Source organism: Ranitomeya variabilis, chromosome 2 (genome assembly GCF_051348905.1).
Source record: "Ranitomeya variabilis isolate aRanVar5 chromosome 2, aRanVar5.hap1, whole genome shotgun sequence".
In the NCBI taxonomy this organism is placed as follows: domain Eukaryota; kingdom Metazoa; phylum Chordata; class Amphibia; order Anura; family Dendrobatidae; genus Ranitomeya; species Ranitomeya variabilis.
Window position 1 is genome coordinate 977,055,715 of NC_135233.1, and position 137,252 is coordinate 977,192,966.

General features: G+C 41.8%; 1 protein-coding gene across 2 annotated transcripts; it reads left to right on the plus strand.

The window, feature by feature from the left end:
• The first annotated feature begins 419 nt into the window (after window positions 1-419).
• LOC143810078 (protein kinase C delta type-like) lies at window positions 420-116,557 on the plus strand. Of its 2 annotated transcripts, XM_077292965.1 has the most exons (8): window positions 92,106-92,164; window positions 98,325-98,599; window positions 102,200-102,291; window positions 108,163-108,225; window positions 108,854-108,992; window positions 110,630-110,773; window positions 111,114-111,239; window positions 115,282-116,557. In XM_077292965.1, exons 2-8 carry the CDS (start codon window positions 98,522-98,524, stop codon window positions 115,345-115,347), a joined length of 708 nt encoding a protein of 235 aa, XP_077149080.1. In that variant the 5' UTR covers window positions 92,106-92,164; window positions 98,325-98,521; the 3' UTR covers window positions 115,348-116,557. The 2 variants fall into 2 exon arrangements, with proteins under 2 accessions (XP_077149081.1, XP_077149080.1); XM_077292966.1 differs by lacking the exons at window positions 92,106-92,164; window positions 108,163-108,225 and adding an exon at window positions 420-580.
• Window positions 116,558-137,252: the final 20,695 nt, after the last annotated feature.

Genomic DNA, 137,252 nt, shown 5'->3' on the forward strand with positions numbered 1-137,252 from the left:
TAGTTCTGTTTTTAAACAATTTGTGATTTTTTGTATTTCATTAATAAAAAACATGAATCTAAGGATGTATGTGGGATCAAAACCAAAAAATATGAACGTGATTTAAATGATTACGACACAAAGAGAATTTTCAAATGGCAATATAAAAAAGAAAAAAATGAACTTTCATCTAGGAGTTCATCCATTACTTCCATTGCTTCTCTCTCAAGCCAAACATCTACACAGGAAATGGATACATCCAGATCCTTTAATATGAAAACTAGATTTGGTGGGAGATGGAATAATCATGGTCCCTCTAGAAAACAACAGGGATTAAGAAAAGATCAACCTAAGGTAATTAATTTATCTGATCATGTTCTAACCCCAGAGCAGGAAGACCTCTTACAACGAAGTTTAACTTTTTCTCCTGCAAAATCCTTAGATCCCTTCACGGCGGTAAAAGATGTTCACCTTTTCACTTAGAAATTGATTCTGAAAAGATATTATGAGAAATCCACTTCTACTTGTCAGTTGGATGCAGTTGAGGATCAACAGGTGGTTGCTATTTTCGTCCCTGTTGGACGAACAGAATCCAACTTCGGTGAGTAATTTTCCAACTCATCTGCATAACAAATCTAAACAATTCTCTGCCTTAAGTACGTGTCCTGCAGTTGATGTGTTTGTAAAAATGGTTTCCGGTGACATTGAACAACTGTGTTCTAGTAATTTTTGTAGCAGAAATCAAAGTGAAAATAGGGCTATTAAGGAAATGCAAAAATGGACTGATGTGACAATTAAGCAGGCTGATAAGGGGGGTAATGTGGTCATATGGCCTAATCACCAATATGAAAAACAGGCCCAAAAATTGCTGTCAGATAAAATTGTGACACATGCTTTTGAGATGGGCACTATCCCAAAAAAACTGAAGGATGCTATTGTTTTGATCAAACCTAGGATGCCTACCTTTTATCTTATTCCCAAAATCCAGGGAATGAGTGGATCTGTGAATTAGCCTGCCAAATTATTGACTTTTATCTCAAACCTCTAGTAAACACACTCCCGTCATTCATTCAAGATACTACAGCAGCTTTGCATAGTTTTGATGGTTTGTCTGTACAAGAAAATATAATCCTTGTGACAGCAGATATAGAGAGCTTGTATACATCCATCAGGCATGAGACGGACTCAGGGGGGTCTCTTGGTTCCTTGAGGCTGGAGATGTGGACAAACCGTTGGCTGAATTTATTTTACAGCTTCTTCAATTTATTCTTGCACACAATTGTTTTATGTTTTCTGTCCAAATATATCTCCAGCTTCAGGGGACCGCCATGGGGGCCGCCTGTCCTCCGCCCTATGCCAACTTATTCTTGGGGGCCTGGGAGAGAGGAAACTTCCTTAGGGATCCAGTGGAGCACATTGATAAGGTGCACCACTGGATCCGCTATATTGATGATATAGTCTTCATATGGGAAGGAACAATTGAACAATTAAATGAATTTATGTTAAAATTTAATACAAATAACAGCAATATTAAGCGTACCTTCTCCCATGGCCGACAAGTCGATTTTTTGGATTTGGATGTTTGTGTCTCCTCTCAGGGATTGATAGAGACCAATGTTTACCAGAAACCCGCAGCAACAAACACATTGCTACATGCAAGTTCATCGTATCGCCAATCAACCATCATCGGAATTCCTATTGGACAACATTTACGGATCAAGCGAATTTGTTCTAGCCAGGAGAAATTTGAAAGTCAGGCTCAGGATCTTTATTGCCGTTTCAGGGAATGGGGATATAGTCATAGGCAAATTCGTTGTGGCTATAAGAGAGCCTGTTCAACATCTCGTAATGAACTCCTTTATCAGACTTCATCTAAAAGTAAGGAAGATGTACAGGTGAGGTTGATTACCCCTTTCAATTGGCAATAGAAAGCTTTTACTGAAATAATAACCAAACATTGGGACATTTTATGCTCTGATTCAATTTTGAAAAATTTTCTTCTGGTTAAGCCATTGATTACTGCCAAGAGGTCGGATAATCTCCGTGATTTGCTTGTCCGGAGCCATTATTCTCCAAGTGGCAAAAATCTGAAGGAGGCGAACGAACCTATACATGGCTTTTTTCCATGTACTTTTTGTATAGGCAGTTTGAATCACATTAAGAGCAAATAATTTAGTAATTCTCAGGGGAATCGTACCTTTAAGATTGGTCATCGACTTACCTGTGCCTCAAAAGGGGTAATCTACTACGCCCAATGTCCATGCAACAAAGTTTACATTGGGATGACAACCCGGGAACTCAAACTAAGAACAAGAGAACACATACGTGACATAGAAAAGGACAGGACGGCTAAGGATGTGAAGTCGTTAAAGACTCTTCCTTGGCATTTTTTTCTACATCATGAGTGCAATGCGAGCAAACTAAAAATTAAAGCAATCGATCAGGTCTCTTTGGGTCCACGGGGTGGTGATCTGTTTAAAGCCCTGGCTAAGGTAGAAAGCTGTTGAATTTATCGGCTCAATACAGTTACCCCGGAAGGCCTTAATGAGAGTTTCGGTTTTGGGTCTTTTTTAGAATGACATCATACATGTTTTTTAGGGGGGTGGGGATTTGGCTTTAATTTACTTTATAATGTGTTTTTAATTTATATGTTACTAATTTCTGTTTTTCTTCTTTAAACTTTTTTAATATTTCAGTTTGGGCCTTTTGGTTCATGCATGCCTGTGCGATGTGCATCCTGCATAGTGTATTGATCCTTGGCTACAGCCTCATTCCTATGAAAGTTGCTTTCCAGTTGACGTCAAAGAGTTTCCAACAATGATCTCAGATCTCTATGCCTGTACGCATCATGTCTATTGACCGGAAAACGATATAATGATGTGACGTCTACTGGATAATATTGATGTGTTATCATATTTGAAATGCTGAGATTTGTTTAAATATTGAGTCAATCTGGGTTAATTTTTCTTTTTTTGCCCATTAGCTATGGTGTTTTAGATTTATAGTCTCACTTTGTCACTGTTCTCTGCATACTTAATTATTGTTTGTTTATATGTTATATTTGTGAGTATATTCTCACCATGTATTATATTTATTGTTGTATGTTTATTTTTCACGCTTAGTGTAATCATTTTTCATATTTTCACTCCATACTCTGATCAAATATGTTGACAAACTTTTTGTGTCATCCATTCCTTCATAAGTTTATCACTATTTATCCCCTTGTTTTGTATATTATACAATTCACATTTTGTGACACCGTAGTAATTATTAGTCACATGATATTTCATAGCTTTGTTGACTGTGTAGATCGTGCCTGCATCAGCTGGATCTTGGTGCGCATGCATGGCCTTCCTGGCTCTGCATCTTTGTGGGGGCGGCGCCAGGAGCGCGGTATGCAATCACCGTCTCCATGACGGTCTTGTGTGCTTGCGTTCCACAGCCGCTCGCGCGAAGGTTCTGTGGGTTGTCATGGAGGCGGCGCATGCGCTGTCAGTACAGGATCAGAGTGGGTGCTTCTGCGACTGCGCTTTACTTCTTAGAGGCGAACGGATGTGACTTGTTATTAGAGGCTTGTAACAGTGTTCCCATTGGCCGGACCATGTAGAAATAGCCAAAAACCCCTCCCTAACGCACGCCTCCTGACCTGAGGAAGTCTTGACGAAACTTGCGTTGGGGCGTTGGGTCACCGGTGTGTTGGCATGACAACCAGAGGTCTCCTTAAGACCTCTATGGATGTTGATGCCGGATTGCTATGAGCTTTGTCACAGACGTGGGATAAAAAGCTATGTGGGTCTTGTATAGAACGAGTCCTCTGTGAGGAGACCCCAAACTTTGCCTCCGAATTACGGTCCGTAATTAAATCGGAAGTTGAGACCGCGTTTAATTCCTTTAAAAGTGGGAAGACTACTAAAAAACAGCCTATTTCCCCTGCGGATTCTGACCCTTCCTATTCAGGGAGTAAGAGCTCAGATACGCATGACTCCTCATCCTCTTCTTCGTTTAACGAGAGTGGAGGTCGTCATTGTTTCCCCCTAGAGGAGGTCGATAGCCTTGTTAAGGCGATAAGATCTACAATGGGGGTTCTGGACACCCGTCCTGACAAAACTGTTCAGGACATTATGTTTGGGGGACTATCTCAAAGGAAGCGTAAAGTATTCCCCCTTAACGAAAATATACAGGCATTAATTAAAAAGGAGTGGGAGAAACCAGAAAGGAAAAACGCATCGGTCCCCTCTATTAAAAGGAAGTACCCCTTTGAAGATGAGGCTTCTGCTACATGGGATAAAGCCCCCAAACTAGATGTTGCGGTGGCTAAAGCCTCAAAAAAGTTTGCCTTACCGTTTGAGGACATGGGAACCCTGAAAGACCCTCTCGATAAGAGGGCAGATACCTTTCTCAAAGGGGCCTGGGAGTCAGCAGGAGGATGCTTAAGGCCTACCATAGCGGCAGCTTGCACGTCACGGTCCCTAATGATCTGGGTTGATAACCTAGAAAAACAGCTCAGAGATGGGGTCCCGAGAAATAAAATCTTAGAGTCTATCCCTATGATTAGAGGAGCTACGGCGTTCCTGGCAGATTCTTCAGCTGATTCAATTAAATTGACATCCAAATCCGCAGCCCTTTCAAATGCAGCACGTAGAACCTTGTGGCTGAAAACCTGGCCAGGAGACTTGCAAACTAAACAGAAACTTTGTTCCATCCCGTGTGAGGGCAAATTCCTCTTTGGAGAAACTCTGGATGATATCCTGCAAAAAGCGGGTGATAAAAAGAAAGGGTTTCCCGTCCTTGCCCCAACATATAATAAGCGGCCCTTTCGGAACAGAAAATTCTTTAAAAGGAGACCACCAAGAGAACAAACCCGATGGGATGATGGGAGAAGAAAGGATAGAGGGTTCCTCTTTGGTAACTCCCCTCGCGATAAAAAAAACCCCTCCAAGTGACATCTCTCCCAGGGTGGGAGGGAGATTATCTCAATTCCTCCCGGCCTGGGAGAAAATTTCGTCCAGCCCTTGGATTATAAATCTAATACGGGAAGGGCTCCGCATAAACTTTCTATCCTTACCCCCAAGGAACTAGGTGGTAACACCGCTGAGGTCGTCTCCCCTTCAGCAAGAAGCCCTGGAGCTAGAAATCATAAAACTACTAAACAAATCTGTCATCCAAGAGGTCCCCCCTCTAGAGAGGGGAATGGGATTTTATTCTCCATTGTTTCTGGTGCCCAAACCAGACGGAACCTTCTGAACCATAATAAACTTACGGAAGTTGAACACCTATGTAAAAAACCAGAGGTTCAAAATGGAGTCAATAAAGTCAACGATAAAAAATCTGTTTCCAAACTGTTTTATGATAGTTCTAGATCCCAGCGATGCATATTATCACGTCCCCATCCACAAGACTTCTCAGAAATTCCTCAGACTAGCGGTAGTCATGAAAGGACAGACAAAGGAATACCAATACAAGGCTCTCCCATTTGGTATATCAATTGCCCCTCGCGTCTTCACCAAGCTGATAGCAGAGATGATGGCGCATCTGAGGGAGGAAAATGTCTTGATTATTCCATATCTAGACGATTTTTTGATTGTGAGCAATTCGGCCGAACTCTGCTGCCAGCAACGCGACAGAGTCATAGACATTTTAAAAAAATTGGGGTGGTTAGTGAACCTCCAAAAGTCGAAGCTGGAACCAGCCAGGGTTCAAGAATTTTTGGGTCTCATCTTAGACTCAAATTCTCAAATGTGTCTCCTGCCACACGACAAAAAACAAAAAATAATTCACTTAGTGTCAGAAGCACGTACGAACCCTACCATGACTCTAAAGGTACCTTCACACGAAGCGACGCTGCAGCGATAGCGACAACGATGTCGATCGCTGCAGCGTCGCTGTTTGGTCGCTGGAGAGCTGTCACACAGACCGCTCTCCAGCGATCAACTATGCCGAGGTCCCCTGGTAACCAGGGTAAACATCGGGTAACTAAGCGCAGGGCCGCGCTTAGTAACCCGATGTTTACCCTGGTTACCAGCGTAAAATCTAAAAAAAACAAACAGCACATACTTACATTCACGTCCCCCTGCGTCCACTTCCTGACTGACTGAGCGCCGTACAGTGAGAGCAGAGCGGTGACGTCACCGCTGTGCTGCTTTCACTTTCACTTTGCGGCGCTGAGTCAGAGGAGGAAGCAGACTGCAGGGGACGCAATGTGAGTATGTACTGTTTGTTTTTTTTACTTTTACGCTGGTAACCAGGGTAAACATCGGGTTACTAAGCGCGGCCCTGCGCTTAGTAACCCGATGTTTACCCTGGTTACCAGTGTAAAATATCGCTGGTATCGTTGCTTTTGCTTTCAAACACAACGATACACAGCGATCGGACGACCAAATAAAGTTCTGGACTTTATTCAGCGACCAGCGACATCACAGCAGGATCCTGATCGCTGCTGCGTGTCAAACGAAACGATATCGCTAGCGAGGACGCTGCAACGTCACGGATTGCTAGCGATATCGTTATAATGTCGTTTCGTGTGAAGGTACCTTAAGGAAGGCGATGTCACTACTGGGGTCCTTCTCTGCTTGCCTTCCAGCAGTTCAGTGGGCGCAACTCCACACAAGACCCATCCAGGGGGACGTCTTAAAAAACCAGAAACTACTGGGGGGGCGATTAGAAGGTCGCATGACTCTAGATTTGCCTACTATTCGTTCCCTAGCCTGGTGGTTAAATCCCAGCAACTTGTCAAAGGGAGTTCCTTGGGTGATAGAGACATCTCAGATAGTCACTACAGACGCAAGTCCCACAGGGTGGGGGGCTCAACTGGACAACAGAATCGCTCAGGGGTTATGGACAAATCAGGAGCTAGTGTCCTCCTCAAATCAAAAAGAACTGAGAGCGGTAAAGCATGCCTTACTGTACTTTCTAAACGAGTTACAAGGTCACCATGTCCGAGTATTCTCGGACAACAGAGTAGTGGTAGCTTACTTAAACCACCAGGGGGGAACCAGATCCCAAACGTTAATGAGAACCACCTCCGAAATTTTCAGCCTGGTTCAAAACAACTTTCTTTCCCTATCAGCCCTACACATAAAGGGAGTAGAAAACCAGAAAGCGAACTTCTTGAGTCGTACCCAATTAAGACAGGGAGAGTGGTCTCTAAATCAGGGGATTTTCAACAAAATCACAGATCTATGGGGAGTCCCTGTGATAGACCTCTTTGCCAACTCTCACAACAGGAAGGTGGAAGCCTTCTGCTCCCTAGATCCCGGGGGGAACCCTCAGGCTGTGGATGCATTCACAATTCCCTGGACACAAACACTGGCGTATGCTTTTCCCCACACCATTCTCATTCCAGCAGTCCTGCGGAAGGTCAGGCAGGACAGATCCAGTCTCATCCTAATAGCCCCCTTCTGGCCCAGGAGAGCCTGGTTCTCATGGCTGAGGATGCTATCGATCACCGATCCCTGGGTCCTTCCGGATCTTCCGGACCTCCTGTCTCAGGGACCGGTGTTCCACCCTCAGTCAGAGAATTTACATCTGACAGCATGGTATTTGAGAGGTCACTATTGAGGGAAAGAGGTTTTTCTGACAAACTAGTGTCCACTCTAATGAAAAGTAGGAAACTTGTGACTACAAAAATTTACGGTAAAACCTGGAAAAAATTTCTATCATCCTCGGGGGTAAGATTGCAGGACGGGGTCCCAATCACTGAAATACTAGAGTTTTTACAAAAAGGGTTAGACTTAGGCCTTTCAGTAAGTACATTAAAGGTACAAATAGCAGCTCTAGGAGCATTATACTGCGAAAACATAGCAGCCAACCCTTGGGTAGTACGATTCGTCAGAGCAGCCGCAAGGTCTAAACCCGTAACTATACGGAGGTTACCATCCTGGGATTTGAACTTAGTATTGTCAGCCCTAACAGAATCCCCGTTCGAGCCTTTAGAATCACTCCCTCTTAAGATTCTTTCACTTAAAACGGCCCTCCTAATAGCCCTGACTTCGGCCCATAGAATAAGTGACCTCCAAGCCCTATCCGCAAACCATCCATTTACACAAATCCTGGATGATAGAGTTATACTAAAAACAGACCCTGCCTATTTGCCAAAAGTTGCATCCTTATTTCATAGATCTCAGGAAATAATACTTCCTTCTTTTTGTCCAGACCCTAGAAATAAGAAGGAAGAGAAATTCCACACACTAGATGTGAAAAGGTGTCTAGCCCAATACCTTAAAATCACCCAGCAGCATAGGAAGGAAGGGTCTCTTTTTATCTGCTTCCAGGGGCCTAGGAAAGGACTCAAAGCTTCTAAAGGCACTATTGCTCGATGGGTGACAGACGCAATAGCCTTGGCGTACTCATCCACCGGAAATGCTGTTCCAGAGGGACTGAAAGCCCACTCTACGAGGGCTATGGCGACCTCCTGGGCCGAAAGGTCGGAGGTACCATTAGATCAAATCTGTAAAGCGGCCACCTGGTCATCACCTTCAACCTTTTTCAGACACTACCGCTTAGACCTAGCCTCTTCATCTGACCTGACCTTCGGAAGAAGGGTTCTACAGGCTGTGGTCCCTCCCTAAGCAATATCTCTGAAAATCTCTCTGGTAGTGCTGTCATGGGCGACTGAGAAAGTCATAGTTACTCACCGATAACGGTGTTTCTCAGAGCCCATGACAGCACCTGCTTATTCCCCCCCTCATCACGTGTGCGGTGAGCACATTATTTTGTGTGAAGTGGTTTTCCATATAGACACGGTGTTTACTTACTAAGAGATACGTTAAATTGTATTTTTTTTGTTGTTGTGACTAACCTGGAGGACCTCCGATGCTCTGTAAACAAAACTGATGCAGGGGAGAGGTACCGCCCTTTTATCCTGTAGGTTTCCTGTCCCTGAAGGGCGGATCCCCTCTCTCTGGTGTGCTGTCATGGGCTCCGGAAACACCGTTATCGGTGAGTAACTATGACTTTTTTTGCAATTTCACCACACTTGGATTTTTTTTCCTGTTTTCTAGTACATGACATGCTAAAACCAATGGTGTCGTTCAAACGCACAACTGGTCCCGCAAAAAATAAACCCTCGCATGGCCGTATTGATGGAAAAATAAAAAACTTATGGCTCTGGGAAGGAGGGGAGTGAAAAACGAAAACGCAAAACCGAAAAAAGCTCCTGGGGTTAAGGGGTTAAAGAATAACTAACATGTCTGTGAGAGCCAAAATTCTTGCTGGTTGGTAAGTGATCAAATACTTATTTCATGCAATAAAATGCAATTTAATTATTTAAAAAAGATTTTTAAATAAATATTTTAAATTTTTAGATTCTGTCTCTCACAGTTGAAATGTACCTGCGATAAAAATTACAGACCTCTTCATTCTTTGTAGGTGGGAAAACTTGCAAAACTGGCAGTGTATCAAGTACTTATTTTCCCCACCATATACATATATGGATGATACATATATTACAAACTGTCAGCATTCTGCAGCCTAGGTACACACACAGAATAGGAAAAGAGCCCGGACAATCCCTTTAAATATAAGAATAGAAAAAAAAAACCAGCACAGTTGTGTCGTCCCCTAAATAATGGTAAAGGGGAATTGGTCACTGCAGATCAAGAAAAAGCAGATTACTTATTATGTAGATAAAATCCAAGGTAAATTTAGGGGGCTTCTCAGGCACGAGAAAAAAAATGATGGGTTTGTCACTGTGATGAGTTAAATAACCCAATGTTGGTTTTATTTCTCTTTTTTAGCTCCCATTCATCCATTATTGTGGCCTGTTGTTGCCTTAATTCTGATCTCTCACTCTTTCTCTCACTCTGTGCCTGTAGACTACATTTCCCAGGAGGCAGTAGGCTCTAGGGTCTCTGCCAGAGCTGTGTCTGCCCTACATCTCCCACCCTCAGTGCCTGCCCATTCCACCTATAGAGCACCATTCTGAGACTCCTGTATAGTCTCAAGATGGATATATCCCAGCCCATGCTGTTTTTCTCTAATAGCACTCCTTGATACTCTCCTGCAGTCTACAATATTACAGGTGCTGATACTGGCACCACAAAGGCTCAGTGTATTATGAGGGAGTAATGGGTCATACAATGTATTCCTTTATTATAATGTAATCCAGCACTCTGGATAGCCCTGCACCATCCCCTCTGGCCAAAGTCACTAGTTGATTAGCTTACTGTTCTTCTGTGTGGTGCCTGTGCTGCCTACATGGGTTTTGCTTTTCCTTCCTTTTTCCCTCCATGTGTATATTACCAAATAAATTTTGTCAGCAAGTAAATTATGAACACTCTACATTACACATTGGCTTTACAATGATTTAATTAATAACTTCCTTACATAGTATCAATGTGTATAAGCCGGGCATATAATAATAATTTCATATTGACATGATTTAGAACTTTGTTTACCATTTTGGAAACTAGACCCCTCAGAGAACTTATCTAGATATGTGGTGAGCACCTTGAAACCCCAGGTGCTTCACAGAACATGAAAATAAAAAAAAATCACATTTTCCCAACAAAACTTATTTTTAGCTCCAAATATTGCATTTTCACAAGGATAACAGGAGAAATTGCACCATACAATTGCCCATAACAGCCAATTCACAGAGCCGATTTCACAATATCAGAGCAATTTAAATAATGAAAGCTGATCTCTGTGAGCGGTGACACTGCTGGATCTGCGCTGGCACGGGAGGGGAGCACAGGGGTTTTTATTTTAACAGGGGCAAATAATTAGATTGAGAAGGGGTTGTCCTAGTAGAGGGAAACCTCTTTAAACAACAGCGCAATACCCCCAACGAGCTGGAAGCCAGGAGAGCAGTGTCCTTCAGAGGACAAGATGAGACAACCTCTTTAAGAGCACAGAAACATCTTTCATAAAGACCAACAGTAGATTATTTTCACCCATAGTTTTTGTGGATTTTTGTTGCTTGTAAGAAACTCTGTTTTCATTCATATTGTTACCAGATTTTCCCAGATGATATTTTATTTAATTCAGATATGTTTATGTCTTTTTATACCTTTTCAAGTCCTACAAAGAAACTTTTGGGAAAACACATGAACGAAACGTCACATTTAGGGCTTTTTGTAAAAAAAAACTCACCTAAAGTGAGCATCACACAATAATAAGCCTGATGTTTGTAGTACATTTAATATTTACCTGTTGTCTTTTAGGCGACAGATGAAAAAATGCAGAAAAAGTTAAATATGAAAACTTGCTGGTTGCTGTACACTATGCTGATAGCACACTGGTCCAGTGTGGGTTACAGGCACCCAGGACAATACAAGTATGTGCCCCCTAACCCATGAAGCATTAGCGCTCCCTGCGTCCTTTCCATAACCCCAGTATTGCCAGTAAATTGTAATATATGGGAAAATACTGATGTAATTATACTTTGAGATTTTATGTCTTAATTTGTTTTTATTTTTTTCTGCTTTTTGCTGAAATCAGATCTCAAATTTTCAAAATATTAAACGTTATGCATTATTATATTTGTTTGTTTTTCATTTTCTTACTACATTTTTTATGTAACAATTTTATTGCTCTAGCCCTATTCTTAATCATATATAATCCTATATAATCCTAACTCTATTCCTAATCTGGTCCCTAACCCCAGCCCTAAGCCTAGCCCCGGACCTAACCATAACCCTGAATAAGTCCCTTTCCTTTCTTATAACACTAGCTCGGATTAGAAATAATGTAAAAGTATAAAAGCAGCTCTAACTAATAAATGAAGACAGTATTGAGCGGCAAAGCGAATGCCCACCTAACTCTACTTATACAGAGAACACAAGGTGGGATGATTTTGCCAGTGGCTGCTGCTCTCTACATAAGCAAAGACCAAAATTACAAATCTCAGTATAATGAAGTGAGCTTTATCATAGAAGATGCTGCCTAAGCAGAGTACAGCAGCCTATGGCAAACTTATCTGGTGTGGTCTGCTCTACATAGCCAGAAACAAAGACAACAGAAAATACAGTCATATGAAAAAGTTTGGGCACCCCTATTAATCTTAAGCTTAATGTTTTATAAAAATTGTTTTTTTTTGCAACAGCTATTTCAGTTTCATATATCTAATAACTGTTGGACACAGTAATGTTTCTGCCTTGAAAAAAGGTTTATTGTACTAACAGAAAATGTGCAATCTGCATTCAAACAAAATTTGACAGGTGCATAAGTATGGGCACCCTTATCATTTTCTTGTTTTAAATACTCCTACCTACTTTTTACTGACTTACTAAAGCACTTTTTTTGGTTTTGTAACCTCATTGAGCTTTGAACTTCATAGCCAGGTGTATGCAATCATGAGAAAAGCTACTTAAAGTGGCTACTTGCAAGTTGTTCTCCTGTTTGAATCTCCTCTGAAGAGTGGCATCATGGGCTCCTCAAAACAACTGTCAAATGATCTGAAAACAAAGATTATTGAACATAGTTGTTCAGGGGAAGGATACAAAAAGCTGTCTCAGAGATTTAACCTGTCAATTTCCACTGTGAGGAACATAATAAGGAAATGGAAGAAGTACAGTGCTTGTCAAGGCCAGAAGTTGCAGGTCAAGAAAAACATCAGAAAGACAGAGAAGAAGAATGGTGAGATCAGTCAAGGACTATCCTCAGACCACCTCCAGAGAGCTGCAGCATCAACTTGCTGCAGATGGTGTCACTGTGCATCGGTCAACTATACAACGCACTTTGCACAAGGAGAAGCTGTATGGGAGAGTGATGCGAAAGAAGCCATTTCTGCAAGCACGCCACAAACAGAGTCGGCTGAGGTATGCAAAAGCACATTTGGAGAAGCCAATTTCTTTTTGGAAGAAGGTCCTGTGGACTGATGAAACCAAGATTGAGTTGTTTGGTCATACAAAAAGGCGTTATGCATGGCGGCAAAAAAACACAGTGCGTTGTATAGTTGACTGATGCACAGTGACACCATCTGCAGCAAGTTGATGCTGCAGCTCTCTGGAGGTGGTCTGAGGATTGTGCTTGACTGATCTCACCATTCTTCTTCTCTGCCTTTCTGATGTCTATCTTGGCCTGCCACTTCTGGCATTAACAAGAACTGTACCTGTGTTCTTCCATTTCCTTACTACGTTCCTCACAGTGGAAATTGACAGGTTAAATCTCTGAGACAGCTTTTTGTATCCTTCCCCTGAACAACTATGTTGAATAATCTTTGTTTTCAGATCATTTGACAGTTGTTTTGAGGAGCCCATGATGCCACTCTTCAGAGGAGATTCAAACAGGAGAACAACTTGCAAGTGGCCACTTTAAGTAGCTTTTCTCATGATTGCATACACCTGGCTATGAAGTTCAAAGCTCAATGAGCTTACAAAACCAAAAAAAGTGCTTTAGTAAGTCAGTAAAAAGTAGGTAGGAGTATTTAAAACAAGAAAATGATAAGGGTGCCCATACTTATGCACCTCTCAAATTTTGTTTGAATGCAGATTGCACATTTTCTGTTAGTACAATAAACCTCATTTCAAGGCAGAAACATTACTGTGTCCAACAGTTATTAGATATATGAAACTGAAATAGCTGTTGCAAAAAAAACCATTTTTATAAAACATTAAGCTTAAGATTAATAGGGGTGCCCAAACTTTTTCATATGACTGTAAATAGCTAATGAATGAACACTGGTTATATGCACTGCACATGATTAGAGCTGTCTCCAACAATTAGCTGCTCATCTTCTGTCACCATAGTCACTGCTTATACATGGCACTGAAGTCAAAATCAGTTTGTCACAGACTTCTGTGCTCTGCATAGGCAGGAATCAAAACAAACATTATTATCCTTAGCTTTGTCATTTCAGCCACTGCTTATACTGAGTACAGCAGTAGATGAGAAACTAATATTGCTTGCTTTGTTCACATCCACTCGATGCAAATAATGTCGAGCTCTCAGCTGATTCTCAATAAGTACAATGGTCAGGTATACAGTTTATTGATTGTTGTGTGGACAAATAATACAGAACATGTTAAAATAGGCCCAACAATCCTAACATTATCTGTGAGATAATACTCAAGTGATGGAAAATTGCAAAGATAAAGATTAGATCAACTAACTAAAAACAGAAAAACAGAAACAGATTTAATTTTATTACAACCCGTATATCAAGTTGATACATTCCTATAGCATATACCCTGGAATCCTATTGGTCAGTTACTGATCACATGACCAGTGCCATCCAGGTGCCCGTGCGCTCAGTTGACAGTTGAGGAAAGTGACAGTTGGAGTTGACTGGTGAAGGTGAAGAATCTGTCTGTGGATTATAAGCAAAGCGCTAATATGGAGAAAGAAGAGTTTGTAGGGAGGAAGAGAGAGAGAAAAAGAAGACACTTGGATTCATCGGCTGAAGACAAGTCTTCAATCAAAAAAACAAAAAGGATGGGAAGCAAGATTAAAAAAGCAGACTCAGGACGGAAGACGTCTCCCACCCCAGAAATGGAGCGAGTGGATGAGGACGTCATTGCCCAGAGTGAAGGAGTGAAGAACAAAAGACACTTCGGCTCATCGGCTGATGAGAAGTCTTCAATCAAAAAGCCCAAAAGGGCAAAAAGAGGAAGAATCCAGACGCAGGACAGAAGAGGTCTCCCACCCCAGAGATGGACCGAGTGGATGAAGACGTCATTGTCCAGAGTAAAGGACGAAAGAACAGAAGAATCAGCCTGGACTGTGCAGAGGAAGGAAAGACACCAATTATTAAGACCAACATTCAGGAAAAAAAAGACCTGCAGAAGTACCCAGGAGGCTCAGGTAAGTAGAGAAAAAGAACTATCAATTACAGAGAAAGTTATTGTACATGTTTTATATCTCCACATGTAATCCGGGGATAAAAAGTCAGCGAAATGATTTTACATCAAATGAACCTTTATAATGAAAAATTACCAAAACCAGTTTTATATTAGTGCAGAAGATTATAGGTGTTATAGGCAGTTTACCAATATAACATGGTCAGAGTTATCTGTTCCCAAATCATGGTGACATGTTCTTATCATTGTGTAATGTCCAGGTTCAGCTCTGATGAGCTATATCACAAGATATGGAAAATGCTGGCACCTTTTTAAAGGGAATTTGTCAGCAGTTTTTTGTTACTGTATCTGAGAGGAGCATGATATATGGGGCAGATACCCTTATACCAATGATATACTACTTATTGGACTACATGGTGTAATTTTGATAAAATGACAGTCTTATCAGCTGCAGATTTACCAGTTCTCTCGATGCTGAGCTCTGTATAACCCTGCTAACAACACTGATTGGAAGCATTCTGTGTATATGTACACTGCGCATAGGCAGAAAGCTCCGAATCAGTGGTGGAGTTATACAGAGCTCATGTATAAGGATGACTATCTTGCAGCAGTCCTCTAGTGTTAATCTCCTGCTGATGAAACAGTGATTTTATCAAAACTACAGCAAGCAGCTCAATACGTGACACATTTCTCTTTATATATCACACTATATAGATATATAATTCTAAATATATTAGATCTCAGATTAGGTGTTAAAACCTTGGGGACATAACTCCTTTAAATGCTGCAGTGTCTGAAATAAATTAAATACACACACCTCCTGGAATGGCGCCATTCCAACGATGCTGGCACTGAGTCTCCTGTAAACATGGAGTGCTTTTACTTTGTTGCTCTGCAGCACTCAGAAGGGGTTGACCAGTAGTGAATAACTCCTTAAATGACTTTCTCTGCAGTAAACGTCCTAGAAGTTGCCATATTTTTTGCCAATGTTATAATGTTACAATTTCCTTCTCTACTCCCCTTTCATTTAGTCTTTCCACATTCACATACAAGGTTTCTCCAGTGTATTCCCCCTACTCTAGAACTCTCTACCCCAACATATCAGACTCTCACCTACTGTGGAAACCTTCATAAGGAACCTGAAGGCCTACGTCTTCCGACAAGCCTACAACCTGCAGTAGCCCTCGCTCCACCACACCGCTGCACGACCAGCGCTGCCCTCCCCTCTGTATCCTCACCCACCCCCTGTAGACTGTGAGCCCTCGGGGGCAGGGTCCTCGCTCCTCCTGTACCAGTTGCTGACTCGTATTGGTCAGGATTATTGCACCTGTTATTACTATGTATTCTCCTTCTCACATGTAAAGCGCTATGGAGTAAATGGCGCTATAATAATAAATAATAATAATCCTAGTGATATTTGTATGAGGATTTTCCGTCTCTTAGGAGGTTATTTCATGAGCATTGCGGTTGTTTATCAGCACCATACGCCGTATATTTAGAAATCCTTGTGTATGCCTTGTGTCAAATGTCTGCAGTATCTGCCATATTGAGTTCTGCTCTTATATGCAGTGGTGTACCACCAATGGTGGTGGGCCACGCCACTACAATGTGGCCCGTGAGCCAGGGAAGCCCGGTGCCAGCGCCCGCACTGGGACCCCCTCTGCCCGTCAGCAGCCGCACTGCCCCCCACACAGAATGATAGGGGCGGAAGCGTCTGCTGACAGGAAACCCTACATGGGTTTTGCTTTTCCTTCCTTTTTCCCTCCATGTGTATATTACCAATTAAATTTTGTCAGCAAGTAAATTATGAACCGTCTACATTACACATTGGCTTTACAATGATTTAATTAATAACTTCCTTACATAGTATCAATGTGTATAAGCCGGGCATATAATAATAATTTCATATTGACATGATTTAGAACTTTGTTTGTTTACCATTTTGGAAACTAGACCCCTCAGGGAACTTATCTAGATATGTGGTGAGCACCTTGAAACCCCAGGTGCTTCACAGAACATGAAAATTTAAAAAAATCACATTTTCCCAACAAAACTTATTTTTAGCTTCAAATATTGCATTTTCACAAGATAACAGGAGAAATTGCACCATACAATTGCCCATAACAGCCAATTCACAGAGCCGATTTCACAATATCAGAGCAATTTAAATAATGAAAGCTGATCTCTGTGAGCGGTGACACTGCTGGATCTGCGCTGGCACGGGAGGGGAGCACAGGGGTTTTTATTTTAACAGGGGCAAATAATTAGATTGAGAAGGGGTTGTCCTAGTAGAGGGAAACCTCTTTAAACAACAGCGCAATACCCCCAACGAGCTGGAAGCCAGGAGAGCAGTGTCCTTCAGAGGACAAGATGAGACAACCTCTTTAAGAGCACAGAAACATCTTTCATAAAGACCAACAGTAGATTATTTTCACCCATAGTTTTTGTGGATTTTTTTTGCTTGTAAGAAACTCTGTTTTCATTCATATTGTTACCAGCTTTTCCCAGATGATATTTTATTTACCGTATATACTCGAGTATAAGCCGAGATTTTCAGCCCAAATTTTTGGGCTGAAAGTGCCCCCTCGGCTTATACTCGAGTCATGATCGGTGGTGGGGTCGGCGGGTGAGCACTGTCATATACTTACCTGCTTCCGGGGCTCCTGGCGCCCCCCCTGCACGTCCCACTGTCTCCGGGTGCCGCAGCCTCTTCCCCTGAGCTGTCACGTGGGACCGCTCATTAGAGAAATGAATAGGCTGCTCCGCCCCCCATAGGGGCGGAGCCGCCTATTCATTTCTCTAATGAAGCGGTGCCGGTGACCGCTGACAGAGAAAGAGGCTGCGGCACCGAAGACAGGCAGGGGGAAGGAGCGGGACGCCGGGAGCAGGTAAGTATCGCATATTCACCTGTCCTGGTTCCACACGCCGGGCGTCGGCGCCATCTTCCCGGCGTCTCTCTGCAGTCTGCAGTGACTGCAGGCAGAGGGCGCGATGACGCATATAGTGTGTGCGCCGCCCTCTGCCTGATCAGTCAGTGCGGAGAGACGCCGGGAAGATGGCGCCGAGGAGCTGCAAGCAAGACAGGTGAGTATGTGTTTTTGTTTTTTTTATTGCAGCGGCAGCAGCAGCACATATTTATGTGGAGCATCTATGGGGCAATGGTGCAGAGCACTATATGGCACAGCTATGGGGCAATGGTGCAGAGTACTATATGGCAGAGCTATGGGGCAACAGTGCAGAGCACTATATGGCACAGCTATGGGGCAACGGTGCAGAGCACTATATGGCACAGCTATGGGGCAATGGTGCAGAGCACTATATGGCAGAGCTATGGGGCAACAGTGCAGAGCACTATATGGCACAGCTATGGGGCAACGGTGCAGAGCACTATATGGCACAGCTATGGGGCAACGGTGCAGAGCACTATATGGCACAGCTATGGGGCAATGGTGCAGAGCACTATATGGCACAGCTATGGGACAACGGTGCAGAGCACTATATGGCACAGCTATGGGGCAACGGTGCAGAGCACTATATGGCACAGCTATGGGGCAATGGTGCAGAGCATTATATGGCACAGCTATGGGACAACGGTGCAGAGCACTATATGGCACAGCTATGGGGCAATAATGGACGGTGCAGAGCACTATATGGCACAGCTATGGGGCAATGGTGCAGAGCACTATATGGCACAGCTATGGGGCAATGGTGCAGAGTACTATATGGCAGAGCTATGGGGCAACAGTGCAGAGCACTATATGGCACAGCTATGGGGCAACGGTGCAGAGCACTATATGGCACAGCTATGGGGCAATGGTGCAGAGCACTATATGGCAGAGCTATGGGGCAACAGTGCAGAGCACTATATGGCACAGCTATGGGGCAACGGTGCAGAGCACTATATGGCACAGCTATGGGGCAACGGTGCAGAGCACTATATGGCACAGCTATGGGGCAATGGTGCAGAGCACTATATGGCACAGCTATGGGACAACGGTGCAGAGCACTATATGGCACAGCTATGGGGCAACGGTGCAGAGCACTATATGGCACAGCTATGGGGCAATGGTGCAGAGCATTATATGGCACAGCTATGGGACAACGGTGCAGAGCACTATATGGCACAGCTATGGGGCAACGGTGCAGAGCACTATATGGCACAGCTATGGGACAACGGTGCAGAGCACTATATGGCACAGCTATGGGACAACGGTGCAGAGCACTATATGGCACAGCTATGGGGCAATGGTGCAGAGCACTATATGGCACAGCTATGGGGCAATGGTGCAGAGCACTATATGGCACAGCTATGGGGCAATGGTGCAGAGCACTATATGGCACAGCTATGGGGCAACGGTGCAGAGCACTATATATATGGCACAGCTATGGGGCAACGGTGCAGAGCACTATATATGGCAGAGCTATGGGGCAACGGTGCAGAGCACTATATGGCACAGCTATGGGGCAACGGTGCAGAGCACTATATATATGGCACAGCTATGGGGCAACGGTGCAGAGCACTATATGGCAGAGCTATGGGGCAACGGTGCAGAGCACTATATGGCACAGCTATGGGGCAATGGTGCAGAGCATATATATATATGTAACAACTCATATAGAAACATCTCATGGTTACATATAGTTAAATAGGTATTAATACCATTAGTACCAAGGACTATATGACCTATCATCATATTTTACATATCAACACTGAAAAGGATGACACAAGGTCAGAGCTATAGCTTAGAAAAAAACTTTATTGAAGATTACAAGCAAATGTACGGAGGGAAATATGGCTACACAGAGGGAACGCTATAAAGATGACAGGGAGGCATGTACCTAGGACAGCAAGCCTTAATAATTACACCGCAGTGTTACCCATAAAAAATAATCAAAAAGCTGTATAAAGTAACCTTAAAAAAGAAATAAAAATAAAGAAAAACACATGGATAAAGTCATACTATGCGGTATGCGGTATTTAAATGCGGTATTCCGTATGCAGGTTACCATAGGACGCACTAATAATCATAGTAGTATATATAGTCATAGTAAAAAGTCCCAACTGGCAAAGAAAGGCATTATGGCTTAGTTAGTCCGCAATGTTATCCATAAAAAATAAACAAAATGTATAAAGAAACTTAAAAACAAAACAGACATAAAGAAAAAAATGGGTAAGAAAATGCTATGCAGTACTTAGATGTGGTATTACATATGCCAACTATGAGCGGACACAATAGTAGCCATGATATACAGTCACACTAATAGTCCTGACTAGTGGCATAATACTAGTATAGTAAGTGCGGCTCAGTGACCAAGTACCTACCGCAAAGAAAAGGCTGACAATCCCAGGGACGTACCTCCCGCCCCAACGCGCGTTTCGGTGCTCTCACCTTCGTCAGGGGGCATTAATGAAGTGTGCACACAGGGTTTAAAAAGAAGGAACGACCCGGAAATGAACGCGGACAAAACCGGAAGTAGTCGCTCGGTACCATGGAAACCCTTACACCGCAGCGCCCAGCGAGAGGTGGAGTAACGCCGGAGATCACAGGGGCCCCATGCGATCGCCGGCATCAAACCACCCCCACAGAGGCACGCAGGTGCAGAAGGAACCACCTAATAAAAAAGAAGTGAATGAAACAACTCAATGAAGATGCCTATACAACTGGGGAGTCTTACTATATATCATGATAGGAATTAAGCGCTATAAAAGAATCTTTTACTCCACCTCTCGCTGGGCGCTGCGGTGTAAGGGTTTCCATGGTACCGAGCGACTACTTCCGGTTTTGTCCGCGTTCATTTCCGGGTCGTTCCTTCTTTTTAAACCCTGTGTGCACACTTCATTAATGCCCCCTGACGAAGGTGAGAGCACCGAAACGCGCGTTGGGGCGGGAGGTACGTCCCTGGGATTGTCAGCCTTTTCTTTGCGGTAGGTACTTGGTCACTGAGCCGCACTTACTATACTAGTATTATGCCACTAGTCAGGACTATTAGTGTGACTGTATATCATGGCTACTATTGTGTCCGCTCATAGTTGGCATATGTAATACCACATCTAAGTACTGCATAGCATTTTCTTACCCATTTTTTTCTTTATGTCTGTTTTGTTTTTAAGTTTCTTTATACATTTTGTTTATTTTTTATGGATAACATTGCGGACTAACTAAGCCATAATGCCTTTCTTTGCCAGTTGGGACTTTTTACTATGACTATATATACTACTATGATTATTAGTGCGTCCTATGGTAACCTGCATACGGAATACCGCATTTAAATACCGCATACCGCATAGTATGACTTTATCCATGTGTTTTTCTTTATTTTTATTTCTTTTTTAAGGTTACTTTATACAGCTTTTTGATTATTTTTTATGGGTAACACTGCGGTGTAATTATTAAGGCTTGCTGTCCTAGGTACATGCCTCCCTGTCATCTTTATAGCGTTCCCTCTGTGTAGCCATATTTCCCTCCGTACATTTGCTTGTAATCTTCAATAAAGTTTTTTTCTAAGCTATAGCTCTGACCTTGTGTCATCCTTTTCAGTGTTGACATATATATATATGGCACAGCTATCTATGGGGCAACGGTGCAGAGCATTGTATATATGGCACAGCTTTATGTGGAGTATCTATGGGGCAACGGTGCAGAGCATTGTATATATGGCACAGCTTTATGTGGAGTATCTATGGGGCCATAATGAACGGTGCAGAGCATTATATATGGCACAGCTTTATGTGGAGCATCTATGGGGCCATAATGAATGGTATGGAGTATCTATTTCTAATTTTGAAATTCACCGGTACCTGCTGCATTTTCCACCCTAGGCTTATACTCGAGTCAATAAGTTTTCCCAGTTTTTTGTGGCAAAATTAGGGGGGTCGGCTTATACTCGGGTCGGCTTATACTCGAGTATATACGGTAATTCAGATATGTTTATGTCTTTTTATACCTTTTTGAAGTCCTACAAAGAAACTTTTGGGAAAACACATGAACGAAACGTCACATTTAGGGCTTTTTGTAAAAAAAAACTCACCTAAAGTGAGCATCACACAATAATAAGCCTGATGTTTGTAGTACATTTAATATTTACCTGTTGTCTTTTAGGCGACAGATGAAAAAATGCAGAAAAAGTTAAATACGAAAACTTGCTGGTTGCTGTACACTATGCTGATAGCACACTGGTCCAGTGTGGGTTACAGGCACCCAGGACAATACAAGTATGTGCCCCCTAACCCATGAAGCATTAGCGCTCCCTGCGTCCTTTCCATAACCCCAGTATTGCCAGTAAATTGTAATATATGGGAAAATACTGATGTAATTATACTTTGAGATTTTATGTCTTAATTTGTTTTTATTTTTTTCTGCTTTTTGCTGAAATCAGATCTCAAAATTTCAAAATATTAAAAGTTATGAATTATTATATTTGTTTGCTTTTCATTTTCTTACTACATTTTTTATGTAATAATTTTATTGCTCTAGCCCTATTCTTAATCATATATAATCCTATATAATCCTAACTCTATTCCTAATCTGGTCCCTAACCCCAGCCCTAAGCCTAGCCCCGGGCCTAACCATAACCCTGATTAAGTCCCTTTCCTTACTTGTAACACTAGCTCGGATTAGAAATAATGTAAAAGTATAAAAGCAGCTCTAACTAATAAATGAAGACAGTATTGAGCGGCAAAGCAAATGCCCACCTAACTCTACTTATGCAGAGCGCACAAGGTGGGATGATTTTGCCAGTGGCTGCTGCGCTCTACCTAAGCAAAGACCAAAATTACAAATCTCAGTATAATGAAGTCAGCTTTATCATAGAAGATGCTGCCTAAGCAGAGTACAGTAGCCTATGGCAAACTTATCTGGTGTGGTCTGCTCTACATAGCCAGGAACAAAGACAACAGAAAATAAATAGCTAATGAATGAACACTGGTTATATGCACTGCAAATGATTGGAGCTGTCTCCAATAATTAGCTGCTCATCTTCTGTCACCATAGTCACTGCTTATACATGGCACTGAAGTCAAAATCAGTTTGTCACAGACTTCTGTGCTCTGCATAGGCAGGAATCAAAACAAACATTATTATCCTTAGCTTTGTCATTTCAGCCACTGCTTATACTGAGTACAGCAGTAGATGAGAAACTAATATTGCTTGCTTTGTTCACATCCACTCGATGCAAATAATGTCGAGCTCTCAGCTGATTCTCAATAAATACAATGGTCAGGTATACAGTTTATTGATTGTTGTGTGGACAAATAATACAGAACATTGTTAAAATAGGCCCAACAATCCTAACAATTTCTGTGAGATAATACTCAAGTGATGGAAAATTGCAAAGATAAAGATTAGATCAACTAACTAAAAACAGAAAAAGATTTAATTTTATTACAACCCGTATATCAAGTTGATACATTCCTATAGCATATACCCTGGAATCCTATTGGTCAGTTACTGATCACATGACCAGTGCCATCCAGGTGCCCGTGCGCTCAGTTGACAGTTGAGGAAAGTGACAGTTGGAGTTGATGGTGAAGGTGAAGAATCTGTCTGTGGATTATAAGCAAAGCGCTAATATAGAGAAAGAAGAGTTTGTAGGGAGGAAGAGGGAGAGGAAAAGAAGACACTTGGATTCATCGGCTGATGACAAGTCTTCAATCAAAAAACCAAAAAGGATGGGAAGCAAGATTAAAAAAGCAGACTCAGGACGGAAGACGTCTCCCACCCCAGAAATGGAGCGAGTGGATGAGGACGTCATTGCCCAGAGTGAAGGAGTGAAGACCAAAAGACACTTCGGCTCATTGGCTGATGAGAAGTCTTCAATCAAAAAGCCCAAAAGGAAGGGCAAAAAGAGGAAGAATCCAGACGCAGGACAGAAGAGGTCTCCAACCCCAGAGATGGACCGAGTGGATGAAGACGTCATTGTCCAGAGTAAAGGACGAAAGAACAGAAGAATCAGCCTGGACTGTGCAGAGGAAGGAAAGACACCAATTATTAAGACCAACATTCAGGAAAAAAAAGACCTGCAGAAGTACCCAGGAGGCTCAGGTAAGTAGAGAAAAAGAACTATCAATTACAGAGAAAGTTATTGTACATGTTTTATATCTCCACATGTAATCCGGGGATAAAAAGTCAGCGAAATGATTCTACATCAAATGAACCTTTATAATGAAAAATTACCAAAACCAGTTTTATATTAGTGCAGAAGATTATAGGTGTTATAGGCAGTTTACCAATATAACATGGTCAGAGTTATCTGTTCCCGAATCATGGTGACATGTTCTTATCATTGTGTAATGTCCAGGTTCAGCTCTGATGAGATTTACCACAAGATATGGAAAATGCTGGCACCTTTTTAAAGGGAATCTGTCAGCAGTTTTTTGTTACTGTATCTGAGAGCAGCATGATATAGGGGCAGATACCCTTATACCAATGATATACTACTTATTGGACTACATGGTGTAATTTTGATAAAATGACAGTCTTATCAGCTGCAGATTTACCAGTTCTCTTGATGCTGAGCTCTGTATAACCCTGCTAACAACACTGATTGGAAGCATTCTGTGTATATGTACACTGTGCATAGGCAGAAAGCTCCGAATCAGTGGTGGAGTTATACAGAGCTCATGTATAAGGATGACTATCTTGCAGCAGTCCTCTAGTGTTAATCTCCTGCTGATGAAACAGTGATTTTATCAAAACTACAGCAAGCAGCTCAATACGTGACACATTTCTCTTTATATATCACACTATATAGATATATAATTCTAAATATATTAGATCTCAGATTAGGTGTTAAAACCTTGGGGACATAACTCCTTTAAATGCTGCAGTGTCTGAAATAAATTAAATACACATACCTCCTGGAATGGCGCCATTCCAACGATGCTGGCACTGAGTCTCCTGTAAACATGGAGTGCTTTTACTTTGTTGCTCTGCAGCACTCAGAAGGGGTTGACCAGTAGTGAATAACTCCTTAAATGACTTTCTCTGCAGTAAACGTCCTAGAAGTTGCCATATTTGTTGCCAATGTTATAATGTTACAATTTCCTTCTCTACTCCCCTTTCATTTAGTCTTTCCACATTCACATACAAGGTTTCTCCAGTGTATTCCCCCTACTCTAGAACTCTCTACCCCAACATATCAGACTCTCACCTACTGTGGAAACCTTCATAAGGAACCTGAAGGCCTACGTCTTCCGACAAGCCTACAACCTGCAGTAGCCCTCGCTCCACCACACCGCTGCACGACCAGCGCTGCCCTCCCTTCTGTATCCTCACCCACCCCCTGTAGACTGTGAGCTCTCGGGGGCAGGGTCCTCGCTCCTCCTGTACCAGTTGCTGACTCGTATTGGTCAGGATTATTGCACCTGTTATTACTATGTATTCTCCTTCTCACATGTAAAACGCTATGGAGTAAATGGCGCTATAATAATAAATAATAATAATCCTAGTGATATTTGTATGAGGATTTTCCGTCTCTTAGGAGGTTATTTCATGAGCATTGCGGTTGTTTATCAGCACCATACGCCGTATATTTAGAAATCCTTGTGTATGCCTTGTGTCAAATGTCTGCAGTATCTGCCATATTGAGTTCTGCTCTTATATGCAGTGGTGTACCACCAATGGTGGTGGGCCACGCCACTACAATGTGGCCCGTGAGCCAGGGAAGCCCGGTGTCAGCGCCCGTACTGGGCCCCCCTCTGCCCGTCAGCAGCCGCACTGCCCCCCACACAGAATGATAGGGGTGGAAGCGTCTGCTGACAGGAAACCCTACATGGGTTTTGCTTTTCCTTCCTTTTTCCCTCCATGTGTATATTACCAATTAAATTTTGTCAGCAAGTAAATTATGAACACTCTACATTACACATTGGCTTTACAATGATTTAATTAATAACTTCCTTACATAGTATCAATGTGTATAAGCCGGGCATATAATAATAATTTCATATTGACATGATTTAGAACTTTGTTTGTTTACCATTTTGGAAACTAGACCCCTCAGGGAACTTATCTAGATATGTGGTGAGCACCTTGAAACCCCAGGTGCTTCACAGAACATGAAAATTTAAAAAAATCACATTTTCCCAACAAAACTTATTTTTAGCTTCAAATATTGCATTTTCACAAGATAACAGGAGAAATTGCACCATACAATTGCCCATAACAGCCAATTCACAGAGCCGATTTCACAATATCAGAGCAATTTAAATAATGAAAGCTGATCTCTGTGAGCTGTGACACTACTGGATCTGCGCTGGCACGGGAGGGGAGCACAGGTGTTTTTATTTTAACAGGGGCAAATAATTAGATTGAGAAGGGGTTGTCCTAGTAGAGGGAAACCTCTTTAAACAACAGCGCAATACCCCCAACGAGCTGGAAGCCAGGAGAGCAGTGTCCTTCAGAGGACAAGATGAAACAACCTCTTTAAGAGCACAGAAACATCTTTCATAAAGACCAACAGTAGATTATTTTCACCCATAGTTTTTGTGGATTTTTTTTGCTTGTAAGAAACTCTGTTTTCATTCATATTGTTACCAGATTTTCCCAGATGATATTTTATTTAATTCAGATATGTTTATGTCTTTTTATACCTTTTCAAGTCCTACAAAGAAACTTTTGGGAAAACACATGAACGAAACGTCACATTTAGGGCTTTTTGTAAAAAAAAACTCACCTAAAGTGAGCATCACACAATAATAAGCCTGATGTTTGTAGTACATTTAATATTTACCTGTTGTCTTTTAGGCGACAGATGAAAAAATGCAGAAAAAGTTAAATACGAAAACTTGCTGGTTGCTGTACACTATGCTGATAGCACACTGGTCCAGTGTGGGTTACAGGCACCCAGGACAATACAAGTATGTGCCCCCTAACCCATGAAGCATTAGCGCTCCCTGCGTCCTTTCCATAACCCCAGTATTGCCAGTAAATTGTAATATATGGGAAAATACTGATGTAATTATACTTTGAGATTTTATGTCTTAATTTGTTTTTATTTTTTTCTGCTTTTTGCTGAAATCAGATCTCAAAATTTCAAAATATTAAACGTTATGAATTATTATATTTGTTTGCTTTTCATTTTCTTACTACATTTTTTATGTAATAATTTTATTGCTCTAGCCCTATTCTTAATCATATATAATCCTATATAATCCTAACTCTATTCCTAATCTGGTCCCTAACCCCAGCCCTAAGCCTAGCCCCGGGCCTAACCATAACCCTGATTAAGTCCCTTTCCTTACTTGTAACACTAGCTCGGATTAGAAATAATGTAAAAGTATAAAAGCAGCTCTAACTAATAAATGAAGACAGTATTGAGCGGCAAAGCAAATCCCACCTAACTCTACTTATGCAGAGCGCACAAGGTGGGATGATTTTGCCAGTGGCTGCTGCGCTCTACCTAAGCAAAGACCAAAATTACAAATCTCAGTATAATGAAGTCAGCTTTATCATAGAAGATGCTGCCTAAGCAGAGTACAGTAGCCTATGGCAAACCCATCTGGAGTGGTCTACTCTACATAGCCAGGAACAAAGACAACAGAAAATAAATAGCTAATGAATGAACACTGGTTATATGCACTGCAAATGATTGGAGCTGTCTCCAATAATTAGCTGCTCATCTTCTGTCACCATAGTCACTGCTTATACATGGCACTGAAGTCAAAATCAGTTTGTCACAGACTTCTGTGCTCTGCATAGGCAGGAATCAAAACAAACATTATTATCCTTAGCTTTGTCATTTCAGCCACTGCTTATACTGAGTACAGCAGTAGATGAGAAACTAATATTGCTTGCTTTGTTCACATCCACTCGATGCAAATAATGTCGAGCTCTCAGCTGATTCTCAATAAATACAATGGTCAGGTATACAGTTTATTGATTGTTGTGTGGACAAATAATACAGAACATTGTTAAAATAGGCCCAACAATCCTAACAATTTCTGTGAGATAATACTCAAGTGATGGAAAATTGCAAAGATAAAGATTAGATCAACTAACTAAAAACAGAAAAAGATTTAATTTTATTACAACCCGTATATCAAGTTGATACATTCCTATAGCATATACCCTGGAATCCTATTGGTCAGTTACTGATCACATGACCAGTGCCATCCAGGTGCCCGTGCGCTCAGTTGACAGTTGAGGAAAGTGACAGTTGGAGTTGATGGTGAAGGTGAAGAATCTGTCTGTGGATTATAAGCAAAGCGCTAATATAGAGAAAGAAGAGTTTGTAGGGAGGAAGAGGGAGAGGAAAAGAAGACACTTGGATTCATCGGCTGATGACACATCTTCAATCAAAAAACCAAAAAGGATGGGAAGCAAGATTAAAAAAGCAGACTCAGGACGGAAGACGTCTCCCACCCCAGAAATGGAGCGAGTGGATGAGGACGTCATTGCCCAGAGTGAAGGAGTGAAGACCAAAAGACACTTCGGCTCATTGGCTGATGAGAAGTCTTCAATCAAAAAGCCCAAAAGGAAGGGCAAAAAGAGGAAGAATCCAGACGCAGGACAGAAGAGGTCTCCCACCCCAGAGATGGACCGAGTGGATGAAGACGTCATTGTCCAGAGTAAAGGACGAAAGAACAGAAGAATCAGCCTGGACTGTGCAGAGGAAGGAAAGACACCAATTATTAAGACCAACATTCAGGAAAAAAAAGACCTGCAGAAGTACCCAGGAGGCTCAGGTAAGTAGAGAAAAAGAACTATCAATTACAGAGAAAGTTATTGTACATGTTTTATATCTCCACATGTAATCCGGGGATAAAAAGTCAGCAAAATGATTTTACATCAAATGAACCTTTATAATGAAAAATTACCAAAACCAGTTTTGTATTAGTGCAGAAGATTATAGGTGTTATAGGCAGTTTACCAATATAACATGGTCAGAGTTATCTGTTCCCAAATCATGGTGACATGTTCTTATCATTGTGTAATGTCCAGGTTCAGCTCTGATGAGATTTACCACAAGATATGGAAAATGCTGACACCTTTTTAAAGGGAATTTGTCAGCAGTTTTTTGTTACTGTATCTGAGAGGAGCATGATATATGGGGCAGATACCCTTATACCAATGATATACTACTTATTGGACTACATGGTGTAATTTTGATAAAATGACAGTCTTATCAGCTGCAGATTTACCAGTTCTCTCGATGCTGAGCTCTGTATAACCCTGCTAACAACACTGATTGGAAGCATTCTGTGTATATGTACACTGCGCATAGGCAGAAAGCTCCGAATCAGTGGTGGAGTTATACAGAGCTCATGTATAAGGATGACTATCTTGCAGCAGTCCTCTAGTGTTAATCTCCTGCTGATGAAACAGTGATTTTATCAAAACTACAGCAAGCAGCTCAATACGTGACACATTTCTCTTTATATATCACACTATATAGATATATAATTCTAAATATATTAGATCTCAGATTAGGTGTTAAAACCTTGGGGACATAACTCCTTTAAATGCTGCAGTGTCTGAAATAAATTAAATACACACACCTCCTGGAATGGCGCCATTCCAACGATGCTGGCACTGAGTCTCCTGTAAACATGGAGTGCTTTTACTTTGTTGCTCTGCAGCACTCAGAAGGGGTTGACCAGTAGTGAATAACTCCTTAAATGACTTTCTCTGCAGTAAACGTCCTAGAAGTTGCCATATTTTTTGCCAATGTTATAATGTTACAATTTCCTTCTCTACTCCCCTTTCATTTAGTCTTTCCACATTCACATACAAGGTTTCTCCAGTGTATTCCCCCTACTCTAGAACTCTCTACCCCAACATATCAGACTCTCACCTACTGTGGAAACCTTCATAAGGAACCTGAAGGCCTACGTCTTCCGACAAGCCTACAACCTGCAGTAGCCCTCGCTCCACCACACCGCTGCACGACCAGCGCTGCCCTCCCCTCTGTATCCTCACCCACCCCCTGTAGACTGTGAGCCCTCGGGGGCAGGGTCCTCGCTCCTCCTGTACCAGTTGCTGACTCGTATTGGTCAGGATTATTGCACCTGTTATTACTATGTATTCTCCTTCTCACATGTAAAACGCTATGGAGTAAATGGCGCTATAATAATAAATAATAATAATCCTAGTGATATTTGTATGAGGATTTTCCGTCTCTTAGGAGGTTATTTCATGAGCATTGCGGTTGTTTATCAGCACCATACGCCGTATATTTAGAAATCCTTGTGTATGCCTTGTGTCAAATGTCTGCAGTATCTGCCATATTGAGTTCTGCTCTTATATGCAGTGGTGTACCACCAATGGTGGTGGGCCACGCCACTACAATGTGGCCCGTGAGCCAGGGAAGCCCGGTGTCAGCGCCCGTACTGGGCCCCCCTCTGCCCGTCAGCAGCCGCACTGCCCCCCGCACAGAATGATAGGGGTGGAAGCGTCTGCTGACAGGAAACCCTACATGGGTTTTGCTTTTCCTTCCTTTTTCCCTCCATGTGTATATTACCAATTAAATTTTGTCAGCAAGTAAATTATGAACACTCTACATTACACATTGGCTTTTCAATGATTTAATTAATAACTTCCTTACATAGTATCAATGTGTATAAGCCGGGCATATAATAATAATTTCATATTGACATGATTTAGAACTTTGTTTACCATTTTGGAAACTAGACCCCTCAGGGAACTTATCTAGATATGTGGTGAGCACCTTGAAACCCCAGGTGCTTCACAGAACATGAAAATTTAAAAAAATCACATTTTCCCAACAAAACTTATTTTTAGCTTCAAATATTGCATTTTCACAAGATAACAGGAGAAATTGCACCATACAATTGCCCATAACAGCCAATTCACAGAGCCGATTTCACAATATCAGAGCAATTTAAATAATGAAAGCTGATCTCTGTGAGCGGTGACACTGCTGGATCTGCGCTGGCACGGGAGGGGAGCACAGGGGTTTTTATTTTAACAGGGGCAAATAATTAGATTGAGAAGGGGTTGTCCTAGTAGAGGGAAACCTCTTTAAACAACAGCGCAATACCCCCAACGAGCAGGAAGCCAGGAGAGCAGTGTCCTTCAGAGGACAAGATGAAACAACCTCTTTAAGAGCACAGAAACATCTTTCATAAAGACCAACAGTAGATTATTTTCACCCATAGTTTTTGTGGATTTTTTTTGCTTGTAAGAAACTCTGTTTTCATTCATATTGTTACCAGATTTTCCCAGATGATATTTTATTTAATTCAGATATGTTTATGTCTTTTTATACCTTTTCAAGTCCTACAAAGAAACTTTTGGGAAAACACATGAACGAAATGTCACATTTAGGGCTTTTTGTAAAAAAAAACTCACCTAAAGTGAGCATCACACAATAATAAGCCTGATGTTTGTAGTACATTTAATATTTACCTGTTGTCTTTTAGGCGACAGATGAAAAAATGCAGAAAAAGTTAAATATGAAAACTTGCTGGTTGCTGTACACTATGCTGATAGCACACTGGTCCAGCGTGGGTTACGGACACCCAGGACAATACAAGTATGTGCCCCCTAACCCGTGAAGCATTAGCGCTCCCTGCGTCCTTTCCATAACCCCAGTATTGCCAGTAAATTGTAATATATGGGAAAATACTGATGTAATTATACTTTGAGATTTTATGTCTTAATTTGTTTTTATTTTTTTCTGCTTTTTGCTGAAATCAGATCTCAAAATTTCAAAATATTAAACATTATGAATTATTATATTTGTTTGCTTTTCATTTTCTTACTACATTTTTTATGTAATAATTTTATTGCTCTAGCCCTATTCTTAATCATATATAATCCTATATAATCCTAACTCTATTCCTAATCTGGTCCCTAACCTCAGCCCTAAGCCTAGCCCCGGGCCTAACCATAACCCTGATTAAGTCCCTTTCCTTACTTGTAACACTAGCTCGGATTAGAAATAATGTAAAAGTATAAAAGCAGCTCTAACTAATAAATGAAGACAGTATTGAGCAGCAAAGCAAATGCCCACCTAACTCTACTTATGCAGAGCGCACAAGGTGGGATGATTTTGCCAGTGGCTGCTGCGCTCTACCTAAGCAAAGACCAAAATTACAAATCTCAGTATAATGAAGTGAGCTTTATCATAGAAGATGCTGCCTAAGCAGAGTACAGCAGCCTATGGCAAACTTATCTGGTGTGGTCTGCTCTACATAGCCAGGAACAAAGACAACAGAAAATAAATAGCTAATGAATGAACACTGGTTATATGCACTGCAAATGATTGGAGCTGTCTCCAATAATTAGCTGCTCATCTTCTGTCACCATAGTCACTGCTTATACATGGCACTGAAGTCAAAATCAGTTTGTCACAGACTTCTGTGCTCTGCATAGGCAGGAATCAAAACAAACATTATTATCCTTAGCTTTGTCATTTCAGCCACTGCTTATACTGACTACAGCAGTAGATGAGAAACTAATATTGCTTGCTTTGTTCACATCCACTCTGCAAATAATGTCGAGCTCTCAGCTGATTCTCAATAAATACAATGGTCAGGTATACAGTTTATTGATTGTTGTGTGGACAAATAATACAGAACATTGTTAAAATAGGCCCAACAATCCTAACATTATCTGTGAGATAATACTCAAGTGATGGAAAATTGCAAAGATAAAGATTAGATCAACTAACTAAAAACAGAAACAGATTTAATTTTATTACAACCCGTATATCAAGTTGATACATTCCTATAGCATATACCCTGGAATCCTATTGGTCAGTTACTGATCACATGACCAGTGCCATCCAGGTGCCCGTGCGCTCAGTTGACAGTTGAGGAAAGTGACAGTTGTAGTTGATGGTGAAGGTGAAGAATCTGTCTGTGGATTATAAGCAAAGCGCTAATATAGAGAAAGAAGAGTTTGTAGGGAGGAAGAGAGAGAGGAAAAGAAGACACTTGGATTCATCGGCTGATGACAAGTCTTCAATCAAAAAACCAAAAAGGATGGGAAGCAAGATTAAAAAAGCAGACTCAGGACGGAAGATGTCTCCCACCCCAGAAATGGAGCGAGTGGATGAGGACGTCATTGCCCAGAGTGAAGGAGTGAAGACCAAAAGACACTTCGGCTCATTGGCTGATGAGAAGTCTTCAATCAAAAAGCCCAAAAGGAAGGGCAAAAAGAGGAAGAATCCAGACGCAGGACAGAAGAGGTCTCCCACCCCAGAGATGGACCGAGTGGATGAAGACGTCATTGTCCAGAGTAAAGGACGAAAGAACAGAAGAATCAGCCTGGACTGTGCAGAGGAAGGAAAGACACCAATTATTAAGACCAACATTCAGGAAAAAAAAGACCTGCAGAAGTACTCAGGAGGCTCAGGTAAGTAGAGAAAAAGAACTATCAATTACAGAGAAAGTTATTGTACATGTTTTATATCTCCACATGTAATCCGGGGATAAAAAGTCAGCGAAATGATTCTACATCAAATGAACCTTTATAATGAAAAATTACCAAAACCAGTTTTATATTAGTGCAGAAGATTATAGGTGTTATAGGCAGTTTACCAATATAACATGGTCAGAGTTATCTGTTCCCAAATCATGATGACATGTTCTTATCATTGTGTAATGTCCAGGTTCAGCTCTGATGAGATTTACCACAAGATATGGAAAATGCTGACACCTTTTTAAAGGGAATCTGTCAGCAGATTTTTGTTACTGTATCTGAGAGCAGCATGATATAGGGGCAGATACCCTTATACCAATGATATACTACTTATTGGACTACATGGTGTAATTTTGATAAAATGACAGTCTTATCAGCTGCAGATTTACCAGTTCTCTCGATGCTGAGCTCTGTATAACCCTGCTAACAACACTGATTAGAAGCATTCTGTGTATATGTACACTGTGCATAGGCAGAAAGCTCCGAATCAGTGGTGGAGTGATACAGAGCTCATGTATAAGGATAACTATCTTGCAGCAGTCCTCTAGTGTTAATCTCCTGCTGATGAAACAGTGATTTTATCAAAACTACAGCAAGCAGCTCAATACATGACACATTTCTCTTTATATATCACACTATATAGATATATAATTCTAAATATATTAGATCTCAGGTTAGGTGTTAAAACCTTGGTGACATAACCCCTTTAAATGCTGCAGTGTCTGAAATAAAATAAAAAACACACACCTCCTGGAATGGCGCCATTCCAACAATGCTGGCCCTGAGTCTCCTGTAAACATGGAGTGCTTTTACTTTGTTGCTCTGCAGCACTCAGAAGGGGTTGACCAGTAGTGAATAACTCCAATGACTTTCTCTGCCGTAAACGGTCCTAGAAGTTGCCACATTTTGTGCCAATGTTATAATGTTACAATTTCCTCCTCTACTCCCCTTTTATTTAGTCTTTCCACATTCACATACAAGGTTTCTCCAGTGTATTCCCCCTACTCTAGAACTCTCTACCCCAACATATCAGACTCTCACCTACTGTGGAAACCTTCATAAGGAACCTGAAGGCCTACGTCTTCCGACAAGCCTACAACCTGCAGTAGCCCTTGCTCCACCACACCGCTGCACGACCAGCACTGCCCTCCCTTCTGTATCCTCACCCACCCCCTGTAGACTGTGAGCCCTCGGGGGCAGGGTCCTCGCTCCTCCTGTACCAGTTGCTGACTCGTATTGGTCAGGATTATTGCACCTGTTATTACTATGTATTCTCCTTCTCACATGTAAAACGCTATGGAGTAAATGGCGCTATAATAATAAATAATAATAATCCTAGTGATATTTGTATGAGGATTTTCCGTCTCTTAGGAGGTTATTTCATGAGCATTGCGGTTGTTTATCAGCACCATACGCCGTATATTTAGAAATCCTTGTGTATGCCTTGTGTCAAATGTCTGCAGTATCTGCCATATTGAGTTCTGCTCTTATATGCAGTGGTGTACCACCAATGGTGGTGGGCCACGCCACTACAATGTGGCCCGTGAGCCAGGGAAGCCCGGTGTCAGCGCCCGCACTGGGACCCCCTCTGCCCGTCAGCAGCCGCACTGCCCCCCGCACAGAATGATAGGGGTGGAAGCGTCTGCTGACAGGAAACCCTACATGGGTTTTGCTTTTCCTTCCTTTTTCCCTCCATGTGTATATTACCAATTAAATTTTGTCAGCAAGTAAATTATGAACCGTCTACATTACACATTGGCTTTACAATGATTTAATTAATAACTTCCTTACATAGTATCAATGTGTATAAGCCGGGCATATAATAATAATTTCACATTGACATGATTTAGAACTTTGTTTACCATTTTGGAAACTAGACCCCTCAGAGAACTTATCTAGATATGTGGCGAGCACCTTGAAACCCCAGGTGCTTCACAGAACATGAAAATTAAAAAAAATCACATTTTCCCAACAAAACTTATTTTTAGCTCCAAATATTGCATTTTCACAAGGATAACAGGAGAAATTGCACCATACAATTGCCCATAACAGCCAATTCACAGACCCGATTTCACAATATCAGAGCAATTTAAATAATGAAAGCTGATCTCTGTGAGCTGTGACACTACTGGATCTGCGCTGGCACGGGAGGGGAGCACAGGTGTTTTTATTTTAACAGGGGCAAATAATTAGATTGAGAAGGGGTTGTCCTAGTAGAGGGAAACCTCTTTAAACAACAGCGCAATACCCCCAACGAGCAGGAAGCCAGGAGAGCAGTGTCCTTCAGAGGACAAGATGAAACAACCTCTTTAAGAGCACAGAAACATCTTTCATAAAGACCAACAGTAGATTATTTTCACCCATAGTTTTTGTGGATTTTTTTTGCTTGTAAGAAACTCTGTTTTCATTCATATTGTTACCAGATTTTCCCAGATGATATTTTATTTAATTCAGATATGTTTATGTCTTTTTATACCTTTTCAAGTCCTACAAAGAAACTTTTGGGAAAACACATGAACGAAATGTCACATTTAGGGCTTTTTGTAAAAAAAAACTCACCTAAAGTGAGCATCACACAATAATAAGCCTGATGTTTGTAGTACATTTAATATTTACCTGTTGTCTTTTAGGCGACAGATGAAAAAATGCAGAAAAAGTTAAATATGAAAACTTGCTGGTTGCTGTACACTATGCTGATAGCACACTGGTCCAGCGTGGGTTACGGACACCCAGGACAATACAAGTATGTGCCCCCTAACCCGTGAAGCATTAGCGCTCCCTGCGTCCTTTCCATAACCCCAGTATTGCCAGTAAATTGTAATATATGGGAAAATACTGATGTAATTATACTTTGAGATTTTATGTCTTAATTTGTTTTTATTTTTTTCTGCTTTTTGCTGAAATCAGATCTCAAAATTTCAAAATATTAAACATTATGAATTATTATATTTGTTTGCTTTTCATTTTCTTACTACATTTTTTATGTAATAATTTTATTGCTCTAGCCCTATTCTTAATCATATATAATCCTATATAATCCTAACTCTATTCCTAATCTGGTCCCTAACCTCAGCCCTAAGCCTAGCCCCGGGCCTAACCATAACCCTGATTAAGTCCCTTTCCTTACTTGTAACACTAGCTCGGATTAGAAATAATGTAAAAGTATAAAAGCAGCTCTAACTAATAAATGAAGACAGTATTGAGCGGCAAAGCAAATGCCCACCTAACTCTACTTATGCAGAGCGCACAAGGTGGGATGATTTTGCCAGTGGCTGCTGCGCTCTACCTAAGCAAAGACCAAAATTACAAATCTCAGTATAATGAAGTGAGCTTTATCATAGAAGATGCTGCCTAAGCAGAGTACAGCAGCCTATGGCAAACTTATCTGGTGTGGTCTGCTCTACATAGCCAGGAACAAAGACAACAGAAAATAAATAGCTAATGAATGAACACTGGTTATATGCACTGCAAATGATTGGAGCTGTCTCCAATAATTAGCTGCTCATCTTCTGTCACCATAGTCACTGCTTATACATGGCACTGAAGTCAAAATCAGTTTGTCACAGACTTCTGTGCTCTGCATAGGCAGGAATCAAAACAAACATTATTATCCTTAGCTTTGTCATTTCAGCCACTGCTTATACTGACTACAGCAGTAGATGAGAAACTAATATTGCTTGCTTTGTTCACATCCACTCTGCAAATAATGTCGAGCTCTCAGCTGATTCTCAATAAATACAATGGTCAGGTATACAGTTTATTGATTGTTGTGTGGACAAATAATACAGAACATTGTTAAAATAGGCCCAACAATCCTAACATTATCTGTGAGATAATACTCAAGTGATGGAAAATTGCAAAGATAAAGATTAGATCAACTAACTAAAAACAGAAACAGATTTAATTTTATTACAACCCGTATATCAAGTTGATACATTCCTATAGCATATACCCTGGAATCCTATTGGTCAGTTACTGATCACATGACCAGTGCCATCCAGGTGCCCGTGCGCTCAGTTGACAGTTGAGGAAAGTGACAGTTGGAGTTGATGGTGAAGGTGAAGAATCTGTCTGTGGATTATAAGCAAAGCGCTAATATAGAGAAAGAAGAGTTTGTAGGGAGGAAGAGAGAGAGGAAAAGAAGACACTTGGATTCATCGGCTGATGACAAGTCTTCAATCAAAAAACCAAAAAGGATGGGAAGCAAGATTAAAAAAGCAGACTCAGGACGGAAGATGTCTCCCACCCCAGAAATGGAGCGAGTGGATGAGGACGTCATTGCCCAGAGTGAAGGAGTGAAGACCAAAAGACACTTCGGCTCATTGGCTGATGAGAAGTCTTCAATCAAAAAGCCCAAAAGGAAGGGCAAAAAGAGGAAGAATCCAGACGCAGGACAGAAGAGGTCTCCCACCCCAGAGATGGACCGAGTGGATGAAGACGTCATTGTCCAGAGTAAAGGACGAAAGAACAGAAGAATCAGCCTGGACTGTGCAGAGGAAGGAAAGACACCAATTATTAAGACCAACATTCAGGAAAAAAAAGACCTGCAGAAGTACTCAGGAGGCTCAGGTAAGTAGAGAAAAAGAACTATCAATTACAGAGAAAGTTATTGTACATGTTTTATATCTCCACATGTAATCCGGGGATAAAAAGTCAGCGAAATGATTCTACATCAAATGAACCTTTATAATGAAAAATTACCAAAACCAGTTTTATATTAGTGCAGAAGATTATAGGTGTTATAGGCAGTTTACCAATATAACATGGTCAGAGTTATCTGTTCCCAAATCATGATGACATGTTCTTATCATTGTGTAATGTCCAGGTTCAGCTCTGATGAGATTTACCACAAGATATGGAAAATGCTGACACCTTTTTAAAGGGAATCTGTCAGCAGATTTTTGTTACTGTATCTGAGAGCAGCATGATATAGGGGCAGATACCCTTATACCAATGATATACTACTTATTGGACTACATGGTGTAATTTTGATAAAATGACAGTCTTATCAGCTGCAGATTTACCAGTTCTCTCGATGCTGAGCTCTGTATAACCCTGCTAACAACACTGATTAGAAGCATTCTGTGTATATGTACACTGTGCATAGGCAGAAAGCTCCGAATCAGTGGTGGAGTGATACAGAGCTCATGTATAAGGATAACTATCTTGCAGCAGTCCTCTAGTGTTAATCTCCTGCTGATGAAACAGTGATTTTATCAAAACTACAGCAAGCAGCTCAATACATGACACATTTCTCTTTATATATCACACTATATAGATATATAATTCTAAATATATTAGATCTCAGGTTAGGTGTTAAAACCTTGGTGACATAACCCCTTTAAATGCTGCAGTGTCTGAAATAAAATAAAAAACACACACCTCCTGGAATGGCGCCATTCCAACAATGCTGGCCCTGAGTCTCCTGTAAACATGGAGTGCTTTTACTTTGTTGCTCTGCAGCACTCAGAAGGGGTTGACCAGTAGTGAATAACTCCAATGACTTTCTCTGCCGTAAACGGTCCTAGAAGTTGCCACATTTTGTGCCAATGTTATAATGTTACAATTTCCTCCTCTACTCCCCTTTTATTTAGTCTTTCCACATTCACATACAAGGTTTCTCCAGTGTATTCCCCCTACTCTAGAACTCTCTACCCCAACATATCAGACTCTCACCTACTGTGGAAACCTTCATAAGGAACCTGAAGGCCTACGTCTTCCAACAAGCCTACAACCTGCAGTAGCCCTTGCTCCACCACACCGCTGCACGACCAGCACTGCCCTCCCTTCTGTATCCTCACCCACCCCCTGTAGACTGTGAGCCCTCGGGGGCAGGGTCCTCGCTCCTCCTGTACCAGTTGCTGACTCGTATTGGTCAGGATTATTGCACCTGTTATTACTATGTATTCTCCTTCTCACATGTAAAGCGCTATGGAGTAAATGGCGCTATAATAATAAATAATAATAATCCTAGTGATATTTGTATGAGGATTTTCCGTCTCTTAGGAGGTTATTTCATGAGCATTGCGGTTGTTTATCAGCACCATACGCCGTATATTTAGAAATCCTTGTGTATGCCTTGTGTCAAATGTCTGCAGTATCTGCCATATTGAGTTCTGCTCTTATATGCAGTGGTGTACCACCAATGGTGGTGGGCCACGCCACTACAATGTGGCCCGTGAGCCAGGGAAGCCCGGTGTCAGCGCCCGCACTGGGACCCCCTCTGCCCGTCAGCAGCCGCACTGCCCCCCGCACAGAATGATAGGGGTGGAAGCGTCTGCTGACAGGAAACCCTACATGGGTTTTGCTTTTCCTTCCTTTTTCCCTCCATGTGTATATTACCAATTAAATTTTGTCAGCAAGTAAATTATGAACCGTCTACATTACACATTGGCTTTACAATGATTTAATTAATAACTTCCTTACATAGTATCAATGTGTATAAGCCGGGCATATAATAATAATTTCACATTGACATGATTTAGAACTTTGTTTACCATTTTGGAAACTAGACCCCTCAGAGAACTTATCTAGATATGTGGCGAGCACCTTGAAACCCCAGGTGCTTCACAGAACATGAAAATTAAAAAAAATCACATTTTCCCAACAAAACTTATTTTTAGCTCCAAATATTGCATTTTCACAAGGATAACAGGAGAAATTGCACCATACAATTGCCCATAACAGCCAATTCACAGACCCGATTTCACAATATCAGAGCAATTTAAATAATGAAAGCTGATCTCTGTGAGCTGTGACACTACTGGATCTGCGCTGGCACGGGAGGGGAGCACAGGTGTTTTTATTTTAACAGGGGCAAATAATTAGATTGAGAAGGGGTTGTCCTAGTAGAGGGAAACCTCTTTAAACAACAGCGCAATACCCCCAACGAGCAGGAAGCCAGGAGAGCAGTGTCCTTCAGAGGACAAGATGAAACAACCTCTTTAAGAGCACAGAAACATCTTTCATAAAGACCAACAGTAGATTATTTTCACCCATAGTTTTTGTGGATTTTTTTTGCTTGTAAGAAACTCTGTTTTCATTCATATTGTTACCAGATTTTCCCAGATGATATTTTATTTAATTCAGATATGTTTATGTCTTTTTATACCTTTTCAAGTCCTACAAAGAAACTTTTGGGAAAACACATGAACGAAATGTCACATTTAGGGCTTTTTGTAAAAAAAAACTCACCTAAAGTGAGCATCACACAATAATAAGCCTGATGTTTGTAGTACATTTAATATTTACCTGTTGTCTTTTAGGCGACAGATGAAAAAATGCAGAAAAAGTTAAATATGAAAACTTGCTGGTTGCTGTACACTATGCTGATAGCACACTGGTCCAGCGTGGGTTACGGACACCCAGGACAATACAAGTATGTGCCCCCTAACCCGTGAAGCATTAGCGCTCCCTGCGTCCTTTCCATAACCCCAGTATTGCCAGTAAATTGTAATATATGGGAAAATACTGATGTAATTATACTTTGAGATTTTATGTCTTAATTTGTTTTTATTTTTTTCTGCTTTTTGCTGAAATCAGATCTCAAAATTTCAAAATATTAAACATTATGAATTATTATATTTGTTTGCTTTTCATTTTCTTACTACATTTTTTATGTAATAATTTTATTGCTCTAGCCCTATTCTTAATCATATATAATCCTATATAATCCTAACTCTATTCCTAATCTGGTCCCTAACCTCAGCCCTAAGCCTAGCCCCGGGCCTAACCATAACCCTGATTAAGTCCCTTTCCTTACTTGTAACACTAGCTCGGATTAGAAATAATGTAAAAGTATAAAAGCAGCTCTAACTAATAAATGAAGACAGTATTGAGCGGCAAAGCAAATGCCCACCTAACTCTACTTATGCAGAGCGCACAAGGTGGGATGATTTTGCCAGTGGCTGCTGCGCTCTACCTAAGCAAAGACCAAAATTACAAATCTCAGTATAATGAAGTGAGCTTTATCATAGAAGATGCTGCCTAAGCAGAGTACAGCAGCCTATGGCAAACTTATCTGGTGTGGTCTGCTCTACATAGCCAGGAACAAAGACAACAGAAAATAAATAGCTAATGAATGAACACTGGTTATATGCACTGCAAATGATTGGAGCTGTCTCCAATAATTAGCTGCTCATCTTCTGTCACCATAGTCACTGCTTATACATGGCACTGAAGTCAAAATCAGTTTGTCACAGACTTCTGTGCTCTGCATAGGCAGGAATCAAAACAAACATTATTATCCTTAGCTTTGTCATTTCAGCCACTGCTTATACTGACTACAGCAGTAGATGAGAAACTAATATTGCTTGCTTTGTTCACATCCACTCTGCAAATAATGTCGAGCTCTCAGCTGATTCTCAATAAATACAATGGTCAGGTATACAGTTTATTGATTGTTGTGTGGACAAATAATACAGAACATTGTTAAAATAGGCCCAACAATCCTAACATTATCTGTGAGATAATACTCAAGTGATGGAAAATTGCAAAGATAAAGATTAGATCAACTAACTAAAAACAGAAACAGATTTAATTTTATTACAACCCGTATATCAAGTTGATACATTCCTATAGCATATACCCTGGAATCCTATTGGTCAGTTACTGATCACATGACCAGTGCCATCCAGGTGCCCGTGCGCTCAGTTGACAGTTGAGGAAAGTGACAGTTGGAGTTGATGGTGAAGGTGAAGAATCTGTCTGTGGATTATAAGCAAAGCGCTAATATAGAGAAAGAAGAGTTTGTAGGGAGGAAGAGAGAGAGGAAAAGAAGACACTTGGATTCATCGGCTGATGACAAGTCTTCAATCAAAAAACCAAAAAGGATGGGAAGCAAGATTAAAAAAGCAGACTCAGGACGGAAGATGTCTCCCACCCCAGAAATGGAGCGAGTGGATGAGGACGTCATTGCCCAGAGTGAAGGAGTGAAGACCAAAAGACACTTCGGCTCATTGGCTGATGAGAAGTCTTCAATCAAAAAGCCCAAAAGGAAGGGCAAAAAGAGGAAGAATCCAGACGCAGGACAGAAGAGGTCTCCCACCCCAGAGATGGACCGAGTGGATGAAGACGTCATTGTCCAGAGTAAAGGACGAAAGAACAGAAGAATCAGCCTGGACTGTGCAGAGGAAGGAAAGACACCAATTATTAAGACCAACATTCAGGAAAAAAAAGACCTGCAGAAGTACTCAGGAGGCTCAGGTAAGTAGAGAAAAAGAACTATCAATTACAGAGAAAGTTATTGTACATGTTTTATATCTCCACATGTAATCCGGGGATAAAAAGTCAGCGAAATGATTCTACATCAAATGAACCTTTATAATGAAAAATTACCAAAACCAGTTTTATATTAGTGCAGAAGATTATAGGTGTTATAGGCAGTTTACCAATATAACATGGTCAGAGTTATCTGTTCCCAAATCATGATGACATGTTCTTATCATTGTGTAATGTCCAGGTTCAGCTCTGATGAGATTTACCACAAGATATGGAAAATGCTGACACCTTTTTAAAGGGAATCTGTCAGCAGATTTTTGTTACTGTATCTGAGAGCAGCATGATATAGGGGCAGATACCCTTATACCAATGATATACTACTTATTGGACTACATGGTGTAATTTTGATAAAATGACAGTCTTATCAGCTGCAGATTTACCAGTTCTCTCGATGCTGAGCTCTGTATAACCCTGCTAACAACACTGATTGGAAGCATTCTGTGTATATGTACACTGTGCATAGGCAGAAAGCTCCGAATCAGTGGTGGAGTTATACAGAGCTCATGTATAAGGATGACTATCTTGCAGCAGTCCTCTAGTGTTAATCTCCTGCTGATGAAACAGTGATTTTATCAAAACTACAGCAAGCAGCTCAATACATGACACATTTCTCTTTATATATCACACTATATAGATATATAATTCTAAATATATTAGATCTCAGGTTAGGTGTTAAAACCTTGGTGACATAACCCCTTTAAATGCTGCAGTGTCTGAAATAAAATAAAAAACACACACCTCCTGGAATGGCGCCATTCCAACAATGCTGGCCCTGAGTCTCCTGTAAACATGGAGTGCTTTTACTTTGTTGCTCTGCAGCACTCAGAAGGGGTTGACCAGTAGTGAATAACTCCAATGACTTTCTCTGCCGTAAACGGTCCTAGAAGTTGCCACATTTTGTGCCAATGTTATAATGTTACAATTTCCTCCTCTACTCCCCTTTTATTTAGTCTTTCCACATTCACATACAAGGTTTCTCCAGTGTATTCCCCCTACTCTAGAACTCTCTACCCCAACATATCAGACTCTCACCTACTGTGGAAACCTTCATAAGGAACCTGAAGGCCTACGTCTTCCAACAAGCCTACAACCTGCAGTAGCCCTTGCTCCACCACACCGCTGCACGACCAGCACTGCCCTCCCTTCTGTATCCTCACCCACCCCCTGTAGACTGTGAGCCCTCGGGGGCAGGGTCCTCGCTCCTCCTGTACCAGTTGCTGACTCGTATTGGTCAGGATTATTGCACCTGTTATTACTATGTATTCTCCTTCTCACATGTAAAACGCTATGGAGTAAATGGCGCTATAATAATAAATAATAATAATCCTAGTGATATTTGTATGAGGATTTTCCGTCTCTTAGGAGGTTATTTCATGAGCATTGCGGTTGTTTATCAGCACCATACGCCGTATATTTAGAAATCCTTGTGTATGCCTTGTGTCAAATGTCTGCAGTATCTGCCATATTGAGTTCTGCTCTTATATGCAGTGGTGTACCACCAATGGTGGTGGGCCACGCCACTACAATGTGGCCCGTGAGCCAGGGAAGCCCGGTGTCAGCGCCCGCACTGGGACCCCCTCTGCCCGTCAGCAGCCGCACTGCCCCCCGCACAGAATGATAGGGGTGGAAGCGTCTGCTGACAGGAAACCCTACATGGGTTTTGCTTTTCCTTCCTTTTTCCCTCCATGTGTATATTACCAATTAAATTTTGTCAGCAAGTAAATTATGAACCGTCTACATTACACATTGGCTTTACAATGATTTAATTAATAACTTCCTTACATAGTATCAATGTGTATAAGCCGGGCATATAATAATAATTTCACATTGACATGATTTAGAACTTTGTTTACCATTTTGGAAACTAGACCCCTCAGAGAACTTATCTAGATATGTGGCGAGCACCTTGAAACCCCAGGTGCTTCACAGAACATGAAAATTAAAAAAAATCACATTTTCCCAACAAAACTTATTTTTAGCTCCAAATATTGCATTTTCACAAGGATAACAGGAGAAATTGCACCATACAATTGCCCATAACAGCCAATTCACAGACCCGATTTCACAATATCAGAGCAATTTAAATAATGAAAGCTGATCTCTGTGAGCTGTGACACTACTGGATCTGCGCTGGCACGGGAGGGGAGCACAGGTGTTTTTATTTTAACAGGGGCAAATAATTAGATTGAGAAGGGGTTGTCCTAGTAGAGGGAAACCTCTTTAAACAACAGCGCAATACCCCCAACGAGCAGGAAGCCAGGAGAGCAGTGTCCTTCAGAGGACAAGATGAAACAACCTCTTTAAGAGCACAGAAACATCTTTCATAAAGACCAACAGTAGATTATTTTCACCCATAGTTTTTGTGGATTTTTTTTGCTTGTAAGAAACTCTGTTTTCATTCATATTGTTACCAGATTTTCCCAGATGATATTTTATTTAATTCAGATATGTTTATGTCTTTTTATACCTTTTCAAGTCCTACAAAGAAACTTTTGGGAAAACACATGAACGAAATGTCACATTTAGGGCTTTTTGTAAAAAAAAACTCACCTAAAGTGAGCATCACACAATAATAAGCCTGATGTTTGTAGTACATTTAATATTTACCTGTTGTCTTTTAGGCGACAGATGAAAAAATGCAGAAAAAGTTAAATATGAAAACTTGCTGGTTGCTGTACACTATGCTGATAGCACACTGGTCCAGCGTGGGTTACGGACACCCAGGACAATACAAGTATGTGCCCCCTAACCCGTGAAGCATTAGCGCTCCCTGCGTCCTTTCCATAACCCCAGTATTGCCAGTAAATTGTAATATATGGGAAAATACTGATGTAATTATACTTTGAGATTTTATGTCTTAATTTGTTTTTATTTTTTTCTGCTTTTTGCTGAAATCAGATCTCAAAATTTCAAAATATTAAACATTATGAATTATTATATTTGTTTGCTTTTCATTTTCTTACTACATTTTTTATGTAATAATTTTATTGCTCTAGCCCTATTCTTAATCATATATAATCCTATATAATCCTAACTCTATTCCTAATCTGGTCCCTAACCTCAGCCCTAAGCCTAGCCCCGGGCCTAACCATAACCCTGATTAAGTCCCTTTCCTTACTTGTAACACTAGCTCGGATTAGAAATAATGTAAAAGTATAAAAGCAGCTCTAACTAATAAATGAAGACAGTATTGAGCGGCAAAGCAAATGCCCACCTAACTCTACTTATGCAGAGCGCACAAGGTGGGATGATTTTGCCAGTGGCTGCTGCGCTCTACCTAAGCAAAGACCAAAATTACAAATCTCAGTATAATGAAGTGAGCTTTATCATAGAAGATGCTGCCTAAGCAGAGTACAGCAGCCTATGGCAAACTTATCTGGTGTGGTCTGCTCTACATAGCCAGGAACAAAGACAACAGAAAATAAATAGCTAATGAATGAACACTGGTTATATGCACTGCAAATGATTGGAGCTGTCTCCAATAATTAGCTGCTCATCTTCTGTCACCATAGTCACTGCTTATACATGGCACTGAAGTCAAAATCAGTTTGTCACAGACTTCTGTGCTCTGCATAGGCAGGAATCAAAACAAACATTATTATCCTTAGCTTTGTCATTTCAGCCACTGCTTATACTGACTACAGCAGTAGATGAGAAACTAATATTGCTTGCTTTGTTCACATCCACTCTGCAAATAATGTCGAGCTCTCAGCTGATTCTCAATAAATACAATGGTCAGGTATACAGTTTATTGATTGTTGTGTGGACAAATAATACAGAACATTGTTAAAATAGGCCCAACAATCCTAACATTATCTGTGAGATAATACTCAAGTGATGGAAAATTGCAAAGATAAAGATTAGATCAACTAACTAAAAACAGAAACAGATTTAATTTTATTACAACCCGTATATCAAGTTGATACATTCCTATAGCATATACCCTGGAATCCTATTGGTCAGTTACTGATCACATGACCAGTGCCATCCAGGTGCCCGTGCGCTCAGTTGACAGTTGAGGAAAGTGACAGTTGGAGTTGATGGTGAAGGTGAAGAATCTGTCTGTGGATTATAAGCAAAGCGCTAATATAGAGAAAGAAGAGTTTGTAGGGAGGAAGAGAGAGAGGAAAAGAAGACACTTGGATTCATCGGCTGATGACAAGTCTTCAATCAAAAAACCAAAAAGGATGGGAAGCAAGATTAAAAAAGCAGACTCAGGACGGAAGATGTCTCCCACCCCAGAAATGGAGCGAGTGGATGAGGACGTCATTGCCCAGAGTGAAGGAGTGAAGACCAAAAGACACTTCGGCTCATTGGCTGATGAGAAGTCTTCAATCAAAAAGCCCAAAAGGAAGGGCAAAAAGAGGAAGAATCCAGACGCAGGACAGAAGAGGTCTCCCACCCCAGAGATGGACCGAGTGGATGAAGACGTCATTGTCCAGAGTAAAGGACGAAAGAACAGAAGAATCAGCCTGGACTGTGCAGAGGAAGGAAAGACACCAATTATTAAGACCAACATTCAGGAAAAAAAAGACCTGCAGAAGTACTCAGGAGGCTCAGGTAAGTAGAGAAAAAGAACTATCAATTACAGAGAAAGTTATTGTACATGTTTTATATCTCCACATGTAATCCGGGGATAAAAAGTCAGCGAAATGATTCTACATCAAATGAACCTTTATAATGAAAAATTACCAAAACCAGTTTTATATTAGTGCAGAAGATTATAGGTGTTATAGGCAGTTTACCAATATAACATGGTCAGAGTTATCTGTTCCCAAATCATGATGACATGTTCTTATCATTGTGTAATGTCCAGGTTCAGCTCTGATGAGATTTACCACAAGATATGGAAAATGCTGACACCTTTTTAAAGGGAATCTGTCAGCAGATTTTTGTTACTGTATCTGAGAGCAGCATGATATAGGGGCAGATACCCTTATACCAATGATATACTACTTATTGGACTACATGGTGTAATTTTGATAAAATGACAGTCTTATCAGCTGCAGATTTACCAGTTCTCTCGATGCTGAGCTCTGTATAACCCTGCTAACAACACTGATTGGAAGCATTCTGTGTATATGTACACTGTGCATAGGCAGAAAGCTCCGAATCAGTGGTGGAGTTATACAGAGCTCATGTATAAGGATGACTATCTTGCAGCAGTCCTCTAGTGTTAATCTCCTGCTGATGAAACAGTGATTTTATCAAAACTACAGCAAGCAGCTCAATACATGACACATTTCTCTTTATATATCACACTATATAGATATATAATTCTAAATATATTAGATCTCAGGTTAGGTGTTAAAACCTTGGTGACATAACCCCTTTAAATGCTGCAGTGTCTGAAATAAAATAAAAAACACACACCTCCTGGAATGGCGCCATTCCAACAATGCTGGCCCTGAGTCTCCTGTAAACATGGAGTGCTTTTACTTTGTTGCTCTGCAGCACTCAGAAGGGGTTGACCAGTAGTGAATAACTCCAATGACTTTCTCTGCCGTAAACGGTCCTAGAAGTTGCCACATTTTGTGCCAATGTTATAATGTTACAATTTCCTCCTCTACTCCCCTTTTATTTAGTCTTTCCACATTCACATACAAGGTTTCTCCAGTGTATTCCCCCTACTCTAGAACTCTCTACCCCAACATATCAGACTCTCACCTACTGTGGAAACCTTCATAAGGAACCTGAAGGCCTACGTCTTCCGACAAGCCTACAACCTGCAGTAGCCCTTGCTCCACCACACCGCTGCACGACCAGCGCTGCCCTCCCTTCTGTATCCTCACCCACCCCCTGTAGACTGTGAGCCCTCGGGGGCAGGGTCCTCGCTCCTCCTGTACCAGTTGCTGACTCGTATTGGTCAGGATTATTGCACCTGTTATTACTATGTATTCTCCTTCTCACATGTAAAACGCTATGGAGTAAATGGCGCTATAATAATAAATAATAATAATCCTAGTGATATTTGTATGAGGATTTTCCGTCTCTTAGGAGGTTATTTCATGAGCATTGCGGTTGTTTATCAGCACCATACGCCGTATATTTAGAAATCCTTGTGTATGCCTTGTGTCAAATGTCTGCAGTATCTGCCATATTGAGTTCTGCTCTTATATGCAGTGGTGTACCACCAATGGTGGTGGGCCACGCCACTACAATGTGGCCCGTGAGCCAGGGAAGCCCGGTGTCAGCGCCCGCACTGGGACCCCCTCTGCCCGTCAGCAGCCGCACTGCCCCCCGCACAGAATGATAGGGGTGGAAGCGTCTGCTGACAGGAAACCCTACATGGGTTTTGCTTTTCCTTCCTTTTTCCCTCCATGTGTATATTACCAATTAAATTTTGTCAGCAAGTAAATTATGAACCGTCTACATTACACATTGGCTTTACAATGATTTAATTAATAACTTCCTTACATAGTATCAATGTGTATAAGCCGGGCATATAATAATAATTTCACATTGACATGATTTAGAACTTTGTTTACCATTTTGGAAACTAGACCCCTCAGAGAACTTATCTAGATATGTGGCGAGCACCTTGAAACCCCAGGTGCTTCACAGAACATGAAAATTAAAAAAAATCACATTTTCCCAACAAAACTTATTTTTAGCTCCAAATATTGCATTTTCACAAGGATAACAGGAGAAATTGCACCATACAATTGCCCATAACAGCCAATTCACAGACCCGATTTCACAATATCAGAGCAATTTAAATAATGAAAGCTGATCTCTGTGAGCTGTGACACTACTGGATCTGCGCTGGCACGGGAGGGGAGCACAGGTGTTTTTATTTTAACAGGGGCAAATAATTAGATTGAGAAGGGGTTGTCCTAGTAGAGGGAAACCTCTTTAAACAACAGCGCAATACCCCCAACGAGCAGGAAGCCAGGAGAGCAGTGTCCTTCAGAGGACAAGATGAAACAACCTCTTTAAGAGCACAGAAACATCTTTCATAAAGACCAACAGTAGATTATTTTCACCCATAGTTTTTGTGGATTTTTTTTGCTTGTAAGAAACTCTGTTTTCATTCATATTGTTACCAGATTTTCCCAGATGATATTTTATTTAATTCAGATATGTTTATGTCTTTTTATACCTTTTCAAGTCCTACAAAGAAACTTTTGGGAAAACACATGAACGAAATGTCACATTTAGGGCTTTTTGTAAAAAAAAACTCACCTAAAGTGAGCATCACACAATAATAAGCCTGATGTTTGTAGTACATTTAATATTTACCTGTTGTCTTTTAGGCGACAGATGAAAAAATGCAGAAAAAGTTAAATATGAAAACTTGCTGGTTGCTGTACACTATGCTGATAGCACACTGGTCCAGCGTGGGTTACGGACACCCAGGACAATACAAGTATGTGCCCCCTAACCCGTGAAGCATTAGCGCTCCCTGCGTCCTTTCCATAACCCCAGTATTGCCAGTAAATTGTAATATATGGGAAAATACTGATGTAATTATACTTTGAGATTTTATGTCTTAATTTGTTTTTATTTTTTTCTGCTTTTTGCTGAAATCAGATCTCAAAATTTCAAAATATTAAACATTATGAATTATTATATTTGTTTGCTTTTCATTTTCTTACTACATTTTTTATGTAATAATTTTATTGCTCTAGCCCTATTCTTAATCATATATAATCCTATATAATCCTAACTCTATTCCTAATCTGGTCCCTAACCTCAGCCCTAAGCCTAGCCCCGGGCCTAACCATAACCCTGATTAAGTCCCTTTCCTTACTTGTAACACTAGCTCGGATTAGAAATAATGTAAAAGTATAAAAGCAGCTCTAACTAATAAATGAAGACAGTATTGAGCGGCAAAGCAAATGCCCACCTAACTCTACTTATGCAGAGCGCACAAGGTGGGATGATTTTGCCAGTGGCTGCTGCGCTCTACCTAAGCAAAGACCAAAATTACAAATCTCAGTATAATGAAGTGAGCTTTATCATAGAAGATGCTGCCTAAGCAGAGTACAGCAGCCTATGGCAAACTTATCTGGTGTGGTCTGCTCTACATAGCCAGGAACAAAGACAACAGAAAATAAATAGCTAATGAATGAACACTGGTTATATGCACTGCAAATGATTGGAGCTGTCTCCAATAATTAGCTGCTCATCTTCTGTCACCATAGTCACTGCTTATACATGGCACTGAAGTCAAAATCAGTTTGTCACAGACTTCTGTGCTCTGCATAGGCAGGAATCAAAACAAACATTATTATCCTTAGCTTTGTCATTTCAGCCACTGCTTATACTGACTACAGCAGTAGATGAGAAACTAATATTGCTTGCTTTGTTCACATCCACTCTGCAAATAATGTCGAGCTCTCAGCTGATTCTCAATAAATACAATGGTCAGGTATACAGTTTATTGATTGTTGTGTGGACAAATAATACAGAACATTGTTAAAATAGGCCCAACAATCCTAACATTATCTGTGAGATAATACTCAAGTGATGGAAAATTGCAAAGATAAAGATTAGATCAACTAACTAAAAACAGAAACAGATTTAATTTTATTACAACCCGTATATCAAGTTGATACATTCCTATAGCATATACCCTGGAATCCTATTGGTCAGTTACTGATCACATGACCAGTGCCATCCAGGTGCCCGTGCGCTCAGTTGACAGTTGAGGAAAGTGACAGTTGGAGTTGATGGTGAAGGTGAAGAATCTGTCTGTGGATTATAAGCAAAGCGCTAATATAGAGAAAGAAGAGTTTGTAGGGAGGAAGAGAGAGAGGAAAAGAAGACACTTGGATTCATCGGCTGATGACAAGTCTTCAATCAAAAAACCAAAAAGGATGGGAAGCAAGATTAAAAAAGCAGACTCAGGACGGAAGATGTCTCCCACCCCAGAAATGGAGCGAGTGGATGAGGACGTCATTGCCCAGAGTGAAGGAGTGAAGACCAAAAGACACTTCGGCTCATTGGCTGATGAGAAGTCTTCAATCAAAAAGCCCAAAAGGAAGGGCAAAAAGAGGAAGAATCCAGACGCAGGACAGAAGAGGTCTCCCACCCCAGAGATGGACCGAGTGGATGAAGACGTCATTGTCCAGAGTAAAGGACGAAAGAACAGAAGAATCAGCCTGGACTGTGCAGAGGAAGGAAAGACACCAATTATTAAGACCAACATTCAGGAAAAAAAAGACCTGCAGAAGTACTCAGGAGGCTCAGGTAAGTAGAGAAAAAGAACTATCAATTACAGAGAAAGTTATTGTACATGTTTTATATCTCCACATGTAATCCGGGGATAAAAAGTCAGCGAAATGATTCTACATCAAATGAACCTTTATAATGAAAAATTACCAAAACCAGTTTTATATTAGTGCAGAAGATTATAGGTGTTATAGGCAGTTTACCAATATAACATGGTCAGAGTTATCTGTTCCCAAATCATGATGACATGTTCTTATCATTGTGTAATGTCCAGGTTCAGCTCTGATGAGATTTACCACAAGATATGGAAAATGCTGACACCTTTTTAAAGGGAATCTGTCAGCAGATTTTTGTTACTGTATCTGAGAGCAGCATGATATAGGGGCAGATACCCTTATACCAATGATATACTACTTATTGGACTACATGGTGTAATTTTGATAAAATGACAGTCTTATCAGCTGCAGATTTACCAGTTCTCTCGATGCTGAGCTCTGTATAACCCTGCTAACAACACTGATTAGAAGCATTCTGTGTATATGTACACTGTGCATAGGCAGAAAGCTCCGAATCAGTGGTGGAGTGATACAGAGCTCATGTATAAGGATAACTATCTTGCAGCAGTCCTCTAGTGTTAATCTCCTGCTGATGAAACAGTGATTTTATCAAAACTACAGCAAGCAGCTCAATACATGACACATTTCTCTTTATATATCACACTATATAGATATATAATTCTAAATATATTAGATCTCAGGTTAGGTGTTAAAACCTTGGTGACATAACCCCTTTAAATGCTGCAGTGTCTGAAATAAAATAAAAAACACACACCTCCTGGAATGGCGCCATTCCAACAATGCTGGCCCTGAGTCTCCTGTAAACATGGAGTGCTTTTACTTTGTTGCTCTGCAGCACTCAGAAGGGGTTGACCAGTAGTGAATAACTCCAATGACTTTCTCTGCCGTAAACGGTCCTAGAAGTTGCCACATTTTGTGCCAATGTTATAATGTTACAATTTCCTCCTCTACTCCCCTTTTATTTAGTCTTTCCACATTCACATACAAGGTTTCTCCAGTGTATTCCCCCTACTCTAGAACTCTCTACCCCAACATATCAGACTCTCACCTACTGTGGAAACCTTCATAAGGAACCTGAAGGCCTACGTCTTCCAACAAGCCTACAACCTGCAGTAGCCCTTGCTCCACCACACCGCTGCACGACCAGCACTGCCCTCCCTTCTGTATCCTCACCCACCCCCTGTAGACTGTGAGCCCTCGGGGGCAGGGTCCTCGCTCCTCCTGTACCAGTTGCTGACTCGTATTGGTCAGGATTATTGCACCTGTTATTACTATGTATTCTCCTTCTCACATGTAAAACGCTATGGAGTAAATGGCGCTATAATAATAAATAATAATAATCCTAGTGATATTTGTATGAGGATTTTCCGTCTCTTAGGTTATTTCATGAGCATTGCGGTTGTTTATCAGCACCATACGCCGTATATTTAGAAATCCTTGTGTATGCCTTGTGTCAAATGTCTGCAGTATCTGCCATATTGAGTTCTGCTCTTATATGCAGTGGTGTACCACCAATGGTGGTGGGCCACGCCACTACAATGTGGCCCGTGAGCCAGGGAAGCCCGGTGTCAGCGCCCGCACTGGGACCCCCTCTGCCCGTCAGCAGCCGCACTGCCCCCCGCACAGAATGATAGGGGTGGAAGCGTCTGCTGACAGGAAACCCTACATGGGTTTTGCTTTTCCTTCCTTTTTCCCTCCATGTGTATATTACCAATTAAATTTTGTCAGCAAGTAAATTATGAACCGTCTACATTACACATTGGCTTTACAATGATTTAATTAATAACTTCCTTACATAGTATCAATGTGTATAAGCCGGGCATATAATAATAATTTCACATTGACATGATTTAGAACTTTGTTTACCATTTTGGAAACTAGACCCCTCAGAGAACTTATCTAGATATGTGGCGAGCACCTTGAAACCCCAGGTGCTTCACAGAACATGAAAATTAAAAAAAATCACATTTTCCCAACAAAACTTATTTTTAGCTCCAAATATTGCATTTTCACAAGGATAACAGGAGAAATTGCACCATACAATTGCCCATAACAGCCAATTCACAGACCCGATTTCACAATATCAGAGCAATTTAAATAATGAAAGCTGATCTCTGTGAGCGGTGACACTGCTGGATCTGCGCTGGCACGGGAGGGGAGCACAGGTGTTTTTATTTTAACAGGGGCAAATAATTAGATTGAGAAGGGGTTGTCCTAGTAGAGGGAAACCTCTTTAAACAACAGCGCAATACCCCCAACGAGCAGGAAGCCAGGAGAGCAGTGTCCTTCAGAGGACAAGATGAAACAACCTCTTTAAGAGCACAGAAACATCTTTCATAAAGACCAACAGTAGATTATTTTCACCCATAGTTTTTGTGGATTTTTTTTGCTTGTAAGAAACTCTGTTTTCATTCATATTGTTACCAGATTTTCCCAGATGATATTTTATTTAATTCAGATATGTTTATGTCTTTTTATACCTTTTCAAGTCCTACAAAGAAACTTTTGGGAAAACACATGAACGAAATGTCACATTTAGGGCTTTTTGTAAAAAAAAACTCACCTAAAGTGAGCATCACACAATAATAAGCCTGATGTTTGTAGTACATTTAATATTTACCTGTTGTCTTTTAGGCGACAGATGAAAAAATGCAGAAAAAGTTAAATATGAAAACTTGCTGGTTGCTGTACACTATGCTGATAGCACACTGGTCCAGCGTGGGTTACGGACACCCAGGACAATACAAGTATGTGCCCCCTAACCCGTGAAGCATTAGCGCTCCCTGCGTCCTTTCCATAACCCCAGTATTGCCAGTAAATTGTAATATATGGGAAAATACTGATGTAATTATACTTTGAGATTTTATGTCTTAATTTGTTTTTATTTTTTTCTGCTTTTTGCTGAAATCAGATCTCAAAATTTCAAAATATTAAACATTATGAATTATTATATTTGTTTGCTTTTCATTTTCTTACTACATTTTTTATGTAATAATTTTATTGCTCTAGCCCTATTCTTAATCATATATAATCCTATATAATCCTAACTCTATTCCTAATCTGGTCCCTAACCTCAGCCCTAAGCCTAGCCCCGGGCCTAACCATAACCCTGATTAAGTCCCTTTCCTTACTTGTAACACTAGCTCGGATTAGAAATAATGTAAAAGTATAAAAGCAGCTCTAACTAATAAATGAAGACAGTATTGAGCGGCAAAGCAAATGCCCACCTAACTCTACTTATGCAGAGCGCACAAGGTGGGATGATTTTGCCAGTGGCTGCTGCGCTCTACCTAAGCAAAGACCAAAATTACAAATCTCAGTATAATGAAGTGAGCTTTATCATAGAAGATGCTGCCTAAGCAGAGTACAGCAGCCTATGGCAAACTTATCTGGTGTGGTCTGCTCTACATAGCCAGGAACAAAGACAACAGAAAATAAATAGCTAATGAATGAACACTGGTTATATGCACTGCAAATGATTGGAGCTGTCTCCAATAATTAGCTGCTCATCTTCTGTCACCATAGTCACTGCTTATACATGGCACTGAAGTCAAAATCAGTTTGTCACAGACTTCTGTGCTCTGCATAGGCAGGAATCAAAACAAACATTATTATCCTTAGCTTTGTCATTTCAGCCACTGCTTATACTGACTACAGCAGTAGATGAGAAACTAATATTGCTTGCTTTGTTCACATCCACTCTGCAAATAATGTCGAGCTCTCAGCTGATTCTCAATAAATACAATGGTCAGGTATACAGTTTATTGATTGTTGTGTGGACAAATAATACAGAACATTGTTAAAATAGGCCCAACAATCCTAACATTATCTGTGAGATAATACTCAAGTGATGGAAAATTGCAAAGATAAAGATTAGATCAACTAACTAAAAACAGAAACAGATTTAATTTTATTACAACCCGTATATCAAGTTGATACATTCCTATAGCATATACCCTGGAATCCTATTGGTCAGTTACTGATCACATGACCAGTGCCATCCAGGTGCCCGTGCGCTCAGTTGACAGTTGAGGAAAGTGACAGTTGGAGTTGATGGTGAAGGTGAAGAATCTGTCTGTGGATTATAAGCAAAGCGCTAATATAGAGAAAGAAGAGTTTGTAGGGAGGAAGAGAGAGAGGAAAAGAAGACACTTGGATTCATCGGCTGATGACAAGTCTTCAATCAAAAAACCAAAAAGGATGGGAAGCAAGATTAAAAAAGCAGACTCAGGACGGAAGATGTCTCCCACCCCAGAAATGGAGCGAGTGGATGAGGACGTCATTGCCCAGAGTGAAGGAGTGAAGACCAAAAGACACTTCGGCTCATTGGCTGATGAGAAGTCTTCAATCAAAAAGCCCAAAAGGAAGGGCAAAAAGAGGAAGAATCCAGACGCAGGACAGAAGAGGTCTCCCACCCCAGAGATGGACCGAGTGGATGAAGACGTCATTGTCCAGAGTAAAGGACGAAAGAACAGAAGAATCAGCCTGGACTGTGCAGAGGAAGGAAAGACACCAATTATTAAGACCAACATTCAGGAAAAAAAAGACCTGCAGAAGTACTCAGGAGGCTCAGGTAAGTAGAGAAAAAGAACTATCAATTACAGAGAAAGTTATTGTACATGTTTTATATCTCCACATGTAATCCGGGGATAAAAAGTCAGCGAAATGATTCTACATCAAATGAACCTTTATAATGAAAAATTACCAAAACCAGTTTTATATTAGTGCAGAAGATTATAGGTGTTATAGGCAGTTTACCAATATAACATGGTCAGAGTTATCTGTTCCCAAATCATGATGACATGTTCTTATCATTGTGTAATGTCCAGGTTCAGCTCTGATGAGATTTACCACAAGATATGGAAAATGCTGACACCTTTTTAAAGGGAATCTGTCAGCAGATTTTTGTTACTGTATCTGAGAGCAGCATGATATAGGGGCAGATACCCTTATACCAATGATATACTACTTATTGGACTACATGGTGTAATTTTGATAAAATGACAGTCTTATCAGCTGCAGATTTACCAGTTCTCTCGATGCTGAGCTCTGTATAACCCTGCTAACAACACTGATTGGAAGCATTCTGTGTATATGTACACTGTGCATAGGCAGAAAGCTCCGAATCAGTGGTGGAGTTATACAGAGCTCATGTATAAGGATGACTATCTTGCAGCAGTCCTCTAGTGTTAATCTCCTGCTGATGAAACAGTGATTTTATCAAAACTACAGCAAGCAGCTCAATACATGACACATTTCTCTTTATATATCACACTATATAGATATATAATTCTAAATATATTAGATCTCAGGTTAGGTGTTAAAACCTTGGTGACATAACCCCTTTAAATGCTGCAGTGTCTGAAATAAAATAAAAAACACACACCTCCTGGAATGGCGCCATTCCAACAATGCTGGCCCTGAGTCTCCTGTAAACATGGAGTGCTTTTACTTTGTTGCTCTGCAGCACTCAGAAGGGGTTGACCAGTAGTGAATAACTCCAATGACTTTCTCTGCCGTAAACGGTCCTAGAAGTTGCCACATTTTGTGCCAATGTTATAATGTTACAATTTCCTCCTCTACTCCCCTTTTATTTAGTCTTTCCACATTCACATACAAGGTTTCTCCAGTGTATTCCCCCTACTCTAGAACTCTCTACCCCAACATATCAGACTCTCACCTACTGTGGAAACCTTCATAAGGAACCTGAAGGCCTACGTCTTCCAACAAGCCTACAACCTGCAGTAGCCCTTGCTCCACCACACCGCTGCACGACCAGCACTGCCCTCCCTTCTGTATCCTCACCCACCCCCTGTAGACTGTGAGCCCTCGGGGGCAGGGTCCTCGCTCCTCCTGTACCAGTTGCTGACTCGTATTGGTCAGGATTATTGCACCTGTTATTACTATGTATTCTCCTTCTCACATGTAAAGCGCTATGGAGTAAATGGCGCTATAATAATAAATAATAATAATCCTAGTGATATTTGTATGAGGATTTTCCGTCTCTTAGGAGGTTATTTCATGAGCATTGCGGTTGTTTATCAGCACCATACGCCGTATATTTAGAAATCCTTGTGTATGCCTTGTGTCAAATGTCTGCAGTATCTGCCATATTGAGTTCTGCTCTTATATGCAGTGGTGTACCACCAATGGTGGTGGGCCACGCCACTACAATGTGGCCCGTGAGCCAGGGAAGCCCGGTGTCAGCGCCCGCACTGGGACCCCCTCTGCCCGTCAGCAGCCGCACTGCCCCCCGCACAGAATGATAGGGGTGGAAGCGTCTGCTGACAGGAAACCCTACATGGGTTTTGCTTTTCCTTCCTTTTTCCCTCCATGTGTATATTACCAATTAAATTTTGTCAGCAAGTAAATTATGAACCGTCTACATTACACATTGGCTTTACAATGATTTAATTAATAACTTCCTTACATAGTATCAATGTGTATAAGCCGGGCATATAATAATAATTTCACATTGACATGATTTAGAACTTTGTTTACCATTTTGGAAACTAGACCCCTCAGAGAACTTATCTAGATATGTGGCGAGCACCTTGAAACCCCAGGTGCTTCACAGAACATGAAAATAAAAAAAAATCACATTTTCCCAACAAAACTTATTTTTAGCTCCAAATATTGCATTTTCACAAGGATAACAGGAGAAATTGCACCATACAATTGCCCATAACAGCCAATTCACAGACCCGATTTCACAATATCAGAGCAATTTAAATAATGAAAGCTGATCTCTGTGAGCTGTGACACTACTGGATCTGCGCTGGCACGGGAGGGGAGCACAGGTGTTTTTATTTTAACAGGGGCAAATAATTAGATTGAGAAGGGGTTGTCCTAGTAGAGGGAAACCTCTTTAAACAACAGCGCAATACCCCCAACGAGCAGGAAGCCAGGAGAGCAGTGTCCTTCAGAGGACAAGATGAAACAACCTCTTTAAGAGCACAGAAACATCTTTCATAAAGACCAACAGTAGATTATTTTCACCCATAGTTTTTGTGGATTTTTTTTGCTTGTAAGAAACTCTGTTTTCATTCATATTGTTACCAGATTTTCCCAGATGATATTTTATTTAATTCAGATATGTTTATGTCTTTTTATACCTTTTCAAGTCCTACAAAGAAACTTTTGGGAAAACACATGAACGAAATGTCACATTTAGGGCTTTTTGTAAAAAAAAACTCACCTAAAGTGAGCATCACACAATAATAAGCCTGATGTTTGTAGTACATTTAATATTTACCTGTTGTCTTTTAGGCGACAGATGAAAAAATGCAGAAAAAGTTAAATATGAAAACTTGCTGGTTGCTGTACACTATGCTGATAGCACACTGGTCCAGCGTGGGTTACGGACACCCAGGACAATACAAGTATGTGCCCCCTAACCCGTGAAGCATTAGCGCTCCCTGCGTCCTTTCCATAACCCCAGTATTGCCAGTAAATTGTAATATATGGGAAAATACTGATGTAATTATACTTTGAGATTTTATGTCTTAATTTGTTTTTATTTTTTTCTGCTTTTTGCTGAAATCAGATCTCAAAATTTCAAAATATTAAACATTATGAATTATTATATTTGTTTGCTTTTCATTTTCTTACTACATTTTTTATGTAATAATTTTATTGCTCTAGCCCTATTCTTAATCATATATAATCCTATATAATCCTAACTCTATTCCTAATCTGGTCCCTAACCTCAGCCCTAAGCCTAGCCCCGGGCCTAACCATAACCCTGATTAAGTCCCTTTCCCTACTTGTAACACTAGCTCGGATTAGAAATAATGTAAAAGTATAAAAGCAGCTCTAACTAATAAATGAAGACAGTATTGAGCGGCAAAGCAAATGCCCACCTAACTCTACTTATGCAGAGCGCACAAGGTGGGATGATTTTGCCAGTGGCTGCTGCGCTCTACCTAAGCAAAGACCAAAATTACAAATCTCAGTATAATGAAGTGAGCTTTATCATAGAAGATGCTGCCTAAGCAGAGTACAGCAGCCTATGGCAAACTTATCTGGTGTGGTCTGCTCTACATAGCCAGGAACAAAGACAACAGAAAATAAATAGCTAATGAATGAACACTGGTTATATGCACTGCAAATGATTGGAGCTGTCTCCAATAATTAGCTGCTCATCTTCTGTCACCATAGTCACTGCTTATACATGGCACTGAAGTCAAAATCAGTTTGTCACAGACTTCTGTGCTCTGCATAGGCAGGAATCAAAACAAACATTATTATCCTTAGCTTTGTCATTTCAGCCACTGCTTATACTGACTACAGCAGTAGATGAGAAACTAATATTGCTTGCTTTGTTCACATCCACTCTGCAAATAATGTCGAGCTCTCAGCTGATTCTCAATAAATACAATGGTCAGGTATACAGTTTATTGATTGTTGTGTGGACAAATAATACAGAACATTGTTAAAATAGGCCCAACAATCCTAACATTATCTGTGAGATAATACTCAAGTGATGGAAAATTGCAAAGATAAAGATTAGATCAACTAACTAAAAACAGAAACAGATTTAATTTTATTACAACCCGTATATCAAGTTGATACATTCCTATAGCATATACCCTGGAATCCTATTGGTCAGTTACTGATCACATGACCAGTGCCATCCAGGTGCCCGTGCGCTCAGTTGACAGTTGAGGAAAGTGACAGTTGGAGTTGATGGTGAAGGTGAAGAATCTGTCTGTGGATTATAAGCAAAGCGCTAATATAGAGAAAGAAGAGTTTGTAGGGAGGAAGAGAGAGAGGAAAAGAAGACACTTGGATTCATCGGCTGATGACAAGTCTTCAATCAAAAAACCAAAAAGGATGGGAAGCAAGATTAAAAAAGCAGACTCAGGACGGAAGATGTCTCCCACCCCAGAAATGGAGCGAGTGGATGAGGACGTCATTGCCCAGAGTGAAGGAGTGAAGACCAAAAGACACTTCGGCTCATTGGCTGATGAGAAGTCTTCAATCAAAAAGCCCAAAAGGAAGGGCAAAAAGAGGAAGAATCCAGACGCAGGACAGAAGAGGTCTCCCACCCCAGAGATGGACCGAGTGGATGAAGACGTCATTGTCCAGAGTAAAGGACGAAAGAACAGAAGAATCAGCCTGGACTGTGCAGAGGAAGGAAAGACACCAATTATTAAGACCAACATTCAGGAAAAAAAAGACCTGCAGAAGTACTCAGGAGGCTCAGGTAAGTAGAGAAAAAGAACTATCAATTACAGAGAAAGTTATTGTACATGTTTTATATCTCCACATGTAATCCGGGGATAAAAAGTCAGCGAAATGATTCTACATCAAATGAACCTTTATAATGAAAAATTACCAAAACCAGTTTTATATTAGTGCAGAAGATTATAGGTGTTATAGGCAGTTTACCAATATAACATGGTCAGAGTTATCTGTTCCCAAATCATGATGACATGTTCTTATCATTGTGTAATGTCCAGGTTCAGCTCTGATGAGATTTACCACAAGATATGGAAAATGCTGACACCTTTTTAAAGGGAATCTGTCAGCAGATTTTTGTTACTGTATCTGAGAGCAGCATGATATAGGGGCAGATACCCTTATACCAATGATATACTACTTATTGGACTACATGGTGTAATTTTGATAAAATGACAGTCTTATCAGCTGCAGATTTACCAGTTCTCTCGATGCTGAGCTCTGTATAACCCTGCTAACAACACTGATTAGAAGCATTCTGTGTATATGTACACTGTGCATAGGCAGAAAGCTCCGAATCAGTGGTGGAGTGATACAGAGCTCATGTATAAGGATAACTATCTTGCAGCAGTCCTCTAGTGTTAATCTCCTGCTGATGAAACAGTGATTTTATCAAAACTACAGCAAGCAGCTCAATACATGACACATTTCTCTTTATATATCACACTATATAGATATATAATTCTAAATATATTAGATCTCAGGTTAGGTGTTAAAACCTTGGTGACATAACCCCTTTAAATGCTGCAGTGTCTGAAATAAAATAAAAAACACACACCTCCTGGAATGGCGCCATTCCAACAATGCTGGCCCTGTCTCCTGTAAACATGGAGTGCTTTTACTTTGTTGCTCTGCAGTACTCAGAAGGGGTTGACCAGTAGTGAATAACTCCAATGACTTTCTCTGCCGTAAACGGTCCTAGAAGTTGCCACATTTTGTGCCAATGTTATAATGTTACAATTTCCTCCTCTACTCCCCTTTTATTTAGTCTTTCCACATTCACATACAAGGTTTCTCCAGTGTATTCCCCCTACTCTAGAACTCTCTACCCCAACATATCAGACTCTCACCTACTGTGGAAACCTTCATAAGGAACCTGAAGGCCTACGTCTTCCAACAAGCCTACAACCTGCAGTAGCCCTTGCTCCACCACACCGCTGCACGACCAGCACTGCCCTCCCTTCTGTATCCTCACCCACCCCCTGTAGACTGTGAGCCCTCGGGGGCAGGGTCCTCGCTCCTCCTGTACCAGTTGCTGACTCGTATTGGTCAGGATTATTGCACCTGTTATTACTATGTATTCTCCTTCTCACATGTAAAACGCTATGGAGTAAATGGCGCTATAATAATAAATAATAATAATCCTAGTGATATTTGTATGAGGATTTTCCGTCTCTTAGGTTATTTCATGAGCATTGCGGTTGTTTATCAGCACCATACGCCGTATATTTAGAAATCCTTGTGTATGCCTTGTGTCAAATGTCTGCAGTATCTGCCATATTGAGTTCTGCTCTTATATGCAGTGGTGTACCACCAATGGTGGTGGGCCACGCCACTACAATGTGGCCCGTGAGCCAGGGAAGCCCGGTGTCAGCGCCCGCACTGGGACCCCCTCTGCCCGTCAGCAGCCGCACTGCCCCCCGCACAGAATGATAGGGGTGGAAGCGTCTGCTGACAGGAAACCCTACATGGGTTTTGCTTTTCCTTCCTTTTTCCCTCCATGTGTATATTACCAATTAAATTTTGTCAGCAAGTAAATTATGAACCGTCTACATTACACATTGGCTTTACAATGATTTAATTAATAACTTCCTTACATAGTATCAATGTGTATAAGCCGGGCATATAATAATAATTTCACATTGACATGATTTAGAACTTTGTTTACCATTTTGGAAACTAGACCCCTCAGAGAACTTATCTAGATATGTGGCGAGCACCTTGAAACCCCAGGTGCTTCACAGAACATGAAAATTAAAAAAAATCACATTTTCCCAACAAAACTTATTTTTAGCTCCAAATATTGCATTTTCACAAGGATAACAGGAGAAATTGCACCATACAATTGCCCATAACAGCCAATTCACAGACCCGATTTCACAATATCAGAGCAATTTAAATAATGAAAGCTGATCTCTGTGAGCTGTGACACTACTGGATCTGCGCTGGCACGGGAGGGGAGCACAGGTGTTTTTATTTTAACAGGGGCAAATAATTAGATTGAGAAGGGGTTGTCCTAGTAGAGGGAAACCTCTTTAAACAACAGCGCAATACCCCCAACGAGCAGGAAGCCAGGAGAGCAGTGTCCTTCAGAGGACAAGATGAAACAACCTCTTTAAGAGCACAGAAACATCTTTCATAAAGACCAACAGTAGATTATTTTCACCCATAGTTTTTGTGGATTTTTTTTGCTTGTAAGAAACTCTGTTTTCATTCATATTGTTACCAGATTTTCCCAGATGATATTTTATTTAATTCAGATATGTTTATGTCTTTTTATACCTTTTCAAGTCCTACAAAGAAACTTTTGGGAAAACACATGAACGAAATGTCACATTTAGGGCTTTTTGTAAAAAAAAACTCACCTAAAGTGAGCATCACACAATAATAAGCCTGATGTTTGTAGTACATTTAATATTTACCTGTTGTCTTTTAGGCGACAGATGAAAAAATGCAGAAAAAGTTAAATATGAAAACTTGCTGGTTGCTGTACACTATGCTGATAGCACACTGGTCCAGCGTGGGTTACGGACACCCAGGACAATACAAGTATGTGCCCCCTAACCCGTGAAGCATTAGCGCTCCCTGCGTCCTTTCCATAACCCCAGTATTGCCAGTAAATTGTAATATATGGGAAAATACTGATGTAATTATACTTTGAGATTTTATGTCTTAATTTGTTTTTATTTTTTTCTGCTTTTTGCTGAAATCAGATCTCAAAATTTCAAAATATTAAACATTATGAATTATTATATTTGTTTGCTTTTCATTTTCTTACTACATTTTTTATGTAATAATTTTATTGCTCTAGCCCTATTCTTAATCATATATAATCCTATATAATCCTAACTCTATTCCTAATCTGGTCCCTAACCTCAGCCCTAAGCCTAGCCCCGGGCCTAACCATAACCCTGATTAAGTCCCTTTCCTTACTTGTAACACTAGCTCGGATTAGAAATAATGTAAAAGTATAAAAGCAGCTCTAACTAATAAATGAAGACAGTATTGAGCGGCAAAGCAAATGCCCACCTAACTCTACTTATGCAGAGCGCACAAGGTGGGATGATTTTGCCAGTGGCTGCTGCGCTCTACCTAAGCAAAGACCAAAATTACAAATCTCAGTATAATGAAGTGAGCTTTATCATAGAAGATGCTGCCTAAGCAGAGTACAGCAGCCTATGGCAAACTTATCTGGTGTGGTCTGCTCTACATAGCCAGGAACAAAGACAACAGAAAATAAATAGCTAATGAATGAACACTGGTTATATGCACTGCAAATGATTGGAGCTGTCTCCAATAATTAGCTGCTCATCTTCTGTCACCATAGTCACTGCTTATACATGGCACTGAAGTCAAAATCAGTTTGTCACAGACTTCTGTGCTCTGCATAGGCAGGAATCAAAACAAACATTATTATCCTTAGCTTTGTCATTTCAGCCACTGCTTATACTGACTACAGCAGTAGATGAGAAACTAATATTGCTTGCTTTGTTCACATCCACTCTGCAAATAATGTCGAGCTCTCAGCTGATTCTCAATAAATACAATGGTCAGGTATACAGTTTATTGATTGTTGTGTGGACAAATAATACAGAACATTGTTAAAATAGGCCCAACAATCCTAACATTATCTGTGAGATAATACTCAAGTGATGGAAAATTGCAAAGATAAAGATTAGATCAACTAACTAAAAACAGAAACAGATTTAATTTTATTACAACCCGTATATCAAGTTGATACATTCCTATAGCATATACCCTGGAATCCTATTGGTCAGTTACTGATCACATGACCAGTGCCATCCAGGTGCCCGTGCGCTCAGTTGACAGTTGAGGAAAGTGACAGTTGGAGTTGATGGTGAAGGTGAAGAATCTGTCTGTGGATTATAAGCAAAGCGCTAATATAGAGAAAGAAGAGTTTGTAGGGAGGAAGAGAGAGAGGAAAAGAAGACACTTGGATTCATCGGCTGATGACAAGTCTTCAATCAAAAAACCAAAAAGGATGGGAAGCAAGATTAAAAAAGCAGACTCAGGACGGAAGATGTCTCCCACCCCAGAAATGGAGCGAGTGGATGAGGACGTCATTGCCCAGAGTGAAGGAGTGAAGACCAAAAGACACTTCGGCTCATTGGCTGATGAGAAGTCTTCAATCAAAAAGCCCAAAAGGAAGGGCAAAAAGAGGAAGAATCCAGACGCAGGACAGAAGAGGTCTCCCACCCCAGAGATGGACCGAGTGGATGAAGACGTCATTGTCCAGAGTAAAGGACGAAAGAACAGAAGAATCAGCCTGGACTGTGCAGAGGAAGGAAAGACACCAATTATTAAGACCAACATTCAGGAAAAAAAAGACCTGCAGAAGTACTCAGGAGGCTCAGGTAAGTAGAGAAAAAGAACTATCAATTACAGAGAAAGTTATTGTACATGTTTTATATCTCCACATGTAATCCGGGGATAAAAAGTCAGCGAAATGATTCTACATCAAATGAACCTTTATAATGAAAAATTACCAAAACCAGTTTTATATTAGTGCAGAAGATTATAGGTGTTATAGGCAGTTTACCAATATAACATGGTCAGAGTTATCTGTTCCCAAATCATGATGACATGTTCTTATCATTGTGTAATGTCCAGGTTCAGCTCTGATGAGATTTACCACAAGATATGGAAAATGCTGACACCTTTTTAAAGGGAATCTGTCAGCAGATTTTTGTTACTGTATCTGAGAGCAGCATGATATAGGGGCAGATACCCTTATACCAATGATATACTACTTATTGGACTACATGGTGTAATTTTGATAAAATGACAGTCTTATCAGCTGCAGATTTACCAGTTCTCTCGATGCTGAGCTCTGTATAACCCTGCTAACAACACTGATTAGAAGCATTCTGTGTATATGTACACTGTGCATAGGCAGAAAGCTCCGAATCAGTGGTGGAGTGATACAGAGCTCATGTATAAGGATAACTATCTTGCAGCAGTCCTCTAGTGTTAATCTCCTGCTGATGAAACAGTGATTTTATCAAAACTACAGCAAGCAGCTCAATACATGACACATTTCTCTTTATATATCACACTATATAGATATATAATTCTAAATATATTAGATCTCAGGTTAGGTGTTAAAACCTTGGTGACATAACCCCTTTAAATGCTGCAGTGTCTGAAATAAAATAAAAAACACACACCTCCTGGAATGGCGCCATTCCAACAATGCTGGCCCTGTCTCCTGTAAACATGGAGTGCTTTTACTTTGTTGCTCTGCAGCACTCAGAAGGGGTTGACCAGTAGTGAATAACTCCAATGACTTTCTCTGCCGTAAACGGTCCTAGAAGTTGCCACATTTTGTGCCAATGTTATAATGTTACAATTTCCTCCTCTACTCCCCTTTTATTTAGTCTTTCCACATTCACATACAAGGTTTCTCCAGTGTATTCCCCCTACTCTAGAACTCTCTACCCCAACATATCAGACTCTCACCTACTGTGGAAACCTTCATAAGGAACCTGAAGGCCTACGTCTTCCAACAAGCCTACAACCTGCAGTAGCCCTTGCTCCACCACACCGCTGCACGACCAGCACTGCCCTCCCTTCTGTATCCTCACCCACCCCCTGTAGACTGTGAGCCCTCGGGGGCAGGGTCCTCGCTCCTCCTGTACCAGTTGCTGACTCGTATTGGTCAGGATTATTGCACCTGTTATTACTATGTATTCTCCTTCTCACATGTAAAACGCTATGGAGTAAATGGCGCTATAATAATAAATAATAATAATCCTAGTGATATTTGTATGAGGATTTTCCGTCTCTTAGGTTATTTCATGAGCATTGCGGTTGTTTATCAGCACCATACGCCGTATATTTAGAAATCCTTGTGTATGCCTTGTGTCAAATGTCTGCAGTATCTGCCATATTGAGTTCTGCTCTTATATGCAGTGGTGTACCACCAATGGTGGTGGGCCACGCCACTACAATGTGGCCCGTGAGCCAGGGAAGCCCGGTGTCAGCGCCCGCACTGGGACCCCCTCTGCCCGTCAGCAGCCGCACTGCCCCCCGCACAGAATGATAGGGGTGGAAGCGTCTGCTGACAGGAAACCCTACATGGGTTTTGCTTTTCCTTCCTTTTTCCCTCCATGTGTATATTACCAATTAAATTTTGTCAGCAAGTAAATTATGAACCGTCTACATTACACATTGGCTTTACAATGATTTAATTAATAACTTCCTTACATAGTATCAATGTGTATAAGCCGGGCATATAATAATAATTTCACATTGACATGATTTAGAACTTTGTTTACCATTTTGGAAACTAGACCCCTCAGAGAACTTATCTAGATATGTGGCGAGCACCTTGAAACCCCAGGTGCTTCACAGAACATGAAAATAAAAAAAAATCACATTTTCCCAACAAAACTTATTTTTAGCTCCAAATATTGCATTTTCACAAGGATAACAGGAGAAATTGCACCATACAATTGCCCATAACAGCCAATTCACAGACCCGATTTCACAATATCAGAGCAATTTAAATAATGAAAGCTGATCTCTGTGAGCGGTGACACTGCTGGATCTGCGCTGGCACGGGAGGGGAGCACAGGTGTTTTTATTTTAACAGGGGCAAATAATTAGATTGAGAAGGGGTTGTCCTAGTAGAGGGAAACCTCTTTAAACAACAGCGCAATACCCCCAACGAGCAGGAAGCCAGGAGAGCAGTGTCCTTCAGAGGACAAGATGAAACAACCTCTTTAAGAGCACAGAAACATCTTTCATAAAGACCAACAGTAGATTATTTTCACCCATAGTTTTTGTGGATTTTTTTTGCTTGTAAGAAACTCTGTTTTCATTCATATTGTTACCAGATTTTCCCAGATGATATTTTATTTAATTCAGATATGTTTATGTCTTTTTATACCTTTTCAAGTCCTACAAAGAAACTTTTGGGAAAACACATGAACGAAATGTCACATTTAGGGCTTTTTGTAAAAAAAAACTCACCTAAAGTGAGCATCACACAATAATAAGCCTGATGTTTGTAGTACATTTAATATTTACCTGTTGTCTTTTAGGCGACAGATGAAAAAATGCAGAAAAAGTTAAATATGAAAACTTGCTGGTTGCTGTACACTATGCTGATAGCACACTGGTCCAGCGTGGGTTACGGACACCCAGGACAATACAAGTATGTGCCCCCTAACCCGTGAAGCATTAGCGCTCCCTGCGTCCTTTCCATAACCCCAGTATTGCCAGTAAATTGTAATATATGGGAAAATACTGATGTAATTATACTTTGAGATTTTATGTCTTAATTTGTTTTTATTTTTTTCTGCTTTTTGCTGAAATCAGATCTCAAAATTTCAAAATATTAAACATTATGAATTATTATATTTGTTTGCTTTTCATTTTCTTACTACATTTTTTATGTAATAATTTTATTGCTCTAGCCCTATTCTTAATCATATATAATCCTATATAATCCTAACTCTATTCCTAATCTGGTCCCTAACCTCAGCCCTAAGCCTAGCCCCGGGCCTAACCATAACCCTGATTAAGTCCCTTTCCTTACTTGTAACACTAGCTCGGATTAGAAATAATGTAAAAGTATAAAAGCAGCTCTAACTAATAAATGAAGACAGTATTGAGCGGCAAAGCAAATGCCCACCTAACTCTACTTATGCAGAGCGCACAAGGTGGGATGATTTTGCCAGTGGCTGCTGCGCTCTACCTAAGCAAAGACCAAAATTACAAATCTCAGTATAATGAAGTGAGCTTTATCATAGAAGATGCTGCCTAAGCAGAGTACAGCAGCCTATGGCAAACTTATCTGGTGTGGTCTGCTCTACATAGCCAGGAACAAAGACAACAGAAAATAAATAGCTAATGAATGAACACTGGTTATATGCACTGCAAATGATTGGAGCTGTCTCCAATAATTAGCTGCTCATCTTCTGTCACCATAGTCACTGCTTATACATGGCACTGAAGTCAAAATCAGTTTGTCACAGACTTCTGTGCTCTGCATAGGCAGGAATCAAAACAAACATTATTATCCTTAGCTTTGTCATTTCAGCCACTGCTTATACTGACTACAGCAGTAGATGAGAAACTAATATTGCTTGCTTTGTTCACATCCACTCTGCAAATAATGTCGAGCTCTCAGCTGATTCTCAATAAATACAATGGTCAGGTATACAGTTTATTGATTGTTGTGTGGACAAATAATACAGAACATTGTTAAAATAGGCCCAACAATCCTAACATTATCTGTGAGATAATACTCAAGTGATGGAAAATTGCAAAGATAAAGATTAGATCAACTAACTAAAAACAGAAACAGATTTAATTTTATTACAACCCGTATATCAAGTTGATACATTCCTATAGCATATACCCTGGAATCCTATTGGTCAGTTACTGATCACATGACCAGTGCCATCCAGGTGCCCGTGCGCTCAGTTGACAGTTGAGGAAAGTGACAGTTGGAGTTGATGGTGAAGGTGAAGAATCTGTCTGTGGATTATAAGCAAAGCGCTAATATAGAGAAAGAAGAGTTTGTAGGGAGGAAGAGAGAGAGGAAAAGAAGACACTTGGATTCATCGGCTGATGACAAGTCTTCAATCAAAAAACCAAAAAGGATGGGAAGCAAGATTAAAAAAGCAGACTCAGGACGGAAGATGTCTCCCACCCCAGAAATGGAGCGAGTGGATGAGGACGTCATTGCCCAGAGTGAAGGAGTGAAGACCAAAAGACACTTCGGCTCATTGGCTGATGAGAAGTCTTCAATCAAAAAGCCCAAAAGGAAGGGCAAAAAGAGGAAGAATCCAGACGCAGGACAGAAGAGGTCTCCCACCCCAGAGATGGACCGAGTGGATGAAGACGTCATTGTCCAGAGTAAAGGACGAAAGAACAGAAGAATCAGCCTGGACTGTGCAGAGGAAGGAAAGACACCAATTATTAAGACCAACATTCAGGAAAAAAAAGACCTGCAGAAGTACTCAGGAGGCTCAGGTAAGTAGAGAAAAAGAACTATCAATTACAGAGAAAGTTATTGTACATGTTTTATATCTCCACATGTAATCCGGGGATAAAAAGTCAGCGAAATGATTCTACATCAAATGAACCTTTATAATGAAAAATTACCAAAACCAGTTTTATATTAGTGCAGAAGATTATAGGTGTTATAGGCAGTTTACCAATATAACATGGTCAGAGTTATCTGTTCCCAAATCATGATGACATGTTCTTATCATTGTGTAATGTCCAGGTTCAGCTCTGATGAGATTTACCACAAGATATGGAAAATGCTGACACCTTTTTAAAGGGAATCTGTCAGCAGATTTTTGTTACTGTATCTGAGAGCAGCATGATATAGGGGCAGATACCCTTATACCAATGATATACTACTTATTGGACTACATGGTGTAATTTTGATAAAATGACAGTCTTATCAGCTGCAGATTTACCAGTTCTCTCGATGCTGAGCTCTGTATAACCCTGCTAACAACACTGATTGGAAGCATTCTGTGTATATGTACACTGTGCATAGGCAGAAAGCTCCGAATCAGTGGTGGAGTTATACAGAGCTCATGTATAAGGATGACTATCTTGCAGCAGTCCTCTAGTGTTAATCTCCTGCTGATGAAACAGTGATTTTATCAAAACTACAGCAAGCAGCTCAATACATGACACATTTCTCTTTATATATCACACTATATAGATATATAATTCTAAATATATTAGATCTCAGGTTAGGTGTTAAAACCTTGGTGACATAACCCCTTTAAATGCTGCAGTGTCTGAAATAAAATAAAAAACACACACCTCCTGGAATGGCGCCATTCCAACAATGCTGGCCCTGAGTCTCCTGTAAACATGGAGTGCTTTTACTTTGTTGCTCTGCAGCACTCAGAAGGGGTTGACCAGTAGTGAATAACTCCAATGACTTTCTCTGCCGTAAACGGTCCTAGAAGTTGCCACATTTTGTGCCAATGTTATAATGTTACAATTTCCTCCTCTACTCCCCTTTTATTTAGTCTTTCCACATTCACATACAAGGTTTCTCCAGTGTATTCCCCCTACTCTAGAACTCTCTACCCCAACATATCAGACTCTCACCTACTGTGGAAACCTTCATAAGGAACCTGAAGGCCTACGTCTTCCAACAAGCCTACAACCTGCAGTAGCCCTTGCTCCACCACACCGCTGCACGACCAGCACTGCCCTCCCTTCTGTATCCTCACCCACCCCCTGTAGACTGTGAGCCCTCGGGGGCAGGGTCCTCGCTCCTCCTGTACCAGTTGCTGACTCGTATTGGTCAGGATTATTGCACCTGTTATTACTATGTATTCTCCTTCTCACATGTAAAACGCTATGGAGTAAATGGCGCTATAATAATAAATAATAATAATCCTAGTGATATTTGTATGAGGATTTTCCGTCTCTTAGGAGGTTATTTCATGAGCATTGCGGTTGTTTATCAGCACCATACGCCGTATATTTAGAAATCCTTGTGTATGCCTTGTGTCAAATGTCTGCAGTATCTGCCATATTGAGTTCTGCTCTTATATGCAGTGGTGTACCACCAATGGTGGTGGGCCACGCCACTACAATGTGGCCCGTGAGCCAGGGAAGCCCGGTGTCAGCGCCCGCACTGGGACCCCCTCTGCCCGTCAGCAGCCGCACTGCCCCCCGCACAGAATGATAGGGGTGGAAGCGTCTGCTGACAGGAAACCCTACATGGGTTTTGCTTTTCCTTCCTTTTTCCCTCCATGTGTATATTACCAATTAAATTTTGTCAGCAAGTAAATTATGAACCGTCTACATTACACATTGGCTTTACAATGATTTAATTAATAACTTCCTTACATAGTATCAATGTGTATAAGCCGGGCATATAATAATAATTTCACATTGACATGATTTAGAACTTTGTTTACCATTTTGGAAACTAGACCCCTCAGAGAACTTATCTAGATATGTGGCGAGCACCTTGAAACCCCAGGTGCTTCACAGAACATGAAAATAAAAAAAAATCACATTTTCCCAACAAAACTTATTTTTAGCTCCAAATATTGCATTTTCACAAGGATAACAGGAGAAATTGCACCATACAATTGCCCATAACAGCCAATTCACAGACCCGATTTCACAATATCAGAGCAATTTAAATAATGAAAGCTGATCTCTGTGAGCTGTGACACTACTGGATCTGCGCTGGCACGGGAGGGGAGCACAGGTGTTTTTATTTTAACAGGGGCAAATAATTAGATTGAGAAGGGGTTGTCCTAGTAGAGGGAAACCTCTTTAAACAACAGCGCAATACCCCCAACGAGCAGGAAGCCAGGAGAGCAGTGTCCTTCAGAGGACAAGATGAAACAACCTCTTTAAGAGCACAGAAACATCTTTCATAAAGACCAACAGTAGATTATTTTCACCCATAGTTTTTGTGGATTTTTTTTGCTTGTAAGAAACTCTGTTTTCATTCATATTGTTACCAGATTTTCCCAGATGATATTTTATTTAATTCAGATATGTTTATGTCTTTTTATACCTTTTCAAGTCCTACAAAGAAACTTTTGGGAAAACACATGAACGAAATGTCACATTTAGGGCTTTTTGTAAAAAAAAACTCACCTAAAGTGAGCATCACACAATAATAAGCCTGATGTTTGTAGTACATTTAATATTTACCTGTTGTCTTTTAGGCGACAGATGAAAAAATGCAGAAAAAGTTAAATATGAAAACTTGCTGGTTGCTGTACACTATGCTGATAGCACACTGGTCCAGCGTGGGTTACGGACACCCAGGACAATACAAGTATGTGCCCCCTAACCCGTGAAGCATTAGCGCTCCCTGCGTCCTTTCCATAACCCCAGTATTGCCAGTAAATTGTAATATATGGGAAAATACTGATGTAATTATACTTTGAGATTTTATGTCTTAATTTGTTTTTATTTTTTTCTGCTTTTTGCTGAAATCAGATCTCAAAATTTCAAAATATTAAACATTATGAATTATTATATTTGTTTGCTTTTCATTTTCTTACTACATTTTTTATGTAATAATTTTATTGCTCTAGCCCTATTCTTAATCATATATAATCCTATATAATCCTAACTCTATTCCTAATCTGGTCCCTAACCTCAGCCCTAAGCCTAGCCCCGGGCCTAACCATAACCCTGATTAAGTCCCTTTCCTTACTTGTAACACTAGCTCGGATTAGAAATAATGTAAAAGTATAAAAGCAGCTCTAACTAATAAATGAAGACAGTATTGAGCGGCAAAGCAAATGCCCACCTAACTCTACTTATGCAGAGCGCACAAGGTGGGATGATTTTGCCAGTGGCTGCTGCGCTCTACCTAAGCAAAGACCAAAATTACAAATCTCAGTATAATGAAGTGAGCTTTATCATAGAAGATGCTGCCTAAGCAGAGTACAGCAGCCTATGGCAAACTTATCTGGTGTGGTCTGCTCTACATAGCCAGGAACAAAGACAACAGAAAATAAATAGCTAATGAATGAACACTGGTTATATGCACTGCAAATGATTGGAGCTGTCTCCAATAATTAGCTGCTCATCTTCTGTCACCATAGTCACTGCTTATACATGGCACTGAAGTCAAAATCAGTTTGTCACAGACTTCTGTGCTCTGCATAGGCAGGAATCAAAACAAACATTATTATCCTTAGCTTTGTCATTTCAGCCACTGCTTATACTGACTACAGCAGTAGATGAGAAACTAATATTGCTTGCTTTGTTCACATCCACTCTGCAAATAATGTCGAGCTCTCAGCTGATTCTCAATAAATACAATGGTCAGGTATACAGTTTATTGATTGTTGTGTGGACAAATAATACAGAACATTGTTAAAATAGGCCCAACAATCCTAACATTATCTGTGAGATAATACTCAAGTGATGGAAAATTGCAAAGATAAAGATTAGATCAACTAACTAAAAACAGAAACAGATTTAATTTTATTACAACCCGTATATCAAGTTGATACATTCCTATAGCATATACCCTGGAATCCTATTGGTCAGTTACTGATCACATGACCAGTGCCATCCAGGTGCCCGTGCGCTCAGTTGACAGTTGAGGAAAGTGACAGTTGGAGTTGATGGTGAAGGTGAAGAATCTGTCTGTGGATTATAAGCAAAGCGCTAATATAGAGAAAGAAGAGTTTGTAGGGAGGAAGAGAGAGAGGAAAAGAAGACACTTGGATTCATCGGCTGATGACAAGTCTTCAATCAAAAAACCAAAAAGGATGGGAAGCAAGATTAAAAAAGCAGACTCAGGACGGAAGATGTCTCCCACCCCAGAAATGGAGCGAGTGGATGAGGACGTCATTGCCCAGAGTGAAGGAGTGAAGACCAAAAGACACTTCGGCTCATTGGCTGATGAGAAGTCTTCAATCAAAAAGCCCAAAAGGAAGGGCAAAAAGAGGAAGAATCCAGACGCAGGACAGAAGAGGTCTCCCACCCCAGAGATGGACCGAGTGGATGAAGACGTCATTGTCCAGAGTAAAGGACGAAAGAACAGAAGAATCAGCCTGGACTGTGCAGAGGAAGGAAAGACACCAATTATTAAGACCAACATTCAGGAAAAAAAAGACCTGCAGAAGTACTCAGGAGGCTCAGGTAAGTAGAGAAAAAGAACTATCAATTACAGAGAAAGTTATTGTACATGTTTTATATCTCCACATGTAATCCGGGGATAAAAAGTCAGCGAAATGATTCTACATCAAATGAACCTTTATAATGAAAAATTACCAAAACCAGTTTTATATTAGTGCAGAAGATTATAGGTGTTATAGGCAGTTTACCAATATAACATGGTCAGAGTTATCTGTTCCCAAATCATGATGACATGTTCTTATCATTGTGTAATGTCCAGGTTCAGCTCTGATGAGATTTACCACAAGATATGGAAAATGCTGACACCTTTTTAAAGGGAATCTGTCAGCAGATTTTTGTTACTGTATCTGAGAGCAGCATGATATAGGGGCAGATACCCTTATACCAATGATATACTACTTATTGGACTACATGGTGTAATTTTGATAAAATGACAGTCTTATCAGCTGCAGATTTACCAGTTCTCTCGATGCTGAGCTCTGTATAACCCTGCTAACAACACTGATTAGAAGCATTCTGTGTATATGTACACTGTTCATAGGCAGAAAGCTCCGAATCAGTGGTGGAGTGATACAGAGCTCATGTATAAGGATAACTATCTTGCAGCAGTCCTCTAGTGTTAATCTCCTGCTGATGAAACAGTGATTTTATCAAAACTACAGCAAGCAGCTCAATACATGACACATTTCTCTTTATATATCACACTATATAGATATATAATTCTAAATATATTAGATCTCAGGTTAGGTGTTAAAACCTTGGTGACATAACCCCTTTAAATGCTGCAGTGTCTGAAATAAAATAAAAAACACACACCTCCTGGAATGGCGCCATTCCAACAATGCTGGCCCTGAGTCTCCTGTAAACATGGAGTGCTTTTACTTTGTTGCTCTGCAGCACTCAGAAGGGGTTGACCAGTAGTGAATAACTCCAATGACTTTCTCTGCCGTAAACGGTCCTAGAAGTTGCCACATTTTGTGCCAATGTTATAATGTTACAATTTCCTCCTCTACTCCCCTTTTATTTAGTCTTTCCACATTCACATACAAGGTTTCTCCAGTGTATTCCCCCTACTCTAGAACTCTCTACCCCAACATATCAGACTCTCACCTACTGTGGAAACCTTCATAAGGAACCTGAAGGCCTACGTCTTCCAACAAGCCTACAACCTGCAGTAGCCCTTGCTCCACCACACCGCTGCACGACCAGCACTGCCCTCCCTTCTGTATCCTCACCCGCCCCCTGTAGACTGTGAGCTCTCGGGGGCAGGGTCCTCGCTCCTCCTGTACCAGTTGCTGACTCGTATTGGTCAGGATTATTGCACCTGTTATTACTATGTATTCTCCTTCTCACATGTAAAACGCTATGGAGTAAATGGCGCTATAATAATAAATAATAATAATCCTAGTGATATTTGTATGAGGATTTTCCGTCTCTTAGGTTATTTCATGAGCATTGCGGTTGTTTATCAGCACCATACGCCGTATATTTAGAAATCCTTGTGTATGCCTTGTGTCAAATGTCTGCAGTATCTGCCATATTGAGTTCTGCTCTTATATGCAGTGGTGTACCACCAATGGTGGTGGGCCACGCCACTACAATGTGGCCCGTGAGCCAGGGAAGCCCGGTGTCAGCGCCCGCACTGGGACCCCCTCTGCCCGTCAGCAGCCGCACTGCCCCCCGCACAGAATGATAGGGGTGGAAGCGTCTGCTGACAGGAAACCCTACATGGGTTTTGCTTTTCCTTCCTTTTTCCCTCCATGTGTATATTACCAATTAAATTTTGTCAGCAAGTAAATTATGAACCGTCTACATTACACATTGGCTTTACAATGATTTAATTAATAACTTCCTTACATAGTATCAATGTGTATAAGCCGGGCATATAATAATAATTTCACATTGACATGATTTAGAACTTTGTTTACCATTTTGGAAACTAGACCCCTCAGAGAACTTATCTAGATATGTGGCGAGCACCTTGAAACCCCAGGTGCTTCACAGAACATGAAAATAAAAAAAAATCACATTTTCCCAACAAAACTTATTTTTAGCTCCAAATATTGCATTTTCACAAGGATAACAGGAGAAATTGCACCATACAATTGCCCATAACAGCCAATTCACAGACCCGATTTCACAATATCAGAGCAATTTAAATAATGAAAGCTGATCTCTGTGAGCGGTGACACTGCTGGATCTGCGCTGGCACGGGAGGGGAGCACAGGTGTTTTTATTTTAACAGGGGCAAATAATTAGATTGAGAAGGGGTTGTCCTAGTAGAGGGAAACCTCTTTAAACAACAGCGCAATACCCCCAACGAGCAGGAAGCCAGGAGAGCAGTGTCCTTCAGAGGACAAGATGAAACAACCTCTTTAAGAGCACAGAAACATCTTTCATAAAGACCAACAGTAGATTATTTTCACCCATAGTTTTTGTGGATTTTTTTTGCTTGTAAGAAACTCTGTTTTCATTCATATTGTTACCAGATTTTCCCAGATGATATTTTATTTAATTCAGATATGTTTATGTCTTTTTATACCTTTTCAAGTCCTACAAAGAAACTTTTGGGAAAACACATGAACGAAATGTCACATTTAGGGCTTTTTGTAAAAAAAAACTCACCTAAAGTGAGCATCACACAATAATAAGCCTGATGTTTGTAGTACATTTAATATTTACCTGTTGTCTTTTAGGCGACAGATGAAAAAATGCAGAAAAAGTTAAATATGAAAACTTGCTGGTTGCTGTACACTATGCTGATAGCACACTGGTCCAGCGTGGGTTACGGACACCCAGGACAATACAAGTATGTGCCCCCTAACCCGTGAAGCATTAGCGCTCCCTGCGTCCTTTCCATAACCCCAGTATTGCCAGTAAATTGTAATATATGGGAAAATACTGATGTAATTATACTTTGAGATTTTATGTCTTAATTTGTTTTTATTTTTTTCTGCTTTTTGCTGAAATCAGATCTCAAAATTTCAAAATATTAAACATTATGAATTATTATATTTGTTTGCTTTTCATTTTCTTACTACATTTTTTATGTAATAATTTTATTGCTCTAGCCCTATTCTTAATCATATATAATCCTATATAATCCTAACTCTATTCCTAATCTGGTCCCTAACCTCAGCCCTAAGCCTAGCCCCGGGCCTAACCATAACCCTGATTAAGTCCCTTTCCTTACTTGTAACACTAGCTCGGATTAGAAATAATGTAAAAGTATAAAAGCAGCTCTAACTAATAAATGAAGACAGTATTGAGCGGCAAAGCAAATGCCCACCTAACTCTACTTATGCAGAGCGCACAAGGTGGGATGATTTTGCCAGTGGCTGCTGCGCTCTACCTAAGCAAAGACCAAAATTACAAATCTCAGTATAATGAAGTGAGCTTTATCATAGAAGATGCTGCCTAAGCAGAGTACAGCAGCCTATGGCAAACTTATCTGGTGTGGTCTGCTCTACATAGCCAGGAACAAAGACAACAGAAAATAAATAGCTAATGAATGAACACTGGTTATATGCACTGCAAATGATTGGAGCTGTCTCCAATAATTAGCTGCTCATCTTCTGTCACCATAGTCACTGCTTATACATGGCACTGAAGTCAAAATCAGTTTGTCACAGACTTCTGTGCTCTGCATAGGCAGGAATCAAAACAAACATTATTATCCTTAGCTTTGTCATTTCAGCCACTGCTTATACTGACTACAGCAGTAGATGAGAAACTAATATTGCTTGCTTTGTTCACATCCACTCTGCAAATAATGTCGAGCTCTCAGCTGATTCTCAATAAATACAATGGTCAGGTATACAGTTTATTGATTGTTGTGTGGACAAATAATACAGAACATTGTTAAAATAGGCCCAACAATCCTAACATTATCTGTGAGATAATACTCAAGTGATGGAAAATTGCAAAGATAAAGATTAGATCAACTAACTAAAAACAGAAACAGATTTAATTTTATTACAACCCGTATATCAAGTTGATACATTCCTATAGCATATACCCTGGAATCCTATTGGTCAGTTACTGATCACATGACCAGTGCCATCCAGGTGCCCGTGCGCTCAGTTGACAGTTGAGGAAAGTGACAGTTGGAGTTGATGGTGAAGGTGAAGAATCTGTCTGTGGATTATAAGCAAAGCGCTAATATAGAGAAAGAAGAGTTTGTAGGGAGGAAGAGAGAGAGGAAAAGAAGACACTTGGATTCATCGGCTGATGACAAGTCTTCAATCAAAAAACCAAAAAGGATGGGAAGCAAGATTAAAAAAGCAGACTCAGGACGGAAGATGTCTCCCACCCCAGAAATGGAGCGAGTGGATGAGGACGTCATTGCCCAGAGTGAAGGAGTGAAGACCAAAAGACACTTCGGCTCATTGGCTGATGAGAAGTCTTCAATCAAAAAGCCCAAAAGGAAGGGCAAAAAGAGGAAGAATCCAGACGCAGGACAGAAGAGGTCTCCCACCCCAGAGATGGACCGAGTGGATGAAGACGTCATTGTCCAGAGTAAAGGACGAAAGAACAGAAGAATCAGCCTGGACTGTGCAGAGGAAGGAAAGACACCAATTATTAAGACCAACATTCAGGAAAAAAAAGACCTGCAGAAGTACTCAGGAGGCTCAGGTAAGTAGAGAAAAAGAACTATCAATTACAGAGAAAGTTATTGTACATGTTTTATATCTCCACATGTAATCCGGGGATAAAAAGTCAGCAAAATGATTCTACATCAAATGAACCTTTATAATGAAAAATTACCAAAACCAGTTTTATATTAGTGCAGAAGATTATAGGTGTTATAGGCAGTTTACCAATATAACATGGTCAGAGTTATCTGTTCCCAAATCATGATGACATGTTCTTATCATTGTGTAATGTCCAGGTTCAGCTCTGATGAGATTTACCACAAGATATGGAAAATGCTGACACCTTTTTAAAGGGAATCTGTCAGCAGATTTTTGTTACTGTATCTGAGAGCAGCATGATATAGGGGCAGATACCCTTATACCAATGATATACTACTTATTGGACTACATGGTGTAATTTTGATAAAATGACAGTCTTATCAGCTGCAGATTTACCAGTTCTCTCGATGCTGAGCTCTGTATAACCCTGCTAACAACACTGATTGGAAGCATTCTGTGTATATGTACACTGTGCATAGGCAGAAAGCTCCGAATCAGTGGTGGAGTTATACAGAGCTCATGTATAAGGATAACTATCTTGCAGCAGTCCTCTAGTGTTAATCTCCTGCTGATGAAACAGTGATTTTATCAAAACTACAGCAAGCAGCTCAATACATGACACATTTCTCTTTATATATCACACTATATAGATATATAATTCTAAATATATTAGATCTCAGGTTAGGTGTTAAAACCTTGGTGACATAACCCCTTTAAATGCTGCAGTGTCTGAAATAAAATAAAAAACACACACCTCCTGGAATGGCGCCATTCCAACAATGCTGGCCCTGAGTCTCCTGTAAACATGGAGTGCTTTTACTTTGTTGCTCTGCAGCACTCAGAAGGGGTTGACCAGTAGTGAATAACTCCAATGACTTTCTCTGCCGTAAACGGTCCTAGAAGTTGCCACATTTTGTGCCAATGTTATAATGTTACAATTTCCTCCTCTACTCCCCTTTTATTTAGTCTTTCCACATTCACATACAAGGTTTCTCCAGTGTATTCCCCCTACTCTAGAACTCTCTACCCCAACATATCAGACTCTCACCTACTGTGGAAACCTTCATAAGGAACCTGAAGGCCTACGTCTTCCAACAAGCCTACAACCTGCAGTAGCCCTTGCTCCACCACACCGCTGCACGACCAGCACTGCCCTCCCTTCTGTATCCTCACCCACCCCCTGTAGACTGTGAGCCCTCGGGGGCAGGGTCCTCGCTCCTCCTGTACCAGTTGCTGACTCGTATTGGTCAGGATTATTGCACCTGTTATTACTATGTATTCTCCTTCTCACATGTAAAACGCTATGGAGTAAATGGCGCTATAATAATAAATAATAATAATCCTAGTGATATTTGTATGAGGATTTTCCGTCTCTTAGGAGGTTATTTCATGAGCATTGCGGTTGTTTATCAGCACCATACGCCGTATATTTAGAAATCCTTGTGTATGCCTTGTGTCAAATGTCTGCAGTATCTGCCATATTGAGTTCTGCTCTTATATGCAGTGGTGTACCACCAATGGTGGTGGGCCACGCCACTACAATGTGGCCCGTGAGCCAGGGAAGCCCGGTGTCAGCGCCCGCACTGGGACCCCCTCTGCCCGTCAGCAGCCGCACTGCCCCCCGCACAGAATGATAGGGGTGGAAGCGTCTGCTGACAGGAAACCCTACATGGGTTTTGCTTTTCCTTCCTTTTTCCCTCCATGTGTATATTACCAATTAAATTTTGTCAGCAAGTAAATTATGAACCGTCTACATTACACATTGGCTTTACAATGATTTAATTAATAACTTCCTTACATAGTATCAATGTGTATAAGCCGGGCATATAATAATAATTTCACATTGACATGATTTAGAACTTTGTTTACCATTTTGGAAACTAGACCCCTCAGAGAACTTATCTAGATATGTGGCGAGCACCTTGAAACCCCAGGTGCTTCACAGAACATGAAAATTAAAAAAAATCACATTTTCCCAACAAAACTTATTTTTAGCTCCAAATATTGCATTTTCACAAGGATAACAGGAGAAATTGCACCATACAATTGCCCATAACAGCCAATTCACAGACCCGATTTCACAATATCAGAGCAATTTAAATAATGAAAGCTGATCTCTGTGAGCTGTGACACTACTGGATCTGCGCTGGCACGGGAGGGGAGCACAGGTGTTTTTATTTTAACAGGGGCAAATAATTAGATTGAGAAGGGGTTGTCCTAGTAGAGGGAAACCTCTTTAAACAACAGCGCAATACCCCCAACGAGCAGGAAGCCAGGAGAGCAGTGTCCTTCAGAGGACAAGATGAAACAACCTCTTTAAGAGCACAGAAACATCTTTCATAAAGACCAACAGTAGATTATTTTCACCCATAGTTTTTGTGGATTTTTTTTGCTTGTAAGAAACTCTGTTTTCATTCATATTGTTACCAGATTTTCCCAGATGATATTTTATTTAATTCAGATATGTTTATGTCTTTTTATACCTTTTCAAGTCCTACAAAGAAACTTTTGGGAAAACACATGAACGAAATGTCACATTTAGGGCTTTTTGTAAAAAAAAACTCACCTAAAGTGAGCATCACACAATAATAAGCCTGATGTTTGTAGTACATTTAATATTTACCTGTTGTCTTTTAGGCGACAGATGAAAAAATGCAGAAAAAGTTAAATATGAAAACTTGCTGGTTGCTGTACACTATGCTGATAGCACACTGGTCCAGCGTGGGTTACGGACACCCAGGACAATACAAGTATGTGCCCCCTAACCCGTGAAGCATTAGCGCTCCCTGCGTCCTTTCCATAACCCCAGTATTGCCAGTAAATTGTAATATATGGGAAAATACTGATGTAATTATACTTTGAGATTTTATGTCTTAATTTGTTTTTATTTTTTTCTGCTTTTTGCTGAAATCAGATCTCAAAATTTCAAAATATTAAACATTATGAATTATTATATTTGTTTGCTTTTCATTTTCTTACTACATTTTTTATGTAATAATTTTATTGCTCTAGCCCTATTCTTAATCATATATAATCCTATATAATCCTAACTCTATTCCTAATCTGGTCCCTAACCTCAGCCCTAAGCCTAGCCCCGGGCCTAACCATAACCCTGATTAAGTCCCTTTCCTTACTTGTAACACTAGCTCGGATTAGAAATAATGTAAAAGTATAAAAGCAGCTCTAACTAATAAATGAAGACAGTATTGAGCGGCAAAGCAAATGCCCACCTAACTCTACTTATGCAGAGCGCACAAGGTGGGATGATTTTGCCAGTGGCTGCTGCGCTCTACCTAAGCAAAGACCAAAATTACAAATCTCAGTATAATGAAGTGAGCTTTATCATAGAAGATGCTGCCTAAGCAGAGTACAGCAGCCTATGGCAAACTTATCTGGTGTGGTCTGCTCTACATAGCCAGGAACAAAGACAACAGAAAATAAATAGCTAATGAATGAACACTGGTTATATGCACTGCAAATGATTGGAGCTGTCTCCAATAATTAGCTGCTCATCTTCTGTCACCATAGTCACTGCTTATACATGGCACTGAAGTCAAAATCAGTTTGTCACAGACTTCTGTGCTCTGCATAGGCAGGAATCAAAACAAACATTATTATCCTTAGCTTTGTCATTTCAGCCACTGCTTATACTGACTACAGCAGTAGATGAGAAACTAATATTGCTTGCTTTGTTCACATCCACTCTGCAAATAATGTCGAGCTCTCAGCTGATTCTCAATAAATACAATGGTCAGGTATACAGTTTATTGATTGTTGTGTGGACAAATAATACAGAACATTGTTAAAATAGGCCCAACAATCCTAACATTATCTGTGAGATAATACTCAAGTGATGGAAAATTGCAAAGATAAAGATTAGATCAACTAACTAAAAACAGAAACAGATTTAATTTTATTACAACCCGTATATCAAGTTGATACATTCCTATAGCATATACCCTGGAATCCTATTGGTCAGTTACTGATCACATGACCAGTGCCATCCAGGTGCCCGTGCGCTCAGTTGACAGTTGAGGAAAGTGACAGTTGGAGTTGATGGTGAAGGTGAAGAATCTGTCTGTGGATTATAAGCAAAGCGCTAATATAGAGAAAGAAGAGTTTGTAGGGAGGAAGAGAGAGAGGAAAAGAAGACACTTGGATTCATCGGCTGATGACAAGTCTTCAATCAAAAAACCAAAAAGGATGGGAAGCAAGATTAAAAAAGCAGACTCAGGACGGAAGATGTCTCCCACCCCAGAAATGGAGCGAGTGGATGAGGACGTCATTGCCCAGAGTGAAGGAGTGAAGACCAAAAGACACTTCGGCTCATTGGCTGATGAGAAGTCTTCAATCAAAAAGCCCAAAAGGAAGGGCAAAAAGAGGAAGAATCCAGACGCAGGACAGAAGAGGTCTCCCACCCCAGAGATGGACCGAGTGGATGAAGACGTCATTGTCCAGAGTAAAGGACGAAAGAACAGAAGAATCAGCCTGGACTGTGCAGAGGAAGGAAAGACACCAATTATTAAGACCAACATTCAGGAAAAAAAAGACCTGCAGAAGTACTCAGGAGGCTCAGGTAAGTAGAGAAAAAGAACTATCAATTACAGAGAAAGTTATTGTACATGTTTTATATCTCCACATGTAATCCGGGGATAAAAAGTCAGCGAAATGATTCTACATCAAATGAACCTTTATAATGAAAAATTACCAAAACCAGTTTTATATTAGTGCAGAAGATTATAGGTGTTATAGGCAGTTTACCAATATAACATGGTCAGAGTTATCTGTTCCCAAATCATGATGACATGTTCTTATCATTGTGTAATGTCCAGGTTCAGCTCTGATGAGATTTACCACAAGATATGGAAAATGCTGACACCTTTTTAAAGGGAATCTGTCAGCAGATTTTTGTTACTGTATCTGAGAGCAGCATGATATAGGGGCAGATACCCTTATACCAATGATATACTACTTATTGGACTACATGGTGTAATTTTGATAAAATGACAGTCTTATCAGCTGCAGATTTACCAGTTCTCTCGATGCTGAGCTCTGTATAACCCTGCTAACAACACTGATTAGAAGCATTCTGTGTATATGTACACTGTGCATAGGCAGAAAGCTCCGAATCAGTGGTGGAGTGATACAGAGCTCATGTATAAGGATAACTATCTTGCAGCAGTCCTCTAGTGTTAATCTCCTGCTGATGAAACAGTGATTTTATCAAAACTACAGCAAGCAGCTCAATACATGACACATTTCTCTTTATATATCACACTATATAGATATATAATTCTAAATATATTAGATCTCAGGTTAGGTGTTAAAACCTTGGTGACATAACCCCTTTAAATGCTGCAGTGTCTGAAATAAAATAAAAAACACACACCTCCTGGAATGGCGCCATTCCAACAATGCTGGCCCTGAGTCTCCTGTAAACATGGAGTGCTTTTACTTTGTTGCTCTGCAGCACTCAGAAGGGGTTGACCAGTAGTGAATAACTCCAATGACTTTCTCTGCCGTAAACGGTCCTAGAAGTTGCCACATTTTGTGCCAATGTTATAATGTTACAATTTCCTCCTCTACTCCCCTTTTATTTAGTCTTTCCACATTCACATACAAGGTTTCTCCAGTGTATTCCCCCTACTCTAGAACTCTCTACCCCAACATATCAGACTCTCACCTACTGTGGAAACCTTCATAAGGAACCTGAAGGCCTACGTCTTCCAACAAGCCTACAACCTGCAGTAGCCCTTGCTCCACCACACCGCTGCACGACCAGCACTGCCCTCCCTTCTGTATCCTCACCCACCCCCTGTAGACTGTGAGCCCTCGGGGGCAGGGTCCTCGCTCCTCCTGTACCAGTTGCTGACTCGTATTGGTCAGGATTATTGCACCTGTTATTACTATGTATTCTCCTTCTCACATGTAAAGCGCTATGGAGTAAATGGCGCTATAATAATAAATAATAATAATCCTAGTGATATTTGTATGAGGATTTTCCGTCTCTTAGGAGGTTATTTCATGAGCATTGCGGTTGTTTATCAGCACCATACGCCGTATATTTAGAAATCCTTGTGTATGCCTTGTGTCAAATGTCTGCAGTATCTGCCATATTGAGTTCTGCTCTTATATGCAGTGGTGTACCACCAATGGTGGTGGGCCACGCCACTACAATGTGGCCCGTGAGCCAGGGAAGCCCGGTGTCAGCGCCCGCACTGGGACCCCCTCTGCCCGTCAGCAGCCGCACTGCCCCCCGCACAGAATGATAGGGGTGGAAGCGTCTGCTGACAGGAAACCCTACATGGGTTTTGCTTTTCCTTCCTTTTTCCCTCCATGTGTATATTACCAATTAAATTTTGTCAGCAAGTAAATTATGAACCGTCTACATTACACATTGGCTTTACAATGATTTAATTAATAACTTCCTTACATAGTATCAATGTGTATAAGCCGGGCATATAATAATAATTTCACATTGACATGATTTAGAACTTTGTTTACCATTTTGGAAACTAGACCCCTCAGAGAACTTATCTAGATATGTGGCGAGCACCTTGAAACCCCAGGTGCTTCACAGAACATGAAAATAAAAAAAAATCACATTTTCCCAACAAAACTTATTTTTAGCTCCAAATATTGCATTTTCACAAGGATAACAGGAGAAATTGCACCATACAATTGCCCATAACAGCCAATTCACAGACCCGATTTCACAATATCAGAGCAATTTAAATAATGAAAGCTGATCTCTGTGAGCTGTGACACTACTGGATCTGCGCTGGCACGGGAGGGGAGCACAGGTGTTTTTATTTTAACAGGGGCAAATAATTAGATTGAGAAGGGGTTGTCCTAGTAGAGGGAAACCTCTTTAAACAACAGCGCAATACCCCCAACGAGCAGGAAGCCAGGAGAGCAGTGTCCTTCAGAGGACAAGATGAAACAACCTCTTTAAGAGCACAGAAACATCTTTCATAAAGACCAACAGTAGATTATTTTCACCCATAGTTTTTGTGGATTTTTTTTGCTTGTAAGAAACTCTGTTTTCATTCATATTGTTACCAGATTTTCCCAGATGATATTTTATTTAATTCAGATATGTTTATGTCTTTTTATACCTTTTCAAGTCCTACAAAGAAACTTTTGGGAAAACACATGAACGAAATGTCACATTTAGGGCTTTTTGTAAAAAAAAACTCACCTAAAGTGAGCATCACACAATAATAAGCCTGATGTTTGTAGTACATTTAATATTTACCTGTTGTCTTTTAGGCGACAGATGAAAAAATGCAGAAAAAGTTAAATATGAAAACTTGCTGGTTGCTGTACACTATGCTGATAGCACACTGGTCCAGCGTGGGTTACGGACACCCAGGACAATACAAGTATGTGCCCCCTAACCCGTGAAGCATTAGCGCTCCCTGCGTCCTTTCCATAACCCCAGTATTGCCAGTAAATTGTAATATATGGGAAAATACTGATGTAATTATACTTTGAGATTTTATGTCTTAATTTGTTTTTATTTTTTTCTGCTTTTTGCTGAAATCAGATCTCAAAATTTCAAAATATTAAACATTATGAATTATTATATTTGTTTGCTTTTCATTTTCTTACTACATTTTTTATGTAATAATTTTATTGCTCTAGCCCTATTCTTAATCATATATAATCCTATATAATCCTAACTCTATTCCTAATCTGGTCCCTAACCTCAGCCCTAAGCCTAGCCCCGGGCCTAACCATAACCCTGATTAAGTCCCTTTCCTTACTTGTAACACTAGCTCGGATTAGAAATAATGTAAAAGTATAAAAGCAGCTCTAACTAATAAATGAAGACAGTATTGAGCGGCAAAGCAAATGCCCACCTAACTCTACTTATGCAGAGCGCACAAGGTGGGATGATTTTGCCAGTGGCTGCTGCGCTCTACCTAAGCAAAGACCAAAATTACAAATCTCAGTATAATGAAGTGAGCTTTATCATAGAAGATGCTGCCTAAGCAGAGTACAGCAGCCTATGGCAAACTTATCTGGTGTGGTCTGCTCTACATAGCCAGGAACAAAGACAACAGAAAATAAATAGCTAATGAATGAACACTGGTTATATGCACTGCAAATGATTGGAGCTGTCTCCAATAATTAGCTGCTCATCTTCTGTCACCATAGTCACTGCTTATACATGGCACTGAAGTCAAAATCAGTTTGTCACAGACTTCTGTGCTCTGCATAGGCAGGAATCAAAACAAACATTATTATCCTTAGCTTTGTCATTTCAGCCACTGCTTATACTGACTACAGCAGTAGATGAGAAACTAATATTGCTTGCTTTGTTCACATCCACTCTGCAAATAATGTCGAGCTCTCAGCTGATTCTCAATAAATACAATGGTCAGGTATACAGTTTATTGATTGTTGTGTGGACAAATAATACAGAACATTGTTAAAATAGGCCCAACAATCCTAACATTATCTGTGAGATAATACTCAAGTGATGGAAAATTGCAAAGATAAAGATTAGATCAACTAACTAAAAACAGAAACAGATTTAATTTTATTACAACCCGTATATCAAGTTGATACATTCCTATAGCATATACCCTGGAATCCTATTGGTCAGTTACTGATCACATGACCAGTGCCATCCAGGTGCCCGTGCGCTCAGTTGACAGTTGAGGAAAGTGACAGTTGGAGTTGATGGTGAAGGTGAAGAATCTGTCTGTGGATTATAAGCAAAGCGCTAATATAGAGAAAGAAGAGTTTGTAGGGAGGAAGAGAGAGAGGAAAAGAAGACACTTGGATTCATCGGCTGATGACAAGTCTTCAATCAAAAAACCAAAAAGGATGGGAAGCAAGATTAAAAAAGCAGACTCAGGACGGAAGATGTCTCCCACCCCAGAAATGGAGCGAGTGGATGAGGACGTCATTGCCCAGAGTGAAGGAGTGAAGACCAAAAGACACTTCGGCTCATTGGCTGATGAGAAGTCTTCAATCAAAAAGCCCAAAAGGAAGGGCAAAAAGAGGAAGAATCCAGACGCAGGACAGAAGAGGTCTCCCACCCCAGAGATGGACCGAGTGGATGAAGACGTCATTGTCCAGAGTAAAGGACGAAAGAACAGAAGAATCAGCCTGGACTGTGCAGAGGAAGGAAAGACACCAATTATTAAGACCAACATTCAGGAAAAAAAAGACCTGCAGAAGTACTCAGGAGGCTCAGGTAAGTAGAGAAAAAGAACTATCAATTACAGAGAAAGTTATTGTACATGTTTTATATCTCCACATGTAATCCGGGGATAAAAAGTCAGCGAAATGATTCTACATCAAATGAACCTTTATAATGAAAAATTACCAAAACCAGTTTTATATTAGTGCAGAAGATTATAGGTGTTATAGGCAGTTTACCAATATAACATGGTCAGAGTTATCTGTTCCCAAATCATGATGACATGTTCTTATCATTGTGTAATGTCCAGGTTCAGCTCTGATGAGATTTACCACAAGATATGGAAAATGCTGACACCTTTTTAAAGGGAATCTGTCAGCAGATTTTTGTTACTGTATCTGAGAGCAGCATGATATAGGGGCAGATACCCTTATACCAATGATATACTACTTATTGGACTACATGGTGTAATTTTGATAAAATGACAGTCTTATCAGCTGCAGATTTACCAGTTCTCTCGATGCTGAGCTCTGTATAACCCTGCTAACAACACTGATTAGAAGCATTCTGTGTATATGTACACTGTGCATAGGCAGAAAGCTCCGAATCAGTGGTGGAGTGATACAGAGCTCATGTATAAGGATAACTATCTTGCAGCAGTCCTCTAGTGTTAATCTCCTGCTGATGAAACAGTGATTTTATCAAAACTACAGCAAGCAGCTCAATACATGACACATTTCTCTTTATATATCACACTATATAGATATATAATTCTAAATATATTAGATCTCAGGTTAGGTGTTAAAACCTTGGTGACATAACCCCTTTAAATGCTGCAGTGTCTGAAATAAAATAAAAAACACACACCTCCTGGAATGGCGCCATTCCAACAATGCTGGCCCTGAGTCTCCTGTAAACATGGAGTGCTTTTACTTTGTTGCTCTGCAGCACTCAGAAGGGGTTGACCAGTAGTGAATAACTCCAATGACTTTCTCTGCCGTAAACGGTCCTAGAAGTTGCCACATTTTGTGCCAATGTTATAATGTTACAATTTCCTCCTCTACTCCCCTTTTATTTAGTCTTTCCACATTCACATACAAGGTTTCTCCAGTGTATTCCCCCTACTCTAGAACTCTCTACCCCAACATATCAGACTCTCACCTACTGTGGAAACCTTCATAAGGAACCTGAAGGCCTACGTCTTCCAACAAGCCTACAACCTGCAGTAGCCCTTGCTCCACCACACCGCTGCACGACCAGCACTGCCCTCCCTTCTGTATCCTCACCCACCCCCTGTAGACTGTGAGCCCTCGGGGGCAGGGTCCTCGCTCCTCCTGTACCAGTTGCTGACTCGTATTGGTCAGGATTATTGCACCTGTTATTACTATGTATTCTCTTTCTCACATGTAAAGCGCTATGGAGTAAATGGCGCTATAATAATAAATAATAATAATCCTAGTGATATTTGTATGAGGATTTTCCGTCTCTTAGGAGGTTATTTCATGAGCATTGCGGTTGTTTATCAGCACCATACGCCGTATATTTAGAAATCCTTGTGTATGCCTTGTGTCAAATGTCTGCAGTATCTGCCATATTGAGTTCTGCTCTTATATGCAGTGGTGTACCACCAATGGTGGTGGGCCACGCCACTACAATGTGGCCCGTGAGCCAGGGAAGCCCGGTGTCAACGCCCGTACTGGGCCCCCCTCTGCCCGTCAGCAGCCGCACTGCCCCCCGCACAGAATGATAGGGGCGGAAGTGTCTGCTGACACTCCATCTTCCATCATCATTGCTCGTGACCATTGATGCTGGAGGAGGGAGTGCCGGCAGACGCTTCCACACCCATCATTCTGCCTCGGCATCTGACGTGTCAGAATAGCGGGCGCGATGACGTCGTTACAGCACGCCAACTATTCTGACATATTTGACGCTTTACACCACATGCTCAGCAGACCGGAGCATCGTGTGGAGTGAGGAGACGTGAACATTGTATTTATTTTTTTAAATCAGTGACTGGAGGTTATAATAGCGTATGGAGGACCATGGGGGTGGGTGAATTATTCTGTATGGAGGACCATGGGGTAGAGGGCTACATTTTATTGTATGGGGGACCATGGGTGAGATATAATGTTCCATGGAGGACCATATGGAGTGCATTATATTCTATGGAGGACCATGAGTGGTGCATTATATTTCATGAAGGACCAACCGCTTCCATTGTCAGCCGGGGAGAAAGAGGGAAGCACTGACCCCAGCACCTGAATTTAACCCTCGAGGGTGTGGCCGGATGCTCCTTCCTCTTTCTTCCCGTTGGTCAGTTGGGCTTCCCAATTATGGCGTCACCTGGGGAGTAGTGGGAGGGAGGAATTGGGCACTGCACAGAGTTTACTTCTAGCTTCTGTGACTTGCAGATTTGGTGCAGATTTATATCCGTAGCATGTCAATTCTTTCAGCGTTTTTCCTGCAGATTTCACTCATTCTGAGTGGGGAAAAATCTGCCTCAAACTCACAAGTAAACAATGCAGCAAAAATGCGCGTTTTGCCACAGTGTTTTACCTGACATGACTTCTTTTAGACAAGTCTTCAACCATCTCTATAGCTGCATGGGAGACATACAGAGTGACAAGGAGGGTGAAGCTGGGGGTCCGGGGAAGAGTCTGAGCTGTCAGGAGGGATTCATAGCTGGTGAGGTCATCTTACAGGTCACATGATGTCAGAGACTGACTTCCTGTCAACACATTAGTGCATGTACTGGAATAGTTGTCAGACCGGAGATCACATGACCCAACTCTGTATAATGAAGGCGGATGTGTCAATGTAACAGATGTGGGATGAAATAAAGCACTTCTGGACGACCCTTACATTATACATTTCTGGGCAGTCCACTCATTACTGTGCACTGACGTTCTAAAACATCAATGGAGTGTAAGCAGTTTGCACAAGATGGTGAAGCTGTGGGGTGGGGAGCAGACTGTCACACACAGCCAGACTTCCCAGACAGGAGGTAAAACCTGGCTTATTACCATGCTCACCATCTCCATGGTTGAATGCACTGTCCTAAACCAGCGCTTCTGTATACAGAGTAAGAAGAGATTAGGAAACATGGACTGTGCTTCCTTCTCCAGATCCAGAGAACATGTGACGCTAGATGTAGGCAGGGACCAGGAGCTGCTTGGCTGTAGGAGGTCAGGTCAGCTCTGCCATGCAAGCCGGAGGCTGAAATTCTCCTGTAACTGGGGGAATATACCAGCCTAAGTTACAGGGTAAATTAGCAATAATAAGAATGTTAACCCCTTTATGACCGTGGACATGTTGGTACGACCAAGGTCGCCTCCCCCTGATTTTATCAGCTGACATGTGACCCTAACAGCTGCGGTTGGAATCGATATCCACCCGTGGCTGTTAACATGTTTAATGCCGCTGTCAATCTCTGACAGCAGAATGTAACATGATCGTGCCGGAAGCGCATCACAAACCCTGCCCATCGACACCCACGTCACATGACCGCGGGCTGTTAATGAGTTGGCATGACAACCCGGAGTCTGCGGAGACCACTGTCGTTGTCATCACCCAAACTGCTGTGAGTATTTTAGCTACAGAAATGCCCTGCCATGTGTAGCACAGGTGATCGGAGGATCGCAGCTTCTAGTCTCCCATGGACCATTGTAGCCAGTAAAAAGTAAAAACACATTCCCCCCATATGAACAAGAAAAGGGAATCTAAAAATGCCATAAACAATAAGCCCCATGTATGGCAAAAAAAGGCAAAAGTTTTGAATATCCAAGTGAGAACATTCTTTTTAGAGCACTTATATGTATGAGAAAACCCGAAAAAGTGTATGGTCAGGAATGGGGGGGGGGGGGAAGCAGCCTGGTCACAAACTGGTTAAACAGCTAGAATACTGAAGGCGAGTAATCTTTATATATGGAAAAAAAATACTGGAGCGATTTTCTAAAAAGGAGACTGTCAGCAGGTTTGTCTGCAAATTTATATTTTTAGCAGTATCATATCTGAGAAAATGTAGCTTTAATCTGATTTACGTTGCTCCCGAGTTTTGGGAATTCTGTGACTATGACATGCCCTTGGCATTCTGCAGTAAGTGCTTTACCGCACCTCTGCTCTGGAGTGACAGTTGTAGCATTCAGCCAGATGCCCGTTTAGATGCCCCTCCAGATGCAAGTCAATTTGAAAATCGCGCTCGTCATGCCTGCGCAGTAACATCTATCAGTATGTATAGATTCCATAGCTGCTATTGTGCAGGCGCTGGCGTCGCTATCTTGGAGGAGGAAATCTTTTCTTTCTTCTCCAGCTAGATGGCGCCGCCGGGGCCTGCACAATAGCAGCTATCGGATCTCTATATACACCGGTAGCTGCTACTGCGCAGGTGCGGCGAGCGCCATTTTCAAATAGATTTTTTTTTCTCCAAGCTTAATAACATGAATAAAATGTATTCGTGTCACAGTAAACATGCGATTATGCTGCAGTGCACGTGGCACGGCCGGCACCTTCCTGCAGAAGCACTTTTTTATGTATATACAGATATTCATTATGCAAACTAGTGGGCAGGTCAGTGAGGGATCAGTGACCTGTCAGCAGTCTGCATTATGAATATATTATCAGACACCATATACACCAAACCCGCCTTTACTGAAAATAAAGATTAAAGAACAACCACATCACCCAAGGTATCATTGTAAGGCCGGGGACACACTTGCGAGTGCAATGCGAGAACCTCACCTCAATTCCTGGCACTGCTGCCGGCACTTGGGACCGGAGTGTTCAGCTGTATAGAAATCCATGCAGCCGCACACTCCAGTCCCGAGTCCTGGAGGCAGTGCTGGGTATTGAGGCGAGAAACTCGTGCAAGTTTCTCACATTCCACTCGCAAGAGTGACCTCGGCCTAATCAGTATAACGGCGCTGACCTGACACTGTGTGTAGGTTACTGTGTACAATCCTGCTGACAGGATCCCTTTAAACACCTTTTCAGATCTCGCATCTAGAGCTGCCAGCACAATACTGTAGCACTTTGCTGTTTCCATCGGTCCCATAAATTTTGAGTTGAAAATAGCAATATGCATGTTTCACCACTATCATATACAAAAACCCTCCTCAATGGACGACTGCAGGGGTCCTTTTCTAGTGATCATGAGAGTCCCAGAGTAAGATAGGTGATAAGTAGAGTCGGGAAAATGTATTCAAGTGAAGTTCAATTTTACAAACATCACTGTTCTTTTCCATATTTTTTGTAGTTTGCTCCTAAGGAATTCAGTAAAATAGCTTCCACAATTTTTGTTGAACTGTACAGAGTCAGCCGAAGGTTAAAATACTAATGTCTCTGCTGCTCGTTGTCCCCCTTACGGCCCTCAACACCTCTACTTACTATCACTGTGCCCTGAAACCTCAGGCATCTTCATGCTAGGCTGGGAGTAGACCCTGGGTGTCCCTGAGTCTGGAAGTCCTGGTCTACAGTACTCGTTGTAAGGCTGTGGCTCATGTCGTAACATCATGACTTGCTTCATGACTCTAGCAACGGACTTCCAGCTGCAAGTAGGCCCCAGGACATTTCTTTGGATGGGCAGGGAATTCACAGGCCTAGTCACGGACAGAAGTCCCAGCCTAGTGTGAAGATGACCGGGTTCCATCAGCGCATGCTGGCGGTAAGGAGCAGCGCCAAGGACCTTGTGGATGACAAAGAGCAGAAAAGTGGAGATGTGAGGGGAGTATTAATTTTCTGGGTATTTTTTCCTGCATATTATGCTTGGGGAGTCTTTCCATACATCAGTACCTGAGAGCTTAGTAAAGGAAATCGAACTAGCTGAGAATAAATTCACTGTAAATCGAATGTCTAGGTAAAATCAAGAATGCTGTAGATAAGCCCCTGATGCCGGTGGGCTTAGCTCATCTTCGATTTTGGGGGTGACAGGTTCCCTTTAACCCCTTTCTGTCATTGGACGTACTATTCCGTCCATGTGGGGTGGGCCCTACTTCTCAAGGACGGAATAGTACGTCCAGCACGAGCGGCCGTGCTCACGGGGGGATCGCGGCTGATCGCAGCCGGGTGTCAGCTGACTATCGCAGCTGACATCCGGCACTATGTGCCAGGAGCGGTCACGGACCGCCCCCGGCACATTAACCCCCGGCACACCGCGATCAAACATGATCGTGGTGTATCGGCGGTATAGGGAAGCATCGCGCAGGGAGGGGGCTCCCTGCGGGCTTCCCTGAGACCCCCGGAGCAACGCGATGTGATCGCGTTGCTCCGAGGGTCTCCTACCTCCTTCCTCGCTGCAGGTCCCGGATCCAAGATGGCCGCGGCATCCGGGTCCTGCAGGGAGGGGGGTGGCTTACCAAGTGCCTGCTCAGAGTCGGCGCTTGGTAAGCCTGCAGTGCTGTGAGGCAGATCTGTGATCTGACAGAGTGCTGTGCACACTGTCAAATCACCGATCTGTGATGTCCCCCCCTGGGACAAAGTAAAAAAGTTAAAAAAAATATGTCCACATGTGTAAAAAAAAAATAAAAAAAAAATCCTAAATAAATAAATTAAAAAAAAATTATTCCCATAAATACATTTCTTTATCTAAATAAAAAAAAAATCAAACAATAAAAGTACACATATTTAGTATCGCCGCGTCCGTAACGACCCCACCTATAAAACTACATAACTAGTTAACCCCTTCAGTGAACACCGTAAAAAAAAAAAAAAAAACGAGGCAAAAAACAACGCTTTATTCTCATACCGCCAAACAAAAAGTAGAATAACACGCGATCAAAAAGACGGATATAAATAATCATGGTACCGCTGAAACGTCATCTTGTCCCGCAAAAAACGAGCCGCCATACACCATCATCAGCGAAAAAATAAAAAAGTTATAGTCCTCAGAATAAAGCGATGCCAAAATAATTATTTTTTCTATAAAATAGCTTTTATCGTATGAAAGCGCCAAAACATAAAAAAATTATATAAATGAGATATCGCTGTAATCGTACTGACCCGAAGAATAAAACTGCTTTATCAATTTTACCAAACGCGGAACGGTATAAACGCCTCCCCCAAAAGAAATTAATGAATAGCTGGTTTTTGGTCATTCTGCCTCACAAAAATCGGAATAAAAAGCGATCAAAAAACCTCCCGTGCTCGAACATGTTACCAATAAAAACGTCAACTCGTCCCGCAAAAAACAAGACCTCACATGACTCTGTGGACTCAAATATGGAAAAATTATAGCTCTCAAAATGTGGTAACGCAAAAAATATTTTTTGCAATAAAAAGCGTCTTTCAGTGTGTGACGGCTGCCAATCATAAAAATCCGCTAAAAAACCCGCTATAAAAGTAAATCAAACCCCCCTTTCATCACCCGCTTAGGCTACGTTCACATTTGCGTTGTGCGCCGCAGCGTCGGCGACGCAACGCACAACGCAGGAACAACGCATGCACAGCGCATGCACAGCGCATGCACAGCGCATGCACAACGCTGCGTTTTGCGACGCATGCGTCTTTTTTGCTTGATTTTGGACGCACAAAAAATGCAACTTGCTGCGTCCTCTGCGCCATGATGCGTGCGCCGCAGTGACGCATGCGTCGCAAAACGCAAGTGCAACGCATGTCCATGCGCCCCAATGTTAAATATAGAGGCGCATGACGCATGCGGCGACGCTGCGGCGCAGAACGCTAATGTGAACGTAGCCTTAGTTAGGGAAAAATTAAAAAAATTTAAAAAATGTATTTATTTCCATTTTCCCATTAGGGTTAGGGCTAGGGTTAGGGCTAGGGTTAGGGCTATGGTTAGGGTTAGGGTTGGGGCTAGGGTTGGGGCTAGGGTTAAGGCTACATTTAGGGTTGGGGCTAAAGTTAGGGTTAGGGTTGGGGCTAAAGTTAGGGTTAGGGCTTGGATTACATTTACGGTTGGGAATAGGGTTGGGATTAGGGTTAGGGGTGTGTCTGGGTTAGAGGTGTGGTTAGGGTTACCGTTGGGATTAGAGTTAGGGGTGTGTGTGGATTAGGGTTTCAGTTATAATTGGGAGGTTTCCACTGTTTAGGCACATCAGGGGCTCGCCAAACGTGACATGGCGTCCGATTTCAATTCCAGCCAATTCTGCGTTGAAAAAGTAAAACAGTGCTCCTTCCCTTCCAAGCTCTCCCGTGCGCCCAAACAGTGGTTTACCCCAACATATGGGGTATCAGCGTACTCGGAACACATTGTATAACATCTTTTGGGGTCCATTTTCTCCTGTTACCCTTGGTAAAATAAAACAAATTGGAGCTGAAGAAAATTTTGTGTGAAAAAAAGTTAAATGTTCATTTTTATTTAAACATTCCAAAAATTCCTGTGAAACACCTGAAGGGTTAATAAACTTTTTGAATGTGGTTTTGAGCACCTTGAGGGGTGCAGTTTTTAGAATGGTGCCACACTTGGGTATTTTCTATCATTTAGACAGAAAATGGTGTTGTAAAAATGAGAAATTGCTGGTCAACTTTTAACCCTTATAACTCCCTAACAAAAAAAAATTTGGTTCCAAAATGGTGCTGATGTAAAGTAGACATGTGGGAAATGTTACTTATTAAGTATTTTGTGTGACATATCACTGTGATTTAATTGCATAAAAATTCAAATTTGGAAAATTGCGAAATTTTCAAAATTTTCACCAAATTTCCATTTTTTTCACAAATAAACGCAGGTAATATCAAAGAAATTTTACCACTATCATGAAGTACAATATGTCACGAGAAAACAATGCCAGAATCACCAGGATCCGTTGAAGCGTTCCAGAGTTATAACCTCATAAAGGGACAGTGGTCAGAATTGTAAAAATTGGCCCGGTCCATAACGTGCAAACCACCCTTGGGGGTGAAGGGGTTAACAGACAGAGCCGTACAAGATTAATTACATTAATACTAAGTTGCTTATTAATAAAATCCATTAAAGGGAACCTGTCACCAAGTTTCGCCTGTGTGAGATACGGCCACCACCTTTTAGGGATGATATACAGTATTCTATAGTGCGGTATATCTGCCCTCAGCCCGACCTGTAAGAGAAAAAAAGACCTTTTATTATACTCACCTGCAGGGCGGTCCGGTCCAAAGGGTGACAATGTTCTTAATCCGACGCCTCCCATCTTCTTATGATCGCCGTCCTCCTTGCTTTGTGTGGATGACACGTCCGTGCATCATCCGCACAGTTTCCTTGGTATCGCGCTCCTGTGCAGTCATACTTCTCAGCCCTTTTGAAGGGAGAGCGAAATACTGCAGTGAGCATACGTCAAGGCTCTTTGTCTTTTCCCGGCACCTGCGCACTGAAATACATTATTCTGCGCTCAATATGGCAGAGAAGTATGACTGCACAGGAGCGCGATGCCGAGGAAGATTGTGTGGATGACGCAGGGACAAGTCATCCATGCGAAGCAAGAAGGAGGACAATGATCGTAGGAAGATGGGAGGTGCCGGACCAAGAACATCGACACCTCTCGGACCGGACCGCCCCGCAGGTAGGACTAATAAAAGGTCTTTTTCTTGTCTCACAGGTCAGGTTGAGGCAGATATATACATTATAGAATGCTGTATATCAGCCCTGAATGGTCGTATCGTATCTCATATTGGCCAAACCTGGTGACAGCTTCGCTTTAACACAATTTATGAAATGAAGAACAAGCTTTACTTAGAACAGAAGATTTCCTCAGTGTGAATAATGTCCTGTAAATGTTAGATTTATTCTGACATTTCCCATTCATCCCGCCTGATAGGAGGCAGCGGTGTTCGGCCATCCTTCTCCAGCATAATTTCTCATTCCATCAAGGAGAGATTATTATTCCACCATGTGCTTGGAGTTGGAAGCTTTGGAAAGGTCCTGATGGCAGAAGATACTTTAACCCGCAAATAATTTGCAGTTAAGATCATCGGCAAAAGAGCCCTGCTGGCCGGAGGGGATAGGCTGGATGTGATGGTGGAGAGGCGAGTTCTGCAGCTGGCATCTGGAAGCCCCTTCCTCGTCCACTCAGCCTTCGCATTTCAGACCAAGGTATCTACTTAGCGCTATAAGATTTGGCCACTTCTCTGATGTTGGTGACCTGTTCATCTGAATGGGAGCTGTCCTGCAGGACCCAGGAGTGACCACTAAACCTTGTGTGCTCCGCACACTGCTCGCATCCGGCTTTTAGAGGAGACGGTAACAGCTGATCGGACCCCACAAATCTGATATTAAAGGGAACCTGTCACCCCCCCAGTGCCTATTAAGGTAAATTAGCCACCTTCAGCAGCACTAAGGCTGCATTCTGTGAAGGTGGCTCTTATGTTTAGTATCCCTAGGAATGCTGAAATAATCACTTTTATAAATTTCGAGCCATACCTCTATTGAGTTAGGGAGGTATGATTTCTCCCTGACTCAAGCGCCTCGCAGCCGTCCATCATCCCACTGGGCGCCGCCTCCTCTCTGTCTTGTGCCGTCACCCGCGCCTGCATTCTGCAATTATTTCTCGGGCATGTGCCATGCGCCCTGCCCTAGAACTTACATCAAGTGAGGTAAGTAGATCGCACCTGCGCACAGCGGAGGCCCCAGATCCTGCCCCGCAGTGTGTTATGATGCATTCACACTGCGGGGCTGGGAATCTGGCGCTGTGTGCAGGAGCCATCTACTTACATCACTTGATGTAAGTTCCAGGGCAGCACGCACAGCGCATGCCTGAGAAATAATTGCAGAGCGCGGGTGACGGCACAAGACAGAGAGGAGGCGGCGCCCGGTGGGATGATGGATGGCTGCGAGGCGCTTGAGTCTCGCGTGGACGTGTGATACTGGCCTTAGAGCCACCTTCACAGAATGCAGCCTTAGTGCTGGTGAAAGTGGCTCTTTTACCTTAATAGGTCCTGGGGGGTGACAGGTTCCCTTTAAGGACCTATTCTAAGGATGGGCACATTATAAGAGTGAAAAACCCCTTTATCAATTGTCCCTGCACTACAAGCCTCACTGCTCAATGGGCAATACCTCTGACAGGGACAAACTTTACAGATGTGATATGGGAGGTATTAATGTGCAGAACAAAATGGCTCTGTAACAGTTATCCATTTTTTTGAGGTTGGATTGAAAACAATAGCCAGCTTGCTAGTGTTTTTGAGGTTTTATGGCTCTTACATATTATGTTACCTTTATTCTCGGGGTGTTTATGATTATGGTAAAACCAGATTTATATGATTTTTATGCTTTGCTACTTTTATTCCACTTTTTGGAAACTGGGATGTACAGAAAACTTCTACAGTATAGCAGCCCTATACAAAACAGAAAGACTATGTTCTTGATTCATCATTACCTTTTTGTCTGTTTTGCGCCTATTTTTGCCCTCTGTAGAAGGAAGTTTGTTTTGGATAAAGGTTGTTGTTACGTGAACTAAGACAGGCGAAGAAGCATGGGCAGATAATGGATGTACACGATGGAATGTCGTGTTATACTGTGCTTAGACCTTGAAGTTTGGACGGATAACATGGTTTTGTTTAATACGTGATGCAGGATACAACTAATGTCAGTGTACCTTAGTTTAGTTTTCCTAGGGTGTTAAGTAGCTGCGAGGGTTGTATGTTACTCTTTTGAATTGTGGAAAACTGGTAGAGGAGTCTGTATGGGAAACAGAGGCAATTGACTAGGATCGTACTATAAGAAAATTGCATTCATTTTGTGGGGTTCAGGAGAGTTGAGGCATTAGCTAATTACTGGGCAGCTCAAGTAAGGTTAACAGGGGGAGGTCACCCTGAAGTAAAAGTATAAAGAATAAGTGAGTTTGGTGGGACAGGGAAGCATCAAATAAGGATGTTTATTAACTGCACTGGGAGATCTCCCAGAGCGTATTGTTCCTTTTGTCCCATTTTAGGTATCTATGTAGAAGAGCACCTATCACTCCAGAAAAGTCTTGACCTTTGCCCAGATGCCCTTGAGAGACTCCAGAACACCCCTCTTATGTTTGGTGCCGAGCTGAAACATCTCCTCTCAGATTTCAGCCATGAGGAGGAGACTGTAATAAAACCCAACGCCACTTCTTCCTGTCATTTTCCTCCTGGTCATTATTTTATATATAGTGGACTGGTATTATCATCAGGAGAACCAAAAGACTGGACACCCAACTGCACGGAAGTCAGGCTGAGCACCATTTACTCAGCCGGAGAAGGGGGTTAAGGACATAAGAAAAGTCCAGTCCTTTACGCTGAATCCAATATATATTGTATATAAATAATGTTATATTCATTATCGTGTTACTGTGTAATTCCATATGTGTGCATATATACACTTTAAGTGTGGGTGCAGGACTACCTGTACATGGACATACTCAGTGTGTTCAGGTGAAGGTGTTCATGCATTTGCAGCCAGTAGATAACTCCAACTGTACGTGGATCAATGATCTGCATGTGCATTATGAATCATTAGCTGTCATGCTATTTTAGCTTAAGTCTCTATATGCATTATGGAATTGTAATATGTGTTTTGTGTGAATGGGGAAAAGGAGTGAGGTTCTCTAGGGACAGGTCCCCTCAACTAGGTATTTGTCAATTTAACCCTAGCAATGATGAAGTTTGTAAGGGATGGATTGAATGTCGGCTAGAATTAGACGGTGTTTTTCCTGCAGTCAACTAGGTACTGTGACATCACTCCCTACTCCAGAAATTCTGACCTGCCTAGTAAAGATCTGCGTATCTATCTATGGAGGAACCTCATCAACGATCTTCAATCAAGATTACAGGAGAACTGCCTGATGGAAGTCGTGTCTGATGCATGTCAGCTGAAAGTCGTTTGAAGTGCCGGAGTCCGCAAAGCCAAAAAAAAAAAAACCTGTGACATCCAGCAGTCTCATCTTCCAGACATACTCAAAATCTTGCTGAATTAAGCTATAGGAGAGTAACGTGAAGTCTGGCAGGGTGACGGGTGCACACAGGATGATGTTGTCTGACCTATGGTCTGTAAGGGTGAAGCCATTCCAGAGTTTGACCAGTAAGATGACATTGGGATAGGCCAACACCTGAAGACCGGTAACGACATGACCACAGAGAAAAGACATAACAAAGAGACTTTGATAACAAAAGATTTTGATTTGACAACAAAAAGACTTTGATTAAGATCCAAGAAAGAAGAAGAAGGTGTACTCTGTGGATAGAGATGTGGGTTACGGTGAACGGCAGGGAAGAGATGATGGTCGTGTGGATGATGTCTAGGTACCTTAGTGCAGAATTATGCTTCATTCCATCCTAAACTGTTACTAGCTATAATTGGGGTTGAGTAGGCAAATAAATCCCAGCACAACAGTTCCCTCAAATGTCATTGTCGTGTTCTCCACAACAGGGGGAATGTAGAAGGGTAGTGCGCCAAAATGTATATTTTCATATTGTGATGTGTTTAATGCATGTTTTGTGTATATACATCCCCACATGGAGGAGCGAAACCTATCCTCCAGCCTGCAGTATTGCAAAGTAGGTCTTTTTTAATATTTTAGGGGTCCCAGCAGTTAAAACACCTTTTTCATTCAATGAGTGACTACATTTCACAGCAATATGCTTTAATTTAACTTGGATAGAAAACCCCTTTAAGTAGTAAAATCTGTATTTGTCTTTAGTGTATAATAAATGCAAATGTTCCATGTTACAGATGAATGTTTTCTTTGGAATGGAGTACATGCGCTGCGGGGACTTTCACCAACTTCTAGAAAGGAATGGGCCAATAGACATCGCCAGTGCCAGGTAATGTGTTAACCCCTCTGTGACCTTTGACGTACTATCCCGTCGAGGTGACCTGGGCCTATCTGACCCTTGACGGGATAGTACGTCATAGCCGATCGGCCGCGCTCACGGGGGGAGCGCGGCCGATCGCGGCCGGGTGTCAGCTGCATATCGCAGCTGACATCCGGCACTATGTGCCAGGAGCGGTCACGGACCGCCCCCGGCACATTAACCCCCGGCACACCGCGATCAAACATGATCGCGATGTGCCGGCGATGCAGGGAAGCATCGCGCAGGGAGAGGGCTCCCTGCGGGCTTCCCTGAGCCCCCCGCAGCAACGCGATGTGATCGCGTTGCTGCGAGGGTCTTACCTCCCTCCCTGCCTGCTCCAGACCCGGATCCAAGATGGCCGCGGATCCGGGTCCTGCAGGGAGGGAGGTGACTTCACAGAAGCCTGCTCAGAGCAGGCACTGTGAAGCAGCCTGCACTTCAATCAGATCGGTGATCTGTCAGAGTGCTATGCAAACTGGCAGATCACCGATCTGTATTGTCCCCCCCTGGGGCAAAGTAAAAAAGTAAAAAAAAAAATTTCCAAATGTGTAAAAAAAAATAAAAAAAAATATTCCAAAATAATGAAAAAAAAAAAAATATTATTCCCATAAATACATTTCTTTACCTAAATATAAAAAAAACAAAACAATAAAAGTACACATATTTAGTATCGCCGCGTCCGTAACGGCCCGACCTATAAAACTGGCCCACTCGTTAACCCCTTCAGTAAACACCGTAAGAAAAAAAAAAAAAAAACGAGGCAAAAAACGCTTTATTATCATACCGCCGAACAAAAAGTGGAATAACACGCGATCAAAAAGACAGATATAAATAACCATGGTACCGCTGAAAGCGTCATCTTGTCCCGCAAATAACGAGCCACCATACAGCATCATCAGCAGAAAAATAAAAAAGTTATAGTCCTGAGAATAAAGCGATGCAAAAATAATTATTTTTTCCATAAAATAGTTTTTATCGTATAAAAGCGCCAAAACATAAAAAAAATAATATAAATGAGATATCGCTGTAATCGTACTGACCCGAAGAATAAAACTGCTTTATCAATTTTACCAAACGCGGAACGGTATAAACGCCTCCCCCAAAAGAAATTCATGAATAGCTGGTTTTTGGTCATTCTGCCTCACAAAAATCGGAATAAAAAGCGATCAAAAAATGTGACGTGCCCAAAAATGTTACCAATAAAAACGTCAACTCGTCCCGCAAAAAACAAGACCTCACATGACTCTGTGGACCAAAATATGGAAAATTTATAGCTCTCAAAATGTGGTAACGCAAAAAATATTTTTTGCAATAAAAAGCGTCTTTCAGTGTGTGACGGCTGCCAATCATAAAAATCCGCTAAAAAACCCGCTATAAAAGTAAATCAAACCCCCCTTCATCACCCCCTTAGTTAGGGAAAAATAAAAAAAAAGTATTTATTTCCATTTTCCCATTAGGGCTAGGGTTAGGGCTAGGGTTGGGGCTAGGGTTAAGGCTACAGTTAGGGTTGGGGCTAAAGTTAGGGTTAGGGTTGGGGCTAAAGTTACGGTTAGGGTTTAGATTACATTTACGGTTGGGAATAGGGTTGGGATTAGGGTTAGGGGTGTGTCAGGGTTAGAGGTGTGGTTAGGGTTACTGTTGGGATTAGGGTTAGGGGTGTGTCAGGGTTAGGGTTGTGGTTAGGGTTACTGTTGGGATAAGGGTTAGGGGTGTGTTTGGATTAGGGTTTCAGTTATAATTGGGGGGTTTCCACTGTTTCGGCACATCAGGGGCTCTCCAAACGCGACATGGCGTCCGATCTCAATTCCAGCCAATTCTGCGTTGAAAAAGTAAAACAGTGCTCCTTCCCTTCCGAGCTCTCCCGTGTGCCCAAACAGGGGTTTACCCCAACATATGGGGTATCAGCGTACTCAGGACAAATAGAACAACAACCTTTGGGGTCCAATTTCTCCTGTTACCCCTAGGAAAATACAAAACTGGGGGCTAAAAAATAATTTTTGTGGGAAAAAAAAGGATTTTTTATTTTCACGGCTCTGCGTTATAAACTGTAGTGAAACACTTGGGGGTTCAAAGTTCTTACAACACATCTAGATAAGTTCCTTGGGGGGTCTAGTTTCCAAAATGGGGTCACTTGTGCGGGGCTTCTACTGTTTAGGTACATTAGGGGCTCTGCAAACGCAATGTGACGCCTGCAGACCATTCCATCTAAGTCTGCATTCCAAATGGCGCTCCTTCCCTTCCGAGCCCTCCCATGCATCCAAACGGTGGTTCCCCCCACATATGGGGTATCAGCGCACTCAGGACAAATTGGACAACAACTTTTAGGGTCCAATTTCTCCTGTTACCCTCGGGAAAATACAAAACTGGGGGCTGAAAAATAATTTTTGTGGGAAAAAATTTTTGTTTTATTTTTACGGCTCTGCATTATAAACTTCTGTGAAGCCCTTGGTGGGTCAAAGCGCTCACCACACATCTAGATAAGTTCCTTAGGGGGTCTACTTTCCAACATGGTGTCACTTGTGGGGGATTTCTACTGTTTAAGTACATTAGGGGCTCTGCAAACGCAATGTGACGCCTGCAGACCATTCCATCTAAGTCTGCATTCCAAATGGCGCTCCTTCACTTCCGAGCCCTTCCATGCGTCCAAACGGTGGTTTCCCCCCACATATGGGGTATCAGCGCACTCAGGACAAATTGGACAACAACTTTTGGGGTCCAATTTCTCTTGTTACCCTCGGAAAAATACAAAACTGGGGGCTGAAAAATAATTTTTGTGGGAAAAAATTTTTGTTTTATTTTTACGGCTCTGCATTATAAACTTCTGTGAAGCCCTTGGTGGGTCAAAGCGCTCACCACACATCTAGATAAGTTCCTTAGGGGGTCTACTTTCCAACATGGTGTCACTTGTGGGGGGTTTCTACTGTTTAGGTACATTAGGGGCTCTGCAAACGCAATGTGACGCCTGCAGACCATTCCATCTAAGTCTGCATTCCAAATGGCGCTCCTTCACTTCCGAGCCCTTCCATGCGTCCAAACGGTGGTTTCCCCCCACATATGGGGTATCATCGCACTCAGGACAAATTGGACAACAACTTTTGGGGTCCAATTTCTCCTGTTACCCTCGGGAAAATACAAAACTGGGGGCTGAAAAATAATTTTTGTGGGAAAAAATTTTTGTTTTATTTTTACGGCTCTGCATTATAAACTTCTGTGAAGCCCTTGGTGGGTCAAAGCGCTCATCACACATCTAGATAAGTTCCTTAGGGGGTCTACTTTCCAACATGGTGTCACTTGTGGGGGGTTTCTACTGTTTAGGTACATTAGGGGCTCTGCAAACGCAATGTGACGCCTGCAGACCATTCCATCTAAGTCTGCATTCCAAATGGCGCTCCTTCCTTTCCGAGCCCTCCCATGCGCCCAAACAGTGGTTCTCCCCACATATGGTATATCATCGCATTCAGGACAACTTGGACAACAGATTTTGGGGTCCAATTTCTCCTGCTACCCTCGGGAAAATACAAAACTGGGGGCTAAAAAAATAATTTTTGTGGGAAAAAATTTTTGTTTTATTTTTACGGCTCTGCATTATTAACTTCTGTGAAGCCCTTGGTGGGTCAAAGCGCTCAAAACACATCTAGATAAGTTCCTTAGGGGGTCTACTTTCCAAAATGGTGTCACTTGTGGGGGGTTTCAATGTTTAGGCACATCAGTGGCTCTCCAAACGCAACATGGCGTCCCATCTCAATTCCTGTCAATTTTGCATTGAAAAGTCAAACGGTGCTACTTCCCTTCCGAGCTCTCCCATGCGCCCAAACAGTGGTTTATCGCCACATATGGGGTATCAGCGTACTCAGGACAAATTGTGCAACAACTGTTGGGGTCCAATTTCTTCTCTTACCCTTGGGAAAATAAAAAATTGGGGGCGAAAAATAATTTTTGTGAAAAAATATGATTTTTTATTTTTACGGTTCTGCATTATAAACTTCTGTGAAGTACTTGGTGGGTCAAAGTGCTCACCACACCTCTAGATAAGTTCCTTAGGGGGTCTACTTTCCAAAATGGTGTCACTTGTGGGGGGTTTCAATGTTTAGGCACATCAGGGGCTCCCCAAACGCAACATGGCGTCCCATCTCAATTCCAGTCAATTTTGCATTGAAAAGTCAAACGGTGCTACTTCCCTTCCGAGCTCTCCCATGCGCCCAAACAGTGGTTTATCGCCACATATGGGGTATCAGCGTACTCAGGACAAATTGTACAACAACTTTTGGGGTCCAATTTCTTCTCTTACCCTTGGGAAAATAAAAAATTGGGGGCGAAAAATAATTTTTGTGAAAAATATGATTTTTTATTTTTACGGTTCTGCATTATAAACTTCTGTGAAGTACTTGGTGGGTCAAAGTGCTCACCACACCTCTAGATAAGTTCCTTATGGGGTCTACTTTCCAAAATGGTATCACTTGTGGGGGGTTTCAATGTTTAGGCACATCAGGGGCTCCCCAAACGCAACATGGCGTCCCATCTCAATTCCAGTCAATTTTGCATTGAAAAGTCAAATGGCGCTCCTTCGCTTCCGAGCTCTGTCATGCGCCCAAACAGTGGTTTACCCCCACATATGGGGTATCGGCGTACTCAGGACAAATTGTACAACAAATTTTGGGGTCCATTTTCTCCTGTTACCCTTGGTAAAATAAAACAAATTGGAGCTGAAGTAAATTTTTTGTGAAAAAAAGTTAAATGTTCATTTTTATTTAAACATTCCAAAAATTCCTGTGAAGCACCAGAAGGGTTAATAAACTTCTTGAATATGGTTTTGAGCACCTTGAGGGGTGCAGTTTTTAGAATGGTGTCACACTTGGGTATTTTCTATCATATAGACCCCTCAAAATGACTTCAAATGAGATGTGGTCCCTAAAAAAAAATGGTGTTGTAAAAATGAGAAATTGCTGGTCAACTTTTAACCCTTATAACTCCCTAACAAAAAAAAATTTTGGTTCCAAAATTGTGCTGATGTAAAGTAGGCATGTGGGAAATGTTACTTATTAAGTATTTTGCATGACATATCTCTGTGATTTAAGGGCATAAAAATTCAAAGTTGGAAAATTGCAAAATTTTCAAAATTTTCGCCAAATTTCCATTTTTTCTGCAAATAAACGCAGGTAATATCAAAGAAATTTTACCACTATCATGAAGTACAATATGTCACGAGAAAACAATGTCAGAATCGCCAAGATCCGTTGAAGCGTTCCAGAGTTATAACCTCATAAAGGGACAGTGGTCAGAATTGTAAAAATTGTCCCGGTCATTAACGTGCAAACCACCCTTGGGGGTGAAGGGGTTAAAGGAGTTGTCCGATCTCAGAAGAAAAGTCATCAGTCACTATACATGACTGCAGACTGCCAGTTTGTGACAGGGAGCAATGCGCACACGGTCACGACTTCCCTGTGTTCCCCAATCAGGTGGGCGATCCTGTGTACAATTTGCACATTTGTGGTCACGTGCTGACTAGTCTCACCCGGCTTCACTCAGTAGTAAGGAATTGAGAGACGTGCAGGGTACAGTCAGAACATAATCGCGAATATGTAATTTTCATACACTCATTCATTCATTCATTCATTCATACCTACTTTCTCGAGACTGCAGTACTGATAGTGTGTACTTCTTACACCGTCACGATTCGGCGGTCATATACAGTGACTGCAGACTTTTCTTCTGAGACCGGACAACCCCTTTATAAAACCCTCTAAGTTAAGAGGAATAATATAGAATATTCCTTTTAATAACTGATGATTCCCAAGATTCCTCTCTATGGGATCTGATACTTATTCATTTTCTCTTTGCCAGATTCTATACCGCTGAACTGGTGTGTGGGATCCAGTTCCTCCATTCGAGAGGCGTCATCCACAGGTAATCTAGTCAGTGTTAGGCCGGGTCACACCAGCGTATATATTCTTTCATCTAAGAGAATCCGGACGATTATCCAAATCGCACGTTGATTAAACTCTGAACAGAATTTGATCAGAGTGATCACAGTGTGATCTCATTTTTTCGGATGAGGAGAAGATGGGAAAAAAATGTCTCCATCTTCTGCAAAGACTGCACTCAGATGTCATCCGAGTGCAGTGTGATGTTTTCCATGGACTCATTGACTTGCATATTGAAGCATGATCCGATAATCTGATCCAACTCAGGCATGTTGCGATCGGAAACAATCAGACATGTACACGGCCCCATAGAATAACATTGGCCCGAGTGCAATCTGATGTTTTGTCACCCACTGACAGAATGATGCGCTGTTCCTGGGGTCTAGTCGTCCTGTTTGGTGTCACAGACAGGAAGCTGCAGATGAGCGGCTGTCACATGTCATACAGTGATCCCTACAGTGCGCAGGTAGGGTACATAGTAATGGAGTCATCTAAGATTAGCAAAGTACAGCAGGAAGAGAAAAGAGGTTTATTCCCATCTGTCATCATGTGACCACAGATAGAAGAAGAACACTTACTTTATACTCAGGTTATTTTTCTTTTTCTTACAGAGACCTAAAGCCCGAGAACATCCTGGTGGCTGAGACGGGCCATATTAAGATCACGGACTACGGTCTTGCACTTGAGAACATGCACGGAGACCAAACAGCCACCGGATTCGCTGGAACAATAGGTTACATGGCTCCTGAGGTGAGAATAGAATGTTTTTATTTTTTGTATATAAAAGGTTTTTCAGGTAATTTCACATTGATTAGCTTTATTTATGCGAGTTCATCAATATAAAATCATTGGGGGTCTGATCCCACTCATTAGCTGTTCTTACAGAGGCAACCAGAGCAGAACATCGCACCTGTGTACTGTTTAGTGGTCAGTACTGAGGACTGCAGGTCAGACCGTGTTCATTTCAGTAGGGACTAATCTGTAGAACCAGAAATCGCCACTAACCAATGAGGGGAGCTGTGACGTCTGTTTATTGGTTATATCCAACCACCGGCGGAGGTGATAACAGCTAATCAGTGGGTCTTGGTTCCCACCATTCTTATATTGATGATCTGTTCTGCTCATCAATATAAAGTATTAGAAACCCCCTATAAATGATTTTCATTATTAATATCACCCATCCCCAGAAAAGGTGAGAAATGTGTGACCTCTGGGGGCTTCACTGCTATGTACCCCACAATCACCAAATGGGAGGACCAGAGCCTCCTACTCTTCCCAGCCTACATGTCTACATGGATAGTGAACTATGGCCGACCAGGTGTAATGCTGAGTTATCCGGACCATAGATGTCCTAAAGGGTTAATAAAATGTGTAATGATGATACAGGAAAATTTTTTATTTTATGTGCATTTATTACATTTATTATATAACACGCATCAGATGTATCAGTACATCGGACTAAGCTGCTCTGTGTATATTAGACAAGGCCAGCCGCCACCTCAATACTATCAGCCATAATGCCACAGATAGCTCCTTAACCCCTTCATGGCATATGGCGGACATGCCGGATATATGTTGCATCTCTGATTTCATGTGGGCTCACCCGCAGAGCCTTCATCTTTTCCGGCAGATGATGGGTGATTTAATGAGCCATCATGTGCCTTTATCAGCTGCGGGTGTGACACTGCTCTGTCTACGTCTGTTAACCTGTTAAATCCTGCTGTCAATCTGAGACAATGGCATTTAACATGCGCAGGCGGGGGTGTGCGTTTTTCCATACTCCCATCAATGGGCCCATGACATGATCATGATCTCAGAAAATGGCAACACAAGTAAAGGGTTTTTTTTACAAATCTAAGATTTTCTTTTTCACCACTTAAATAAAAAAATATATACATTTTTGGTATGAGTAATTTCACTGACCTGGATAATGATATTGTCAGTTTTATCACATAATGAACAAGGTAAATAAAAAAAATTTAAGTGCATCACATGATAAAACGAATGATGTCAAGTACAACTCGTCCTTCAAAAAACAAGCCCTCATATAGTTATGTGGACGGAAAAATAAAAAAGTTATGGCTCTTGAAAGAAGGAAAATGCTAAAACAAAAAAGCTGACAATCTCTTGGTATGAAGGGGTTACAGTGTGAGCCGGTAACACGCTGAGCCGAGCGTTGTGTGCGCCGTCACACCCATATATATTACATTCACTCTGTTAGTATAGTTTATTAATTTCATTTATGGAGCATAATTATGGAAGATCCTTTGTGCCTCTGACTGAGTAGTAAGACTTACTGCCATTACTATAGGATCACATAACAATATGAGTGACATATACGTGCGGTGACAGGAGGTGGCACTACTAATAATGCTGCTCTATGGCAGATCCTGGACATGCGGGAGTATAACGCCGGAGTAGACTGGTTCTCGCTTGGAGTCATCATAAACCAGATGCTGACCAGTTTTTCTACCTACGATCCCGCTGTGTTTGATGAGTCTTCCTCCAGCGCCAAGGACATCATTGAACAGGTCAGTATGTTCCCGGTATAAGGGTCTAGTATTGGGGTCATACAATGTTAGTAGTCCTTGACCCGGAGGCTGTAATTGTACTGAACACAGCCTTACACAGACATCTTCTCCCAATCCTCAACCTCGTAAACAACATTTACAATGTCCAATTATGGATAAGAGAAGTAGAAAACCATTGCTTGCACCCCCTCATCACTAAATATCACTATCATATACCATCACAGCACACAACGCGTCATGGAGAGCAACAATCAGGAAAAAAGTGATCACTGTGTATAATCTTTACTGGTCAGATCACAGGGTTCACTTACTAAATCCTAAATACATTTCTCCTTTTCAGCTCCTCCAGGAAGATCCTGTCCAGCGACTAGGAGTCCATGGTGACATCCGAGAACACCTCTTCTTCCAGCGAATGGATTGGGTCTCTGTGGAAGCACTTAGGATGGCCCCACCGTACATCCTTGTAGTAAGTAATGGGCAGAATTCTCCCATGGATCTGAATAAGATTCTCTCCCACAATCATCTACGCTTTTGGTTCTGTGATACATTATGTTTAGTGTCAGGGTTGGAAAATAATTTGGCTCGCGTTATTGGACAATGTAATCTCTTAGCAGTGTATGTCTAGTCTATAGGACTGTTCTTCTTTCAGGCCCTTTTGAGGGTTACATGCAAATAATTAACTAGTTATAAGTTCTGTTAGGTACAAGCCATTTAAAGGGAATCTGTCACCCCAAAAATCGTATATGAGCTAAGGCCACCGACATCAGGGGCTTATCTACAGCATTCTGTAATGCTGTAGATAAGCCCCCGATGTAACCTGAAAGGTAAGAAAAACAGCCGTCTGTAGCTGGAGCTAGAGCAGACCGCCCTTGGTAAAAAAAAAATTTACATGAGCCCTTCATAAGGAGCAGTTCATAAGATTTTTATATTTTTCCTGCAGACCTGGAAGCGATTCTAAAGAAGATTAATTTACATTTTTAAATAACATTTCTCCATTTTATAGTCTCCACTGCTAATTTAGACCAGATGAAAAACAAAACAAAAAATAGGAACACATTTTTGTCAAAAAGCAGAACTGATGGAGCTAGGCCAGTTCAGAAAGACCTATAGGTACAAGAGAACGAGAGACACCAGGAAGATCAAAATATATTAGAGTAAAAAAATACCAGTGTAAATATGAAATATGGAGTGGTTTGACAGAATGAGGGAATCTATTAAATTTCTGAGATTGGAGATATATCCAACTTTGAACCGATGCCTTAATGATGGGATTGTGAATATTTTTAACTTTTTGATGTTTTAGGAAAAAATTATACAAATATAAAAGGGGTTCTTGGTTAGGCATGGAGGCTAGTTCCATTTTAGGCCATTCTAGATTTTCAGTATTTTTAAACCATAGTTTGGCTTGATCGAGTACAGTGGAGTGATAGTATGCATTTAAATCGGGAAGGGCAATTCCACCATTGTCTTTGGACCGGATCAGGACTTGTTTCTTTATTCTCGATTTCCCCCGGGGCCATATATATTTATTCATTTGTTTAGTTAAATTCTGCAAGGTATATCTGGGGAGTGGTAGGGGGACGTTTCTGAAAAAGTACAATATTTTAGGGAGAAAAAGCATTTTATATAAAGTGACTCTTCCGAGCCACGAAGAGGGGGGTTTTGAGATAGTTTTAATATTTTGCTCTAGCTCATCATGGACGTGATCGGCGTTGACTTTACATAGGTTGTGTATGTTATCAGTCAGCAGAATACCAAGGTATGGAGTTTGAGTACGGTTCCATATAAAGGGGTAGGATCTGTGTAGTAGTTGCCTCGTTTGGGTTGGTAGGTAGAGAGACAGAACAATGGTTTTAGAGTAGTTCAATTTATAGAAAGATACTTTGCTGAAGTCATTTATGATTTCCCAAGCATGTCTGATAGAACTGACTGGACTTGACAAGGTCAGGATAATGTCATCAGCATATAAACCAATTTCATATTTACTCCCAGTTAGGCCCACACTAAGATCCCATTACGAAACTTGGTCAAAACAAGGGATTAAATCTATCCATGATCTTCTGGAGGCTAACCAATTTATTCCCTTTAACATGTTGAAGGATAAATTTAAAATTAAAAGTAGCGAATTCATGAACTACTACTTCCTTAAGGAAGAATATAAAAGGTTAGAACTAAACATATCCAAACAATTATTCTTTAATCAAACTACCATCAATTTCTTTGCGAACCCACCTCCAAGGAGCAAGAGCTATTTGAGGGCCTTTTATAACATTATGACTGATAAACACACTTTCAGTAACTCGGGCCCCTTTGAGAAATGGGAGCAAAAATTAAACATAACAGTTTCACCATTCCAATGGACACAATCTTTCAAACTGGCGGGGAAAGCTTCCAGATGTTCAAACACCTTAGAAACCCACTATAAATTAACTCAGAGGTACTACCTGACTCCCGACAGACTTAAATATTTTGTTAAGGATCATGACGGGATGTGTTGGAGGAAGTGTGACCAGTCAGCAGACCTATTACATGTTTTCTGGTCATGTCCCCACCTTAAAGCCTTTTGGTCTGAGGTTTTTGCGATAATCTCACTCTTGATTAAAAAACCTGTATCACCACGCCCTGCTATGGCCTTACTTCTCATCAACTTAGACCAATTCAAAGCGGACAGATTTCTGGCTGGTCATATCTTAATGTCTGCGTGCTACCTGATCGCTAAAGAATGGAACAATGTTCACCCCCCAAATGTGAGGCGTTTGATACTGTTAATCGACAGACACTTCACATTCGAGAGAATCTATTACACCAACCTTCTCTCCAAGGATCGCTTTCAAACCAGATGGGGCAGATGGTCACAACTGAAAGAGCAACTCGACGATTTATTTCTCTAATTGCACATTTACACCTGCTATAGATATGTATATATAACACAGAGCAGATGTTCTGCTCTATCACTGATATTATGTAACTTGTAACTCAAACTTGTCATATCTTATCTATATATATATATATATATATATATATATATATATGCATGTTACTGTTATTGTTCCTTTTAAATACTTAATAAAAAATCTAATTGTTAAAAAAAAAAAAAAAAATACCAGTGTATACTGGTGTGGACAAAGAATGGAAAAACCACTCGGAAAACAAGGAAGACCAAAAGGAGGAGGCACCGAGATGCAGGTCACTTATTGCAGGAAATAAGTATCAGGACAAAGAGGTATCTTTCCTATATACCAACTGCTGCTGTGTTTCCATGATGTTTGATTATTACTTTTTATATATTTTCCTTATTCATGTTGTTTGTGAGCGCCTTTTGTGACACCACTTACTTACTAGATAATAAAGGTGTTTTTACTTTATAGAGACCTCTTTGTCCTGACATTTTTTTCCTGCAATAAGTAACCTGCGGCTCGGTGACTCCTCCTTTTGGTCTTCCTGTTTTTTTTTTAATTCGGAAAGAGTCTGTAAACAGGTGAAAGTGTTCAGAGCTGAAGTGATAAGTACAGATTGTACTGATATAAACACTTCTCGTTCTCACCATACATGGGCTATTGCCTGTTTACCTGCACATAATTCTGCATCCTATGTATGATGAGACAGAAATCTGACCGGCCATAGAGATGATTAGTGGCGCTGCAGCACATTGAAGTGACCAGACGTCAGCTGCAATGCTCGTGGTGCTGGTTTTGTCTCTAAGATATTATATTCACATTTGAAAACGTTCCTTTAAAGGGAACCTGTCACCAGGTTTGTCCCATATGAGACCCTTCAGCCCTGATATGCATCATTCTAATGTGCTGTATATCTCCCCCATTCCAACATGCAAAACAAGAAAAAGACCTTTTATATACTCACCTACAGGGCGTTCGGGTTCGATGGGCATCGCTGGTGTAGGTCCGGTGCCTCCCTTCAACTAGCGATGCCGTTCCCCTTCTTGCTTCATATGGATGACATGTCCTACATCATCCACACAATGTCCTCGGAATTGCGCTCCTGAGCAAACGTACTTATGACCAGGGGGCAGAGTAAAGTCCTGCAGTGCGCATGCAGCAGAGCTCTTTGAACTTTCCTGGTGCATGCGCACTGCAGGACATTGATCGGCCCTTCACAGGGCTGAGAGAAGTACACCTCCGCAGGAGTGTGATACCGGGGACACTGTGTGGATGATGAAGGACACATCATCCACACGAAGCAAGAAAGAGGATGGCATTGCAAGAAGAAGGGAGCAATCGGACCAAGACAGCCATGCCCATCGGACCTGACCTCCCGTAGGTGAATATTATAAAAGGTCTTGCTTGTCTTGCAGGTTGGGTTGGAGGCATATATACAGCATATTAGAATGCTGTATACCAGGGCTGAAAGGTACTGGCCTTACTTCATATGGTACTAACCTGGTGACAGGTTCCTTTTAATATTGAACTATTATTTTCAATACTTAAAGTCAAAACTGTTTGATTAGTCACTAAGTTCACCATGACTTTTTTCTGCATTTTTTTCTATAGCCAACTAAGCCTAATCCCAGGATCCGTGCTTTTAAGCTGTTCAGAGGGTTTCCATTTTTCAACTGAAAACCCTCAACAAGACACCAGCTCAATAACATCAGAGCAAGCTGCGTACCTAAGCTTCCAGAAGACCATGCCGAGAAGACCAGAACATCGGATGTCCAACACCATCAGGGACCTCCAAATAGATAACTATAAGTGATAAGTATAGGTAATTATAGGTAAGAAAGGATAGGTATATTTAATCTCCAATAAAAAAAAGAGAAAAAGATAAGGATAAGTATAGGTAAAAAGATTAATTCTAGGTAAGTATTGCTAAGAATGTACAAGTATAGGTAAATGTAGGTAAGAAAGGATAGGTATGTTTAATCTTCAATAAAAAAAAGAAAAAAAAGATAAGTATAGATAAGTAAGGAAAAGTATAGGTAAAAAGAATAATTCTAGGTACCGTAAGTATTTCTAAGCATGTATAAGTATAGATAAATATAGGTAAGAAAGGATAGGTATTTTTAACCTTCAAAAAACAAAAAAAAGATAAGTATAGATAAGTAAGGATAAGTATAGGTAAAAAGAATGATTCTAGGTAAGCATTTCTAAGAATGTATAAGTATAGATAAATATAGGTAAGAAAGGATAGGTATATTTAATCTTCAATAAAAAAAAGAAAAAAAAGATAAGTATAGATAAGTAAGGAAAAGTATAGGTAAAAAGAATAATTCTAGGTACCGTAAGTATTTCTAAGCATGTATAAGTATAGATAAATATAGGTAAGAAAGGATAGGTATTTTTAACCTTCAAAAAACAAAAAAAAGATAAGTATAGATAAATAAGGATAAGTATAGGTAAAAAGAATGATTCTAGGTAAGTTTTTCGAAGAATGTATAAGTATAGATAAATATAGGTAAGAAAGGATAGGTATATTTAAAATAAAAAAAAAGATAAGTATAGATAATCGCCCAGTGTAAGTGCCCCCTTAGTTATACATAAGCTTTATATAGTCTAGAGATAAAGATAAGGTAGAAATATAAGTATTAGATAAGTAAGTAAAACCCCATGTACGGGGGTGACAGGGCCCATCCAGCGCTGACACTGCAGTGACCCAGGGATTAGCCGATTGCCAGGACATGGGGTCAGGAAGGAATTTTTCCCCACACATGGGGTTGTTTCGCCTTCCTCTGGGTCACATACTCTTTATGCAGTAAATCCTATAAATGGAGCTGGATGATTACATTAAATTAAACTAAATAATATAATAGATAACAATAAAAATTAATAAACCCCATTCGTTGTGTCTGCGTCTTCTTTATAATCTTTTATTATAATGTTGGACGGCTATAGTGATTGTGACAAATGGCGGGGAGTTAAGAGTTAATCCGATACTTTGTGTGGAGTTGGGTCACGTGATCTCGCTGCCGATTCTTTCCCCTCATGACAGTGATGTTATGGCATCTGTCATATGGCTTTCCCAGACTGATGTCACTTCCCCATTATGCCCCACATCATCCATCACATTTAGTACATGGGATAGGGCCGACGCCATCAGCGACTGTAACCCAAGTGTAGTCTCCTCCACTAGAGAGAGAGATGGAAAAGGAGGTGTCGTTGGCCGTACAGAACAAGGAGGTACAGTGGCAGGATAAAGATGGTGGGAACAGGACGCCACAAGGTAAAGTTATAATAGTAGTAAGCTGAACTCGCAACATGGCCACAAGCCTGAGAGCCAAGCAGTGGCATGTGTCCCGGATAATGGGGCCAGAAAGAACATCAAAGCAAGAGAAATAATGTTCAACACAAAAGCTTTTCAGGTTAAGAATTTTTCGACTCATAAAAAAACCCTTAACTCATTAAACAGCCTAATAAAAGGGTATTTCCACCATAAATAGTTATTACCCATCCACAGGATAAGTCATCACTGTCCCATAGGTGCACGCCAATTCCAATGTATAGAGAGATGGCCATGAATATTCGTGGTCCTCTTCATTGATTTCCATGGAAGTTATGGAAAAAGATGTAAAAGCAGAATAGGGAACAGCCATTCTGAAGAAAGGTGTGGAGTATGTGAGAACGGCATTCGTCAGACAGTTATGGCTTATTCTATGGACACAAATGTCTGAGATGGGAATACACCTTAATAGTGGATCTGTTAGCATCACATTACACACTGCAAAACTCATTAGTTATGTCTCTCAAATCTGATTAGACTGGTGTACTTACCATGAAAATCAGTGTCAAAATGGCTCTCTAATTCTCACACTTAAAAGATCATTTTATGAGTCCAGCTAGAAATAGACTCATAAACAAATAATTTTCAAATTGGGCAGGAAACTTTTATAAAGCGTCATACAGCCTTTCTTAGGCTGGAGTCACACTAGAGAGGAATACAGACGAGTGCTATGCGAGAAAAAAAATAGCATAGCAGTCGGACCACTATTAATCTATAAGGCAGCTCCCATCACCGATCAAAGAGTTTTATAAGGATGTCAGGGACAAGATCATGGACCTGCACAAAGCTGGAATGGGCTACAAAACCATAAGTAAGACATTGGGTGAGAAGGAGACAACTGTTAGTGCAATAGTAAGAAAATGGAAGAAATACAAATGACTGTCAATCGACATCAATCTGGGGCACCATGCAAAATCTCACCACATGTGGTATCCTTGATCATGAGGAAGGTGAGAGGTCAGCCTAAAACTACACAGGGGGAGCTTGTTAATGATCTCAAGGCAGCAGGGCCCACAGTCACCAAGAAATCCACTGGTAACACATTACGCCGTAAAGGTTTTAAATCCTGCAGTGCTCACAAGGTCCCCCTGCTCAAGAAGGCACATGTGCAGGCCCATCTGAAGTTTACCAATGAACACCTGGATGATTCTGTAAGTGATTGGGAGAAGGTGTTGTGGTCAAATGAGACAAAAATAGAGGTCTTTGGCATTAACTCAACTCGCCATGTTTGGAGGAAGAGAAATGCCGCCTATGACCCAAAGAACACTGTCCCCACTGTCAAGCATGGAGGTGGAAACATTATGCTTTGGGGTGTTTCTCTGCTAAGGGCACAGGACTACTTCACCGCATCAATGGGAGAATGGATAGAGCAATGTACAGTAAAATCCTGAGTGACAACCTCCTTCCCTCCGCCAGGACATTAAAAATGGGTCGTGACTGGGTCTTCCAGCAAGACAATGAGCCAAAACATACAGCCAAGGCAACAAAGTAGTGGTTGAAAAAGAAGCACATTAAGGTCATGGAGAGGCATAGCCAGACTCAAGACCTTAATACCATAGAAAAGTTATGGAGGGAGTTGAAGCTCCAAGTTGCCAAGCGACAGCCTCAAGACAAAATTCCTCCTGACATGTACGCAACCCTCATCATCAACTACAAAAAATGTCTGACTGCTGTGCTTGCCAACAAGTGTTTTGCCATCAAAAGTCTTGGTTGCCAGAGGGATCAAATAATTATTTCTCACTTTAAAATGCAAATAAATTTATATAATTTCTAAAATGTGATTTTCGGGATTTTATTTTTGATATTCTATCTCTCAATGTTAAAACTAACCTACCCTTAAAATTATAGACTGTTCATGTCTTTGTCAGTTGGCAAACTTACAAAATCAGCAAGGGATCAAATACTTATTTCTCCCACTGTATGTTAGGTGGTTGGTGTGTAAGCAACTGTATGGTCCCCCATACCTAGTCTGATAGAGTGTCCCATTTCCCATACCCTGTGCACTGTTATTAGTGCTCGCTTCCTGTGACTGCTTCCATATCCTGATATAGCGTCTGCAGTATCGGTTCCCTCCCATCTCTTATTATGTAACATCCTCTCTATTTATGTATGGTGCAGTCCTTTATTATGTAGCATCCTGTTATGTGGAGCGCCGTCCTTTATTACACAGTACTATCTCTTGTCTACAGCACCGTCCCTTACATTGAGTATTCTCATTATTTTTGTTATTCACAGCGCCCTCTCTTTATTGCATAGTGTCCTCTCCTGTAAAATGTAAAATGACAGCTGATGGAGCAGCAACTGATCAGAAGACCAGTTCATCAGCTGCATCCATCACAAAAGAAGCTTTCCCATTCTCCATCAGCCATCATTTCAGTTTATATCTAACAAGATTGGATGATATGTAATAAAGAAAAGGGAGGTATAAATAACAAAAATAACGAGAATCTGATATGTAAGGGACAGTGCTGTATGTAAAGGGAACTATGTGATAAGGGACGGCGCTATACATAAAGAGAGTGCACTGTGTAATAAGGGGCGGCAATATATATAATGAGAGGAGACTGTAAAAAAATATGTACCGTATATACTCGAGTATAAGCCGACCCGAGTATAAGCCGAGAACCCTAAATTTGCCACAAAAAACTGAGAAAACTTAATGACTCGAGTGTAAGCCTAGCGTGGAAAATGCAGCAGCTACAGGTAAATGTCAAAAATAAAAATAGATACCAATAAAAGTAAAATTAATTGAGACATCAGTAGTTTAAGTGCTTTTGAATATCCTTATTGAATCAGGAGCCCCATATAATGCTCCATACAGTTCATGATGGGCCCCATAAGATGCCCCATATAATCCTGCACAAATGTTAATTATGACCCCATAAGATGCGCCATACAGACATTTGCCCCATATAATGCTGCACAAATGCTGATTATGGCCCCATAAGATGCTCCATAGAGTCTTATTAAGCCCAGTAGATGGACTTCAGATCAGTTATTGCTGTCCCTTGTCAATAATTTTTATAGACTCTAGTGATTGGTACTGTGCCAAGGTGCTGACGCAAAGCTAATGTGGTGCCCATTTTCAAACAAGGCACTAGTTCTTTCCCAGTTAATTATAGATCAGTAAGCTTAATATCCATTGTGGGAAAAATGTTTGAAAAGCTTGTATGAGATCACATACAGGAGTATGTGATAGAAAATAATACAAGTGATAGTCAAAACAGTTTAAATCAGAAAAAAAGCAAACCAACAGGCGAGTGAAGGCTGGACAGAGGGATAGTTGTGAATATGGTGTTTTGGGATTTTGCAAAGGTGTTTGACACTGTCCTACATTGACGACTAATATGAAATTATCTGGTCTATAGGTTTAGAAAGTAAGGTTTGTAATTAGATTCACAACTCACTCAAAGACCACATGCAGAGAGTTGTGGTGAATGACTGCTACTCTAAATGGTCTCTGGTATTAATGAATGTATCCCAAGGTTCAGTGCTGCACCCGCTGGGATATAGAAGGAATCAATAGTGATGTTTCTATTTTTGCAGATGACACCAAACTACGTAGTACAGTGCAGCCTACAGAAAATGGTCGTAAGTTACACGTTGACCTTTACAAACTAAATGTTTGGACATCCATATGGCAGATGAGGTGCAATATAGATAAATGTAAAGTTATGCACCTGGGCACTAATAATATATGGACATCATATGATCTAGGGGAAGAAAACCTAGGAGAGCCACTTGTAGAGAAGTGCAGCGCCCCAGGGTCCTGGTCGTTGCAGTAATATCATTCTCCTCTAGGGGGGAGTGATGTTACGTTTGGAGGCAATAAAGGAGATCTCTTTACCAGGTATCACAAACATGCATCAAATTTCACACTCCAGTCCACCAGGGAGAGCTATGCTCCTATTTATTAGGGCACTCTTCACAATTAGGTAAAACTGGTGGTCTGGAGAGGAAGTTAGGCAGATGCTGGCTGAGATTCACTCAGGCAGCTGCAAGCTGAGCTCCGCTCAGGTAGTTGGTCCCTGACAGGGGTGGGATCCTGTCAGAGGCCTAGACAGAAGGACACAGAGCTGCGCCTGCCCCACGTGCGGCAGCCCCTAAGAAAGGACATGAACAGAGAACTGTATTGTAGAGGGTGAGAAACGAAGTCATAGCAAAAGGAGTGGAAACCAGAAGGAGTTCTGCCCTACACAGGTTGCCTCCTTCTGAGGTGCAGGATCCGGTAGCCGGAACACCGAGGGAGCAACAGTCCTTTATGCCTTGCTCCAGAGACAGGCAGGACAGCTAATTTCACGTTACTGATCCGCCCTATACCCAGGAGGCACGGTGGCACCCCTCAGAGGCCGGGGCGTGCTAGAGTCCCTGTAAAAAGCCTCAAGCCACCAGTCATACGGGTTGTCCTATCCATCTGGGGACAGAGAGAAAGACATAACATCTAGAACATCTACAATAGTTGTGAGGACCTTATGAGAGGCTCAGCAATAAGGTACTACAACACCCAGGCGCTAGAGGAAGGTTACTGATTTCCACCTGGATAAGGGGACTCTGGATTTGCCTCCAAACCGGCCGAACTCTGCCTGCCCTGTGATCTGTCCTCTGGACTGTGGATGTTGAAGACTTCAGTAAAGGTAAAGAGACTGCAACATTGTGTCCTCGTTCTTCACTGCGCCTCTCACCATCCACCATCTACGCACTGGGAAGCCCTGGGGATACACTTCACCTGTGGGAAGGTATACCACCTAGCTGCCATAACATCACCCCAGCGGACCCCTTAAACCAGCGTCGGTCACCCTGACCGAATACCACAGGTGGCGTCATGAACATTTCCCCTTTAAAGACCTTTCCCCTTTTACACGGACGTCCCGAGGGCCACGGACCATGTCAGCCACCGTAACATCCCCCCTGAGAACCGAAGGACCCAGTACCGAGTACCCCTAGCCCTTGGGGGCACTCCAGAAGGATCTGAGGGTTCTTGTAGATCACAGACTAAAAAGCCAGCATGCAATCAGTGGCTTCTAAAGCCAGCAAGATATTACCATGTATTAAATACTAGATGGTGGCCCGATTCTAACGCATCGGGTATTCTAGAAAATGTATGTAGTTTATTTATGAAGTTTTCAGAATAATGCAATTTATACACCGGATTCGCCGGCTGGGCGCGACCAATTAGCGAAGCGTGGTTCAAATTCCGCCCTAATTCGCGGCCGGACTGCGCCTGTCGCTGATTGGTCACGCCCGGCCGCGAACAATCAGTGAAGCCAGGGCCTGCTCCGGGTTTTTGAGGGCCCCGGGGGAAAGAGTCTCAGTGGGCCCCCCCTCTTTAACACATAACACGATTCGTGATGCACAGATACAGCAGAGAAATATAGCACAGCCAAGTAGCATACAGCCCACGTAGTATATAACACAGCCCACGTAGTATATAACACAGCCCATGTAGTATATAACACAGCCCACGTAGTATATAACACAGCCCACGAAGTATATAACACAGCCCACGTAGTATATAACACAGCCCACGTAGTATATAACACAGCCCACGTAGTATATAACACAGCCCACGTAGTATATAACACAGCCCACGAAGTATATAGCACAGAGACGTAGTACATAACACAGCCCATGCAGTATATAACACAGGCCACGTAGTATAGAGCACAGCGATGTAGTATATTGCCCAGCCACGTAATATATACCACAGCCACGTAGTATATAGCAGAGACGTAGTATATAACACAGCCGACGCAGTATATAACACAGCCCATGCGGTATATAACACAGCCCACGTAGTATATTGACCAGCCACGTAATATATTGCACAGCCACGTAATAAATTGCACAGCCACGTAGTATATAGCACAGCCACGTAGTATATAACACAGCCCATGCAGTATATAACACAGGCCACGTAGTATAGAGCACAGCGATGTAGTATATTGCACAGCCACGTAATATATACCACAGCCACGCAGTATATAGCACAGAGACGTAGTATATAACACAGCCAATGCAGTATCTAACACAGCCCACGTAGTATATAGCAATGTGGGCACCATATCCCTGTTAAAAAAAGAATTAAAATAAAAAATAGTTATATACTCACCTTCCGTCAGCCCCCGGATCCAGCCCAGGCGTTTACTGATGCTCCTCGCGACGCTCCGGTCCCAAGAATGCATTGTGGTCTTGCAAGATGATGATGTAGCGGTCTCGCGAGACCGCTACGTCATCATCTCGCGAGACCGCAATGCATGGACCGGAGCGTCACGAGGAGCAGCAGGAAAGGTGACGGAAGGTGAGAATATAATGATATTTTATTTTGTTTATTATTTTTAACATTAGATCTTTTTACTATTGATGCTACATAGGCAGCCATTAACCCTGTGTGAGCGCTGACTGGAGGGGAGTATGGAGGGGGCACTGACAGAGAGTAGGAAGGGGCGAATTCGCGGCCGGACTGTGCCCGTCGCTGATGACCAAAATCAGCGACGCGGGATTTCTGTGACAAAGAGACAAAGAGACAGACAGACAGACAGACAAACAGACGGAAGTACCCCTTAGACAATTATATATGTAGAAGGCATGGATTCTCAGGACGGGACTTAATACTACTATTATTTATTTATAATAATGCTTTACAGGCATTATCATCGCTGTCTCCAATAGGGCTCACAATCTTAATTCCCTATCTGTAATTCTTTGGAGCGTGGGAGGAAACCGGAGAGCTCAGAGGAAACCTACTCAAATACGGGGAGAACATACAAACGCCCTGAAGATCTTGTTCTTGGGGGGACTTGAACCCAGGACTCCAAGCAATAGTGCTACCCACTGAGCCACCGTGCTGCATACTTTACAAAGAATTAGTGTGGCCTCATGCGGAATATGCAGCTCACTTCTGGGCAGCAGTTCATAGAAAGGAGGCCCTGGAATTTGAAAAAAGTACACCGAATTGCCACAAAAGTGATAAAGGGCATCACTTTTCACTGGGGCTGTGGGAGAGGGACCTCCCCCTGTCAGATGAACAGGGATCGATTAATCGTGTTCCGTTATGGACACGCTATATCGATGATGTCTTCTTCATCTGGCAGGGCACATCCGTCGACCTTGCACAGTTTATGTTTCTCCTGAACAGTAACGACCAGAATATTCATCTTACATTCGTATCAGATGCGGATTCCATTGATTTCTTGGACGTCACTATTAAGAGAGATAGTAGGGGTACCCTAAATACGGACATATTCCGTAAGAAAACTTCTACCAACACCCTGCTACACGCTACCTCTGGACATCCAAGACATATGGTTAAATCAATCCCTGTGGGACAGTTCCTCCGCCTGAGACGTATTTGCTCAGATATGGGCGATTTTGAAAAACGAGCGGGGGAACTTCGTCTCAGATTCAGGGAACGTGGATATAGTGGGAGGTGCATAAAAAGAGCCTACCTACGTGCAAAACATACTTCCAGAGATAGCTTGATCTATGGTCCCCCTAGACGCCCAAATATAGGCGCTAATGAAAAGACCAGATTTATTACTACTTTCAGCCTACAATCTGATCAGATACGCCATGCGTTGGAAAAGGCTTGGCCGATTCTGAAAGTGGATTCAATAATTGGGAAATTCCTCCCAACCCGGCCCCTATTGACGTTTAGACGGGCTAGAAACCTGCGTGACTGCCTGGTCCGGAGCCACTATGTTAGTCAAAACCCTCCAACTTTTTTGGAGAGATTTACTCCTGGACCTGGATGCCGTCCATGTGGCCACTGTGTCGCCTGCCCCAACGTGGATACCTGTGATACCTTCACGGACTCTAAGGGTGTCAGAACATATTCGATTAGATCACATATTTCGTGTAATACACGATATGTGATCTATTATGCCACTTGTCCATGTGGACTTATATATATAGGTTTGACTACCCGTTTATTTAAAGTCCGTGTGAGGGAACATGTTCTGGGGATACAGGCGGCCGGTGGCCAAGTGGACCCATCCATGCTAAAAACATTACCCAGGCATTTCAGGGAATTCCATGGATGCAATGCGTCACTATTGAGGGTTAGAGGAATTGACACCTTAAAAATTAACATCAGGGGTGGCCAACTATCGAAAAGGCTTGCAAAAATGGAGACACAATGGATATGGCGCCTCCAGACTATTCATCCGGAGGGCCTTAATGAAAATATTTCATTTGCCCCGTTCTTGTAGTCCGCCGGCTTCTGTGCGTCTCTCTGTGTGTGCTTCCGTATGCATTTGTTTTTAAGTGTTTTTAATGGGTTCTTTGTTTCTTTTTAGTATTGATTGTTGTGGTACGTGAAAGACACCTGTTTGGCAACCCAGTTGGGTGAAAGATAACTGACCTCTTGGAGGATATGTGAAGCCTGGAGCAACATCCGACCAGGTTGGTCGAAGAAATCTTCGGGATTTCCCTATATACAATATGGATCCACTTGGACTGCAATATACATAACATCATTATTATTACTTTTTAGATATGTTATTAGGTCACATATTTGTATTTTCATATAAGATTGTTGCCCCATAATTACATCATGTGGTCCTACTTAGTACCATTTATGATCATCTCCATAGGGTATGAGTCTTAACAGGTCTCTTTCAATACTTATCTGTATAGATACACAATATGATTGTCTGCTTGTGATATATTTCTTTATCTGGGATATTTATATGCGTATATAGACCTCTTATATTTTTTGTTGTGATTTTTTTCTGTATTCTCTGGTATTACGTAGTAGTGGGCTTTCTTTAATACATATACTTCTCTTTGATTTGTTGTGGGACTGTAGGGATGGCGTATTGTTTTACTATCTTTGTGATTATTCTATGCCCGATGATCATACCCACATGTCCCATATGATTGTTATAAATGGCCATGTATTATTGATCTGACCTATATGCGCTCCTTCTTTACCCATTTGTTCTATACGGTTGCTATGGGTTTCATGGTGATCTTCATTCTATATATAATGGTGAGCGTCTTCTGCGCATGTCCGGACTCGGTAACATGGCCGCAGGATTTGGCCTATGATAACATGGCGACCGGATGGGATATGCGCAGGCGCGGGCGCACTATGCCTTCCTAGTTATTTGTGGTCTCCATTACTTTCTGCGCATGTCAGACTTCAGGAGTATGGCCGCAGAGATGGGTATGTGCCGATGGTATATGCCCGCTTACTGCGATACATGCTGTATGTACCTCATAGCCATATGCGGTCACTCCCCCTGCTTCTGTTCGCATGGCGCTGTCTCCGGTGGGACGCATGGGGCCCCATGTGTTCACTGATGAGCGGCGTCCATGTGGGTTGGATGCGGGGTGATTAGGCTGCATGCGGTGATTGGTTAGCCTGCTAATTACACTCCCACCAGAGAGTGCTGTCCTGCACTATTTATTGAACCCAGCGCAATGCTTATGCACCCCTTGAGAAAGGCACAAAGCCGAAACGTACGTCGGGGTGGACAGAGGTGAGGTGCCAGCCCACAACGTGAAGTATTCTTAATATCTTACTGGTATGTACACTTATATCTAGTTTGTTGTGAATGTGCTTTTATACATAATTGTTTGGACCTGTGGTCCAATATAGGTGTTTCCATTGTATTTAACTGCACATTCACCATGACTCCTTGTCATAACTGGTTTGGTCATAAATATGGATATATAGGCGCCCACCATCTGTCCTTTTAGGTGCGTGCTGAGTGCAGCACGGGGATTCTCCCTATGTCGTTTTTAAACCTGGTATGATTATTAATAAAGTTTGTTATACTTATCTATTTGGACTCTATGCTGCCTTTTTTCTATTGGTTTTTTTTCACAGCCCATGTAGTATATAACACAGCCCACGTAGTATATAACACAGCCCACGAAGTATATAACACAGCCCACGTAGTATATAACACAGCCCACGTAGTATATAACACAGCCCACGTAGTATATAACACAGCCCACGTAGTATATAACACAGCCCACGTAGTATATAACACAGCCCACGAAGTATATAGCACAGAGACGTAGTACATAACACAGCCCATGCAGTATATAACACAGGCCACGTAGTATAGAGCACAGCGATGTAGTATATTGCCCAGCCACGTAATATATACCACAGCCACGTAGTATATAGCAGAGACGTAGTATATAACACAGCCGACGCAGTATATAACACAGCCCATGCGGTATATAACACAGCCCACGTAGTATATTGACCAGCCACGTAATATATTGCACAGCCACGTAATAAATTGCACAGCCACGTAGTATATAGCACAGCCACGTAGTATATAACACAGCCCATGCAGTATATAACACAGGCCACGTAGTATAGAGCACAGCGATGTAGTATATTGCACAGCCACGTAATATATACCACAGCCACGCAGTATATAGCACAGAGACGTAGTATATAACACAGCCAATGCAGTATCTAACACAGCCCACGTAGTATATAGCAATGTGGGCACCATATCCCTGTTAAAAAAAGAATTAAAATAAAAAATAGTTATATACTCACCTTCCGTCAGCCCCCGGATCCAGCCCAGGCGTTTACTGATGCTCCTCGCGACGCTCCGGTCCCAAGAATGCATTGTGGTCTTGCAAGATGATGATGTAGCGGTCTCGCGAGACCGCTACGTCATCATCTCGCGAGACCGCAATGCATGGACCGGAGCGTCACGAGGAGCAGCAGGAAAGGTGACGGAAGGTGAGAATATAATGATATTTTATTTTGTTTATTATTTTTAACATTAGATCTTTTTACTATTGATGCTATATAGGCAGCCATTAACCCTGTGTGAGCGCTGACTGGAGGGGAGTATGGAGGGGGCACTGACAGAGAGTAGGAAGGGGCGAATTCGCGGCCGGACTGTGCCCGTCGCTGATGACCAAAATCAGCGACGCGGGATTTCTGTGACAAAGAGACAAAGAGACAGACAGACAGACAGACAAACAGACGGAAGTACCCCTTAGACAATTATATATGTAGAAGGCATGGATTCTCAGGACGGGACTTAATACTACTATTATTTATTTATAATAATGCTTTACAGGCATTATCATCGCTGTCTCCAATAGGGCTCACAATCTTAATTCCCTATCTGTAATTCTTTGGAGCGTGGGAGGAAACCGGAGAGCTCAGAGGAAACCTACTCAAATACGGGGAGAACATACAAACGCCCTGAAGATCTTGTTCTTGGGGGGACTTGAACCCAGGACTCCAAGCAATAGTGCTACCCACTGAGCCACCGTGCTGCATACTTTACAAAGAATTAGTGTGGCCTCATGCGGAATATGCAGCTCACTTCTGGGCAGCAGTTCATAGAAAGGAGGCCCTGGAATTTGAAAAAAGTACACCGAATTGCCACAAAAGTGATAAAGGGCATGGAAGAGTTTAATTATGATGAAAGGTTAATAGAATAGACATTTAGTCTTGACAAGAAATGTCTAAGAGGGAATATGATTAACTTGAACAAGAACATAATTTGCCCATACTAAGCATAAGGTCAAAAGCTGTTTCATTGAAAATCCCAAGTGAAAAGAGCATTCTGTCAGTCTGGAGAAAAAACCTCCACTCTGCAAAGTAGGTAAGCCTTCTTTACCATGAGAACAATTAATCAATAGAAGCTGGTAACAGCAGGAACCGTCAATAGTTTCAAAACTGGTTTAGATGCTTTTTTAGAAGGAAATAACAAATATACACATAAACAATTCTTGTTCTGAATGTTGATACAGTCAGTCGACACGAGATCAGGAAGGAAAACTGTTAGAGTTCGGGGGAAAATCCAAAAGTGGACCCTCTGGGTCGTGGCTTCAGAGCCCCCAAGGACGAGCGGGCCAGATGGATCCACCCTCTATACAGGGAGTGTTTATAACAGGCCCAAGGGGGATGAAACCACAACTGCCGGAACCAAAGGGGCGACTAAGGGCTGGACAAGGAAGAGAGGAAACCGGGGTATGGACGGTGTGGATAGGAAAATGGAGAACAACCGGAAACAGAGGAATATGGAAGACAGGTGGAACCAGGAGGGCCACAGACGACTGCGGCAAGATGCTGCAAAAAGGAAAAATAAAAATAGAAATGACTGGCAGGTATGGGCGGAGGTGACAGACAAGACTAGACACTGGGCAGGCACAGCTGGGACACAGGGACAAACAAGGCAGAGACACAGGACAGGAACGACTGAGAAACAGAAAAGGCATGGCTGAGTCAAAGCAGAGAAAACAGGGACAGGAAGCCTAGGTACGAGGGAAAGCGCCAGCAAGAATGCTAACGTGACCGCAATAGATACACAGGCATCTTACCTGAGTAGACGCCTGACTGAAATACCCGATGGGCGCCGCCATGTTGGGGCGGAGCCACTGGGTTACGACTTCCCAGAAGCCCTAGCGGCGGAAGAAGCGCATCTGCGTATGCGCGAGCCGCTGAAGCGCCACAAGTTTGAAATCCCGGGCGGAAAGCAGCGAGGGACACCGTCTCGAGCGCGCCGGCCGGATAGGTAAGTATCTGGAGACGTGACAGCGTGCCGGCCGGACAGGTAAGTATCTGAAGATGTGACAAAAAATTTGCTTTTAGGCCTGATTAGTTCATGAATTACAGTTCTATATATACCCCTTCTCTTTATCTTCTCCCATCTCTCAGTTGAACTTGATGGACATGTGTCTTTTTTCCACCGTCCTACAGTATATCTCTAGGCTCCATTATCTCACTGTTCTCAATATTCAGCTCTGCCACATTCCACATCTCTGTTGCTATCTACACTCTGCATCATTTGTCTTCTTTTCCATGTGGTCTCCAGCCATCATTGCTTCCATAACAAAAGCAGGAGTTACTAATGATGTTCCTGATGTGTTCAATGGGAGATGAATCTGGAGATGCTGCAGACCATGCTCGCAGACTGCTCACAATAGCACCAGCGACATGCAGCCTGGGGTTGTTGTGTTGAAAAAGGGCTTCTCGAACACTTTAACCACTTAATGACAGGGTGATTTTTCATTTCTAGACTTTCTTTTTTTTTTTAGTTCCCTTTTTCGAAGAGCCATAACTTTTTATTTTTCGTTGATAGAGCTAAACAAGGACTTGATATTTTGTGTAATAAGTTATAGTTAGTGATGAGCGGACCAGTGGATGTTCGGATTTGGCAGGTCCAACAAATATACAGTTAAAAATTTGTTTTTGGTCTTAACTTGACCCCGAACCAGAACTTAATGCAAGTCAATGGAAGTAGTGCCTGAAAGTAGTTGAACCTTCGGTTGCAAAACACTTGGCTTGGGCAACACTAAGACGTAGGTTCTGAGATGTATGATGAGATCGATGAAGCATAGTCTGACAACGGAAGTCAGGGAAGGTCGAGTTCTATCAATACAGTAGTCAAGAGGAATGTCCACATGACAAAGGTCATGCAAAACAGAAGACTACTGTAAAGTAGGGGAAAGTGGCTGACAAAGTTGAGGTCATGGTATAACCTGATCAGTAACTGGAAGACAACACTGCAGAAGACAGTGCACATATTAGCACTTAAAGGGGTTGGGAAATCAAAGGAAAATGAACATGGATCAAGAAGCACAGATGGTGGTGTGCACTGCACTTGAATCAGGACTACAGTCAGGTAACCTTCGCTGCTATGCACATTCCCTCTCTGTATACAATTCTCTGTAAACAATATTTTCTCTTATTGCTGTATTCATCCTTGGAGAGATATCATGTAATGCACAATCACTCACCATATAATGAAATATTGCCATCTCTCTCTCTATATATGGTAAGACTAAAGGGCTTACCGTGTGTCTGTACTTTAACTACTATTTTTGCTACCTATGTCTTTTCTGTGGTCCCCTTTTTGAATTAATCTTTATCCCTCTGTGTATAAATCCTGTTTTTATATTGGATCAGTTTACTTCTGCGGGCACTCTACTGCACACAGTGCCAATCATTGCCACCCACTGGTAAATAAAGGTGTTTTACATCACAATTTCTTTTCCCTTATCTATACTTCTGCTTGATCCATGTTCAGTGCTTTCTTTTGGTTTCTCACGTATCACAAATGGTCTGCCATTCAGCTATTATTTCAGTTATTACTTTTTTAACCTTATACGAGATGTTACGCCCAGTTTTTGCTTGTTCTCACTTAAAGGAGTTGTGTACTGAAGCAAGTGATCACCTACCCAGAGGATAAATGAGAATATGTTGATTATAGGGTGTCCGACCACTGGAATCAGCACCAATCAGCAGGATGGGGAATTTCTATCCCCGCTACAGACTAAGCTTTTACTCCAGAACAGAAGCGTGGCTCGGGCTTATTATTAGAAAATCTAGAACATACGATTGTACGGCATGAAATGACAAGGAAAAAAGGGGTATGCACACAAAAGGGGATCACCTTTTCAAATATTATAGCTAGCAATTGGCTTTTTAAATGGTTTTCTGTCTTTGTAGTTGTGTGGCTTGTGTATTGCCTATATCTTTAATAAATGAATATTTCAAAAGGTGATCCCCTTTTGTGTGCATACCCCTTTTTTCTTGTCTCTTTGCCATACGTTTTGTATGCATTGGGTTGATCCCTTCAGGATATTTCTTGTGGTGCCCACCCTCATACATATCGGACTCCCGCTCACCACTACCGAAGCTACCGCCTCACGACCTCCGGAGCTCCTGCAACCCTCAACCTATTGTCTTCCCCACCATCCTGTAGAATGTAAGCCGGCAAGGGCAGGGTCCTCGCCCCTCTGTATCAGTCTGTCATTGTTAGTTTGTTTACTGCAAGTGATATCTGTAATTTGTATGTAACCCCTTCTCATGTACAGCACCATGCAATCAATGGTGCTATATAAATAAATAATAATAATAATGTATCACTGAGCCAGGGATTTATTGTGATAAAGATCTCTGCCTTCCCTGGGACTCGCTCTGCAGGATAACAGGTCCAACCTTACCACACTATGTAGGCCAGTTACAAAACAGTCAACCACCCTCCCTAGGCCTGGGGTGGGAGCAAAGATTGTGCAATGGGTGAAAGCAGTAATTAACACTTGTCTTAATTATCCGCAGTAATACACTCATCAGGACAGGAGCTATTGCCATAACTATGCAGAACTCGCTCTTGGCCACCATCACTGTATGCAGCCGTGTTATAATTCATAATACACATTGTTGGGTGTGACACTGAGAAATGCTTAAAGGGTTTCTCCCAAGACAGCTTTTCAGGTGTGCACCACTCTCCAGAGCTCCTGCCTGCTAGGACACGGTATTTGATTTGCCTCTGCAGCATTAGGGGAGCACTGAAGCTGAATCAGGAACTAACAGTGAGACCTATGGAACCGCGCAGCTTCTGAGCAGCGTTTACAAGCTCTAATGAAAACAGCTTGTAAATAGAGTTGGTGCCGATTGATTCAGTTCATCAGCCACATGAATAGTCTGGACAGGAGTCCAGGGAGCAGCCTCTGTGGCACTTTCATTTGATTAGCCGGCCTGGAGCAACATCACATGTGCGTCACACCACAATGTTGTCGCCAGGCTGGGTAATCAAAAGAGGAGCAGTGGATCCCAGGAGATCGGAGGCAGCGTTCAGGGGTCTTCTCCAGCCGATGGACCGAATCCTGTGCATTGATTTGCACCAACTCTACTTATAAGCACATGCCCGGGCCCACACTGCCGTGGTGTCCGGTAACCTAGGCCACGACACATAAAATGACCCAGTTCTTGAGAACGGAAATGAACTTTAATAACCAGTTTATTGCAAGGTTGCTTATTCTAACAAGTTCTTTGCCGTTTTACCCATCGGAGATGAGGAGTTGCTGCTCTTTAGGCTCCAAGAAGAACGGGCCCTGGTGGATCAGACATTGGTGACGGATCAGACATTGGTGATGGATCAGACATTGGTGACGGATCAGATATTGGTGGCAGATCAGACATTGGTGACGGATCAGACATTGGTGATGGATCAGACATTGGTGATGGATCAGATATTGGTGGCGGATCAGACATTGGTGATGGATCAGATATTGGCGGTGGATCAGATATTGGTGGTGGATCAGACATTGGTGGTGGATCAGACATTGGCGACGGATCAGACATTGGCGGCGGATCAGACATTGGCGGTGGATCAGACATTGGTGACGGATCAGACATTGGCGACGAATCAGACATTGGCGACGGATCAGGCATTGGAGGCGGATCAGACATTGGTGACGGATCAGATATTGGCGGCGGATCAGAAATTGGTGGCGGATCACACATTGGTGGCGGATCAGACATTGGTGGCGGATCAGACATTGGTGGTGGCTCAGACATTGGCGATGGATCAGACATTGGTGGAGGATCAGACATTGGTGGTGGCTCAGACATTGGCGACGGATCAGACATTGGTGGAGGATCAGACATTGGTGACGGATCAGACATTGGTGATGGATCAGACATTGGTGGAGGATCAGACATTGGTGGTGGCTCAGACATTGGCGACGGATCAGACATTGGCGACGGATCAGACATTGGTGGAGGATCAGACATTGGTGACGGATCAAACATTGGTGACGGATCAGACATTGGTGACGGATCAGACATTGGTGGAGGATCAGACATTGGTGACGGATCAGACATTGGCGGCGGATCAGACATTGGTGGCGGATCAGACATTGGTGACGGATCAGACATTGGCGGCGGATCAGACATTGGTGACGGATCAGACATTGGCGGTGGATCAGATATTGGTGGAGGATCAGAAATTGGTGACGGATCAGACATTGGTGACGGCTCAGATATTGGCGGTGGATCAGATATTGGTGGAGGATCAGACATTGGTGACGGCTCAGATATTGGCGGTGGATCAGATATTGGTGATGGATCAGACAATGGTGCTGGATCAGACATTGGCGGTGGATCAGACATTGGTGATGAATCAGATATTGGTGGAGGATCAGACAATGGTGACGGCTCAGATATTGGCGGTGGATCAGACATTGGTGCTGGATCAGATATTGGTGACGGATCAGACATTGGCGATGGATCAGATATTGGTGACGGATCAGACATTGGCGATGGATCAGATATTGGTGACGGATCAGACATTGGTGACGGCTCAGACATTGGCGGAGGATCAGATATTGGTGCTGGATCAGACATTGGCGGTGGATCAGACATTGGTGACGGCTCAGACATTGGTGACGGCTCAGACATTGGTGATGGATCAGACATTGGTGACGGCTCAGACATTGGTGACGGATCAGACATTGGTGGAGGATCAGACATTGGCGATGGATCAGACATTGGTGCTGGATCAGACATTGGTGGAGGATCAGACAATGGTGACGGATCAGACATTGGTGGAGGATCAGACATTGGTGACGGCTCAGACATTGGTGATGGATCAGACATTGGTGACGGATCAGACATTGGTGACGGATCAGACATTGGTGGAGGATCAGACATTGGTGGCGGATCAGACATTGGTGACGGATCAGACATTGGTGATGGATCAGACATTGGCGGTGGATCAGATATTGGTGGTGGATCAGACATTGGTGGTGGATCAGACATTGGTGACGGATCAGACATTGGCGGCGGATCAGACATTGGCGGCGGATCAGACATTGGTGACGGATCAGACATTGGCGGCGGATCAGACATTGGCGGCCGGTCAGACATTGGAGGCGGATCAGACATTGGTGACGGATCAGATATTGGCGGATCAAAAGTTGTCGACAGACATTGGCAGCGGATCAGACATTGGTGATGGATCAGATATTGGTGGAGGATCAGACATTGGTGATGGATCAGATATTGGTGGAGGATCAGACATTGGTGATGGATCAGACATTGGTGGAGGATCAGACATTGGTGAAGGCTCAGACATTGGTGATGGATCAGACATTGGTGATGGATCAGACATTGGTGACGGCTCAGACATTGGTGACGGATCAGACATTGGTGGAGGATCAGACATTGGCGATGGATCAGACATTGGTGCTGGATCAGACATTGGTGGAGGATCAGACATTGGTGACGGATCAAGACATTGGTGGAGGATCAGACATTGGTGACGGCTCAGACATTGGTGACGGATCAGACATTGGTGACGGGTCAGACATTGGTGACGGATCAGACATTGGTGGAGGATCAGACATTGGTGGCGGATCAGACATTGGTGACGGATCAGACATTGGTGGAGGATCAGACATTGGTGGAGGATCAGACATTGGTGACGGCTCAGACATTGGTGATGGATCAGACATTGGTGATGGATCAGACATTGGTGACGGCTCAGACATTGGTGACGGATCAGACATTGGTGGAGGATCAGACATTGGCGATGGATCAGACGTTTGTGCTGGATCAGACATTGGTGGAGGATCAGACTGGTGACGGATCAGACATTGGTGCTGGATCAGACATTGGTGCTGGATCAGACATTGGTGATGGATCAGACATTGGTGATGGATCAGACATTGGTGGAGGATCAGACATTGGTGCTGGATCAGACATTGGCGGTGGATCAGACATTGGTGACGGCTCAGACATTGGTGGAGGATCAGACATTGGTGATGGATCAGACATTGGTGGAGGATCAGACGTTGGTGCTGGATCAGACATTGGTGGACGATCAGACATTGGTGATGGATCAGATATTGGTGGAGGATCAGACATTGGTGATGGATCAGACATTGGTGGAGGATCAGACATTGGTGATGGATCAGATATTGGTGGAGGATCAGACATTGGTGATGGATCAGACATTGGTGACGGCTCAGACATTGGTGACGGATCAGACATTGGTGGAGGATCAGACATTGGCGATGGATCAGACATTGGCGCTGGATCAGACATTGGTGCTGGATCAGACATTGGTGCTGGATCAGACATTGGTGATGGATCAGACATTGGTGATGGATCAGACATTGGTGGAGGATCAGACATTGGTGCTGGATCAGACATTGGCGGTGGATCAGACATTGGTGACGGCTCAGACATTGGTGGAGGATCAGACATTGGTAATGGATCAGACATTGGTGGAGGATCAGACGTTGGTGCTGGATCAGACATTGGTGGACGATCAGACATTGGTGATGGATCAGATATTGGTGGAGGATCAGACATTGGTGATGGATCAGACATTGGTGGAGGATCAGACATTGGTGATGGATCAGATATTGGTGGAGGATCAGACATTGGTGATGGATCAGACATTGGTGACGGCTCAGACATTGGTGACGGATCAGACATTGGTGGAGGATCAGACATTGGCGATGGATCAGACATTGGTGCTGGATCAGACATTGGTGGAGGATCAGACATTGGTGACGGCTCAGACATTGGTGATGGATCAGACATTGGTGACGGATCAGACATTGGTGGAGGATCAGACATTGGTGGCGGATCAGACATTGGTGACGGATCACACATTGGTGGAGGATCAGACATTGGTGGAGGATCAGACATTGGTGACGGCTCAGACATTGGTGATGGATCAGACATTGGTGACGGCTCAGACATTGGTGACGGATCAGACATTGGTGGAGGATCAGACATTGGTGCTGGATCAGACATTGGTGCTGGATCAGACATTGGTGCTGGATCAGACATTGGTGCTGGATCAGACATTGGTGATGGATCAGACATTGGTGGAGGATCAGACATTGGTGCTGGATCAGACATTGGCGGTGGATCAGACATTGGTGGTGGCTCAGACATTGGTGGAGGATCAGATATTGGTGCTGGATCAGACATTGGTGACGGCTCAGACATTGGTGGAGGATCAGACATTGGTGATGGATCAGACATTGGTGACGGCTCAGACGTTGGTGGAGGATCAGACGTTGGTGCTGGATCAGACGTTGGTGGAGGATCAGATGTTGGTGCTGGATCAGACGTTGGTGGAGGATCAGACGTTGGTGGAGGATCAGACATTGGTGATGGATCAGACATTGGTGGAGGATCAGACATTGGTGATGGATCAGACATTGGTGGAGGATCAGACATTGATGGATCAGACATTGGTGGAGGATCAGACATTGGTGACGGCTCAGACATTGATGGATCAGACATTGGTGATGGATCAGACATTGGTGGCCTATGTAACCCATGGGCAGCCGCCTATGATGAGGGGCCTCCGCAGTGCTCACGTGGCAGTTGGGGAGGACGGTCGCTGCAGTGGTTACTCTTTTTTGTCACGGTTGCTCTTATCAGACCCCATTCTTTATACTGCCGAACCTGCCAGCTTTTAGGGGCACAGAGCCATACATTCCCCTT

Bases quoted from the DNA above. Each gene is read 5' to 3' on its own strand.
- LOC143810078 (XM_077292965.1), top strand. From the start codon at position 98,522: ATGGTGGAGAGGCGAGTTCTGCAGCTGGCATCTGGAAGCCCCTTCCTC. The intron at 108,226-108,853 runs GTAATCTAGTCA...TTTTTCTTACAG, and splicing joins TCGAGAGGCGTCATCCACAG to AGACCTAAAGCCCGAGAACA. The intron at 111,240-115,281 runs GTAAGTAATGGG...TTTTTTCTATAG, and splicing joins CCCCACCGTACATCCTTGTA to CCAACTAAGCCTAATCCCAG.